At 39.5% G+C, this 144,179-nt stretch overlaps 4 protein-coding genes across 4 annotated transcripts in view; 3 read left to right on the top strand and 1 right to left on the bottom strand.

Annotated features, from left to right (window-relative positions):
* The window catches only part of washc5 (WASH complex subunit 5), a 13,454-nt gene extending 906 nt beyond the window's left edge, over positions 1-12,548 (bottom strand). Inside the window, exons 1-27 of the mRNA XM_079241231.1 lie at positions 12,515-12,548; positions 9,977-10,236; positions 9,063-9,208; positions 8,789-8,873; positions 8,509-8,609; positions 8,112-8,304; positions 7,749-7,901; positions 7,459-7,572; positions 6,902-7,073; positions 6,528-6,655; positions 6,135-6,264; positions 5,885-5,997; positions 5,311-5,477; positions 4,970-5,045; positions 4,765-4,875; positions 4,265-4,405; positions 3,657-3,737; positions 3,452-3,553; positions 2,540-2,719; positions 2,301-2,425; positions 2,012-2,174; positions 1,838-1,940; positions 1,667-1,746; positions 1,417-1,520; positions 1,011-1,140; positions 536-632; positions 1-106 (exon numbers count right to left, since the gene is read on the bottom strand). The exon at positions 1-106 is cut by the window's left edge and continues 48 nt beyond it. Coding sequence (XP_079097357.1) covers positions 1-106; positions 536-632; positions 1,011-1,140; positions 1,417-1,520; positions 1,667-1,746; positions 1,838-1,940; positions 2,012-2,174; positions 2,301-2,425; positions 2,540-2,719; positions 3,452-3,553; positions 3,657-3,737; positions 4,265-4,405; positions 4,765-4,875; positions 4,970-5,045; positions 5,311-5,477; positions 5,885-5,997; positions 6,135-6,264; positions 6,528-6,655; positions 6,902-7,073; positions 7,459-7,572; positions 7,749-7,901; positions 8,112-8,304; positions 8,509-8,609; positions 8,789-8,873; positions 9,063-9,208; positions 9,977-10,162 — 3,287 coding nt within the window. The 5' untranslated portion in view covers positions 10,163-10,236; positions 12,515-12,548. The remainder of the gene's footprint in view (positions 107-535; positions 633-1,010; positions 1,141-1,416; positions 1,521-1,666; positions 1,747-1,837; positions 1,941-2,011; positions 2,175-2,300; positions 2,426-2,539; positions 2,720-3,451; positions 3,554-3,656; positions 3,738-4,264; positions 4,406-4,764; positions 4,876-4,969; positions 5,046-5,310; positions 5,478-5,884; positions 5,998-6,134; positions 6,265-6,527; positions 6,656-6,901; positions 7,074-7,458; positions 7,573-7,748; positions 7,902-8,111; positions 8,305-8,508; positions 8,610-8,788; positions 8,874-9,062; positions 9,209-9,976; positions 10,237-12,514) is intronic.
* Positions 12,549-22,876: 10,328 nt separating this feature from the next.
* On the top strand, positions 22,877-60,555 carry LOC306756217 (exostosin-1-like). Its single transcript, XM_079240908.1, has 11 exons — positions 22,877-23,946; positions 46,437-46,530; positions 49,628-49,735; positions 50,207-50,326; positions 53,206-53,338; positions 55,078-55,196; positions 56,016-56,111; positions 56,704-56,793; positions 56,977-57,137; positions 57,216-57,387; positions 57,764-60,555. The coding sequence occupies exons 1-11, from the start codon at positions 23,006-23,008 to the stop codon at positions 57,947-57,949; spliced, it is 2,220 nt and encodes a 739-aa protein (XP_079097034.1). The 5' UTR covers positions 22,877-23,005; the 3' UTR covers positions 57,950-60,555.
* A 3,975-nt stretch (positions 60,556-64,530) lies between these two features.
* On the top strand, positions 64,531-72,378 carry LOC306756223 (double-strand-break repair protein rad21 homolog A-like). Its single transcript, XM_079240917.1, has 14 exons — positions 64,531-64,644; positions 65,770-65,964; positions 66,478-66,607; positions 66,742-66,841; positions 67,404-67,510; positions 67,702-67,899; positions 68,003-68,128; positions 68,258-68,383; positions 69,264-69,487; positions 70,013-70,166; positions 70,326-70,471; positions 70,882-71,058; positions 71,223-71,306; positions 71,447-72,378. Exons 2-14 carry the CDS (start codon positions 65,821-65,823, stop codon positions 71,636-71,638), a joined length of 1,908 nt encoding a protein of 635 aa, XP_079097043.1. The 5' UTR covers positions 64,531-64,644; positions 65,770-65,820; the 3' UTR covers positions 71,639-72,378.
* A 337-nt stretch (positions 72,379-72,715) lies between these two features.
* LOC306756201 (eukaryotic translation initiation factor 3 subunit H) lies at positions 72,716-133,343 on the top strand. Its single transcript, XM_079240891.1, has 8 exons — positions 72,716-72,849; positions 80,017-80,173; positions 103,705-103,872; positions 111,591-111,690; positions 115,901-116,050; positions 127,520-127,640; positions 132,442-132,574; positions 133,046-133,343. The coding sequence occupies exons 1-8, from the start codon at positions 72,748-72,750 to the stop codon at positions 133,138-133,140; spliced, it is 1,026 nt and encodes a 341-aa protein (XP_079097017.1). The 5' UTR covers positions 72,716-72,747; the 3' UTR covers positions 133,141-133,343.
* The last annotated feature ends 10,836 nt before the right edge of the window (positions 133,344-144,179 follow it).

Here is a 144,179-nt window from a genome sequence, read left to right as displayed (position 1 = left end):
AAGAACTGTTGTGTATATCTGGAGTGGAACTGCTTTAGCAGAGTGAGTAAGCCGAGCACAAGTGGCGGCCAGTCAACAGGATCTGTGGCTTTCCTGCAAGTCATTCCTGTAAGCCAAAAACTCAGTAAGTCTGACATAATGACAAAAAACACTACAGCACAGACCTTATAACTATTAAACCAAGAAGCTGATATGCATCACATTACACATTCCTTGTCAACATAGTGACTAAATATATTTTCCATGATAAGCCTGTCTGTATGCTGAGCATGCTAAACAGCCAATCCAGTTAAAAACACATTTTAAGAAAACACTGGAGCTCCTAATATAAAAAAAAAAAAGAGTTACCAAATTGTATGCAGCTTTCTCAGATCTACAAACAAAACTGGGATGAACTACGGGGTCAACAAAAAAAAAAAAAAAAAAATCCTTTATAAATAACCAACCCCTTAAAGCTCTGAACAAATCCACTCATCTGGCCTCTACACAAACAACTGAGCTACAATAACGCAGCATGGTGACAAAGAAAACTTACCTTGGTTTTTGCTGTACTGAAGTTTTGGCAGCTGAGCAACAATAAACAGGAAGTTGATGATGGGAAAGTATGGGAGACGCTTCGTAGTGATGTAGATCTGTGTGAGGCATAAACAGAAGGGTCATTTTGTTGAAAAGGAATACACACAAAACCAGTACTTTATTTATAATACAGACTAAACAAACCTATCACATGCTAAAAGTTAAACATTTCTTTTTTTTATTAAAAGGATTTCTTATTTAAATGACTGTGTTCATTTTTTAATTCAATGGCAACACGACATCTCAAAAACGTTGGAAAATAGTCATGTTTGCTATAAACATTTAAACTCTCCCAACATTTTTTGTTTTCTATGTTCTATTTTGAAAAAAAATATATAAGTTGATGAGATCTGTAAATCGTTGGCATTTATTTTTAATTGACATTTTTCCTAGTTTCCTAACTTTTCCAGGAATTTGTATCATAGTGTATTAACCTTGTTGAGTGGGTTTTGAATACCAGCCGCCTCCAGGTAGGCAGTGATCTCATATAACAGAGTGTTGTCCTCTTTAGGATAAGGCAAGGATGGGTCCTGGTAGTGAGCCTCAATGTCTGCCAAAAGAGACCTGACAGGACCATGATCAGAGTACATTTTACAGAAACATAAGAAAATACAGCAAATGAAGCAAATTTGTACAGATAAATGGATGAAACAGCAGAACTATTTGTTGATGGAATTTAATCCCATCTTAAATTCTGTAAATCCCAAACAGCAGAAGCATAAAGCTCATCTCAAACAAATAATTTGCACTCATTCAGACAACACAAAATCCTCTCATTACAGAGACATAATTAAAATGGTTTGCAATCAGCGGAAGACACACTGCATACACAAGGCTTACTTGTTGAGGTTTTCCAAGGCAGCGGCCAGGTGTTTGGAGTCAAACTTGCAGGAGTAGTTTAGCTCATTAGCAATCTGCTGTCTGAGAATCTGCATCTGACCAACCTGCAACAAACAAAAGCCCCTGAATATTGTTCTTTATTTATGGCTTTGTATTGTTTTCAGGAAACTGGCAACAATCAGGCTCTGCCATTACGTGTGATTAAATGGTTTGTGTCCGTTAACGACAGAGCATTATGGACCACAGCTACCTTCATAATGGATTCCAGGTATGCACCCCAGATCTTCTGGGACTTGGCAACAGCACTTGCATACACTTTGCTGGCATTGGCTACGGCAACAAAAAAGCATGAAATAAATATTTTAGACAAGTTGGAAACAATAATCGAGCAGGTTTTTGGCTATCATGACATATTACCTACCCACAATGCCTTGGACTGGGTTGACAGCGGTCAGCACAGTTTTGAAAATATCCACCACTGTTTTGTCCTTCAGGATGGTTTTCTGAATCATCGTCAGGAAGTTCTAATAACACAATCTGGTGTTAAAATACATTCCAGTATAATATTCTGTCGGGTTTTTTGCAGCTTTATTACCTGAAGTTCCTTGACGATCATGAAGCAGAGCAGTCGATCCAGTCCGTTGAGACCAAATGTACCCAGGGTATCCTGGATCTCAGAGAAGAGCCTGTTGTTGGTCACCTCCTGGTGGCTCTTCAGGTCGTACCAGGTGTTCATCTGGTCAATGTAGCACGTCACCCTGCAGAGATAATCTGTTCATCTGATTGGCTTTAACGGTGGTATTGATCAGACTCAATTCTAGTGACTCTGTTCGATTTTCAGTAATTTTTTCTGGGATTTCACCAATATATTTGAGGGGATATACTTTGGATCAGTGATCCTCAGGATCTCTCTGCAGAGACGACCGATGAAGGTGGCTGACTCGTCCACAGAGGGAAACTTGGGAATGGGGATGTGGGTGGACTGGTGCACACTCTGCCAGTCCTGGATCTGAACGGAAAGAAAAAACGACTACCATTACTGACAAAAAAAACAAAAACCTACCAGAACAGATCCTACAGCCTTCACAGAGATGAATTGCTGTTCAGGTGTGTCAAGGCCAACCTTTGTTCTGAGGAAACTATTGCACTCCTGCTCCACATTGTAGTTGATGATGCGGGACACCTCCTCCTGCCAGATTTTTAGGCCATAAATGCTGACATAGTCCTGGATGTACTCAAACGACCTGTAGAAACCATCCATAGTGGCTGCCATCTCCTTCAACTTGGGCATCAGTTCACTTGGCTTAAAAATAGAAATTTAATTATAGAATAATTTTTAATCTCACACTTCAGCTTTTTACGTCTCATATATTTTATTCTTACATTTAAAAATGAAACAAACGTCCCTTCATAGCTATTTAAGTGCATAAAGAAAAGCCAGTAAGACGATGATTCGTGTTATATTTGTCTACAAAGTGTATTTAGTTAGCACTGCTGGAAAAGATATGTTCTGTCAGCAACTGTAATCTCATTTTATATACACCAGATATTAGGGGTGGGAAAATCGAATAAAAAATCAGATATCAGGATTTTTTGCTTCACAATTTTAAAATCGATTTTATTTTATTTTTTTTAAATTTGATTTTTTTTTCAGATAAATAAAACTAATCCATTATAAATTGTATGTCATTTTTATTATTTTTATTGATTTTTTTACTTGTCTTCTTGGGCATTATAGCAGCAGAATGATGGTCTGACTCCTGTGTTTTTTCCTAATTGAATTAAAGGAAAATGGCGAGCAAAAAAAAAGGTTCAATACATTTTTTTTTTTTGTAATCTACAAAAATCAGCAATATTGATGATTTGTGAGAATTACAATTTAAATCGAATCAGCACCCAAAAAAAATCGAAATCGAATCGAATTGGGACAAAAGCATATCGTCACAGCCCTACCAGATATATGAAGCCGAACTAAAGACTGATGGTGTTGCAGAAAATATGCTGCTATCAGAGGATAACAGATTTGTAGTCTTGCCTTGGCCTTGGGGTTGAAGATTAAGCCTTTGTGCAAAGCATAAGCCACCCTCTTCACCAGCTCCTTCCTGATGCCATCCTCCAGAAGCTGCTTCGGATCCACCTAAAACATCACTGAATGTTAATGGAGTAAACTCTACAGCATGTACACGCACAAAAAGAATATTATGTAATTAGTTTGCAAACAGTTAAGATGGAAAATTCACCTTAATGATCCCAACTAGAGTCGTCTTCATCATCAAGATGCCCTCGGTGAAAATCGAGATGTCGTGCGTGAGCTTTGCCACCTGTATTCACATGAAGTTAAAGGACGTTTAAGTATAAAAGAGTGAAAAATAAAATCAGATGTGACCAATATGTCCTAAAAGAGGATTCCTCTATAAAAAAAAAAAAGCATGAAAAAAATGAGATGTCTGCAGCAGACAAAGCGCTCCATTAAGCCCCTTTTACCATGCTGTTTTCTTTCCAAGTTTCAAACTGTAAAATCTTCAACAATCACATTTACTTTCAGGTCATTTCAAAATGAGTCCTAACAAATGGGGGGGAAAAAAATCACTTCAGCGATTCTTGTTAAAGCAATTTAATCTGTTTCCACCAAGTTTTCCCTTCTACAGTGCTTCCTACTTCACATCAAAAGCAGCAGTTAAGAAATTGCACCCCATTTAGTAGATGAGTCTACATCAAAACACGAGGCCTCTTATCCGTGTCCTTCGTTTTAAACTCATTTTATTTGAGCTATTTTCCTTCATTTCAGCAGAATTCTAGCAAACGCTAAACGAACAGGACTGAGTTTCAATCACAACAGTTGTTTTACTTCATAGCGAGCCCCCAGCTGGGAGTAGTCCTTCAACTTGTCCTTATCTAGCCGTGTGGGCACCTCCATGATGTCGTGGATTTGAAGTTTAATGATCTTGGCCAAGGAGGTGAACATGCTCTCAGGGATAATTTGAAGCACCTAGAAACAGGAAAAAAAATGTACCCAGTGAGTGCATTTTTTTTATGCTAGAATAGCTCAAGTACTCCTAAAAAGTTGTGTAAGAGAAATGTGTAAAAACCTAGTTATACATGCATATTGTGACTGATGGGACCAGAAGGTAAAACCATCTTAAGGTACACAGCCGATAAGTGTTTCTGTTTGGGTAAATTTGCCAAACAGATGGCTCTAGGCAAACTAATCATTGCGACAGCTGTTCTTGCACAGATTCTAAACAATAATTTGCAAGACATGGAGCTAATTTGTTACAGTTATGTAACCACATTCATCACTGAGGGCCTTTTTCCAAACAGAAGTAGCAAGACTGTATTACACAGTACCTTTCTGACATAAGCAACCAGCTCTCCAGAGTAGAACTGTGAGACGCTCAGAAGGTCGGCACTGTTGGCCTGGTTGATTCGCAGCAACGGGAGATCCAGTGCAGATGCAAGCTGATCATAAAAACAAAAACACAACATAAGTATTGATATATGAATCATGCAGCGTTTGTGTGTGAGTATTTGGTCAGAAACAAATAATCCTCACCTTTAGAAATGTAGCTCTCAGTTTTGTGACCATGGATGGGTTGACTCTGATGCTCTCCTGCATGATTGATGTAAAGCTGCAGAATAAAACATGAGACAGGGTGGTGAGGTCTGCCACACGGACAACACAACGACACAAATGAGCTGAATCAAAGTCAAAAGATGTGCTGCATGGGGATCCTTCTGATGTATAAAGTTAAGAAGGATGAGCTGCCGTTGTTTACAGATAGCTGGGGGAAAGAAACATCTATAATTATCTCCACCACGCTGAGGAGCTACTAAAAGAAAACAGCAGCAATTGTGTAAAAAAAAATCCATTAACAGCACTTGCAGACTGTGTACCTATCAATTATCTGCCATGCGTAGGACAGATCTCCAACTATCTGCATGGTGATTAAGACTTCCTCTTTAATGTTGATGGTGCGGATCATCTGGTGCAGGAATTTCCTGGTATCGGCTAAAAACTGGCAGACCTGCAGGTTGGACTCCAGCTGGTGAAACTCCTGAACCTACAGATGAAAAAAAAAAGATTTTCTTTACAAGAGGATGTAAAATAAGAAAAGAAGGCAGACATGACAATTCAAATACACAATGCCGCAATTATATATGTGCCCAATGATTGCAAAACTTTTCCAGGCGCCTTTATGTACATTAAAGTTTGTATTTATGTGTGTTTATAGTTGAGTTGAGCCATGAAACTCTGTTTTCATTTTCACCTTGTGTCTCTGCATGAAGCTAAAGCTAACAAGCTACCTATAAGTACTACAAATCTAACAAATGCTCCACAATTGTCGGGGTATTTAGAGCAAATGTTGAGCAATCGCCCCAAATAGACCCTTCTTGAAAACTATTATCTCTGTCTGATCTAGGCAGAATATGTTAAGCCATGGTGAAATAATAGAACTGCCGGACTCGCCTCAACAAGCGCCTGTATCAGCTGAACGGTCTTCCTCCCTGCAGCCGTGGAGTCCTCATAGTTCAAAGACTCGATCTGCTTTGAGATTTCCCTAAACCACGCCTGCAGGTTCTCTGTGAACGGTAGCAGAAGTGTGCAAAACAACAGACTTTAAAAGAGAAAAGACTTCTTTATTTGTCCTTGCTGCAGTGTTTTAGTTAAACTCCCCTTTTCAGCCGTGGCTGCGGCCCTTAAATTTGGTGTCCCTCACCGTTTTTCTCCACCCTGGTCAGAGGCTTGACGCCAGAGAAGACTTCGGCCAGCTCGGTCATTCTTTCAGATCCCTCCTTCTTGTAGCTCTCCCATTTGATCTGCTTCTCCACCAACATCTGCTTGAACATCTGCAGGAGGGACAGCACAGATGCTTAGCCGATGAGGAAGGATTAGTCAGATGAGAATGAGTAATTAGAACATTAAATTTGCATCCTCTCCTACTGAAACGCTGGCTATCCATATGCTAGCTCACAGTGAGCTAACAAGGCAGCATGTCTAACACGAACTAGTTAACCAGGTATTTCCTTTTACTTTGAAGTACAAGAAGCGTATTTAAAAGCAATAAAGTCCTCATACTTCCACCATCGACATGGTTTGAGGAAACACTCACCTCTTTAAGTGTGAACTCAAACTGAGCGGTGTCCAGCAGGAGCTGGAACAAGATCTTGGGGTTATACTTGGAGTCATTGAGCACTTGATCTTTGATCTGACGAAGTCTCTTATTGTTTGGATCATAAGCTGAAAAAATAGAAATATAAGTAAAAAAAAAATATATATCACTTATCTAAAAATAAGATGGAGCTTGGAAACATGAGCTTAATCAGTTTCTTTCTGCATACACATGCCACATAAATTCATCTAGACATGAAAAACCATTCAGTTACAGTCCTCAGATAATATTAAATATAATAATTAAATTATTTCTTTATTCATAAGTCTTGGAAGAAGAAAACCAAATCCAAATATTTTCCCTCCTATTCTCACCTGACTCAGCAGAGTGCAGCATCAGCCAGCGGATAGCAACATTGCAGTCTCTCAGGCAGTTGAGTAGTTTGGGAATGTTGTCCAGGATGATCTCCTCCCTGAGGAAACCTTCCTTCAGCAGCTGCTGCACCTGAGGCCTCAGGCTTTCCATACTGGCTGCGTAGCGAGTGGCCTGCGCACAGCGGCAGTGAAGAACACATCAGAAGATTTATTCTGATCTACAAATTGTTCATTAATTCATCGTCACGAGTATGAATGATGAAACTCCAGGTGGCAAAAATATGAGGGCCAATCCAGCTGGGTCCTTGGCAGCATGCCAACTTACCAGCAACACATTAGCATCTCCCATCTTTTTAACAAACTCATCAAGAAAAGTTGTAAAAAGTCTTTCTAAAGTCAGAGACTGTGATGAACAACCCTGTGGTTTGAATTTATTTTCCATACAGTCACACCAGATGTAATCTCCCTGCACACATTAATGCACATGAACACAATGAGCAAACTAAAACTGCAGAATCTAAATACATGTAGCTGCAAAACGAATGCATTTATTATACCTGCTCTTTGATGTTCGCAGAGTCCAATGTGTAGTTGAGAGCCGTCTTGGCTGCTTTGTATGGTTCCCAAGCCTCCACCAGGTTGACTGTGATCCCCATGTAGATGCTGATAACCTGCAGACAGCCAACACAAAGGCTTTATTACAAAATCTCACATCAAAAGCTGAAAGAAAATGTTTGACAGAGAAGACGGGAGAACATATTGTATATTGTGAGTCAATGTATCAGAAAGACAAAGCAAAACAGATTAAGCATGCAGGCGAAGGATTGTTTCTCAAATGAATTTTTACCCAGTTATCAGGGAAGTATTTGTCTACTATCTCCCTCATCTTGGCCTGCTGAGTGTGCAGGATGGAAGGGCTGAAAAACAGGCACACGTAAAGCATGGCTGCCTGGTTCGCCAGCGCTGTGCTTCGATGCTCAGGTAGGGGATATGCAGACACCTGAGGGACAAGTGGGAAAAATACGGTTGTAGTCGGCCTGGAAAGTAGCTAAAATCAATACCAACACCAGTTCCAGCCAAATAAAATCTGTAGAAGCATTTCCACAAGGCACTCGCTTGTAAAAAGAAAAAAAAAAAAGAAAAAGGACAGGATCTATTACCTACTTACATTATACACCTATAACATAAAACATGTCTGGCAGCTTCTCACTTGGTTGTAAATGTCGTCGGAGCGCAGCCTCCCAACAACCATGCTGATGAAAGTGGAACTGATGGGAACCCTCTGGAAGTAGCTCTCTGGGTAGTTGGCTGGTCGTTTCGCTCCGGGCTGGCTGGTGTAGCCGGTGCTGCGCAGGAGCTTGCAGATGTCATCCAGGTTAGAGTCAGCTGATGAACGGGCCGCACTAAAGTACCCGCCCCCCCCAAAAAAAATGTAACAATAAGACAGGAGTAGAAAGAATATGAAGCAAGCTTTGTCAAACTGGCTCATCGTTCACCAGGAAGCATTAGTCATGACTTTTAATGATTATTGCACGAGTGTGTGTGTGCGTGTGTGTGTGTGTGTGTGTGTGTGTATCTGGTATGTTCTGTGTTGCCCTTTAACACACCTGTATCTATAGTAAGAAACCAGCATCCTCTCCCTGACCTCTCCTTCAATTTTCTGGTCAATTACCAACAACATGACTCCATACAGGTAGAGCGCCTCACACTGGATGGGAAAGAAAAAAGGGAAACACCATCAATAAATGCAGTATATATTTAGTTATAAAGGGAAGTATTGTGTGGTGAACATAAATTATGCAGCTCAATAACACAGGTGTCAAAACAAGATGTTAGCTGTATCTGATGTTAACAAGGTGAATAATAACTTGCATTTATGCTACTTACTAGGAGCTGTTTCCCATCCTCATTTAGCAGCACCGTCTCCAAGGTCTGCTGAATATAAACACCCTCATATAGGTCGTCTAAATATCTGGAGAGAGACAAAAATAAAATAATAACATATTGGTGGGTTTTGTTGAGTTCTGTTGGGCATTAATGCAAAAAGACTTGAGTCTCGGGGTGAAGTTTGCTGTTACTTATTTTACCAATGCTCCACAATTGTCAGAGTATTTAGAGCAAGTGTTGAGCAGTCGCCCCGAATAGACCCTTCTTGTCATACCTATTAAGATCCATGATATATTTGTGGACGCTCTCAAAAGCCAGATAGAACCTGGACAGGATTTCAATGTTGTTCTCTCTGAACTCTTCATCCAGATCCTGAAGCTCAGCTTTGGCTTCCAGCTTCCCCTCATAATACTCAGGACCCTGGAGGGAAGCCAAGATGGTGAATCAGTGCCGTGCAAATGCAATTAACACTCGTGGTTTTATGAAGATATAGATCAATAAACACACAATTTAAGTATGAATCTGAGAGTCTCCTCTTTTGTACGTAGGGATGCACCGATACTGATATTAGTATTGGTATCGGCTCAATACCAAGTTTGTGTACTCGTACTTGGAGTTAATAAAAGTGTACCAATACCACACTAGTCAAGCCAGTGCAGATGCTTTTTATGACATGCTTCGGACATGTTTTAAAAGAAATAAATGCATTGAATGTTAAAATGTGACATTTTTTGCTACACTAAAAGCGATTTCTTTATTTCAAAATTACACATTTATAGTTGTATTTCAGTAAAATGTGTCAAATCAAAATAAAACTTGTTGTTAGATCTGTGATGTTATTATATTTGTATTGGTGAGGTGACTTCACAACCTAAGGAAATCTAACACAGTTGTAACAACAATAATAACCATAGTCACACAATAATGTTCACATAAACAGATTTGGTATCAGCAAATATCGTTATCTGCAGATATTCAAATTTCAGATATTGGTATTGAATCAGAACTCCCAAAAAGTGGATCAGTGCATCCCTACTTGTACGGTTTGTGCCCAGGAAGAAAGTCCACCAGCCCATACTTCTGTTAAATCTATAAGATGTGGTAGTTTGAGCACAGTAACCTGAAGACCACATGAAACTTTAATAGGTTAAATCAAAGAGATTAGACGGTTTTTAATATAATTCATACCTTGAAATAGCTGAAGTCACAGATAATGTCCCCATATTTCTGTTGGTCGCTTTTGTCCTTCATCTTAAAAACTGCCGGGATAAAATCAGACAGACGCAGGAGCTCTGCAATAATGGCATTTCCTCTGGAAACTATCCTGAGGATGGCCTGGCCACACAGGTTATTCTCCGCCAGGAAGTCCACCATGGTGGTTGAAGAGGGAAGAGGAGGACAAGCAACACTCTGATGCTATTTTTGTTTGGCAAATATTCCAGATCGTCCTAGAAATGATAAAAGAAAAAAAAATGTCTGAACAAACAAAAGTTATCTCATTTTATTATGTTACAGATGATTCTGTAAACACAGTTAAATATATCTAATAAGGACACAGACATTTCATAAATATGTATAATTATTAAAGCAATTACTGGTCTGCATGTGTTCGTGTGCACAATGTATATGTGTATAAACTTGCATATTGATTCATATGATTCAACTTGGTGTGTGTGGTGTGGTGTGGTTTTCGTCCTGGTCGCGGAACAGTGGACCAGCTCTATACCCTCTTTGGGGTCCTGGAGGGGGCATGGGAGTTTGCCCAACCAGTCTACATGTGCTTTGTGGACCTGGAGAAGGCATTCGACCGTGTCCCCCGGGGGCTCCTGTGGGGGGTACTCTGGGAGTATGGGGTACCGGACCCCCTTGTACGAGCTGTCCGGTCCCTGTACGACAGGTGTCAGAGCTTGGTCCACATTGCCGGTAGTAAGTCGGATTCGTTTCCGGTGAGGGTTGGACTCCGCCAAGGCTGCCCTTTATCACCGATTCTGTTCATAACTTATATGGACAGAATTTCTAGGCGCAGCCGAGGGGTTGAGGGGATCCGACTTGGTGGCCTCAGGATTGGGTCCCTGCTTTTTGCGGATGACGTGGTCCTGTTGGCTTCATCTGGTCGTGATCTCCAGCTCTCGCTTGAGCGATTCGCGGCCGAGTGTGAAGCGGCTGGGATGAGAATCAGCACCTCCAATTTTGAGACCATGGTCCTCAGCCGGAATGGGGTGGATTGCCCTCTCCGGGTCGGGAGTCAGGTCCTGCCTCAAGTGGAGGAGTTTAAATATCTCGGGGTCTTGTTCACGAGTGAGGGAAGGATGGAGCGTGCGATCGACAGACGGATCGGTGCGGCGTCTGCAGTAATGCGGACTCTGCGCCGGTCTGTCGTGGTGAAGAAGGAGCTGAGCCAGAAGGCAAAGCTCTCGATTTACCAGTCGATCTACATTCCTACCCTCACCTATGGTCATGAGCTGTGGGTCGTGACCGAAAGAACGAGATCTCGTATACAGGCGGCTGAAATGGGTTTCCTCCGCAGGGTGGCCGGGCTCTCCCTTAGAGATAGGGTGAGGAGCTCGGTCATCCGGGAGGGGCTCAGAGTAGAGCCGCTGCTCCTCCGCATCGAGAGGAACCAGTTGAAGTGGCTCGGGCATCTGGTCAGGATGCCTCCTGGACGCCTCCCTGGTGAGGTGTTCCAGGCACGTCCCTCTGGGAGGAGACCCCGGGGAAGACCCAGGACACGCTGGAGGGATTATATCTCTCGGCTGGCTTGGGAACGCCTCGGGATCCTCCCCACAGAGTTGGCAAATGTGGCTGGGGAGAGGGAAGTCTGGGCTTCCCTGCTTAGGCTGCTGCCCCCGTGACCCGACCCCGGATAAACGGCAGAAGATGGATGGATGGATGGATGATTCAACTTTCTAGAGTATGACTTATTCCTACAAGGAGACTGATTCTCTTTCTATGTACACTGTACATGTGATGTGCTGAAACCCAGTCTGAAGGTACCTTTGTTCTGTCCTAAAATGATAAAGTTACACAAAAACCCTTCTCCTGAGCTGCCAAGCTTTCACACTTTCATATTACATGGACTGGATTGTTTGTGAAGAACATGGAAACTATTTGGTTTTTTATCAATAATTCATATCTCTAAAACAAAGAAAGCAGCCATGACGGTTCTTCATTTCTGACCTATCATAGAAGTCTTTGTTATGTCTGTTTGGTCAGAAGGAAATACTCAGAGAGAAAGGGGCTCATGCAATGTATGTTAAGAGAAAAAAGGGGGGAGGCATCCATCATAAAGTCATATAAACTTCTGATCCTAAAGCCTGATCATCAGGGCTCACTATTCTGCAAGTACTATTTGTTTCCCCACTGCAACACCCCTGATTCCAAATAAATGGATCTCTGACCAGCTCTGCACAAGTTTGCTATTGACTAAATCATTTGAGGCAGCTCTTTTGTTTATTTGTTTGTTTTAAAGACGTACCATAAACAAAGAAATCCACCATTTGCTTATCGTAGTCAGAATTGAATAAATGACTTGTTGAACCTGTTATGCTCGATCATTGACCACCACATACGAGCTAACGTTAGCATTAGCCTCCCAGCTCCTTTCATTCACCATAATGCTGCAGACGACACAACAGTATGTGTAAATGTGCTCAAATCTTTTATAATTTTATAAGTTTGAATAAGTATTATTATTTAAAAGTCAAGACTGCAAAGGCAGGTACTTACCTCTTTGGAGCTCCTCTTCCCTATTTACTTCCTCATGACCAACCACATGACTCTGCTGGCAGGGTGCGTTAGGTTCTTCTCACGCTGCTCTTCTCAGGCGGGCGGAAACAACTAATTGATACATATTAACATCAGTCTCTTTCACTATTTTATGTTGCTTACTCAAGAGGTTCTGCTGTAAACTAATTAATCTGAAAAACAGCCTAAGTACATTTGTTTGAATTAAAAATGTGGGTCTGTTGATTTAGCTGGTTTAGTCTCTTGTGCAATATTAAACAGAATGATCCGTGTGCCTGCATCCTTCTGTAGGTGGCGACAGAGATCCACTAAATCCTCCTTTTCTCTCTATCGCTTCTACCTTTATCTTTTTGTTGATACCTGGCTCCACAGGGAAGCAATGATTTACAGGGATCACACCTGGACAGAAATTAAACTAACCCTCTGTCTCAGTGAACTCAGAGATAATAAAACCACAGGGAAGAGGATGTATGCCATCTGTCCTTCAGCAGAAAAATGTCCTTCTTAAAGTACTGTTGTTTTTTTCTTCAGGCCTTCTGAGGTGGACTTTTCCTGTCACAGGAAACCACTGATTATTTTTTGCCAATGAAACATTAGATCAGTCAGGTAGAGCAGCTGCGGTAATAACTACAGTAATAATTAACTCTCCCTGTAAAAGTTTCTCTCCATCACAGAATGCATCAAACCCAGTCATATCCAGCATGTGGTTGGCAATGATGAGTAGGCAAAAGCTCGCGAGTTGCCTTCAGATTTTGATTGAACTGGAGCTTTATTGCCAATAGGTCTCACACACTGTCAGGCGCTTCCTTTAAGCAGTGCGAGCCCGAGGTTAATGACAGCCATATGGCGAGAGCTGTTTGTTTAACCTGTTATTCATCTATGTGACAGAGTAGAGTCTAATCTCCTTTTTTTCTACCTGTGATAGCTTTGCCTCCCACAGATGGGTGTTATTATTCAGCTTTCATGTGATTTAACGGTTTAGTTCCTGTAAAAAAAGAAAAACTTAACTTAAACATTGTGTTTTATGTCAGATTTTCAAACAATTGTGTGGTTCAAGTTGAGACTTTTGCAGGCTGTCTTCAGCACTTTGAATTCAGAAGTGCAACATATGCAAAGGTGTCAGATACTTAACATCCAAAACAACTTGAATCTTTTTTCACAGATGGATTTTTACAATGGAGGAGTGAAGAGAAAAACAAGAAGAGCCAGATGCACATTTAAATTCATAGCCTGCCTTCTTATTGACGTGCATGTTCACAAACTACACACTGTGTCACTGCAGCTACTAGATTTATAACCTATTTACCATCAGACCAAGGTCACCCTCTGAGTAGCACCTGGGTCAGCTGTATGGGCTTCCTGGAAGCCTCATGAAAGGTTTTCACTAATGAAGTCTTGCATTTGTCACCTTCCTGATTAACCTTGTTAAGCCTGAAGGGGGTTTCTCTTCTAGTTATCTGTATTGATCTTTGGAGAATTATAAAACAGTGGATGATTGTTATTAGTTACACATGTATGCAAGTAATTTACTTCTACGATGCAATCTGATCCCAGAGAGAAATATCCCAGACCCCTACTGAGCGTTTTAGCCATTAACTGAGGAGAAACAAAATAACGACGTGTCTCTGCTAATTAGGAGTCCTGACAGATCCCATTTGAGTTGCCAGGCAACCAATGACAGTTACATCTTTTGTCAGTGATACCCCTGAACTGACTGACGAATGATAATATTCCTTATGATATGCAACAGTCATGTAAAAAAAAAAACTTTTTATTTATCAAACTTACATCTAAGGTTTGATGCATCAGAGAGTTAAAAGACACTGATTGTGTTATTGCAGCATCTTGATGCTTTTTCTATTCAGCCTTTGGATCATTGTCCTGTTGTGTGACACAGTTTCAGCCACGCTCCAGCTGTCAGACAGATGGCCTCACATTTGACTCTGGATATACAACAAAAATCATGGTTGTTAAATAGACTGACAGGTCCTGTTGATGCAGAACAAGCCCAAACCATCAGCTTTCCACCTCCATATTTGACAGTATGAGGTATGTGTACTGATCTGCTGTGTTTGGTTTTCGTTTGACATCGTGCCATGTATTAGTGACAAAACACTTCTACTTTGATCTTGTCTTCCCAAAGAGCATTATTAAAGGAGTGCTGTGCTTTTTTTCAGCTACAACTTTGCGATCTGAAAGTTGGCGTGCTATGTTGAGAAATGGAAGAGACTTTCTCCTGCAATCCTTTAAACAAGCTAACCCTTTTAGCGCTTTTCTAACTGTACTGTAATGAACTTTAATGTTTAACCCGCTAACAGAGACTCTGAAATGTGGCACTTGGGTTTTTTTTTAAGCACTGCGTGGTCTGACCTTGGGGTGAACTTACTGGGCCATCCGTTCCTAGGAAGATTGGCATCTGCACTGGATGTTTTCTGCTTATCTGCTATTCTGTGCTTTCTGTGTAGAATGGTGGACTTCTCATAGCCGGCCTCAAAACCAATATTGCTTTTCCAAGATGATTACTAAGATTTTGCTTGGTAAGAACCAGATGACTTTTTAAGTAGATCATGAAACATAAAACCTTAAAACTGAAAGCAAATATTTGTTTGTCTTGTGTAAAAAAAAAAAAAAAAAAAAAACCTCACTAAACAATGACTTTGAAAGTCAACTTTAGCAGGATGCTGGATGTTTCTGTCTCTATGTTAGTTTCTGTTCTTCCGCTTAGTAATATGCTTAAATTCAGCAGGTCGTCTTGGCTGCATGTTGGAAACGTTAAAGCTTTGTACATATAATAAGAAAGATCTGGGAGCACTTTGCAAAAGACATCACTGAGAGTCTGAGCAACAAACTCAATATGCAAACAGACGATCATGTGCGTTTGCTCATCCCTTTAGGTCTTGTGTGCCCTTTATTAGCAACATTTTGACTCTATTCATCTTGTGATTAAACCTTTTCATGGCTGAAACTTTCACACCGCTGTGAACTGTGTGAGGTGATTAAGGGTTGTTCAATTTGTAGTCCGATCCCACTGCTTTTCTCTCTTATTGATCTCTTTCAGGCCTTTGATATGAGGCGTGCTCACAGCAGGCTGCTCTCATGGAATGAAACAGGATGCACACCCTGCCTCTCCATGTCTGTAAATATTTCAGTGATGAATCAGATCTAAGTAGCTGACATTTAAGTGTGGTGTCATTTAAAAGACATGTGTGTGAAGCCTTTGCTGTTATCTCTTTTGATGATGCTTTATGATTAGGGGAAATCAATCGCTCGTGTTATGAGTGTTAGTCTACCATATATAGTGATTAACTTATAAGGAAATGTTATAAACAGATCCTACTGACTGCACTACATCCCAAAAACAAACAAAAATAACAGAATTAAAAAGGATCAAGTCATTTAGTACTTTGTAAAAAATGCTTCTCTTTTCCATCCTGACTGATTCCACTTCACTCAGCTCAGTCTACTTTAAAGTCCTCTCTCCCTAAACGAAGCATAAATTCTTCTCTAACATATCACTGCAAAAGAGGGGAAAAAAAGCCAAGAAGGGTTTTTACATTACAAGTTCAAAATGTCAAAATACTTTTCTCTCAGAGTTACGAGACTAACAAGTGGTTTCCAGACAAATAGCAAAAGGTTGATTGTGGTAATGCTCTAATATCAGATTCGATCAAGCAGCAGATGTCTTTTTATTGCAAGTCATTACTGCTGTCACACTTATTAGCATATAAATGGTTTCCAGGCCTGCAGAGACCTAAAAGTTGTTGCATTCGTAATTGAACCTGGTCTCTGCTCTGTGATTCAGATGTTCCAGTGCCGAGAGAAACAACACACACATTACCGTGCAGCTAAAGCTACCAGCATATTGTGTGCACGCACAAAAGCACAGATCCCTTCTCATCATCGTTGAGAGGACGCTTCCTTAACGTAATTCCCTTAACTCTTATTTTTCCTTCATCTGCAACCCACTCTAACTTTCAGACCATATTTGAATACCCACCCCTAACTCTAACCTGAATTTCTAACAAGTTGTGACCTTCAACTTACTGGATACACTCCAATTTTTCCAGTGGTTTGACTCTGTCAACATATCACAACAAATATACATACATACTGTATGCACACACTTGTTTTCCATATTGCTGTGTTATTTTGTTATATATGTGTAGATTAAAAATTTAACACAGAGGGAGAAGATGAAGAAAAATAAGGAAGAGGAGTATGATGATATTTTTCTACAACTATAATAGTAATTTTAATAAAATAATGATAAGCAACAACAAACTGATTTCATGCAAACTCTCTCCAGCACAGTTAGATGAATAATACATACTCTGGGAAATATATGGTGTTTTTTGTTGTTTTTTTTTAATTGAGCGAATAAATCCACTCTTACACTGTATTACACAGATCTGTAAAAATGTACATAGAAATTAGTTATATTTTGTCAAGAATATTGCATTTAAATGCAAAATGAATTAATGTTCTGCCTGCAGATATAACCCCATTCATTTGTCTTACTGAGAAGTCACATAAAAAGGTTCTCTCAGCAGTTGAGAGTGAATCTTTTACCGTCTCATGATAGCATTTTGCCAGTAGCCATGCACATTTATGTGACAAATCCACATAAATTTTGTACGTCGCAGAAATTATGGAAATTCTGGGAACAGGAGACGGCTTGTAAATTTAATGAAATTCACTTTTTGTTGATGAAATTAGACGACAAGTTCAATGAAGCTGGAAATGATGGGTTATGAAAGTGGTTTGTTTGGTTGTCAGTCCAGCATTTCATCAAGGCTTCATTAATTTAACAGAGGACAAAAACTTGTGATGAGATTCTTGCTCTCTGTCGGGAAAATTCCTTTTATTTGGCATCTTCGTTAAGTGAGACTAGCTGGGAAGTTATTGCGGCCTTGCACCTCTGTGTCCATTTTTATCAAGCTGAGTACTGACATGGCAGTAAGTTGCAACCAGGTTTCATTAAACTTGGTGGAGGGGGGGAGCAGAGCGAAAGGAAAGACACATAATATTTATGTATAGACTGGGATTCTTTATTTTCTCTTTTTTGTGTTAAACCTCTACTGCTGATCCTGCTGGATTAAACTCTGTGTTAAGTTTAGTTTGATGAGCATTGGTTGTACCTTGTGCTTCTTTGTGTTTTTTAATGTTTCTCTTTTTTAATGTTTGGTTGTATTCCCCCCTGTGTCTTATTCGTGTGTGTATCCATGACCTTCCACTGTGTCTGTCGGTTCTCTTTTCCTGCTTCAGCTTTCAGCCTCTTCACTTTGTTACTATTTATTCTGAATTATTTGGATTTTCAGCTTCTTTTGTAGCATTTACTTTCGGGAAGATACATCTTTCAGGTTCTGTATCAGGTTGCTGGACTGAAGGACATTGTTTTAATATTCTGGGCTGAGAAATAACAAGCTTTTGGGTGTAATCTTGTTGGTAAAAAACACAAAACTGATAATGATTCTTTTCTATTCATTTTACCAGCTACAGAAATGTCAGTAAATTATATGTTTTAGTAACAGGAAGTGCCTAAAGAATGAATCAAACATAGGTTCCTTTAAGTTTTTGGCAACTTTTAGGCATGACACTCATTTGACTGAGATTAATATGCTTAACTTAACTTAACTTAACTTAACTTAACTTAACTTAACTTAACTTAACTTAACTTAACTTAACTTAACTTAACTTAACTTAACTTAACTTAACTTAACTTAACTTAACTTAACTCATTACCAGGTCAAGAGCTGTGGGAAGTGACAGAAAACAAGATCACCAATACAAGCAGCTAAAAGGAGTTTCCTCTGCAGGGTTGCCGAGCTCTCACTAACAGATGGCGTTATAATCTTGACCAATGGAGAAACTCAGAGTAGAATCTCCTTGTGGAGAGACATTAATTGAGGTGGCTCGGGCATCTGGTTTGGATGCCTCCTGGACACCTCCCTGGTGGGAGGCTCCAGGCACGTCCCTACAGGAGAGGACCACAGGGAGGATCCAGGACATGCTGGAGGGATTATATCTCTCAGCTGGTCTGGGAACATCTTGGGATCCCCCAGTATGAACGAGCAAACGTGGCTGGAGAAAGTGAAGTCTGAGCTTCCCTGCTTAGGAAGCTGTTCCTGTGACATAACCCCATGATAAGCTGCAAAAAAATGGATGGATGGATTATTTTATTTTATTTTATTTTATTTTATTTTATTTTATTTTATTTTATTTTATTTTATTTTATTTTATTTTATTTTATTTTATTTTATTTTATTTTATTTTATTTCATTTTATTTCATTTTATTTCAATGACTAATGGGTGAACCTTCCTAAAGTGACCTAGCAAACAGAGAAAACCAAAGATATCATTTTCAAAATGTTCAGGAAAAGATTAGAAGTTGAAATGAGAGAAAAGCAAAAGACCAGAGGAAGAACTCTGAGAGAAAAACCTTCATAAACCCTGAAGAACTGTTGCTCAAGACCCATTTAAAACTTTGAAACCACTTTACAACAAAGTGTGGCTCCTTGGAGGTAAAATAAAACGAAATGTGAGGTGGATTAAAACTTTTGCACTGTTATGATTCTGTATGAAATGCAGTTTAATACAAACCGTTCATGCTGCATCACAATTCAACATACATGACTTCAATGTGAACCGTTCTCACTTACCTAAAGTTGAATTTTTTGGCAACTTCCTGTAAATAAAGCATCAAGCAGGGAGTCAAGATCTCCAAAAAAGTTCAACATTTCTAAAGCAAGCGATGACTGTCTAAAATAAGGGTAGTCAAAGCATCAGAATGGGGGTTGTTTTGTCTTTAGTGTTTTCAAAAACACATTTCAGTAAACCATTAAATAAATAAAAAAAAAAAACACATTTCCTGGAAAAACCACCACCCTTCTTATCCAAAAACAGCCCCTCTGGGCATGGAGGGTGCTTGCAGTTGTCTGCTGTGTAACAGAGTATAATCAAACCCTTGTACAAACAACTTCTTTCAACATGAGGAAGAAGGCAGATGTACAGTACATTTAGGCTTCCACTTAAATCCTTGAGGCAAATGACACTCGGCCTCTCTGCTTTGAGACGAACTCATTCGTCACATGAAAGCTTCATTTCACTGTTCATGTTGATGGGCTCAGATGTGATTTATGCATTTCAGTGTCAACACAGATGAGTGAAGCTCTGCACCAAGGCTGTCTCTCTGAGTCAGAGGGGAACCTTAAATCATCCCATCCAAGGCTGCGCTCTACATCAAAGAGGCATACACACATCCAGACAGCAATTACACAGCCCCACGTGTGTGTAGCCATGCCTGCATCTGCATGGCTTCTACACAATATGCCTCAAACATATATTTCAAGTTAGTGAAGGGACAGAGTTTTAATAAGAAATCTGGACATATGTTATGGTTATTGACAATTGGCGAATTAATGACCTCAAAATGTACTCAGAAGGAAATAATAAATCTCCATTTGGCTGTTTAGTTGCTTGGCATGACGACTCGCAGGCTGGCTGGGAAAACTATACTGACCTGGGTGCATCCAAATTAGATACTGGCATGACTGCATGTATTACACAGTGGGAGTGCTGCTCTGGCTCAGTCACCCTGCTGCTTTAAATCTGGCCAGTGTTCATCTCAGCAAACACAATGCAACAGCAGGGGAACAGCATCTCTGTAGTCTCATTAAAATGCACATGTTAGTTACATAAAGGCAAATTCACATAGTTTTTTTTATGTATTTTTCCCCCTCTGGAATCTGATTGTCTAATCTAATTGCAAATAAGCATATCTGGAAGAGGAAAAGTAATTTTTATACTGTAGATGGGGGGGATGGTCAAAATTCCACATGGATAGACCAATTAAAAGAGCTGAAATTAGATTTGGGTAACTTATAAAGAGGACACCTGATTATCTGAATTTGAGGAGCTGAAGATCATGAATGTATGAGCATCAATCAGCAGTGCTCCTCCCTCCAGTTTAAGCAATGGAAGAGGAGGAGAGATGGAAAGGATGCCAAAAAGCAGAACTAAGGGCGATGAAGAGAGTGGGAGAGGGCATAAAAAAAAAAATAAAAAAAAAAAAGCTGAACACAGACATGGGGCAAACAAAGAAAAGGGAGGAGGGGGAGAGAAAGTGAGAAGGGTAGTCATCAGATTCCTCTCTGTCTTTGATCAGTGGTCCATGAGGCACTGAGACAGTTCAGGGAGCTGGTCCACAGATCCCGGGGAACGCCGCTTCACATTCCTTCTTGCTGTTTCTGGAAAATCACTTGTAGTCTTTCAGACCACAGCAGCTGTGAAAACACATCATGGCTTACTACCTAAAAGACCTGGCTAATCTGCTGCAGTGCCATCAGACTGCTGGCTCAAGCCCCTCCAGAAAAAAAACAATTCTGCTGTGGCCCAATGTTTTCTGCTGATGTTTACTTCTATATAGGATTAAAATGGTGGGTTAAACACTCAGGAGAGAAATAATTGTACAGCTTTTTGCTCAGGCACCACCAGTCCCTGCCTATCTTAACCCAAATGGTTTAAAATGTATATGTTAAATCAGTGGTTTTCAACCACTGAGCCGTGACACACTAGTGTACTGCGAGAGATTATCAGGTGTGCCCTGAGAAATTACCCAATTTCATCTAGCAACTCTGTGTTGTTCATCCAAACAGGCCCCAGTGAAAGATAATAAAATTCCTTCTTATTGTGTTTATCTGATTTATATTCAAGAGGCTTTGACAAGATGGACTTTATTTTAATAATATGGACTTTTTTTTTTTTTTAAATTTCTTTTTAAAAAAACATTTTGGTTTGTGATGTGCCTTGTGACCTTTAGGTGAAAAATAGTGTACCTTGGCTCAAAAAAGGTTGAAAAACACTGTGTTACAGTTATGCTCATATTTATTCATACCCTTTCATTCAAGAAGGAAAAAAACAGCTGCCTGTAAAATAAGCTGAAATTGACTAAAGTAATAATAAATAAATATTTTATGAAATTCTTTACATTATTTTCTAATTCTGGTTCAATATAAATATTTTTTTAAAAGCAAATAAATAAGATAATTTCTTATTACATCACTCATGAACTAATATTTTGTTGAACAATCCTTTAATGTTTCCGCTACAGTCAGGTGTTTTCTGTTTCTCTCAGTCAGACTTCTGCACCTGCTGACGCGTATTGTGTCCCACTGTTCAACAGAAAAGTGCTCTCATTTGTCCAGGACCAATTTGTTTGTTTGTTTTTTCTTTCTTCAACTCATCTAAATGAAAACAAACAGTGCCTTATTTGACTAAATCATATTTTTGCACATTTTTAGTTATTGTTCCTTTTTTAAGTCTCCAGTAATTTCAGTGACTGTTGTAAATTCAGCCTCTTCCTTAATAAAAGGGTATGAATAAATATGAGCACAACTGTAAATAATGGTAATGATTCACTTGTCTTCGGAAGCGAACGGGTGCGTTGGAAGCCCCGCCCGTCTCGGATGTGACGGCACCCAATGGTAACGCATCGTGAGCCGTGGTGGAGCGTCACATCAGCGGCAGCGGTCGCGTTGGTTGGACGGCCCGGCCGCACTGCGCTGCTCGCCTTCTTGTCTTCTCCAGGACTTTCTTGTTTGTGTTTGTAAGCCACCGCTCGGGCACTTTACACGACTGAAGAAATCCACACTAGCATGCCGGTTTCTAAAGATAAGTGACGGACAAGTTGTGTACAAGAGGTTGTTTTTCAGAGGGAGACTGTTCGGCTGCATCTACTTCCAACCAGCGTTAAAGCCTCTGAAACCAACGCTGAGCTAACAAGCTAACTGGAAATGTTTTAAGAAACCAGCTAATCAGCTAGCTTGCTAGGAAGCTAGCTGAATCGTCTGATTACAATGATTATGTAGTTTTAACAATTGGAGTAATATATTTGATTTCTGACGTTGAAAATGAAATGACCGGGACCGGATTTAGTAGATTTAAAGCTTTGGTGCCCATTTAGTTTATTATCTCTAGTGGGGACTTACTGTGTATTTAGGGACAATAGTGAACTATCCAGGCAACAAGTCTGGTGAACACTGCTACTATTAAAGGTTGCTATTAGTATCCGGTTTAGCGACATATAAGTTAATAATCTGTTATAAAAATGACAGTTTTTGGCTAAGTGAAGGTGCTATACAAAGAGAAGTAGGTGCGACTTGAGATGCACAGATTTGATTGTATCTGGTCACAGTTTAGGAAAAGCTTTTTTTTGTTTTGTTTAGTTTTTTTTTAATTCTTATTAGTCAATACCACAACTGACGAGGAGATAGGTAGATGAACATTAATAGTCGCCCACATGCTTTGGATCAGTTCCCGGACTTGTGAAAGGCATCTGAAGCAGGAGGAGGGAGACGCACAAGCTTTGCAGCCCGGGGGAAGATGGCGGAACGATCCCACAGGAGGTGGTGAGACCAAAACTTCGGGACTTCTTGGATTCATCGCCAGACACCTTATCTCAGATCTGTGGACACATGCAGGCCAAAAAACGATACTTAATTCTGTTCTCAGCCGGCGCCTGTCTCATTGTGCTGTTTTGTTTTGGGGGGATACAAGTCCCGCTGTCCAGACGACGCGATGACCGCAGCCTCACCGGTCCCCACGCCGGGGCGCGGTGGCGTCGCTTGCCGGGTTACTTCCAGCCTTTCAGCACCTGGGAGAAGGAGCACAGCGATGACCTCATTGAACACATATCTCCTAGACAGAAGAGGGACACTAACTCAGGCCTATACACTGGAAAACGCTGCAGAATGGAGTCCTGTTATGACTTCTCGCTGTGTGAGAGGAATGGATTTAAAGTTTATGTGTACCCTCTGCAGAAAGGAGAAAAGCTCTCAGAGAGTTATCAGAACATCTTGTCCTCAATTGAAGGCTCCAGGTTCTATACACCAGATCCAGGACAGGCATGTCTGTTTGTCCTGAGTTTGGACACACTGGATCGGGACCAGCTTTCACCTCAATATGTGCACAACTTGAAAGCAAAAATCCAGAGCCTTCCTCTGTGGAACGAAGGCAGAAACCACATCATCTTCAATTTATACTCTGGCACTTGGCCAGATTATACAGAAGATCTTGGTTTTGACATTGGGTTCGCCATGTTGGCCAAGGCCAGCATCAGCACAGAAAACTTTAGGCCCAATTTTGATGTTTCGATCCCTCTTTTTTCTAAAGACCACTCTAGGACAGGAGGGGAAAGGGGTTATTTGAAACACAACACGATTCCCCCTTATCGGAAGTACATGCTGGTCTTTAAAGGGAAGAGGTACCTGACTGGAATAGGTTCGGACACTAGGAATGCTTTATATCATGTGCATAACTCTGAGGATGTGGTCCTTCTCACCACTTGTAAGCATGGAAAAGACTGGCAGAAGCACAAGGACGCACGGTGTGATAAAGACAATGCAGAATATGACAAGTGAGTACTTCTGCTTTTTCAGCCCTTTTAACCGCACTGTTGGTCCCATAATCACTGTCTTATGCAAGTTTTTGGTCATAGTGGTACATTAAACTATGATCTGAGTCCCCTTATCCAACACCTTTCCTAAACAAACCTTTTCTACTCTTGGTTTGCCATGTGAGGGCTTCCTTATTAAAAAAAAATAAAAAAAATTACAAGCCTATTATGTCAGAAAGATAGCTTTTCTTTGAGATATACAAGTGTTGTGTTTAGATGTTACATTTTAACCAGTTGTAGTGTTTTAGAGTAGGATGGTGAGACTCAGGTGAGTACGCAGTTGTCACCCACAGGAACCATTGTAATCAATATTTCTATCTTCTTACATGGTCTGCTTTGCAGCAGTGATAAAAGTATTTCTCTCTTCTCTTGCTTTTGACATCGCCACCTTTCTACTTGCCCAATCTGTCCTGATACATATTTGTCCTGCTAGAAATGTAAATGTAGCTGTTTTGTGAGCATCAGAAATACTTTTATCTCTATCCCTCACTGAGATAGTACTGCACACATCTGTGGCCCCAAAAGATTGCTCTGTGATCAGTCCCAGTCCCATGGCTAAGCCAATCTGTTTTCTGTACTCAAATCTGATGAGTAAACTGGCGCCTGCCTTCCAGCTTTAGACAGTGGGATTCATTTTGCATCCTCCCCTCAGACTTTGCTGTGTTGTTATTGGGGACTGTGTGGTGCTGGGTGTTGGACTGTGGCTCTTTGGAGTGGATTAGTTCTGACAAAGCACTGGTGCCAGTAAGGGGAAGCTACTCTGACTCCTGTTTGCTCAGTCATTTCCCAGACAAGCTCAACTACATCAGCGAGGAATGCCCTGGATCCAACCCGTGTCCTGCGTGACCCTATCGTTGTTAGTGGTTAGCTGTCATTTGACCCCCATTTCAACTGCTTATCATGTTGCTGTTCGTTTGAGTGATAGGCCTTATAGTAATGTGTTAGGAGTGTCCAATAAAAACCTGGGTAAGACGTGTTGTCCCTGGAAAACGTGTCTTACCCAGGTCTTCTACCAGTGTCTTCTTCCTTTGTTTATAATTTGCTTATGTTATGTCTTACTTTGACTTTTTTTGCTGTGTGTCTGTTATGCATACACCCTAACAACACTCACATGACTGACTTTGTAGGAGAATAACCATGGTACTCATGAGCTTTAATTATTGAGAAAATTGCATTTTCTGTAATACTCTTAAGAGGTGAAATCTCTGTCATGTCTACCGGCTCACTGCTTCTGCTATGTCCAGTTGGGGAGGGCCATTTCACACAGAGTGATGGGTGGCATTACAGATGAATCCTCCTGGCATTAAGTAACACTGAGGGAGAAACAATCCACGAGTATCCAACTTCTAACAGCTACAGCATGTCCAGGGCTTCTCATTCGGTGCATCCTGAATAAATCATTCTGCCATCAGTCTGCAGCAGGCTTTTGTTTGACCTCGAATCTGTTGCAGACTTTCTGTAGGATTATGAAAAAGAATTCACTCGTGCTCGTCTTACCTTGTAGTTGTGCTGGTATATTTGCAAAATTAAAAGTGAAGTCTTTAGATGTGGATGTCAAGGAGCCTGCATTACAGCTTGAGCAGTTACTGTACTTTGCTGAAAAGAAAGTGGGAAAACTTGCACAATTTCCTTGCATTCTTTCTGTGCTCTACACTGCTGCTTACTTTGGCTGAACTTTATTAGATAACATTGCTGCAGATATGTGTTGGAAGGTTTTGTGCCAGATGTTCGGTGTCCGAATAGTGCAAACGTGTTTTATATACAAAAACATGCTGCCTATAAGAACAGAAATGCAAGCAGGAAAAGCTGTACAAGGGAGTTCTGCAAATACAGAAACAATGCATAAAAAGGAAAGTGCTGCAATAACAGAATGGTGATGCAAAATTAAAAAAAAAAAAAAAAAAAAACACTGTAAAGACAGAGTACTACATAAATGAAAAAAACTGCAAAAAGAAAACGCTGAATATTCACTCACAATAGAAGTGCTCTGACATTATCAAAGGCTATCATTTAAACCAGCTGAACTTTTTATTAAATTATACAAGGATGAATGTCTAAAACTTGATGCATTTTCTTTCCCATTGCTCGTGTTTCCCATACTTCCACTAGTACCTGTTTGTTTGTTTTGTTTTTTGTTTGTCTCTCTGATGAAAACTCCCTGCTGCCCCGAGCACTTCCGTTGTGCGAGTGTTTATGCAGAACTTTCTCCTTGCAGTTTTTGTTCATGCAGGACGTTTCTGTATTTGCAGCAATTTTCTATTATTGCATCACATTACTGTATTTGCGGCGCTTTTCTTTTTTGCACTATGTTTCTGCATTTGCAGAACAGTGTTTTCGTATACAAAGCATGTTTGCACCCGTTGGCCACCATGCAGATGTGCTGAGTTTGGGGGACTTTGTTAAACTATTTGCAATACATGTGATCTTATGTTAAAGATGAAAAGGTTGATTGTCTTTGTAAGGGATTAATCTCATTTAAGATTGCGGTTAAATGTCCGCAATTGTTTGCATTTCTCATTTTGAAGTGATTTCTGTAGACTGACCAAAAGATATTGGAAATCTGAAGGCAGCCTTGTTTGGACCCCTTTTGCACTCAAATATGATATTTTAAATGAAATTAAATGACCATTTAATAACAAATTATTTACACAATTTAATTTAATTTACAATTTAATATGTTTAAATTCCTACTTATAGAAAAGTTGTTCCTGACAGATTTACAACTCTTACCAACACTAAACTTCTGACTATATTTATTTGTTGATTAGTGTCAGTTTGATCTGAATTTGCTTGACGCGTTCACATTTCCCCAAACGAAGCAGGATTTTTTTTTTTTTTTTTTTTTTAAAAAGGCTGATGTTAATGTGTACATTTTTGTGAAGTGGCTGGTTTATTCTCATTTTAAATCCAAACTGATCAATATCTCTATCATGTAAACATTCCAAGTTATTTCCCGTCACACTGTGCATGCTTCTTACCTTGTCCTGTCGTGATGATGCACATGCACAGCCTTCTGCCTCCTGTCTCCGGTACTCTGTATCCCTTCTCGTCCTCAGCTGCAGAAAAAAGTGGAATGCTTGTGTGGAGCTGATACTTGAAAAAATATAACCAAAATTGAAATGAAAACTATACCTATTATGTGGTTTTCCATGGTAAAACCAAAAAGAAATAAAACCGGGAAGTGCAGTTTGTATTGTATTTCTGGAATACACAACTATATCACGTCTTCCCCTTGTCCAGTCAGAACACTTCCCAATCTCCAGATCCAACATGTTTTCATGATTATTTCCACGTAAACTCAAAGGAGAATACTATTATTCAGACTTATTACATTCAGAATAATTCATTCAGAATTAAACATCATGTAACAATAGCTGACGTGTCAAATATGTAAACAAATGTGTTTTGCATTTATTCCCATTAAAGTTTGGGATATCTTACTTTAGTCAAACAAAAATCAAATGATATAAAAATACTAATGTTCACAATCTTTAGGTGTCAAGTTTTCAGGAAAGGTTAGTGTTGTGATTGAGTTGTAGTGTCCTGTCACACAGCCCTGTGGGTCAGACAGTACAGTCTGTGATCTAACTGGGTGGAAGTAATTGTTTCTGTGCCTGGCTGTGGTCCTTTGTGCAACAAATCCCTCTTATCCTCTCCCACTGACAACAAGGAAGTTATGACTGACTGAATGCAGCCTCACACAATAATTACCTTGTAAAGGAAATGTCATTTTGGTGTAACCGTCGAGACGTAACACTCCAGATGTTTTGGCTGAGATGTTTTTTTAAATTTATTTTTAATGCAAATTATATGCATGTTCTATGTGCAGCCAGCACATCTGGACCCCATGTAGTGCTCTACACTACCTTGTCTTATTTGCTTTTTTGTTTCATTTGCTTGCAAGAAAAATTAGGCTAAAATTGGCTTAGTATATTTTTATTTTATTTTGAATAACTAAAAAATATCTCTGCCTGGTTGCATGTGCACAAAATTATTGGTTTTAATCTTTATTGGCTACATCTTTGTGTTATTTGAGATGTGCTTCAAATGAAGCACTGCTTACTTTTAAAAAATGTTGTATTTCAGGCGTTTGTGCCGTTGGATGGGGAAAAAAAGTCCCCAGTTTTTGTCGTTCATGTGTTGCGTTCCGCCTGACTTAAAGCTAGAGGCTAGTCAACTTTCTACTTTCCTCTTCTTCATGTTGTTCTTTATATATCTGCACTCAACCACTGTGGACAAGCTTGTAATGCAGCCAAAAGGGTGAAGAGAAGATGCAGCAGGAGGCAGATCAGATGCAATTTTAACCTCAAACTAAAAGCCCTCTCACAGCTTGTTTCCAATTAAGTGGCCCTGCCAAGTGCAAGAGTATAAGTGCAATAGAGTGAGAGGTGAGGGGGGTGTCGCAGAAAAATGGGAAACAAGCTGAAAGGAAGCTGGGGGTAGAGATTGGAACACAAAGAGAACTAACAGTGAGAATCTTAGGAGGTAAAAAATAGATGGAGGCAGAAAAGAGGAAAACACAAGACAGCTATCCAGCAGTAAGAGCTGAGTGCAGTAGCTGGCTGGCTGCTGACGTTGGTCTGATAGGTGTATTTATAGACTTGCAGGATTTTAATCCTCAGTATCGGCCAAAGCCCCTGGCGAAGGGCTGCTAGCCAACGTGATGCAGGCTTTACAGAGCTTGGGGAAAATGATAATCATTGGGGGAGGATGGTCGATTTGAGTTCCTGCACATGAACTATGTGTGTATTTAGTCATATCTGCAGTTGGTTCTGCACGATGGGTGGTTACACTGTGGCCTCAACGCAAGAAGGTTGCTGGTTCAAGCATCTGGTGGGGAGGGGTTCGAACAGTGGCTTTTCCTTGTTGTATTTGCTTGTTCTCCTCGTTTGTGTGTGGGCTCTCTCCAGATACTTAGATTCACTCCTGCCGTACAATCACATGCCTTTTAGGTTAATTGGTCACTATAAATTCTCCCTATGATTGAATGTGAGCATGAATGGTTGTTTGTCTCTGTGTTGGCCGTATGCTGGACTGACAACCAGTCTTGGGTGTAGCCTGCCTCTCACCTGCTAATTGCTGGGATGGGCTCCAGCCCCCCATAACCCTGAATTGGACTAAGCAGTATAGAAAAGAATGAATTAATGAATAACTATCTGCAGTTTCGTCATGTTGTATCAGCATTTATATAATTTTATCTAATTTCTTTAAGTAGGATCCTGTCATTAGAGTTGTACTGTTGCTATTAGGTCTGGGAAAATCGAAAAATCCAAAATCGCGATTTCTTTCTTTTATTTGTATTTTAAAAAAAAAAAAAAAAAAAAAAAGTTAATCCACTATAAATTTTTGGTCATTGTTATTGATCTTTTTACTTGTCTTCTTGGGCATTATAGCAGCAGAATGATGGTCTGGCTACTGGATTGTTTTTTCCTAACTGAAATCAAGAAAAAATGGCAAGTAAAAAAAGTTTTATCCATTGTTTTGTTTTTAATCTACAAAAATCAGTCATATTGAAGAATTGTAAGAATCGCAATTTAAATGGAATCGGCACCCAAAAAAAATCGGAATCAAATTGGGAGAAAAGCATATTGTCACAGCCCTAGTTGCTATTGTAGCTATCATGCTCATGTTATGGTTAACTCTTACCTACCCCAGTATGGCTTGCATTCTCTGGAAAAAAAACAGAAGTGTACTTCGGAATAACAGGAATAAAGTCCTTCTGCACATTTACCATCATTACTTTTTTTCTAATCATCTTATCAACTACTTCAATTTACTGAATCAACTGCTCAAATGTGAATATATTGCTTTAATCAGTTGACCAAGATGAGTTTTAGTGATTTAAGGAACTTTGGGTTAATAGTAATTAAAAAAAAAAAAAAAAAAAAAATCCTTTTGCTTGAAAATGTTCTTTACAGCTCAGCATTAAACCATAACCACAACAGTTGCTCTTGCTGGAAAGTTACATGATACTGCAGGCCGAGGAGGAGACTTGTAAACCACAAAACCACTCCACATGGATTACCTTTGTTCTTTCTAAAACATAGTCCAGAAATAACACACACTCTCTCTCTCACACACACACACACACACAACCACATAATACTTCAGGTTTCCTTCAAACATGGTAGAAAGGTAGATTTTAGGTAAATGAAGAAAGCATTGAATTTCTATGCTGATCCAAACTGACTTATTGCCTTGCCTGAGGACATGTGTTAATTTTTTTCCCCGGTAATTCTGTGTGAAATGCTTTCTAATGGTAAAGAGCTATATTTGCTATCTGTTTTTGTCATTATTGTGTTGTATCTCATCACACAAAACAGTAAAGTGCATTTCAGACAAGAGATTTTATTTTGTGGAATGTGTTGTTGATTCAATTGCACGTTTTCATTTAACACTTTAAATTGTTGGCATGACTTGATAAATGTATTTGACTGCTTGCTCATTTCCCTGTAATCTCTCTGAGGCTGTAAATGGATCAATTCCCACAGAGGAAAATGCCGTCTGCATCTGCTGAGTTCAGATGAGCTTCTGTGGATGCTTTGATTCAGGCTCAGTTTCATCTTTTCGGCTGTTCGTCGTTAGGATTTATGATAGAAAATAGAACAGAAATGTGTCTGTGTGAAACAATGAGCTCCATGTTTCCAATCTCCTTTTTCTTTTATTCTTGCAACGTTTGGGCTTTGTATTGTGCATCCACAGTTTGGATAAATGTCCAACATTCATGTCGAATACACATGAGCAGAAAAATCTTTTGAAACCTTTTGTTTTTTAACATTTGCATTAGTCAAATAAGAGTTGTTCATAGTTTTTTCTATTTAAAGGAGATTTATTTAATGTAATTCTAATGTTTCAGAATGTTAAGTAACTAACAAGATAGAGGATGAACACTGCTTATATTTTGTCATTGCTATGGTTATGATATTTTTAAGTAGGAATTAATTATTCCAAATGACATTATTCTGAAAAGTTGCTTTTACATGGAAATGGTGCTTCCCGTTTGAGATCTACATAAAAAACACATTAATTTATCTTTACTTAATTCAGATTTAGGTCTTGTGGCTGGTCAAGGGTTCTGATTGGACAAGGGGCAGATGTGGGTCTAATTTAAAAAAAAAAACAAAAAAACAAACTACTCCACCTCCTGCTTCTTTTCCATTGTTTTCAACTTGGAAAAAAAGCATAGTACCATTTTTGCTTTGATTATGATTTTGAAGCATCAGCTCAGCACATTCAAACGACATCTCTTTTTTCAGCAGCTGAGGAGCAGAAGGGAGATAGAGTACCAGACGCAGTAGGCAGAAAACCATGTGGAATATATACATCATTTTAATCGAACAAGAGAGTGAGCATGTACAGAACGACTGAAATGACCTTAAAGGGTACTAAAAGTGTGCACAATAAAAGAAGTAATCAATTTGGATTTAAAATATGAATAAACCAGCCCTTTTGGAACAAAATTTAAGGTGGAATTGCTATTTTAGTTCAGAATGAAGTGTTTACATGGTCATTTTTCATTTATTGAAAGACCCATTGTGTAACTTTGTGACTATAAAACTCAATGTTCCGGACTTGTTCGATGACACGGTGACATTTATCATGTATTTCTGGAGCCCCTGCTGTCCAACAGGTTTCTGAGGCTGAGAAACCACACTATTCAACTTTTTAATCCAGGTCACCTGCGACGTCTCAGCAGTTTTGCTTCATGCTAGGAAAACACAGTTGCTGTTTTAAACATTCATCGTCACTGATTTGAAGATTAAAAGAGAGAAAGGGACAAAACACGAGTCATCGTAAGATCGTCTTTCCTGGCTGGAGAGAGCTAGCATGTCCAAGATGGATGCTGTGTTAGCCGTCATCAGGAGGCGCGTGATGGGGAAAATGGCAAACGTTATGTAGTGTGTCATTAAAGTAGATTTAACTTTTATTTCAAACTAAACAGGAATTAAAAGTCATGTAAAAGTGACCATTGTAAGCAACAGCTCTTGAGGGAAATAGACATACGAGCAGCCACGATTGTTTCATGGAAGACATCGTTTTCTAAATCACATTTTTGAGCCACCAAAACGACAAATAGTTCAGACTTTTAAATACATGGGATCTGATTTGATAAGCCATGGTTCTTTTTAAAACAAAAAGTTGAAGCCAAACAGGAATCCATCTGCCTCTGTCTTATGGCTGTGCACTGTGCATTTTATCTACCTCTACTTTTTGGGTCAGTGACTTTGTGTGACTCATTGAAAGCTTATTATAGAAGAGTCAGAAACTGGCCAAATATGCGAGACTTTGTTTGACAAGTCTCCTGCGCTTCAGTGTTTACATAAACCACTGCAATAGATTCCTTTATGCTCCTTCTCTATTATGTTCTCCTTCTGATTCTATTTCAGATATTCTATCTGTGTGAATGGGTTTTAGTTTCACTTGTTCACACTCTTAAGGAGGCTAGTGGTTCAGGACAGAGGGTAGTGTCATTTGTTGGCCATGCTTCCCCCCCAATCTCAGCTCTTGTCTTGACAGGATGATGCATGTGTTGTCCTTGGCAGCCATGATCAGGTGATATATTCCACTTGGAATGCTGGAAGAGGGAAAAAGGAAAAGGGATGTCCACATGCCAAGCACCAAGGGTGATCTACTGAGCCAATTGTGTAGCTGAGAGGTGCTAGTGCAGCCAAAACCACTTGAATTTGAGTGGGTAAATTGTAATAAGATGCAATAGTCTCTTAGTATTGACAGATGAGCTGTGTGTCGGACAGCAATAAGACGTGAGGCAAGGTAAGTCTACTAAATCTAAAGTTCGTGAAAGTACAAAAAAGACTTAAGAACCCCCTAAAATGTACTCTGAAGTATTGTAATTGGTTGCTTGTGTCAACATCTGAAAATGCCTTCAGTAGCTCAGAGAAAGGCCTAAAAACTGATTGGAGCTCTACATTAATATTTCATAGATTTCTTTCCACATCATCTGAAGTTCTGCTTGTTGAGAGGAAAATATTACCTAATGGAGCTGACTCATTGAGCTAGCTAGTGCTTGCGTGACCCATTAGACACAGTCTTTCCAAACTCAGATAAGTTGCTTGCTGGTCATAGGAGGGGTTTTTCTCAGTTATCCCTTTATGTACAATAAAATACGTTGCAAGTACATTGAGAATTATGGACTGCTCTAAAAATGGATGCCAGCCAAATCCTTTGCACTTTTAATCCTTCAGTCAGTGTGGACGGGTGACTTGCAAAGCCAGAGAATGTAGTTTTTAATATGTCATGATTTTTTTTTTTTTTGTACTGCTCTTGTATATTCTTAGAAATGAGTTTGCAATTTGTTTTTGTCAGTTGTTGGTCCATTTTGTCTTGTATTTTCATCACACTGGACAGGAATAAAAACAGCAACACTGTTAAAGGCCATGTCTGGGAAGTAGTTTGTATTGCTAGATGAAAACAGGCACAGCATTTTTACTAGCTGCACTCATGAGCATTTTTCTGTTTCCTGTAATATTTCATAGAGGAACTAAAAGTACATGAACTCAGAATTGTCATTATGTGTGCTGAACATTTAATTGTTTCAAAGTGATCTCCAACGCAGACAAAAATTGGGCTGAAAGACCAAAATATAGTAAAAATGTGCCGTGTACCTGTTTGTGTGCTAGTTTTATCTTCATATATGTATATATGTTTGTGTGTGTGTTTGTGTGTGTGTGTATGTGTATATATATATATATATATATATATATATATATATATATATATATATATATATATATATATATGAGAGAGAGATAGAGAGGGAGAGATATATAGATATAGAGATATAGAGATAGATATATAGATACATATATATATATATATATATATATATATATATATATATATGATCTATATGATATATATATGATCTTCTCTAAGCTTTTAAATGCACATGTCCAACTGTTAAATGTTTCAATAAATTTAGCACAAGTTGCTGTTCTCTAACAAGGAGCTTAACGGCAAAAATCACGGCAGGTGTGTGATCCTTGAATTGACCAATAAATGTCCTGGTTCAATTAGAGCTGGTGTTTAAACAGTTGTCCTCATCATGCTGTTCACATTTTGACATCATGAGACCAAGACGACACCTAACAATGGAACAACAGTCCCTTGCCATTGCGATGCTTCAAACAGGACGTTCTCAGACAGAAGTGGCCACTGAGCTTGGAGTGTCACAGAGTGTCATCAGCAGGTTGCAACAGAGATATGGAGAGACTGGAAGAGTCACAGAAAGGCCTAGAAGTGAGACGTCCTTTGGCCACATCCCGTGCTGATGACCGCTACATTGTGAACACTGCCCTGAGAAACCGGATGATGAATGCCACTCAACTCCAGGCACGTTTAAGAGAGGTGAGAGGCACCCAAGTGTCACGTCAGACCATTCGAAACCGTTTCCATCAGCGTGGTCTGCGTGCTAGACGACCTGGACGGGTACCTGACCACACCACCAGGCACAGGCATCATCGTCTTGCATGGGCCAGGGAGCATTTACGCTGGACGAGGAACCAGTGGGCCTCAGTGCTGTTCTCTGATGAAAGTCGATTCACACTGAGCAGAAATGATGGCCGGCAACGATGTTGGAGACGTCAGGGAGAGCGCTATGCATCAGCCACTGTTGTCACCAGGCGAGCTTTTGGTGGTGGCGGTGTTACAGTGTGGGCAGGGGTGTCCACTTGGTACAGAACTGCCCTACACTTTGTGAATGGTACAGTGACAAGCCCATACTACCTGAATAACATCATTAATCCAGTGATTGTCCCCCTACATGAACAGCACAGGCCTAATTTCATCTTCATTGACGACAATGCTCCTGCTCATCGAGACCGCATCATCAGGGAACGGCTGTTGGAGACTGGTGTACCTCAAATGGAATGGCCTGCACTCTCTCCAGACCTGAATCCCATTGAAAACCTGTGGGATCAGCTGAGCCGTCGTGTAGAGGCTCGAGAACCTGCACCCCAGAACCTCAATGACCTGAGGGCTGCCCTTCAAGAAGAGTGGGATGCCATGCCTCAGCAGGCAATAAGTTGCCTTGTGAACAGCATGAGACGTCGTTGTCAAGCTGTAATTGATGCTCAAGGGCACATGACGAGATATTGAGACGTTCAAATTTTTTGTTGTGGTGTAACTACCATTGTTGTTACCTTTTGTGTTGAATGAATTTTTTGAGATGAGGAAATCAGTAGTGCATCCTTCTACTTAAATGTCTTACTTTCATGATATTATATCACTGTAGCATGAACATATTGCATTTTCCATAAATTTCACCTGAAAGCCAAATATCCCTAACTTTTTGTGAGTAGTGTGTGTATATATATATATATATATATATATATATATATATATATATATATATATATATATATATATATACACACACACACATACATACATACATACATACATACATATATATATAGAGAGAGAGAGGTGTTACCAATGTGTGAAAAAGGCTAAAGCTTCTAAATGCATGTCTCATTCTCTCACCAGGTAAAATCTGTTGAGTGACTCTTGTGAGGTCACAGCCTGAAGGTGAGACAGGCAGGATTTTTGTCTTTCCTGCTGTCAAAACTAATTACCTGCCTGCAGCATCAGGCTCTTGTGGCCATAGAATTAATTAACAGATGATGAAACTTTGTTCTGGGCCAGTGTGTTTGAGGATGTGAAGGAATTCATCCGCCTCTGAAAGTAGTGCTATGCAGAGTTGGTTTCTCGAATATATAAACATAAGATCTACACAGCTCTCCTCGGCACACCATTTTGATTTCAACTCCTATGCCATGTGACAGTTTTGTTGCCTGTGTATGTCGGTACTTTGTATGTCAAGTTGGCTGTTTTCTCTGTGTTGGGTCACTGTGGGATTGTGGCATCCTTTCGTGCAGTTATACTGGTTAGTATGTTCAGCATTTTCTGAGATTTGATAATTGCGGCTTCCATTTACAAAACAAAATCCCTAAGTACAAGTCTGCAAGTACTTAAAGGTGTCTCTTTTCAATTCAATTCAGTTCAACTTTATTTATGTAGCGTCAAATCACAGCAATGCCATCTCAAGATGCTTTACAGACAGGAAAAAAACATAATGAAAGCCAATACATAATAGCCTCTATAAGGAAACCAACAGATTGAGTAAGAGAGAGAGAAATGTCATGTGAAGTACTTTAAGGAATAATTGGAAAGGAACATTTTAATCAACACAATGAACAAGGTTTGATCTGAGAGTTTTCCATTTCTTCAGTAGATTTATTGGTTTCGTAAACAGTATAAATGTAGAACTAAAATATCACCTATTAATCAGATGTACAATAAAATGCTGCTTTACTGAAAATGAGATCATGCAATTTAATGGTAGAAATAAAACCCAGTCCCTTATTTTTCATTTTAAATACCACTGCCAATATGTTTTCTAAGTGCTTCAAATGTCTGCTGGTTTATGCAAGGTTGTGTATCCTTCAACGAAATTGGAGTATTTTTCTCTTTACCCATCACCATTAGTGTGAGCCTTTTGCCACTGATGCAGTGGGTCTTCCCTCTCCTTTGTGGTCTCCTAATTGTGCGGTAATCATCTTTTCCCACTTGAGTTAAAAGACTGTGTTTACGCTTCATTTTTGGCTGCTTGACTTGGCTAGACACTAATTTACACTCTCAGCAGCAGAACGAAGCTACTTTACAGATTATTTCTCAATGCTTTCCAAAAGCAATTTGAGGCTCATTGTCACAAGTAGGTTGGATAAAATCCTGCACTGCTTGCCCTTTTCTGTCTTTGTTGATGTATTCATGTGAAGAGACGTCTCAACAGAATTAAAATAATCAAGCTTTCATATTTGGTTTAGGTTTTGAGATCATTTGTATGTTTTAAGTAAGGAATAACAAGCAGACTGAAAAGATTAGTGTTACATCAGCAAAAATTTGTACATGACAACTGTATTTTAAAGATAGAAATTGCCCCCTGCTCTTTTAAGCTTAAAAGTATAAATCTAGTTGCTCGGTACAACATTTTTAAATAAGTTTTCTTTTATATATATTTATCCAGTTTTTGGAGATTGCAGACACGTGTACAGTCAACAACCGCCATAAGATTGTAACATCCTGCAAGAAAACAAGAAAAAAATTCATTTTTGTCTGGGCCACTCATACTCTATGAGAAGCTTCGTCTGCAGGTTCTGCAGGAAGGTTCACTGCAGGTGCCGATGTCTGCATTTATGTGCAATGAACATTTTTATTACATATTTATAGAAAAACTTCGTCCGCGGCAGGGCGGGTTATGTATGTGGCTGTGTCCGTGTGTTTTCATGCCACATGCTGTAAAAATATTTGTACTTTCTCACCACCTTAATCAATCTGTTTTACCTGCAACAGAAAAACGCAGAAGAGTGGCAACACTCTGCTTCATGCTGTTTCATGTTAACCGCGCCCACTTCATATGTCCAACCAATAACACAACACTTCTCAGAGCCCCACAAGAAAAAAATCTCTGAAAGCCTTATGTGTCGAGAACTGTCTTCACTTGTGTCTGTGAGAACAAAGTAATGTGATTTTTTTCTCTGGGCCTTGAGAACAAGAAAAAAAGGTTCTCTCTTCTCATGGAGTACTTTTTTTTTTTTTTTTTTAAACATTTGATTTGCTTGGCGAAATGGTTCTTTGTCCGCGTGCACTACTCTGTGTTCTGATCACTCGTGGAAAACTGGAAGTTCATGTCGGTTACAGTTGTAAAATAAGTAGTGTTTGCTTAATGTTCACACCAGTGTTGCTTGGGATATTTGCATAGAAATATAAAAAATATGGTGATTTTCTAGTGAACTATGTAGTTTGCACTCTTGTCACTTTCACCTCCCATCTCATGCATTCATTCGCTACGCTGAACAGCTAATCTGTTTGATCTCTTACTGACAGACCTGACACAGATTAAACCTGTTTTTCCAGCTAAAAAGGAGGAAAAAACGGAATATAGGCAGATGGGGCTGACAGTTCTGATGGTGCATAACACACCAAAAAAAGTCAACAGACATTCATCATTCCCAACAGCTGACCATCCACTTGATGTGTCATGGTCTTTAAGCACGGCCTCGTCTGAGTCTGGCTTTCAACCATGCAACTCTGTGACAGTGTGCAGATAGCAGACTGCACGTAGATCCATTCTTTTTCTCCCGTTATTTTCTTAAATACTTAAATAATCTGCCACCTTGTACGCCTTGAATTAAAATTTCATGCTTGCACAGATTCTCATGAGCACAAACATGTACACATGGCCTTAAATTTAGCTTTTACCTCTGAAATACTGTCCAAAATCACACCCATACGCTAACACAAATCTCTTCAAATCAGACTCATTCCAGACATATCCAGGCCTTATCTAAATCCCTCCCCCAGCATAATGGATATTGGATCAGATCAGACGTAGCCCGCAAGTCCATTGGATGCTGCATTGATTTCATACTCTGTTGATAACATTCCATATTCTGATCTAAGATGCATCCTCCCCAGCATTCCTGTTGGTTGTCATGGTTGCTTCAAAATGAGGAGGCAGTCTGGGACTTGAGGAAGATTTGTTAAGTTGATGCCCCAGTACAAAGAGAATTTTAAAACACTTGATTGGAAGTTATTGGCAGATGAATATTAAATATTTATATCAACATGTTTGCACAGATGCATGAAATACTGTCGGTTCACTTCAAACCTCCCTCCATCTTACTTTTCTGGTTGCATTTCAGCCTACTTTTTTCTTTCCTCTTTGTTTCTATATTCTTGTCTCTTCTTTCTATTTCCACCCTGCTTGTCACCACTCGCCTTTTTCAATTATCTCTCATCTTCTTCCTTTCTCAATTCTCTTCCATTCATAGTTTCTTCTTTCCTCTTGTGTCTGCCTTCATGTGTGTGTCACTCAATCCTTCCCTTTTTCATTATCTTATCTTTTACCTTCCTCTATCTCTTCATGCATCCATCCACCCTGCTTGCCCTGGGAACAGAGAAATTCCTTAACCTGAACTTTTCTCTTTCTTTTTGTAGCAGATTAATCTCCCCTACTAACACATTTGTTTCTAATGGAATACATTTACCAACCCTCCAGAGATTGATTTAGTTTGATCTATTTGTTGGACCTAAAATAACTGGTGGCCTTCTTACATTCAGAAAAGCGAAAACTTTCATTGAGTAGCCTGTAAAAGCTTTTAGGGGTTTGGGAGATTAATTAGGCTTTATGTTGTATTTGGAAATGCAACTTTCAGATAAAGTAAATGCATATTTTTCTCAGTAATTCTTGGCTATTGGCAAATGGATCACTGCATGTGATATTAATGAAATTTGACACTATCGGATTGGACATCTTTATGTTGCCTGACTGCAGAAGTCATCCCTAACACCCTGAGCTGCTCCATTAGCAACAGTCATTTAATCATCTGAAAATATCTCTGTATTCCTGTTTTTGGTATCCAGAGAGTACTTCAAAGTACCCTGCTCATCAGACTCCTCAAGCTGATAGATGCTTGATTTGAGATATCAAAAATCCTCCTTTGAAAACCCCGCAGGCTTCAGTGAAATTTTGCAGCCTTTTTTTTTTTTTTTTTTTAAACTCATGTATTTTGACTTACTTTTGCCAGCTTGTATTTAGCTCAGTTGCACACCCACAAGATGTGCATGACTCCATTTTGAGTAGTGATGTTTGCACACATGAAAGGTTTTTGTTTCTTTGTTATCCTTTTAAGAGAATGCTTAAAATGGATGAAAGGTGGGAATAGGCACAAAGAGAACAGTGGTAAGACTCAAGTCATAGTAATCAGGAGAATTAACCTAAGGTCATGTAACATGGTGGAGCTGTAGAGCCCCCCCTGCCTGCAATGTTTTATAAAGCTCTCTTTGAACACATTAACCAAGGGGAGATGAGTAAGCCCAAGGTGCCTTGAGGAAATGAGTAAAGGCTTTGTTTTTAAAAAAGCCATTCTGGTGCTAACATTGTCTTTGCTCTGTTGACTCACCGTAAACCTCATAATTGTTAAATCCCATTTAAGCAGCAATGTCAATTCTTTTGGGCTTAAGAGATGCCCATTTTGAATTAAATATTAAATCCTATTCACTTCTCTAGGCTCCCATAGTTGACGAAATGAACACTGCACTAAGTTTGCTTTGCTTTTGCTATGGTCCTTTTGCTTAGACAACCCTGTTTTCATTAGACATCCATCACCATCTGTTAGTAAGTATTATACTGTTCATAATTTCCCTTTTTTATGGCAATTTTGACATTTATCACTGGTGTTTTCAAATGAATAAGTACTTTCAGCAACACAACAGGCTTATTTCAATCATAATAGATTAGTAGAGAATTTTGTTTCCATTCACTTTATTTTTCCTTCTTTTAGTTCATGTCCTTAAATCTTCTTGAGGGGCTGTTAACCAGATCTAATGCTTTTAACAAAGTTTCTCATCTATCATAGCTGCAGGTGAAACAGTCAAGATTAACTACCCCATTAAAACAAAATAGTGCAGTGAATCTCATTCATGAGAGTCTTGGCCATTAAGATGTAATGTCTCATCCTGAAGCCACCGACTATTTTAAGCGACATAATATTAAGTACATTAGTGTCACACTCGACAGTTATTCTGGCCAGAAATGTGTGTATCCTTGTCTTGAATCTTTCATTTTAAACTGGAAAGCATGGGCAGGATAGGTATGGCAGTGCAATTTAAAACATATACACACATTTAATACACACAATTTTGTGTAAAATTGGGTAAGTGTTGTATTGGACTGGCACAATTTTGCTTGCAAGCTCAATAAAACTAATGAAACTTATTGTTTCCAAATTTTTTAGGGATCTTTTTCTTCAGATTTATGATCCTCTGCCCGCTCTAATAGCAAATTTCTCTCACGTCTATCCTGAATGCAATTAAATTAATTTAATAAAGCTGATATTATAGAAAAGGGACACAGTTCTTCTAGAGAAATTTGGATTGTTGCTGTTTGAAGTTTTTGTAAGTAAAGCTCAAGCCTGTCATTGTTTGTTGCATCCTGGTGTACAGTTGAGTCAGGAAACAAAGCAGCCCAATCTACAAGGATCTGGCACCATCTTGAATGATTCAACTTGTTCATGTGTGTGTTGATATGAGAATTAGGCTGTGTGCGTGTGTGTAACATTCTTATCCAGACCATCTCTGACTGCCCAGCGCTTGAATACAGTGTACAGTTGTCAGCTTCTGTTGTTCCTCCTTTGTCTTTCTCATCCGTTGACTGGTTCTGATCCGATGCCTTTTAGGCTGAAATTCCTCTCACTTGAAATCATTGTCCTGGCAACAGTTCACTGCTTATCAATGTGCCTCAACTGTGAGACTATATAGAAAGTATTTCAAATATTTTCATTCATTTAAAATCAATCAGCTATCATCTAATAAAAATATTTTATTGGAACGCTACTATTGATGGACCAAAAATCAATGAATGGATGGATCCAGTAGACAAAAGGAAATGGTCCATATATATATTTGACCACAAATATACGGCGAAATATATATATATAAAATAATATATGGCCAAATATATATATATATATATATATAATATATGGCCAAATATATATTTGACCATATATATTTGGCCAAGTTATATTATTTTAGCCATTTGCCATAACATATTCTAGATGCAGTTACCTGATCCATTTTGATCTCCAGAACCAGGACAGGGAGACAATTTTAATGACCAAAAACCGCCTGTTGAAAAATAAGTACTTTTGATCTTTCCCAGTATTTGGAAGAATTAAATATTTCTAGCTAATTAAATGTTCCCAGTGTTTTGTTCCAACCATTTTTTTTTAGTTACTAGAGTTTGATATTCACACTAGTTCATAAAATGTCTTTATGCTCTTGTAGCAACGGATGTTGGTGTTTGTAAACGCAACATTAAAACACAGTTTATCCAGTTTTCATCATCAGAGAAGACATTGTGAGCAGTGGTGATTTCTCAAGCCTGAGATGTGAGGTGAGAAAGCTCTGATAAGAAAGAAGTGATTTTAAATAGATTAGCTGATTGTTTCATAGCAATTAGTTTCTACGGCACTAAAGAAAAAAACTACAACCTCTAGAAATTGGTAACACTTAAAATCTGAAGGATCTTTTGAAACAAATGTGTTGATGGTGAAGGACAAAAGATTGATTGTGACAAAATGACTGAATGTAAATAATAAAATGCCATATTACTGTATACACAACATTGAATTTCAGACATTTAAGCACACTTCGGTCAGATGAAAAAAGTGCAGAGGGGGAGCGCAATCAAGGAATAAATTAGAGGATGCACCAGTCATGACAATAAAAAAAAATAAAATAAAATAAAAAAAAAAGCAATAAATAGGGGAAATAGATCAGTCATCTGATTGCTCTGACAAAGATATCTTCTGATTTACAGAAACCCCACAACACAACCTGCTGAAATGTAGTAACATACCAGTCAAAAGTTTGGGCACACTTTCCCATTGGATTTAATGGAAAATTGTGTCTAAACTTTTGACTGTGTGTGTGTGTGTGTGTGTGTGTGTGTGTGTGTGTGTGTGTGTGTGTGTGTGTGTGTGTGTGTGTGTGTGTGTGTGTGTGTGTGTGTGTAGTTATTGAGGCTATAGACTCACTATGAAAATCTTTGCCGAGGTACAACAAGTAAAACATGGAGTTATATTCTGGTAGTCTGAATTTGGCTGTTACTGTTGCAGTTTGTGTTTGATTCAGCTTTCAGACTAAAGTTGGACAGATAAGAAAACATCTTTCATTCCATCCTCGCTCTCAGTCTTGGAATGTGAATTTTTGTTTTCTTGCAGAGATTATACAACAAACATTTTGCCGGTTCGTCCTTGTCTCTGTCAGCATTTGATAAAGTGAACCACACATTTCCTTTTCACACCATCTATTCTTGTTGCTAGGAGACTGGGTGATCTTCTTTCCTGACCTGGCTCGCATCTTGTCATTCTTTTCTCTTTCAGTGTTATACTGTTTGTTTTGTGCTACGTAAATTACATTTGACTGTATTGATCAATGAAAAGATTGATGTACAGTCCCATCAGGCGAATCTGCCTCTTTACTGCAGACACTATCATATATTCAGCACAGATTAATCATAAAACATTCAGACTGTTTTATGATTGATCTGAATCGTGCTGTTGGCATAACAATATCTTTAGCCCAGGTAACTCATCTGTGACTTGTAGATAAAGGCAGTTTTTCACATCTAAATGCAACCTTGGTCATGCGTCTACTTCAATGATCACTGTTTAAGTTTATTAGACATTCACAGGAAACAGTTGTGATGTATTTCCATTTGGTTTACCAGCTGAATTGGTGACGCTTTGTGTTTTTTATTTATTTGGATGTAACATGTTGGAGCAATTTTCTAAGATGCTCCTCTTATTAACATGCATTTTCTTTAGAATGTGCAGCTTAAGTTGCAGACTCATCACCTTATACTTACCACTTTCCTGTCAGTGCTGATCTGAAATCAGCCTCTTCATATCGCTGAAAAGCTGAAGCTCTTTGGCTTGACTAGTCCTACCGAACCCCCAGCAGACATGTTTTATTTTTTTCTTGCCACCACGTTAATCTGTCACTCACAGGCATACACGAACAAAGCTGCGATATAAAAGAGCTACCATATATAAAAGATGGACATTTGTGACTGAGAGCAACAGGATGGTCAGGAAATGTCAACAGTGTGGTTGCTCTAAATGAACAGTTGGTTGAGGTTTAATCCTCAGTGGATGCGGCTGTGTTCACCACATACATTCTTTTAGGTTGAAGCATTGCATGCAGCTCCACAGCAGGCTACACTTTTGTGCATTTTCTGATAACTTACACATAAACCTCACTGTAATCTTTATAATATATTATATGATCTATATTTTTGACACTTACTAGTGCATTCAAGTTATTGCAATGCTACTTGATTTTATATAGAAAAACCGTAATATTTTTAAACTCTTGCCATTGTTGCAGTAATAGTAATGCTTAAAAACATATTTATTTTCAGTTCTTTGGAATCAACCAGCAGGTTGTACCTAAATGGGACAATCAGAAAGTGGTGAAAAAGATGAGTTTAGGCTTATTACATGGACTTTGTGATTACTCTCTGATGACCCCCCTGGTATGGAGAGAATGGTGTTCTCGCCAGCAACCATCTGGACGTTGGAATGCTAAAAATATGGGGCAGGGCAGGATTTATCTCATATCATTTAGAAATAATTGCTGGCTTTTGACATGGCTTTAAAATGCCAGACTCATCAATGAAATTTACGTTATTTTTCTCACTGACAAAGTGACGTCTTTTTACCCCAAAATGCATTGCAATAAAAGAGGTTAAACATAAAATAAACACCGAGGCAGTGTTGGGTTCAATTGCATGATGGTTATGAACTTTTTTTTATCTAGACTGATATATATGTTATGGGAGTTCTCCTCTCCACGGGCAACCATCTGGGGGAGAAGAATGCAGGGAAGGCAACATCTGGTCTTTTGAGTCTGCAGTGACGTGAATATGATTGATTTTAGTGTTACACCCTGCCTGGCCCCAGATTTGGACTTTAACTTGTATTTTTATTGGTGCGCAAAATGTAATTTATGTGACTTGAGCTTGATGATTGGGTTGTCACACTTAATAATGGCCTACCTTGGCTGAGATGGAGTCAAACTGATGAATCAACTCTTGCAAATGGACACAGGGTTCATAGCAACATCTGTATGCTCCATTATGTGCTCTCTGCATTAATGTCTTATGTACTGTTTCTGATAATTATTCTTTTCACCATAATCGTCATAAAGCTGACTGTTATTACTTTTAGTTGCTGTTAATCTGATCCAAACTTCCCTTGGGGGCTGTTAACTGAAAATGGCATGGTAGTCTTAAGAGGGATTATCCAGATAGACATTTGATCATCATGAAAGGTGATTTAATATTCCACTTGATCATTTGTATTATGCTTCTTTGTGGCTTTGGGGTCCAGTCCTAACTAGGAGAAGCACTGCATCACTTCATCATTTTTGCATGCTATGGTCATTAAATAAGGAATTTAAGCTTTTAAAACAAATTGTGTGCTCCTTTATTTTGATGCTGAACAAAGTAGTGCTTTTAGAGAAAAAATAAAGTTGAGATGACTGGCAGTTTTTGGCTTGTTGAACCACACTGAGACCAGTAATTTGACATATAACAGCTACTTATCCTTGAAGAGCAACATGACAGTCTCCCCTGCTTTGGTTTTCAACCCAGGGTCGCCTGCTCATTCTTACGACACATTCACATCAGACGTTTTTATTTGAAAAGAAGTGGACTCGGTCAGCCTTTAAACGCAAGTCTCTGTCTTTTTCAAGCGGACCAAATACAGGAGGCAGACTACAAAGTCACAAAAAAAAAGTCACTTCCTGCATTTGCTGTAGTATTGCTTTCTGGATAGCGATCACGTTGAGGGTCCTTTTCATCTGTTGCAGTGCATTTCTGATTTATACTTGCATTATACAAAATAAAAACCCAAAGCAGTTTCGTCTCCATGTTTAGCTCACAACAGCTTTCTTCTTCACACCTTGTCCTCTCTTTTTCTAAATACTAGTGCAGCGCCCCTTTTGGTGAGAATGAGGATGAATCATTCTAATGATTTGGCTCGTTTGACCAAAGTGCAGCATGAATGTAATCTCAGTCCGCATGAATACACCCCTATACAACTGAGCCGAGTCCCCAAGTATACCGAGTCTAGCAGACTATCCTGATGTGAATGCAGTATTATGTTAGCTGTGTGAAAGATAAGACTGGATGGAGGCTGTTTGATGATCCAACATTGGCCAGTTGATGTAATGGATGCATTGGGTTTTATTTTTTAAATTTGTACCCACAAAGATGGCAAATGTGGCCATGTTCCAGTAGTTTACTTCTACTAATATAACCTTGACTTATTATACATAGAACAAATTCATATAAGTTTGTTTAGAAAGAAAATGTTTTCCATCTTTATATATATGGGAAAAAAAAACTCACAACCAAACAAGCTAATGAATACTTTTCCCCTTTCCTTCTCCTGCACACTTATATTATCAGTGAAGGAATTTCATGCAGCTTCTTAATAAAAGCAGGTGTTAACTGAGGGTCGGATTGGAAAAGTGAGAGATGTGTAGATGTACAAGTGAGGAGGCAAACGTACTTAAACATCTGCGACAAAAAGAGGAAAAGAGAACAGGATCAAAGATTGGAGTTTTCTTGAAATCTCTGGTTCTTTCTGAGTATTCCAGTTTTGATAAGAGGAGGCTCTTTCCTCCAGTCCTTGAGCATGTTTCTGTAAACTGAAGTAAAACCTTTTTAAGAATTGTTATTTTGCTTTTTATATATTCTTACCTCACACGCGACAGACTGAATGCTAAAGGTAATGCTTCCTTGCACAAAATATGCCATTACTGATTTCCTTATTGTCTTCTTCCATGTTATTCTGCAGGTATGACTACAGAGAGATGCTGTACAACTCCACTTTCTGTCTGGTGCCCCGAGGTCGACGGCTGGGCTCTTTTCGTTTCTTAGAGGCTTTGCAGGTCAGTGCAAATAAAATGTTACTAATCACTGCAAGACAGCACTCGTGTTGATATCACTGTATTAATGTATTTATTGGATGCAGGTAATATTTAACATTATTCGTTGCATTTATCATTCAGACTCAAAATAAATGCAAAACTCAGAGGTAAAACTACATAAATTGGTTTTGCTGAAATGGCTCTGGGTTTCTAAAGTGTTTGCATCAATTTGGCAGTTGAAGAAGTTTATGGGGAAAGAAAATCTTGTGGTGCATAAATACAGTAAGCTCAGTGAAATGACGTTAATCAGTGGCTGTAAAATTGAAAAGTGAAGCACGGGGTTTGTTCCTGCGGATTTCTCGCCCACTGCCTCTTTTTGTTGATGTGCAGCCAGTCTTTCTTCAGCTGACTCTGACTCAGTGTCCTCCCAGCTCTTCCTGCCATCGCGTTTCTCGGCTTGTCGTCTTCTGTTCTATTCTGGCTGTGCTATTTCCATACCTCAAGTTCCTTCGCTCACACACGGAAATCTTCTCCTCTCCTTGTGTGTTTGAATGAATCATTGCTTTGTAAATTGTGTAAATTTCTGTTGTCAAATGTGTGGATAAGACTTTGTTTATCCCAGAAGGAGATTTCAATGTTGTGCTTTTTTTTTTTGCTTTTTTTTTTTTTTTTTTTTTTATGTTTTGTAATATTAAAAATAAAGATAAATAGAAAATGAATGAAACCGTAACTTGTTTCAGATGGTGATGTCTTCTGGCAGGAATGATCTCAGGTACACTTCTGTGTTGCATTGGAGTTAAAGCAGTCAGTCACAGAACACACTTTGTTGTTTCCTCTCTGTGTCGTACAGAGGATGTGAGGAATCTTCCACTATTTTCAGGAGCGTAATATTGTATGTAAGTTGGCACATATGCAGTCTGAACTTGCCGTTCCTTGAATGAATTTTTCAGCGTATGCCTCTGCTTCAGGAATATGGCACTTTTTGCATCATTTATAATCTGTATGTTGAGCTGTAGCTTGGCAGAGATTAAAAGTCTTTTGTAAAATTGGTTCTAGTTTTAAACCCGGGTATAATTAAAGATTGCTTTAGTTTATTTTAATGTAGAGTTTCACCAAGTAGTTCCACTTCTCTGCTTTTTTCACTGTGAGAACAGAACAGGGCTTCTTGAAATGTCACCTATTAAAGTGGAAATAAAAGCTAAGTCACGTTTCAAGGGGGCTCAAGTGCATCTCGAATTAATCATTCTTGTTCGACAAAAAAAATCTATTTATTGTCATTTAATTGCTGTCTTGGTTGTTTAGTTGAAAGGCTGTACTAATAAAAGGATTGAGTGTTTTTCTGTCTAACTGTAATTGCCCCTTGTAGCTGTCTTTGAGGAAAAAACACAACAGGCCAGTGAAGGAGACAGTTCCAGTGATTAATGGCATGTTTCTAAGAGCAAGGGCTTGTGATAATATAATGAATGAGGATTCTCTGAAGAAACCTGCTGGTATTAATACTACTTATGTGGTATTTGACCTGTTAACTACCAGTCAGCATTTCAATATTGGAAAAAAGTTTTTAGATTTTGCTCTTTACATGAACAGGTTGCTTTTTTTTTTTTATTTCATGAAGCACTTAAGAAAATATGGTTAAGTGGTGATTTTAGGCATGGAAAATGAGGGCTTTTACCTTCTCAAAAAAAAAAAGTTCGTTTTTTTAAGAGCTGTAATTTTAGAGATGATCTGGGCTGCATTTCCACTAAGTATAATTAAATTTGTTTTTAAAAAAATTATATTTTCAAAGAGCCTGCTTTAATGTGACACTGAGTTAAATATTGCAAAGATGATGAAGGTTAACATCACGGTAAATAGGACAAAATATTGTGACAAAATGCCAGCAGCAATCAAACTTTTGTCTCCTTTGTTAATAATATTTGTGTCAAGCACCTGAAGGTAGTGATCCTGGTTAAAATCAGCAGTGAAGTCTTTTTAGAACGATGACTGGAGCTCAGAAGAGATGGACAGCGTTTCTGCTCTTTGTGGAATGAGAAATTAACTGCACCCCTTTGGGACAAACAGTGGACTGATTAACAGTTCATCTGCAGATTATCTGGGTTGCATATTCATACTCTGACCTAGAAATATGAGTATCTGAGCTAACACACACATAGTTGAAGATTTGAGACTGACATTGGTGAATTTGGGAAAGCTGAAGAATTGTTATTGAGGTAAGCTCATAGATAAGCAGCTATGAAGCCAAAGTATGTTTTAGATTGGAGATGCAATGTTTTTTCTGATTTGGAAGATAATTGGGGGAAAATGATGTATGAGGTTGTGGAATTCACTTGTCATGTCAAGCAGAAGGCTGTGAAGTCACCCTAAGATTATCTTTTACGCATGTATGGAAACAATATAGGAAGGTGATCGAACTCAGACTCATTAATGACTGTGTGTTCTCTGCGTGTGTGTGTGATGCGCTGAGTCAGTAGAGGATTGAACTGCAGGAGTCACAAGTGGATTGCTCTGTAAAGAGCAGATAAGCAGGTAAAGCTTGGCGGCCTTTGAGCAGATTGCTACCTTTGCTAATGACACCATGGAGATTAGATGAGCTCTGCAGCCTCCTGATGCAGGACTGTTTCTGCATGAATGTATGCGTACGTATGGGCTGTGACCAATCAGTGAATCGTATCCTGCTTAGGAGATTATAGAGCCGGTCACTGCTGGTAAGAGGGTGCTTGTGCTAGTCAATCCATATTAACACGCACACACACAAATTACTTAATGGATTTGTAAGGACATGCGTTGACACACAACTCAGATACTCCCTTCACTGTGTAATAACTAAACTCTTAGAAACATATTAATTTTCTATCATGTTTTGTTTTTTTTCTGCCACTACTTTGAGTAATCTTTTCAGTTGTTAGCCATCAGTGGTTCTGGAGTTAATGGAAAAATGGTGGAAAAGTATCTAATACTGTTATTTAAATTGTGTCATTTGATTACATTTGTTATTTATAAATGTTCTCATCCTTATATTTATTCTATTGTCATGTTCATTAAATGTTCCCTGTTCTAAAAGCTCACCTTGTTATTAAGCAACTCTGTATTGTGTTTGTATCTGGCTTAACTCATGCAGGCAGCTTGTGTACCAGTGATGCTAAGTAACGGCTGGGAGCTCCCCTTCTCAGAAATTATCGACTGGAATACAGCAGCTGTGATTGGGGATGAAAGGCTGCTATTACAGGTAAAAACCTTCAACATTAATGGAGTTAATTTCTTTTTCTGCCATTCCCTACTGTGAGGCTATTGGGCCCCTTTTGAATATCTGTCTTGGTTATTCTCGCAGAACTGGCATAGCTGCTGTTTCTTCTGTGTTTTTATTGATTTATTTATCTTACATAACTACCTATGAAAGGTTTGTAATGTAGCAGCAGTTTTCAGATGTTCTTTTAGTACTCCTTTGTGCAAGTTGTATTTTTGTCACCCACCGCTTAGTAATTATTGATGATCATGCTTCTTTACGTTGGCTTAGCTACAAAGTTCATTTAAGGACACATTTTCATTTCTAAGTGCTGGCTTGTGTATTTGGCTTCCTGTCTTGTGAAGATACCATAATGCTGAATAATTCACTGGAAAAGACGTCAGAAGCTCGCTTTTTGTGTGTCATTCGGTTTTGGCAAGAGAAGTGGCTTAACGTGTCTTACCTCTGTCCCAGATCCCTTCAACAGTACGTTCCATCCACCAGGATAAGATTCTGTCCCTCAGACAACAGACGCAGTTCCTGTGGGAGGCTTACTTCAATTCTGTGGAAAAGATAGTACTGACGACGCTGGAGGTACACATACGCAAACATATGCATTTGTATCTCTAAATGTACATACAAATGAGCATCAGGTAGTATTTCCTCATTTTACTCTTGTACTGTTTTCTTCGCTGGCATAGGCTCCAGCTTCCTTTTGACCCTGAATTGGAATAAGCAGTATAAAAAAACAGATGACTGTTTTCTAATGTACAGATTCTGTTTTCCAAGAAAATAATTAGCACTTAGCTGTTTGTGATACTGTACTGTAATGACACGCAGAAATTTAAATATTCTAATCATTTCTAACTCAACTGATTCAAAATTATTCAGATGAAGGCATCACATGACACAAATGTACAATAATCAAGTGGCAACCTACAGCGGTTAAATATGAAGCCTATGCGGAAGTGCCAAAAGTTGCAGTTCCCCCCTCATCCACTAGGGGCTTCAAAACAGAGCAAATCCCCATAGACTCCCATGTTAAAAAGGCCAACTTCACATCAGAAATAAACATGTTTACATCCGTTTTAGGTTCAATAGGTCAGGTTTACCTTCATGACAGCTGTTGGGGGATTGAATTATTATTTTTATTTTTTATTTTATAACTCCTCCGTATAAAAGTGATTTAATCTAGAAATCTGGCATAATTAGGGGAGTGTCCTTTTGATTGACAGGTACCTGATATCCTGCTGCAAGAAGGCAGAATTTAGACAGTGTGATTTAGCTTTAGCCCGCTTACCTCTGTGAGCTGGTTAGCTCCTGTTGGCTTCGGGTTAGCTCAGTTAGATCTTAGCTACAAACAGGTTGGAGTTCAATCGACAATAGTCAATCATCCACTCTGACATTCACAGCCCCCCTCTCATTCATACCGCTTTGCCCATTTTTGTATTTTCCGGGAGAGACAGCGTGTGTCACGCTGCCAAGATGGTAGGAACCGCCCTATAAGCTTCATTTCAGCTCTTCAGAAACCTGCGGGTGACGTCACAAAGTCTCCGTCCATCTTTTATATGCAGTCTATGACAATAATATGTGACTTTATAAATACCTCATACAGAAGAATAGAAATGAAAAAACATGATTATTCTACTCAGTTGTTTTGATAAAAGTGGTAAATATTATAATTGCTGAAATTGTACCTTATACATAATACAATAATGTACGCTTGTGTTTTTCCTTTCTCACCCTACCTGCCCGTAATGGAGACCAGTTTTTAATTTGTTCATGTCAACAATAACCCTGCTATCATAAGACATTTTTAATATGATCTGGTTTTCTCTTTATGAGACAGTGTTTCACTTCACCTTGCTTTCAGACTTTGTGCTGACATTGTTGTAGATGTAAGAAAACACCGTTGAGTAGATTGAAGGGATTATATGTTTTGTTGGACAGTGGTGGCTGTGGCTTGGTTATCAGTCACATCAGTAGTTTGTTCCTGTTAGGGTCCATTTGTCTGTATTCTTTGTGGTGCACACAAAGCCATCGTGTTACTCTTGGACTAGAATTACAAACAGGCACAGATAAGAGCAATGAGGAAAAAAAAGAATTCTAAAGATGCCAGATGGAGCATATAAGCAACCAGGTTGCATAAAGTTTCCTGTGCATTTAAATTCACAATGTAATGTGTGAAACAATTCCAAGCCAATGATCTCAAACTGCTAAAACAGCAAACCCCTGGAAGAAAATCAGCATTAGTTACCATATTTTTATTTCCTTTTCATACCAGTATGATAGAATGTAACAGCACAAGAGTGCAGAGCTGGAATTTTCTCTGCGGCAGGATAAAGCATGCAGTCCGAAGTAGCTGATCTTCAGATTGTTTACACTATCAGTAGCTTAACCTGTTTTTGCAAATCCAGTTATGGTTTGGCTACAAATGAGCTCTTGCAGTGAGCTCCACTATCACGGGACTCCACAGAATTTACTATAAACAAGGTTGAGATAAACATCAAGACTCTGTGTAAAAACCATAAATAGGGTTTGCTTCAGTCTGCAGATACACCAAGGTCTCAGAATGCTTAATGTTTTATTAAGATATCATCTCGCTGTGTAAGAGCCTCCTTAGAGCTTTGGTGGAGTGGGAGCAGCTGATGCTGTGGGCATGCAAAGCTCCCTCATATACAAGTTAATTGGCTAAACAAATAAACTTGACCTGGGAATTTGGAAGAGGATTATGGAGCAACAAGTGCATGCCCACTTTATTTCATAGAGGAACCGATGCCATTCTCGCATTTAGACCTAGAGAATATCTGGAACAAGGAGTAAATGATAACTGTGAAATTCAGTTAATATTTGATCAAACTGTTTGGTAAAAATAATTTATGTCCACACATGCAGCCTGAAGGGGCTTATGAAATGTAACAGCTGCCTCTGCTTTCTCAAATACAACTCCGTAGATTCTTGTTCCTTTTCATGGTTATGCCTACCATCCAGACCAAGACTAATTTTAGAAAGAATTTTCCGTGTATCGGGTCTCATGAGTTTTCCTTATCCAGAGTCAGATATTTTCATATGTATAAAATGCAAAATATTTAAGTAGGATAAGTTACACTTTCATTGATTTGACAAACTACAGACTGAAAAGTATACCGCATGACCAAAAATAGCCTGGGCTGTTAGTAATTTCTAAAAGAAGAAAATAAATGTGCAATAGGACAGTATTGTTTTTAAGATGTGACAGTCAATCAAAGTAGGACAGACATTTGTTGTCAGCAGGATTTTTATTTATTTGAAGTCACTTTTAATTTAACTTTTTTTTTTTGTTTGTTTGTTTGCAGACTATCTTTGTCTGCACAAACTTTCCAAACAACATGGAGGATTGACATGTTTTAAGTAATATGATTTAGAGAATGTTTAAGAGTTTTATTGAATGAAAAAAAATTACTAAATTCTTTTCTTTTCTCCTTTTGATGCAGATTATCCAGGACAGGGTTCTGCTGCACACCTCAAGGAGCAGCCTAATGTGGAACAGTCTTCCTGGTGGTCTTTTTACCTTGCCTCAGTACTCTACGCACCTGGGAGGATTCCCCTTTTACTACGCTAAGCTGGGTCAGTCACTTTAATGATGCAGTTTGCGAGACAGATTTTCATTTACAGCCCAACACCAGAACAGCTGGTGTTCGGCAGCTTGTGAACAGAAATGGAAAGCACTGACAGATTATTCAATACGTGTTTAGTCATTTGTGATTTGTCACAGAAAAGCACACAAGTTAGTGACCGTGTTATGTTTGTGCTTGGTTAATTGACCAGATATTTGGCTTGTTGTTTATATGGATTTAACTAGCATCTCATGTGTCCCCCTCTTTTTTCTTTTACGAGTTTAATTAGACTTGTTCAGCTACTGTGATTGTCAATTATACAGTTCTGAATTTACAAGAAAGCCAACAGATCAGAAGCATAAAGTGATCAGAATTCATTTTGGCTCAGAAATGATAAAGATGTGAGCATCCAACAGCAGGGGTAGAATAAGTAAAGTTCTACATGCTCTGATTATGTATAGAGCTTCATATTGTTCAGTAGAATATTATTGTACTTTAATTTCACATTGGCAACGTTTACATGGAAGTTTTAATTCCTGTTTAATTCCGAATAAAAGTTAATTCTGCTTTAAATTGGTGAAAAATGGCCATGTATGTAAACACCTAATTCCCAATGGAAAAAATGAAAAAGTCCATTTGGAATAAAACTTCATTCCAAAATAAGCGGCTGGTTTATTGTCATTTTAAATCTGACCTGTTTAATTCCTCTATCATGTCAAACTTTATTCCACTCTAAGTTAATTCCTACCGTTCTGAGCATGCTCCTTACCTTGTCCCGTCACAATGACGCACATATTCCACGTGTTGTTTTTGCCTCCCGTCTTCGGTAGTCTTATGTTCCTTCTCTTTCTAAACTATAGTATGCTTGTGTTGAGCTGGTACTTCATAATCAAAATGACTACAAAACTGGTACTTATTATGTATTTTTTTAAATTTACAACTGAAAACACGACAAGTACAAAGCAAACTTTATTTCTGGTATACGTACAAATGTCACGCCCACCCCCTGTCCAATTAGAACCCTTCCCAACCCTCTGATTTAAAGCGCAAGTAAGAACGTGTTTCCATGTAAACCTCCATTTGGATTTCATTTTTCCATGTAAACTAGTTAATGCGGAATTATTTCATTCAAATGATTAATTCCGAATGAAAAAACATGTAACCATACCCCAAAGTTTGTCCACTGAGCTGTGCTTTTATGTTGTGACTGTTTGCATTTGTTCAAGTTGTTAGTTCTATTCAAAGTCAGAGGAAATTTTCTTTAAATAAACTTCACGTGCCTAAATTTGACTCAAATTTTCTTGTGATTTCGAAGAATTCAGTAAAAATAAATAGTCAGAGCTTTGACTTCACAGTAAACATTTTGGCCAAAACTCAGCTGTTCACATCCCAACTAAGAGTAAATGGTGGCATTTTTCCATCCAAAAGGCGACAACTTCATATTCATAGGTGTCTACAAAAAACACTGGTCAATTTTCAGTTCCATTAGTCCTAAGCAGAATGAAAGGCATGGAAACATTTATCATGGTTTGTTGGATGAATTATTGATGACATTAGTTTTGGATGCTCACCCTGAAGCATTGTTATTTGTATAAATGATGCAGAGCCAAAGATGTATGTAAAGCCCTCACCTTTGAATCATTGTCTACTACTGGCATAGCTACAAATTTATAACCTCAACTTTGATGATGGAGCCAAAATATTCCAGAAGGTAACATTTTCTTTTGTTTTTATTCCCTCCTCCCACAGGTATCAAGCCGTATCCCAAGTTTACAGCAATCATTCATGTGGTCACGCCACTGGTCTCTCAGTCCCAGCCAGTAATGAAGCTGCTTGTTGCTGTGGCAAAATCCCAGTACTGTGCTCAGGTAATTAAAAACTCATGTCCGGCACTTTTGATTAGATTGACCAGATGAGCGACATGACCCCAAGACATGAGCAGCTCTGTGGAACTAATTTATCAAATCAGATTTTTTTTTCACAGGTATGTTGAGATGTTTAACCGTTTATCCTCCTCCATGTTGGGCAGAAATTTCTCACTTTTATCTCATTACATGTGTTATTATTGGCTTGAAACTGCCGTGCAGCATCTCTTATTTATGCTCTGTCAATAAAGATAGGCTGTTTATATACTTTGCAAAGATTCTTATAACAGCGCATTCAACCAAAATAATTCTTCAGATCCTTTACAGTACACTACTGCACACTGCACAGAAACCTATTCACTGCAGGAGCATCAAATAATGTGTCGTGTCTCAGCTGTCACACAATGCAGCGGCACAGAACAGTGCTGTCTGAAAATTGTTAAATATTTACGTTGGCAGTGACAACTGTTCAGAGACAGATCTTGTTTTGCTTTTCCTTCTTTAATAACAGGTTTTCATCTATCCTACCAGATATTATGGCCTTCGCTAATTTACTAACATTGTGAATTTAGTTTGTTAAAGAGTTCTGCTGCTCAGATCCCAGGTTTTTTTTTTAATGGTAATATACAGAACGTCTTTGGGTAAAATGGTTGCAAAATATAGTTTTACACTTATACAGTTTTCATCTTAAAACATTCAGCAATTTTCTGGTAAATCTCGCAACAATTGGCAGAAATGATTATATTTTTTGTGCACGTATGTTACATAAATGCATGGATATGTAGCTGAATTTTGTTAAGTTAGTTGTCTGTCTTTATGCAGGTGATAGTTTTGTGGAACTGTGACAAACCTCTTCCTGCCAAGCACCGCTGGCCCGCCACTTCAGTCCCTGTTCTTGTTATAGAAGGAGAGAGCAAGGTAAAAACTGCAGCCATGAACCTTTGTTACTATTCACCGCCTTGCCACTCTCTTGCACCCTATATTGGACACCTTTTATTTAAAATAAAAATTCTGAAATAAAAATAAAAAACCTTTGTATCATAGCACAAATTGTGGTTTTATTTTAGGACTAACTGATACGACAAAACCTGCTTGTTTTATTTTGTTATTCAACTTCTATGCCTTTAAATGAGTGTTACACAGAGGAGGGTAAAAATGTCCAAAACACAACTTCTGGCTGTTTGTGTATTACCTGCTATCTAATAAAATATTGAAGATCAGCTTATGAACACTTTTGCTGCACAGAGGTGTTTTCGGTAGTTTGTGCAGGAAAAGCAGATGCTGCAGAGTTTTATTAAGGAGGGAAACACACTTTTAGATGTCTGTTGAGTTTTAAGGTCATCTGTTATCTAAACTCTAATTGGTTAAACCAGATTGTCGCTTTCAACACAACAACATGAAACAACACCAGTATAAAGAAATTCATGTTGCTCTTGGTATATGTCTGTTCATAGAGAAGCAGGAAACTTCCTCACAGCACCCATTTACATCTTTGAATTTTTTCTTAAAGGTGATAAGCAGTCGCTTTCTACCTTACGACACCATCCCCACTGATGCTGTGCTCAGTCTGGATGAGGACACTGTGCTTTCCACCACAGAGGTCAGTCTTCCAGTAACACATATCTGTTATTCTCAGTGATTTCTGTTGAAGAGAGCTGGTTTTTGTTGACTTCATTATGCTAAAGCACCTGTTTAAAATAATTTGTAATAATAACATGTTGCTAGTTTCTTGTCCTCATTCATCTGTTCATCTTTCTCCTTTTTCTCCGTGATCTCGGTCCAGGTCGACTTTGCCTTCACAGTATGGCAGAGTTTCCCTGACCGCATCGTCGGTTACCCAGCCCGCAGCCACTTCTGGGACAGCAGCAAGGAGCGGTGGGGCTACACGTCCAAATGGACCAACGACTACTCCATGGTGCTGACTGGGGCTGCCATCTATCACAAGTACGGACACTTTTCTTTTAGTTCAACACCGACTCTGTTCAACAAGGCTACTTTAACTCTGCTGTACGTCTACCCTAGATATTACCACTACCTGTACACCACATACCTTCCAGCCAGTCTGAGGACGATGGTTGACCAGATGTCAAACTGCGAGGACATTCTCATGAATTATCTTGTGTCATCTGTGACTAAACTACCACCCATCAAGGTCACCCAGAAGAAGCAGTACAAGGAAACCATGATGGGCCAGGTGAGGCAGGATATTTGTTTACATTTAATGCCTGGAGCGCCAACAGACAGAGCATTAGGGAGGTTTGTGTGGATTTTCACATGATCATTCAGGGATTAGTCCTTGTATTGTCTGTTGCATAGGCTTATAGCTTTTAGACACATTATACCACCTAATCCCTGGTGGTGGTGGTGGTGGTGGTGGGGGGGGTGAGATCAGCACTGGTCATTTACAAATTGGAATTGTAATTTTTCTGGAAATATGGTCTTAAGAATTTTTTTTTAATACATAGCATTACTGACATTACTATTAATATTTTATATTTAATCTCTCTCTCTCTTTTTTCCCCCAACCTCCTCATCTTTATGTTCCACCCACCATCTACATCTACACCCAGAGCTCCAGAGCATCTCGCTGGGCGGACCCAGATCATTTTGCCCAGCGTCAGACCTGTATGAACAAGTTTGCCAACTGGTTTGGCACTATGCCTCTTGTCCATTCTCAAATGAGGCTGGACCCAGTCCTCTTTAAAGACCAAGTGTCCATATTGCGGAAGAAATACAGAGATATCGAGAGGCTATAACCTTCCTGAGCCTCCCCGCTCGGTGGACATAACAAAGAAAGAGCGAGGGGGCGGACAGGTAAAGAACTTTAGATCATTGCGTAGATGCATCAGCGAAGAGGAAAATTGGATTAGGTCCCGTGGGAGAGGAAGTGAAGAAACTACAACAAATGTGGAGAACACCACACCCGTCTTTTTTGTTGTCCTTCTCCATTCAAACCCGGCTTTCACATGTACTTGTGGACAGCCAAGTTTAGAAATCCCATACTACCACTACGACTACCTAGAAGCTTCACCTGAAAACTGTAAACTACTCACCTTTTCTCATGGAGTCGTAGCTTGTTGCCGTGGTGTTTCAGCAGTGACAAACTGTCCAACTACAATCTGCTGAAAGGGACCGCCTGATCTGCTCTGTACACTATGCACAGGGTTCTGAAAGTCTTTGCTGGCAGTATATTATTAATTATGAAGAGAATAACACTATTTTGGATTGTGTTTAGCTATTTTTTTATACAGTGAATGAGTGGCCAGCATTATTTTCTGTATTGTCTTAATAAAATCCAATAGAATGGCGGGCTAAAAGAGGAAAGAAAAGTCCTCAGCTGCAGAACTGGCTAATAATCATCGATCTGACATTCACAGTGCCTCAAGGTTTCACTGAAGGCATTCAGATCTTTGAATCTGAGTAAAAGACATGATGGCAGTTTAGCACCTTGATCTTGCTGCTCCCTTTTTTTTAATTTCCTCCATGACTTAAATCATTTTCTTTGTAATTAATTGTTTTTATTAAGTTGTGCAGATATAACTGTCGGTATGTGCCATTCTGAACAATTAATCCTGATAAAATAATTTGTTATGCGGGAATTAATGTCCCCAGAAATTCAGTTAGATCAACTTACTCTTCAAGAAAGTTTAATAACAAGCTCGATTTGTTTGTTTTTGAATACTTGCTGACCTGATAAACAATATAAGATTGTGTATGTTGTTTGGTTAAAGGATACTGACCTAGCCAACCCAAATCACTGGGAAATCCACAGAATAGATCTTCTTTGATCTGATTTGATTAGAGATTATTTATCTGTAATTGTCTTTAATCACAATTTCATGTCATGAACAGACAATTTTGGCAGAATTTAAATCTGACATGTTTCTGACACTACGATTAGAGTCGGCTTGGTTCATTTAAAGCTGACTGTTGCGTTATCCCCCCTTCCTCTGAACAAATATGACCAAACTCAATTGAATTTTAATTAATAATGCTGGAAAAATCTGGGAAGAGCTATTCAGTATCAGGGAGATATACTCAAATTAATGTTTAGTTTGTTGTATTTCTTTAACATCAATTCCTTTAATTAGTTTTCAGTCACAAAATAGCAGATTTAAAAAGCTGACTTGACTTCAGGGGCACCATGACGAGTGAGCCACATTTATATTTGTCTATTTAATCTGAGGAACATATCTCAGTCCTGTTTTATTTCTGTTCTGCCAAATGTCACTTGAACATGAAATTGGGTTGTTATGCTGCTGGATTTATAGGCTAACTGACTGAATTATTTGGTTTATTAATGTAGTTTAACAGTTTGTATCTTGCTGCGTCATATCATGTTGCTAAAAAATGTCCCAAAAAGCCATTTGTGTTTGTGATTTCCCTCATCAGTTCGGGAAATTTCAACCAACTGCTCATCAAGTAAAGCAATCAAAATTTCTATATAAAGCCTAACCACATGCGTCCCCTGACGCACTCTTGGTTAGCTTTTTATTTTTTTTTTTTTTTTTTTTTTTATGAACAATGAAACAAATGATTGATTTGGTAAGCTCCTTCACAGACCCCAGTATGTGCCAATGGAGGATTGTGGTTTTGTTTTATAAATACATATAAATGATTTTTTTTTTCTCTGCCATTTGCAACAGGGAATGCCATGCATTCCTGTCTCCACGTGTTCCGTTGAGTATTTTTTGTCTACTTAAGAATGTGAGTGTGGAAACGGAGGCAGAGAGTTTAAATGTGCGAGCCGTGGACGCTGCATGAGGATTTTCACTTTGGTGAATGTGTTATGAGCTCAAAAGCAAGTAAACAATCCTAGCTTACTCGACACGATGCTGCCAGGGCAATTTAATATTGTCGTAAACAGAATCTCATTTCAGAAATGAAGTTGGTGCAATATTTAAGATGACATTTTCTCTTTTCTTTTCTCTTGTGTTAATATTTCAGAGGGCAGGGGTTATATATTGATGTGCCTTCAGAGGAAATACACTTAAGACTTTTTCTTTCTTCATCTGCCTTGTGCAAGAAAAATCACCCTTTTTTTTTTTCCATCTAATAGCTGTTCTTTAATTTATTTTCTTCCATCATCATCCACTGACATAATGACTTTTAACACTGGAATCCTCTAAGATTTACCACCACACATCGGACACCTACATTCCTGCCTCCTGTCCGAGGAACGTTTTTTTTTTTCAGAGTCTATAAGTTCATCCTGAAAATACTTCCTTGTGATGTTATACATGCGAGGTTCCAAAAGACCCTCGTGTTTGTCACAGCTATAATAATATATGTAATTCTCACTCCCTTTCACACACAGAGTATTTATAAGACAGGATAGTGTCTGCCTGTTTCCTTCACTCTTTTACACACCTGCAGACCTAATCTTATAGATTACAATGGAAAGATGGTGGAAGAAAATAAAAAATTTTGTAAGTGAATTTTATAAAAACATTTGGAGAAAAAAAAAATCATCAAATAAAATGTTTGATACAAACCGACTGATTACTATTATTATTATTTTTTTTTTATCCTTACTTTGCCAGTGTTGCATGTTTGCTTTTAGGACTGCACCTACAGAACAAAATCCAAACCTGGAAATACCTTCAGCTTCCTCCTTGTGTGAACTTCATTTATGGCCAGAAACTGCAGTGTTTACATAATTCTGTCAGGATGATTGGTTTAGACATGCTGCATAAATAACAGCATCTATCTGGGATGATCCCATGGTGCATGATGGCTGCCAACTCAGCCAGAGAAAGCACACACAGACACCAAACTGGGCAAAACTTATAAAGCAAAAAGATTTACAGTATGTAAAGCTGAACCGATGCCCACTGAATGACTTCTCTGCGGTCACGCTAAAATAAAAAACCCTTTTGATGGCTACACTAAAGCTGTACTGTACAGTTAGAAGATATAAATATGCAGTGTTTGGAAATAAGGTGCACTATGTGCAACGTCACACCGCTGCAGCATTTAAAGCATTCAGGGGCCCTTTGAATGCCAGAAGTGTTGTTTAATTTAATGGTATGCAAATGAGCTCAAGTACTCCTAATCCTATTGATGAGATGTGTATCTTCATTAGAGGTGGATCTGAGTGCATTTAACACTGACTTGAGGCCAAAATTGAGCTAAATCCTCTTTCTGTCATCATCCCTTCAGATCATCATCACAGCTTGCTATCCGGAACAACTCAAGTTTGTTAAAGAAGTTTGTTAACTCCAACACTTCTAACTGGATCCCTATTTTAATTAGTTTTTATGCTAAGTAGGAAATGATGCCTTCAGTTTCACATCTGGCTTATTTGGAGCTTTAGAACTAAAAACACATTTCATGATGATTTGAAGCCTCACAAATTAGAAGAAAAAAAATTATGATAGAGCTTGAAGTTTTTTTTTTTCTTTTTTACCATTATGAGTAATAAAAAACAAAGACACAATGGAGACCACCTTGGATTTCATATGAGAGATGAGCTCATAAGTAAGATTTTACCCCAGAATGTGGAGATTACATTTACAGACGCAGTGCTGCTCATTGCCACAGAGCGCATCACTAAAAAGCAGCTGAGTTTCTGAAGCGTCGATGAGGCTCCTGGTGGAGACATAATTGAATCCATTCAGATTAGGCACATTAAAGCTGGAAACAATCTCACAGGAATACAAGGATCCTATTCCTGCTAGTTGCCTGTATGCACATGAAAATGTTTCACTACATCAAAAGCACAAGATGCTTTACTTCAACCAGCTGTGCAGATAATTATACTTCTGCTTTGATATGTAGATATAATTGTACACTCAGGCTTTGTGACTCATGTTGAACGCTGCTTGTCTAAAGCTGGAAGGCATTAGCACAGAAATGCTCACATCATAACAGAAACTGTTATCCTGATCTTTTTCAAACAAATGGCAATCCAAAAATCATCTCGCCTCGACACATCGGCCTTATTTGGCTTATTGCTGGGTAGTTAAAATGTCTCACTGTTTTTGTGCACATGGCACAATATATAAGAAGTCTTTTGTGTTTAGTGGATTTTTTCCTTGTAACAATGCTTCTTGAAAATAAATAGTATACCACTGGAAAGTTAACCTCCTGTTTAGTTATGCCACATTTATAAGGAAAATACATTTGCAGAATGAGCAGCAGAATTGTGGGTTGTGTCCATGAAAAACTTGACAAATCTCATCTCTTCTTCTGGCAGTTTATTCTGCTATTGACTTCCACGACTGCCCTTCATCGTCAGTGCTGCTTGAGCGAGTGTCTGCAAACAGGACATGTGGAGGAACATTATGCTCAGTGATTAGTTCAAATTATGCCCATGTTAGCTGGGATTGCAGGGTCAAAGCGTGAAGAAGACATGGAGAATGCTGTGTTTTTTTTCTGCACTGACAGTAACTGTTTTTGGTGGAGGCAGTATCTCCCTCACTGGAAAAACAAGGCTTGTTTTCATTCGGGGTAATCTCTATACAGGGAGATTCTGCAACCAATGGCAGTCCCATATCTCCACTGTTTGGAATCGAACTCTATTTTTCAAGATGACAATGCTGACTCCCAGAGTGCAGGGTTTATCAGAGACCAGAATTTGGGAGTGGAGAGAATGGAATGGCTTACCAGCAGTCCTGACCTCAAGCCCATTTACACTTCTGAGATCAACTTAGGTGTTCTGTTCATAGCACAGTGACCAACAACTTAACTAACTTGTGACAAATTAATAAATCGTTGAATTGATGCTCTGTCTTGTTTCTTTAAATTTCAATCATCCTGACCAAAAATCAACAAAAGCACATTATGATGTTTAGCATTGGCAGACGAGACTTGGCAAGTTTTCATGACCGCAACCAACAGTCTCAGCTCTGCTACTAATTCAACAAATGAATTTTCCTCTTAAATTTGACATCATTCAAAAGAGAAGCAAAATAGGCCTTGCAAAGGTATACGAGTTATTGCCAAGAGGCATTTGTTACAAAATAGAAATAATCCACTAAACACTAAATTTCTTACTTTCCATGCTATGTTTACATGTACTTTGCTTAATTTGACAAATCTCTTATGTGGATGATGCAACACTAAAAAATTGCCATCCAATGTAAAATTTGAATTTATTTTTGTCTGTTTGACATGTATTAGTAATTTGGCATAGATCCATAATAAATCACTCACTCAAGAAGCAAGTGTGTAAAATGATAAACTGTTTCTGGATGATAATCTAATTTATTTACTTCCCTTAAAAGAAGTGCATTTACTGGCAGTCTTTTTATAATATTATGATGCATGCTCAGGTCTTACAACCCCTCTGAACTATACTGTTCAGCTATTTATGTAGCACCAATTCACAAGGAAAAGTCATCTCAGGGCACTTGGTGTAGAGAAATTTGAACTCTATTGAAAGAACTTTACAGTGAAACATCAACCTTTTTGTCATGTAGTTATACATGCTTTTTGTATTCTTATTCAAATTTTTTTTAGGAATTACTGATACATTAGAACTAAATATAACATATTCCAAACTTATTATCCATCCTGTAGAGTGACAAGGACGCTGTGCTGCTGGTAAATTATAAACAAGCTCAACTGGCAGCAGTTCTACTGCAACAGATGCCAATGAGACAAATCCGCTTTACTCTGAACCCATTTGGCAATTTGATAGTAGATGAGTCAGACTGTCTGCCAGCCATATTTCTCATATACTGCATCTAATATTCTGCTGGGAAATTAGTTTTAGAGTCTGTGTGGATGTCCAACTCACTGCATGCTGAGAATCTGCTTTAAGGGATTGAATTTGTTTGACAGACTGTAGTACTTGGAGAGTATTTTTTCTTCATGTAAATCTCATGTAAATATAGCCTCTTTTTTGAGTTCACAGAGGTTATTCTAACGCTTAAAATATATTTCTAAGCAATAAGCTCTTTCTCTTTTTTGATGTATTAAACTTGATGCATTGGATCTGAGCAGACGTGCCATATGGGGTGGAGTAAGGAAGATTCTAAGGTCCCCATGACTTGATAGGGCCCCAAAAAAGATATACAAACTATGTAAGAAAATCATTAAACCTTCATTAAAAACAATAAATACTTTATATAGTTTGTACATCTTTTTGGGCCCCTATCAAGTCATGGGGCTCTTAGAATCTCCCTAACTTTAGGCAGGCTTACATTCACACAACCAGCCCAGTTTAGATTGTATGAACATTTTATTTCACTTTGGCCGTTCCCCTGGTAGCCAATGTGTCGGGACGCCCTCTATCTTTCCTCGGCTCTCACAGCAAGTTGTCCTCAGCCAGGCTCCTCCTCCGCCATTTTTGACTGTAAACATCCTGCCAATTTTAAAAGGACAGCGCTGAGCGGGAGGAAGGCGACTGGCGCCATCTTGGCTGTTTTAATGAGTACAACAGGGGAGCATTCCCTTGGAGAAATTACCTAATTATTGGGATTTCACTGTAACAGGGCGACTGTCGGTGAGTGTACTTGCAGGGGAAATATTTGCGCGTAGTTTGGTGTAGTTTAGAAAACCAAAAAGGCATGCATGTTGGGATTTATTGGTTGCGGCCTTCGCTGTAAAATGAACCATTAGCCATCGGCTAACATTAGTGCTGTACTCATTGAGGGGGTAAAGTATGAGTAAGCTTTGATGGGTGCTTGTTGCTTTGTACTTTATGATTTTGTATGGAAATTGTATTTAGTAATTTGTTTCAACAAATGATCTATGCTCCAGTTTAAGTAATCTGATTTGATAAATTTGCCGCTAAAGTTGCGCACCTCACGACTTCATTGCTCCCTTTGTAGTAAGCTAGCGGCTAATGTAGTTCGTCCCACTTTATGGCGCCGACTATTTACTGGCGTTGCCCACCCTTCGCGCTTTTAAGGCTTTAGTAATCTTTTAGTGGTTATGAAGCTACGCACATTTATTTACATTTTTAAATTGTATAAAAGTTTGTTAGAGAAAAAATTATTTCATTTCAGTTGAATGTGTGAAAACGTAGTTTCCTCACATGGACATGTGCATTCATTTCCAATATTCGTTTTTGAGACTCAGAAAGAGGCGGAACATCAGAAAAGATAAAACTTGTTTTGATTAGGTTTAGTTTTTTTTTTTTTTTTTGTTTTTTTTTTGGATATCCCAGTAGTCCATTGATATTTTACGTACACAAGAAACTTTGGAAGTGGGCTTGGGCAAAATGTATGTTTCAAACAAGTGCGGTTTGGCTTTTGACGTACCAAAACAGCGACAGCCAGCAGTCTTTCTAACAACATTTAGCATTAGCTCCACAAGGCACGTCAAAACGTTTCCTCGACAGAAACAGACCTCTTTTTATGCATCACAATGGACACTATTGGTTATTTAAATAACTTTATAAGCCAATCTGAAATTTATGGAAATTAGGTCGTCAAAGAGAAATTTAAAAAAAACAGAGTTTTTCGAAATTTCAGAGTTGGAAAAAGAGTTTTGGCTCATTTGACCTAATGTGTTTGAATATTATAGTTATTGAAATGCACTGTATCTGGTTATTTTATATAATTGTTGATTTATGCTGCAAGCTTGATATACTGCTTACATTTGCTGCAAATTGGTCATTTTTCAGGTAATCTATACCACAGTTGGTGTGTGTGTGTGAACCAGGGGAGCCAGGGCAATGTTTTACGCCCACTTTGTCCTCAGCAAACGTGGGCCGCTAGCCAAAATCTGGCTGGCGGCCCATTGGGACAAAAAGCTGACCAAGGCCCATGTGTTCGAATGCAACCTGGAGAGCAGTGTGGAGAGCATAATCTCACCCAAGGTAACAAGATGAAAGTAGAGTCACTGGATTATGTTGTTATTCCTGTTAGCTCTGTGTTTGTTTTTACCCCTTTTCAACTAATTTGATCCAGACACTTTTAATGCCAGAAGTTAGTTAAAAGTAGTTTATATTTACATACTAGAGGGCCACCACAGAGTTTAGTAACTTCATCACTGCAGTGCTGAACAATCTATGGATGCTGTTAGCAATCGTTAAACTAGTACAGATAGAACTTGCATTAAAAAAAGAGTAACATGACTGCTGTGTTTTCCAGCGGCAGTAGACATACACAGATTAGCAATGTTTATACATTGAATGGATTTATAAAAACCAAAGAGCAGCAGCCTACCTCAAGGGGTTTATTCTGTTTTGATTGCACATCCTTGTTGAAGTTTTTAGTTATAAAATTGTTTCAAGTATTTTATTGGTTTAGGATCTCTGTTCACATTTCCTCTTACAAAATATTAATTTGGATTTTCTTTTATGTGTTGTATTTGTTTGTTATTCTTTTAGGTGAAGATGGCATTACGCACATCAGGCCACTTGCTCCTTGGGGTGGTGAGAATCTACCACAGGAAGGCCAAATATCTTCTTGCTGACTGTAATGAAGCGTTTATCAAGATCAAAATGGCATTTCGGCCAGGTATGAAGAAACTATTAAAAAGTCGCTGTAATGATAGTGAGGCAGTCTGTTTATTTGTCTGTTTTATGAAGTATGTAATGATAAAGTACAAGTCTTGGCTATTTCTAAAATTACTAATTGTTTCTTTTGTTCAGGTGTGGTGGATCTACCTGAGGAAAACAGAGAGGCAGCATACAATGCCATCACCTTACCTGAGGAGTTCCATGACTTTGACCAACCACTTCCTGATCTGGAGTAAGTTTTTATCAGATGCATTGTTTATAAATTCCATGTGATCAATGACAACCTCAAAGAAAGTTCTCGGTTGCAAGTAGTTTTACTGATTTCCCGTTTCATTCAAGTACCACTCTTTACATCCACTGCACACAACTACATTACATTTTAGTTTGACTTGTATCTATTGGTCTCTGCTTAAAATTCCAGTGGAAATATTAAGTTTTTTTTCTTTGCCAGCCACATCCTAGTTCAGATTGGGTTTTGTTGTAATTTAAAGGTAATGCATATTGCATTCTGATTAGTTATTAGGTGTTGTATTATGGACAGAATGACTATGCTTTTGGATTTCTGTAGAAACACCCATTTTGAAAAGAAACTGATCTTATTGTACATCTGTTGTCTGTTTAAAAAAAAAAAAAAAAAAGTCAACAGAAAGGGGGAAAAAATATTGTGGGTAACTAAATATATTGATGTATTCTACCTACCAAAAAATGAAGCCATATGTGGGAAATAAAAACACCCAAAAAGAACAGTGGTTTATCACTGAGGTTAACCTCCCCCTGTGATGTGTTTTAAACAGTGACATCGATGTTGCTCAGCAGTTTACTTTAAACCAGAGCAGAGTTGAAGAGATCACCATGAGGGAAGATGTTGGCAACCTCAGCCTCCTGCAAGACAATGACTTTGGTAGGACACAATTGATATACTGATGTCTAAAGTAAATCTCTCCATCGCTTTTATATTTAAAAATGAAGGTCGTTTTATGTAATTGTGATGTAATTAGATGCACACCAATTTCATTGCTGATAATACTAAGTAATAAAAAAACAAAAAAACACAGTTAAACTGTTGATATAACAAAGGGCTGTACTCCTCAGCTGATTTTGGCATGGATGACCGAGAGATGATGCGTGATGACAGCACATTTGATGAGGACATCATGCATGGTGCCACAGCTTCAAACCTCTTGCTTGAGGCTGAACCTGGTCCAGCTAATCTCCCTGACAAATCCAACCACATGGAGTATGATGACTTTGGGGATGGCTCCATGGGCAACGCTGATGGGGGAATGCTAGGTGAGCTTAATTGGTTTTTGTCTCGCTCTATAATATTTTAATCTATTTTAGTTTTTCTTTTAGATGTTTCTTGTAAGAGTAAAGCAGATCTCTTGTTTCTCAGTTGACAAACTGCTGAGCTCTGAAGATGGAGGTGGTATCTTCGATGATCCTCCAGCTATTACAGAAAGTGTCATGATGCCTCCAGATCATGGCGATGATGAAGATGACTTTGACAACCTCCAGTCACGTAAGTAATGAAGTCTAGGAACATTTGACATACTAAAATAGAACTTAATTAATTGTGTATCATATATGGAGAACAAACTGTAAACTAGGTTATGACACAGAGTATAAATATGACCTTGTGTGTGTTTAGCGGGTCCAGACAGTCCAGACTCTGGTCCAGCAGAGCCACTGCCAGCAATGGCTGACCAGACGGAACAGACCACGCTGGTTCACAATGAAGAGGAGGCTTTTGCCCTGGAGCCTATTGACATCACTGGTAAGTCCCACCCATTCCCCAAATCTTTCAAAAATGGTAAACTTGGGAATACAAATCATTGATGACATTTTTCTTTGAATATGTTCATCCTTTATGAGAATTTACAAAAATCTAAAGGTAAACGAAACACAACTTCTTTGTGAAAGAAAATCTACTTTAAAAATTTGCCACCAGATGTGTATAACTATCCGCTGCAAACAGTGTCCCAACTACAGGGGGAGGGTTTCTCAATTTAGATAATATCCAAGTTTCCACCATTGGAACTAGTGTAATGCAAACAAAATGTTTACTATATTTGATTTTTCAACCAGCTCAAAATAACTGAAGCAGTATCTGTGTTTGAAAGTGACTGTTTCATTTTTTGTGTTGGTGTGTGTATTTTTGTGGGATATGGGTGGAGGGAGGGCTGAATAGGTGACGAACAACAGAAGTCCAAGGTGCATATTACAGGGGTGGGGAAAAAAATCCATATTTTTCACAAAAATAATCTTAAATTTTTATTTTAATTAAATTAGTTTAAAAAAAATATTTTTTCTGATATTATTTTACCCTGTAAACACTGATGCAATTTGCATTGGGAAAAAGTGAGAAATAATCAATCAGCCAGCAAGAGTACTTATTCTTTATGGGGTGCATAATGAGACCAGCATGTTCACTTTGCAACAGCAGCCCTGTCTATACAGGGACTGCAAATCACAGGATTTAGTAAATTTCTCAAACTGTCTCACCGTGTTGTGTATTTGAAGTATAACTGATATGAAAACCTTACTTTTGTGAAGTATTGTGCATGTTCAGCTTACGCATTTGCAGACATCCGCATTGCTAATATGACCATATCTGGTGAAGCTACTGTCATGTAATATATTTATTCATTTCCCAGTTAAAGAGACCAAGGCGAAGCGTAAAAGGAAGCTGATTGTTGACAGTGTGAAGGAGTTGGATAGCAAGACCATCAGGGCCCAGCTGTCTGACTACTCTGATATTGTGACCACTCTGGACCTCGCTCCTCCCACTAAGAAGCTCATGATGTGGAAGGAAACTGGAGGAGTGGAGAAGCTTTTCTCTCTTCCTGCTCAACCTCTGTGGAATGCCAGGCTGCTCAAGGTAGGAAGTGCTTCTTATAAACATGTTTTATAGATCTGCAACTGTATCAAGATGTACAGAAACTGTCAGCTGTCTTCCTTAAAATCATCATCGAGCAATATTTATCACAGAGAGAACAGTAATAAGCATATCCATCTCCATCTAGGTCAGACTCTGACATGGTTTGACACTTTTCATTAGGATTCTATGCAGGTTTTGTGATGTCAAGTGAAAACATTGAGAGAATAGGATATGTAAAGTGATTTTTGTCCTGTTTTTTTCCCCTCCTTTCACATCCACAAGGTACCTCTCCAGAATACTAAATTTAAAAAAAACAAAAAACTGTTTGTGCATAATTTAGCTATTTTTCTTTGTGGTCTTGTGTGTTTTTTTTTTTTTTTTTAAGTTCATACCTTAATTTTCCTAACTTCGCTTTTAGGTCGATACTGCTTTTCTCTCTCTCTCTCTCTCTCTCTCTTTTTTTTTTTTTTTTTTTTTTTTTTTTAATGAAGACATGACCTTTTTTTTTATTCTTAAATCTCTCAGATGTTCACTCGCTGCCTGACGCCTCTGGTGCCAGACGAACTGCGGAAGAAGAGAAAGGGTGGTGAAGCAGATAGTCTGGACGAGTTCCTCAAAGAGCTGGAGAACCCAGAGGTGCCTCGTGAGGAGGTCATGACTCAGCACAGAGATGTTATTGGTAAGTTTTACTGGAGTTGGTGAGAGGAAATCATATTCCAGTGCAGATGTCGTTTACCGAGTGATGGACAGAAAAAAAAATGCAAGACAGATATCTATTGTTAATAAGAGAGTGGTAGCCTAGCATCAAATTTTAATCTTTCTGCCATCTATCCCATAGACCAGACTATCATGGAGGAGCCCAGTATGCTGGCAGCCTCCACAATGGAGGGCAGCAGGACAACCTTGGATGAAACTGTTATGCCTCCTCCATCCACCCCTCGTGGTGTTAAACGCAAGAACCTCGACAAAGAAGGAACTCTTCCTGTGAGTATTCTGTTCAAGTTATTTACGGCTCTGTAAAAATGCGGGAAAGGAAGTGGCCTCATTCATGTTTTGTTTTTGTTTTTTTGTTTTTTTAAAAAACTTTTCTAGTCCGTCACAATTTCCGTGGCCAGTCATGTCAACTGCAGTTTAAAATCTTAAATTAATTTGATTTATTTTTTACATTTCCTGTTGTTCCAAATGTCGCCATGTTTAGGCAACATTGATTTTGTTTAGCATCTAACGTCAAGTTTACAGAGCTGAGATTTGTTCAATTTTCTGCGTAAGTAAATTTAGCTAAATGCTCAGAAATCACTGAGAAGAAATTAACTCAAATCTGCTGTAAAACTTCTAATGTGGCTTCTAACCCTTTTTATATGCATTCTTCTTCTTTTTTTTTCTCTTTTTTTTAGATGGCTCCCTTGGAGCAGCAGCAAGTGGCTGACCGCTCAGACTTGTCACAGAGGCTAGACATGCCTCAGGTAGAACTCCCCCCAGAGGAGAGCACTCTCAACCTCACTCAACTTGTCCCAGAACTTGACCTCCTTGGTAGCAAGGGGAAAGATAAGAAGGATGATAGTGATGAAGAGGTGAGAGGAAGTCATACAGTATGATAACATTTAGACAAAAAAAGTCCCCCCCCCCCCCCCCCCCCCCAAAAAAAAAACAAAAACCCCAAACAAACAAAAAAAAACTTGTATAAAGTACAAGCAAGTTTTTACCAGTTAATGTTTATAATTGTGTCTGTTCTCAGGATGAGGAGGGTCAGGCTGGAGACCAAGATCAGGAGGAAAAGAGATGGAACAAGAGAACCCAGCAGATGCTGCATGGCCTGCAGGTGCAAGAGCAGTTGCTGTGTTTTTACATGATGCCAAAAATGCTGTTATTAATGTGGAAATATGCTGAAATTGAATGGGTTAGTTTGTGAAATGGACACTGACTTTTTCTTTTGTTGTTTTTGTGACTCTGTCTTGATAGCGTGTCATGGCTAAGACTGGTGCAGACTCAGTTAGCCTGCTGGAATTGTGCAGGAACAACAACAGGAAGCAGGCAGCGGCCAAGTTTTACAGTTTCCTGGTCCTCAAGAAACAGCAAGCCATCGAGGTCACTCAGTCTGAGCCCTACAGCGACATCATCGCCACCGCCGGACCAAGATTTCACCTCATTTAGACATTGGAAGAACAGACACTGCTTGCAACAGGTGTATTCTTGTTAACGTGCAACTCTGCCTTTTTATTTTGTGTTTCCTGTCAGTCGTCCCCCCCCTCCCTTTTTTTTTTTTTTTTTTTTTTAAATGTCCCTGGGGAAGTGGGAGGGCAAAGCTGGGAAAGGGTTTGAAACATTTTAACAAGAGAATTTTACTGTACTAAAGATTGAATCATGCAGTGTTCTTGGTTCAAATGGAGTGAGGAAGAATGTTTAACAAGTATATTTATAAAGCAAACTTTTTGAGTCACCAATTTGTAAACTCTGCTTCATTTTGTTTTGTAAGTTAAATTTCTCTTGTCTACTCCTATCATAAATTTTGTATTGTGCCCCTTCCTTGAAAAAAATTGTTTCAGATTTTAGATAAAGGCCCTCATAATCGCTAAAATCCCATATTGACTTTACATCCTGGAAAAGTACTGTTTTATGTTTCAAAGTGTAACCGCTCTCATTTTCTCCTTGTTGCACTTGTTCTTTAATAAACAAAAAGGTTAATTTGTCCCAAATTGTTAAATCTCACCTGGCATTAAATATCATGTTTCAGATGTATAATTCAAGCAGGTTATCAGTTAAGTTTCATGTAAATTTCTTTTTTGTACCTTTTTACATTCATGCTTACTTGCCTTTTTGCATTGTGTAACTAGGTAATGTACTTGTTACAATTAAGTTCATTATTCCACCTTTTTAGTCTTTGGGTAACTTCTAGTTGTGATACTCTGTAAAGATTTGAAATAAAGTGTTTTAAGAACTTGGTTAACAAAGTGTCTTAGTGATTTTGAGATCTGTCTTAAAGGCTGACAACTAGATTTGAGAAGGGTTTAAAAACATTTAATAAACAATAAGCCTTGGACTTTTATGGGTATTTTACAAGTTTTAAAGTAAATCTTAAAATGTGAACCAAATATCTATTTTGAAATTTTAATTACCACTGAAGAAGGTTTTAACAACCACCTGAACAAAACTAAAACGTTCATCGTGTTGGTGTTTCCACACGGACACAAAATGCGATGCAAAATTGCCGGAAGTGTCCGTTCGCAAACTCTTTCCTCCTTTTCGCGTGGAGCGGTTCATAGATGGCTTCACGTAAAGAGTCCAATACAGCATCTAACGCAGGGATGGCTTCTTCGGGCGGTACTTTGGACTCTCCAGTTAAACAGATCCAGATTGAAGGACTGGTAAGTGTTACAGAGACCCAGTGGCGAGTTTAGATGCCGGATAACTGAAGCTGCTTCTAAATGTCAGTGCTAAGGAGCGAGCATCATCATGGCGCTGAGAAGAGGATAAGCGGTTTATTCTTATATTTAATTGATTATTTAAATTGGATAATTGTCATAAATAGTTTAATGCGATTTCTTACACCATATGTAAAAATAGCCGGTGTCTAATTCCATTAGCGCTAACAGGTGAATTAACACGTTAGGTTAGCTGCTGTTTAGCTGTCCGTTTGCTGCTACAGGGGCGTTTAATTTTACACCACGATCTCCCGGTCGATGGGTTTGTTTCTTTTCCCTTTTCTCTGATATTTATATGTATAATAAAAATGCATCTTCGAGTAGGTGCTAACCATGCTGATATTGTTAGTATTTTTTGGCTATTTGAATATCAATAATCTAGTCAGTATCTTCATTGTGGTTAAAAAACAAACGTGTTTTGTTTTAGAAAATTCTATGAGTCAAGATATCTGTGCCATGTGTCCGCATGCACAGTATGTAGTATCGCTGCACAAACAGTAGAGGACAAACTTGCTTCATTAGTGCCCCCCCCCCCCCCCTCCAAAATAAATAAATAAATAAAAGATCATAATAGCAAAAAACAAAAACTTAGTTGTCCTAAACTGCACTGGCCAGCTGATTTTTCTCTTGCGTCTTCCTTTTTTTCTTTGCCTGACTGAAAGTAGACGAGTCAGATTTCTTTCTTTAACAATCCTCATTAAAACTGCTCAAAAGTCTGAAATATAAACATTTCCCCTCAACATTCATAACAGACCAGAGATTTTCAAGATTCATTTCACAACCTCATTGACGTTTTTACTGCAGTCAAAATCTCTTTAATCCGTGACCTCATTTTCATTCAGACTCTTGATAGAGGGATGTCTCTTTCAGGTGGAGTTATGAAACTCATTTCACATGAATGTGTTGATATGCAGCAGTTGCTGCTGCGTTGCATAATGACCTGTCTGTCAGAGGTTTAGCTGCAGGGGTTACCCATAGACAGTATCGCTACTGATGTGTCGTAAAAATTGGTTGTTTTCCTGCTTTTGAAGAAGTTTGAGCGTTTATTGCTTCGGAAGTAGACTGCAACACAGCAATGTGTTTTCGTTAAACACCTACAGAGATCAAGCAATCCTCAATGACTGAAAAGACTCTTCATTAATGTACTGTAAAATGGGATGCACAGATTTTATTCATGTGGCTGTGAATGAAGGCAGTCAGGGCTCAATACATGTTATATTTATGGCTTTGATTTGAATGCTTTGGGGTTTAATTGAGTCGCAGAAAGGCTTTCAGAAAGTTTAATCTTAACATTTTATGAAATGGTGCCAGATAAGTTTAGTTAAAAGCTTAGACAGGAGTAAAAGAAACACTGTGCCAGAACAGTACCGTCTGCCCAAGAGGTTTTTATGCATGCATCAGGTCTGTAGAGCTTTGCCTTGTCAAGAAGATGTCACATTAAAATGTCACACAGATCGCTGCCATGCACAGAGGAGATAACTCATTGTATTGTGTAGAAAATGCAAGCATATGTTCAGTCCCATCTGTACATCCTCATGGTGCATACTATACATATTCTAATTTCATGTTAGTCACAGTGGCTGCTTCTGATTGCTCAGTTTTCCCCTTAAAAACAGTATCTGCAGACTGACAAACAGAAAACCGCTATTTCTGTATTCCACTTTTACACAGTTAAGACTTAAATGTAAACAGACCTCGTGCTGCAGAAAATTACAGACCATGAACCAAACCAGAAATTAGGTTTAAGTTTAAGGAACCCTGAAAAAATACTGTTTACAGTGAGCTGTGAATGGATCATCTCAAGAATGAAGTGCTACGGTTGGAAGCGAGTAGCTGCAAATCACCAGCAGAACAAGCACACACACACACACACACACACACACACACACAAACAAGCTTCAGTAGCTCCTCCTTCTGGTCATCTCGGCCTTCTTAACAGTTACAAGGCAGACTTGTTGGCCAAACATGTTCGAGTGAGCAGGAGTAAGCTGGCAGATGAAGTGAGAGTCTGCACTGGTCTTCATCCGTGGCTTAATTCAGCAGATGAGTCAAACCACTCAAAATTTATTTATTTATTTCTTTTTTTCTTTTTTGTCTGTCAAGCATTTTACAGCCAACACCCAACAAAGAGCTGGTTTACACTTGAGCGGCGCAAAAAAGAAAACTCATTAAAGGATCGTCTCCTTTGCTGTACTCTCTCATAACTTGAGCCCCGTTGTGTCTGGAATATAAGCCCTTTTGTGTGAGTGAGAGAAGATTTATGATAAGAATTAAAGGCAGCCAACAGGGGATTTGGGCCGCAATTGATTTTGCACAATTCAATTTTAAGCTTGTTGATTTATAATACACTGTCCACATATCAATCTGGTGCCTCTCCACATGAAGTGAGCTCACTGGGCTAGCTGCCGGTGAGCTAGATCAATAAATTTGTATGCGAGTGTGTGTGTGTATGTCGTCGTCTAGTGTGTTTGAAAGGGTAGTGAGAGAGAGAGAGAGAGAGAGCATTAAAAGATGATGCTAGAGAATTAGCCTTTATGTGCACATGCAGGTTTGCAAAAACTTAGAGCTTCCCAGGATTTGCCAACATCCTGGGAAGAAGGACTACAAATCCACTGAACCCCCGCCCACCGATTCCCTCCTTCCCTTTCTTTGCTTTATGGCTGCCTCTTCAGTTCCATGCTGGAAAACATTTTAGGATTGCCTCGTAACTCAAATGTAGCCCCTTGACCTTAGTGCTGGCATTGTGCATCTGGGCTGTCTGCTCTCACTGGTGGAGGACAAGCTGTTTGTTGGAAATGCCAGTCCTGAGGACTTCCACTGTAGCCCCAGTGTCCCCCCCTCATCTCCCGTGTTGTAACAGCTACACCTGTCTGCCGCTTCGCTGGCCCCTGCAGAGCTTCTCTCCTCCTCTTTTGTCAGCTGCTTCTGGTTTTTCTGAGTCTGTATTCTCGGCATCACCGCTATCCCGACAGTTTTCATTCTTTTCTTTTCTTTTTTTTGCTCTTTCTCGCTCCCTGTCCACCCATCACTCCCTCTGCCAAATCTATTGCTCAGGCCTTGCTTTCCTCTCGGCCTGAAAAGCAAACGCAGGCAGGGAATGAGATTTGTCGTCCCCCCCCCCCCCCCCCCCCGCTCCACCCCATATCATCTCTCTTCCTCATGCCCTCTAGCTCTTTACTTGTTGCATGACAAGTCCAGCACTCTTCTGAAATAAATCATCTCTCTGGACAAGCTGCTTGTGTATACGTATGTACCGGTATGTGCATGTGGGCAGCTGAGACCAGTAAGGGCTCCTTTTTAGTGGTATTGGGTGTTTAGTTGCGACCATGGGTACAGGACTGCCACCCGGCTCCTGTTTATATGTGTATGTGTGTATTATTAATGCCTCTGGCTGTGACCTGCCTGCACTGTTATCAGCATGATTTATGCTCTCCCTGTCCACACTGTGCTTTTCGGCTTTTTTTTTTAATATCCAGTTCTCGCTCATTTAGACGCTTAGCCTTGCTCTCTGCTCTTTTCTGTTTTTTTTTTTTCTGTTTTTATTCTAAACTGTATGCGGTTTTTTTTTTTTAACGCCATATAGGTTTATATAACGTCCCTCCATGTAGAAGTACGGCATCACTGGCATCAGTGACAGCTTTAGAGCCTAAATCGGATCCTTGAGTCACATTCAAGCCTCTCCCACTTAAAACTAGCATTAAAATTTAATGGTATGCAATGATCCATGGAGATGTATGGTCTAGATAAAAGGTGATTACATGGAATAACAGAACAAAACAGCAAAAAGGGGTGAGCAGTGATCATTACCAACTGTTTTTTTTTTTTTTGTCTTTGTTTTTTTTTTTGTAGGCACTGAGGAATTGATGTCCCAGTGATGGATATTATTGGTCGACCAGTCAACCAGTCTATTATGGCTGGAGTGACATGTCACAGAATTTCTCCTGATATTGAATAGATCTTTCTTTTTCTTCCTATTTTGTAGTCGTATGTAGGAGGTTAGTGGCTGCTGTGAGAAAAGTGGCAAAGGATTACTTTCCATTTTAATGTTGGGAAAGCAGGGGGCAAGTCGGTGAGCAAGTAGATGTCGTGGGCTGAGCTGAAATTTCAATTCTTCATTTCTGGCACAAATAAAAGTAACAAGGCCTATTTGGAGGTGGTGTGTAGAAAGATATATATATATATATATATATATATATATATATATATATATATATATATATATATATATATATATATATATATATATTATTCCAAATGAAAAAATAAAATATACATACACACACGGAGCTCATTTACATTTTTCAGTTTCCTGTTTGAGTTTGCCTAAATCATGGGTGTCCAGAGTCGGTACTCAAGGGCAGCTGTCCTGCAGCTTTTCAGTGTCTCTGTTCCAACACTGTTTTCATGAAATGCATCCAATAACCAAAGACGTTCTGCACAGTGACAGATACATTAGAGTCAGTTGTGATTAAGCAGGGAAACATGGAAAACCTGCAGGATTGTGGCCCTTGAGGACCGTTGCCGGACACTCCTGGCCTAAATGCATATTAAATTACAAAGAAAGAATTTTTGACTACAGCGTCAAAAATGAGTTAGTCCAGTCTGTGTTGTGTTTTAACAAGCTGGGCTTGACTAATGTAACTTCTCAGTTAACCTGTAGTTAACTTAACTACCCGCTAAGAACAGATGTGTAAAAACTGGGCTGAACAAAATTTTAGTTGTAGTGTTTCCTTGGTGTATTGTGTGCACACCAAATGTCAAACCGCGTCTACTTCAGTTCATATTGTGGACAAAACTCAACCACCTTGCTGACTGCACCAGTCTTTATATCAACGCTCTTTCCACAGTGGAGTGATGCAGGAGCTTCAGATTGCAGTTCAGTAACTACAAACTTCTTCTTTTATTCTAAAATCGGTCATCTTTTTAAAAGCATTCAGTCATTCTTAAGAATTTTCACCTCTGATGGTGAATGTGCTGAAAGGATATATTAGGTTATATTAATAAGAAAGGTATGAAACCATATGTACATATTATTCAATTAAGAAAAAGGTTTCTCTCAAAATGACATCATTGTCCTGTTGTTTTAGTGCCGGGAGGAAAACTAAGAACAGCTGCTGCTTGTAATTGTTGTTGTTGATCACACTGTAACGTGCTGTGACAGATCTGTCTGGAACCTTTATACTTTGCAGCGTATATTGACAGCAGCTCTGGCATTATTTTCATCTCTTAAGCAAACATCTGACATATCTTTCTACCTTCCTCCGTCTCAGATCTAGTACTTCCTTGTTACGATCTTTCAAGTAGTTTCTTTTTTAATGTACTTCAGAGTTTGACAGATCTGGGGAAAATCTCTTTGCTGTGCACCTCGCACATGGAAATATTCGCAGAAAGATCTAAAATTAAGTAGCTCCATGCCTGTCGACTGGAGTGCATTTAGACGTGGGGGTGCAGGAGACCACCGAGGCAGGCCAGAGTTGCTAATGTTTTGTATATTATGTTGTGGAAGTTGCAAACTCATTTCATCTTGTCACTTTTTGAGTGGTTAGTTTTCTGTTTCACATGTTGGTGTGTGTCTTATGGTAATACTAAGCCTCACACCACAGATTAATGGTTCATATTAGTGGGAATTGCGTGTGATAATGGGCTGCATGGTGGTGCGGTGGTTAGCACTGTGGCCTCACAGCAAGAATGTCTCTGATTTGAAACAGTGGCCTTTCTATGTGGAGTTTCTCTCCATGTTAGCCTGGGTTCTCTCCAGGTACTCCAGCTTCCTCCCACAACCAAAGACATGCATGTTGGGTTGATTGGTTTGTTTAGGTTATCCCTCGGAGCAGATGTGAGCTTGAATGATTTGTCTCTCTGTGATGGACTGGGGACCTATCCAGGGTGTACCCTGCCTCTTGCCCATTGATTGCTGGGATAGACTTCAGCTTCCCCACGACCCTAAATTGGACTAAGTGGTTAAGAAAATGAATGAATGAATGCAAGTAATAATTTGAACTCCTGGTATTTAGTCATTCTAAGTCTGCGGGATGTAGTAGCCTCCTAAATGCTGTTGCCGTGTAACCTCTCGTGTTTTCAGGAACGTAAATTCATGATGAAACCATTCTTAAAGCTGGGGTAGGTCATCTTGCTCAGATATTTTTTTTTTTCTTCACACTGGGTGAAGTGGTTCCTTGTCCTGATAGTAGTCGGTACATTTTGTAATCATGAACAATAAGAAATATAGTTAAACCCCTCAGTTTACTGTTAAGCTTCTTCTCTGGGCTCCCCTCCTCCCCCTCCTACAACGCATACCTGATAGCCACACCCTGCATATAAATAGCGTGTTAGGATGAAAATACAAAGTAGTGAAGAAGAAACTTGGAAGGCAAACATGGCTGAGAAAATGCAGGAAGGATTTGCCGACCCGGTTTGGTTTATTTGCGTCTTCCTACTAAACAGCCGAGAAAGAGAAAATCGTTGGTGGAAAAAGCTGCGAATAAAAAAAACTTTGATCACGAAAAGAGCAAAACCAGAGGGGGAGGAGCTAAGACAAGGTGCCGCTTTCAAATCCTGCTAGCTCCCCAACATTACCTACCCCAGCTTTCTTCATAAAAGTTTCCTAACTTTCCTAATTGGGCGATTTTTCTTTTTTTTCCTAGACAGATAAGAATATAGTTAACTGTACATTTAATACCCACGTTATGGTTATTGTCAGCATATAAGGTAAATAGCTTAACTTACTTGTATGGCAATAAGGCCGAGTGGGTATAAGGACTAATAGCGAGGAAAAAAATAAATCTTCAACGTGACTGATGTGGCTTAAAAACATACACCGGAACCAAAATAACCTCCTGTCACACTAATGAGCCTGAATCAACATGGCAGGCACAGACACAGCTGAATTTGGTGGCACAAATAGCAGGCTGATAAAATGCATTGAAACCTGCACAGCAACTACATGAACACCAGTTCAGAAACTAAATCACATTTCCAAAGTAAACAAAGCTTCTTCACTTCTTCTTCTCTGGGTTTTTTTCTCTTTTTTTTTTTTTTTTTCTGCAGCTTGATTTTTTTTTTTTTTTCTTCTTCCCAGTTTTCAGTGATGTTTCCCTCCTGCTTTCACAGGTGGTGCTGAAGATTATTAAGCACTACCAGGAAGAGGGCCAAGGCAGCGAGGTGGTTCAAGGCGTCCTGCTGGGTTTGGTGGTGGACGACCGGCTGGAGATCACCAACTGCTTCCCCTTCCCGCAGCACACTGAGGATGATGCAGACTTTGATGAAGGTAACTAAAAGCTGTATCCCATTATCATTCTGGGTGTTGATTTCCTAAAACTTTAGAAAAAAAAAAAAAACCTTCCGTACTCCGGCTCAACTGAGGAACGTCTGAGATTGTGATTATTTGAATGCTGCAGTACTGCGGGGACTTTGGTCCTTGCTTAGTGTCAAATTTGTTTGAAACTCCATTACCGATAAGGGTTTCTTTGTCGTTTTAAATTCAGCTGCGTGTCATTATGAATTGCAAATTTGGACGATTAAGTTTTTAATTGGTTCAGAGGTCTTGGGTGAATCTGCCAGATGGTGCTGGAAATATTAACATGAAGCATTTCTGCAAGAAGTACAGCTTTGCTTTTGGCTGAAAAGAATTGAGTATTTTGGTTTTATTTGATCAGAATATGACAAGCGACGAGTGAGCCAGAGGTTGTATCTGACATCATGCTTAGAAAAATGAAAAAAAAAAAACCCATTATGAGCATATGAATGCTGAGAACAAGACAATGTATTGAGGACAATGCAGACTTCTAACTAAGCTCGCCTGGTGTCTGGTGTCCTCCACTGTCAGTTCAAAGGTTGACGTGTAAGGGTAGTGGGACGCGATAAAAAGCTCCAGCTTTCGGGGTTACAGGTGGATGGCGCGAACGTGCGTAGGTTTTTATTGAGTCGTTATCTGAAAAAGTCCACTTTTCCTTTCGCCTCGTGTCTCCCATCAAAGACCGTCGCGTCCTCTGACCTGCGTCCCTCCCTTATCGCGCCCTGTTCTTGTTAGACGCAGCAGAATCCGCCACAAGCCGGATCGAGGGATAGGCAGAAGATGAGCGAAAGCAGGGAATGGCGGACGTGGAGGAAATCCCGGTCTAACAGGCTTTCCACTGCTAATGAGCAACTGTCAAAAAAATTCAGCAGGATACACAATCAGCGATGGTGGCTCAAGGTTGTTAGTGTCAGGGACGGCTCAGTGTGAGTGTCATAGCTTGTTGTGTTGCTGACTCTTACTCTGATGTGCTGGATCTTCCATCTGTCACTCCTTTAAAGCTAACAAGGGTTTCAGTGAGTAGTGCCATGCTGTGAAATGAAGTAAATTTGCAGAGATGCAGTAGAATTCCTCTGAGAAGGGATTTTGATCCAGCTGTAAAAGGTGATGGACTTCAGGTTATCTGTCAGTGAAGAGCCAAAGTCAAAATGTCATTTATATCCATCTCATTGCACCTTCTGTCTGTTTTTGAGCAAGAACGGTTCTTCAGATGGTCGATTACCCCACAGAAAGGCTCCTGTTTTGTCTCTTTGTCACCTCAGAAAGTTGTTTTATGCATCACGTCACGATGTTAGCCGCTAAAACAAAACCACGGAGAAACAATTACTGGGAGAAATTGAATTGTTGATCGGACATAATGTGGAAAATTGATTTTACGTCTCCACGTTTGGTCATTTTGTTCCCCAAATTCCAGCGTGAATTGTCTGCCTACGCATGAAGCCGATGAGCAGCGCCACTTACTGTAGCTCTCTCAGTCTCCTTTACTCTGTAGAAACTAATTGTCGGTGTTTCATCTGTTGGAGTGGGTTGCCTCAATCCTCTGCAGACCCGCAGCAGAAGACGGAGCAAAAATGTTTTAGTGAAATGTGAATTAGACTCTGAAAATACAATGTCTGTGTGAAAACTTCCTCTTTGAGGTATTGTTATGGTAAAAGAGTTGATTCATGGAGGTGGCCTTAAGCTAAAAACCCCCTTTCCACTGTGGCGATGTCTGCTGACTGCAACATTCAGGACATTTCTAAGCCACTTGCCAAAAACAAGCATTTAAAAAAAAAAAAAAATGCTGAACATATTTATGTCCTTTTTAGATAATTATCTTTGCTTTTAGGTAGAAAAAAAACTAACAGCAGCAATAATGTAATTTGGATAAGTTGTTCAGAATGACGTACTTTGTTATTTCTGCTAGAATTGTTTGTTCCTGGCAGTGATGTCTCATCCAGCACTCAATTATTATCTGCACTGTTTTTTTTTCTGCAGCTTATCAGGAGATAGAATGACTTGCACACACACACAAAGATACACACTGTAACAGCACATGATGCTGTTGTAGACTTTAAAGGCTGTAATAGTTAGTTTTTAGCAGATCCATCTGACAAAAGCTTTTGACTGTCATGTACAATTCAAGGATTCTGAAAATCTAGTTAACATGATGATAGAAAGATGTCAGAGTCTCACAAGCAGCTCCAAAACACAGACGGCCACATTATACACAAATAATGGTCAGTTTGACCTTTTTTTTTTTTTTTTTTTTTTTTTTTTTTAAAGATATTTTGTTTTATTTAAGTCTATTATTATTATTATTATTATTATTATTATTATTATTATTATTATCATCATTATTTTGTCAGAGACGCCCTGTGGGGGGCTTCCTGGCGGGAGTAATGCATAGTGGTGAGGGGTGAATAGATGCAGTGAGCCTGCTTTTACAACTTGATGGAGTTTGGCTTGAGGGGTCCTTCATGAGTAGTCTTTTCTTTCCTCTTGCTTCTCTCTAGACTGTACCCAGATCCAGTGCTTTGTGAGAGGTTGGGCAGATTTAAATGGTTTCTGCTCTTAAAATGTTCATGTAACATTAAATCCAGTCAGCCTTTGGAGGAGAAAGATGCAAAGAAAGCCTGTTGTGTATCCTTATAGACTTCATCTGGTTGTGGGAAAGGATGGGTTGACATTGATCTCAGTCCTCAGGTGGTCAAAGATGTTTAAACCCCCCCACCCCACCTTTTTTTTTTTTTTTTTTTTCCTTCTCTACCCCTTCAGCCTGGGTGGTCCAGAAAGAGGGTGTGGAGCACCTCGTGCCTCCTGCAACATAAATCTTGCTAACATCCCATGTGATTGCTTGTGTGAATGCATCACGGCGCTGTAGTTTGATCTGTGACTATAACATTGACTCTCTGCTGCATGCCAGTTAATCGTTACACCCCAGGAGTCGTGACAGAAATTTGGAGCTGAAAAGATTGAGTTGAGCTGCTACCGCTCCCCAACTGGCATCGTCAGGGGCCCGGCGGAGCCTTCTAGCCGCTAAGGTGTGCACATGTGGATAAATCAATCTGCCCTGCGTGTTTCTGCATTTGTCAGTATCGATATGTGTATACATGAATCATCTCACCCTGACTCATTGCCTGCTGGAGGCACCTGAGTTAAACATACCCATGCAATCTATCTCTAAAGGTTTTTTCTTCTCCTTCTTCTTATGATTGTTGTTTTTATTATTTTTAATATTATTATTTATTACTATTATTCCCTGTGCATGTGCAAGCATGCGCATTCATTTGCATGCTTGTATTTGTGTTGTTCTGCTCCTCCATCAACAGGTGCCAGTATGGAGCTGTGTTGGTAGGACAGTTAAAGGCAGCAAATGGGATCAAAATGAGCAAGAAAAAGATGGAGAACGAGTAATTGAGCACACCCAGCAAAAAAATCTGACTTGGATTAAAAAAAGGAGAAGAAAAAAAATAACCTTGGCTAAAACCCAAACCTTCCTATCTCCTGTGTCCTTGCTTACTCTGTCCTTCTACCATAGTCGATGTATGGGAAGCGATGTGTGGAACCACAGGCGGTGACCCTCAAGGCATTGTGTGTAAAAGAGGCATCTGAAGAGCATGTTGATAATATACACCGGTCATCTTTCTATGTTGTTTTTTTTTTTTTTTTTGTTCAGTTAAAATGGTGTGCAAGGAAGAGCATATGAAGGATTTTGTTGAAGAGGCTTACACCAAATAAAATATAATCCACTATCTTCCAGTCTATAAATTTAAGTTAAGAAAACCTCAGAAGAATAACAGCTTGTAACAAAGTGAACAATTTTATTATTTTCCAAACAAGAACTGTGGCAAAAAAAAGTAAAACCCCCAGTTTAAAAAGTAAATGTACTTCATGATTCAGTAGGCGGTGAAGTCAGCTTCAGCAGCAAGGATCAGGAAAAATCTGAAGAATTTCTTCTGCCTTTAACAGCTTTTTTTTTTTTTTTTTTTTTTGCAAAGTTGTGGAGATAATGTTTGGTTCTCTTTAAAAAATGCTTTAGTTAGAGGAGGTTTTCAGACATTTATTTATGTAAAGCTTTCTTAAGGCTCACAGTATTCTAATCAAATTGAGGTCTGGAGTTTTCCTTGACCACTCAAATGCATCGATTCTTGTGCTTATTTTCATTTTCTTTTTCTTCTGCTGAAGTTTGCTGGTGTGTTTTGCTACAATTAACCTCCTGTATGACCCAATTTCAGTCAAGCTTCAGCTGTTGACCACATGCACCTGCGTTAGCCTCAAGTATGTTGTATTTGTTTTGGACTAGAAGTCACACTTTTTGTCATAGTTTGGCTGATCCTGTTACCCACAGTCAGGTATGACATCTGTTATTTTCCTCTTCACAGTGCTTTTAATATTTTCTTCTGTATTTTCGGGTCGCGGCCTAAGCCCAGACTTCCCTCTCCCCAGCCACATTTGCCAACTCTGCGGGGGGGATCCTGAGGCGTTCCCAGGCCAGTCGAGAGATATAATCCCCCCAGTGTGACCTAGGTTTTCCCTGGGGTCCCTCCCAGAGGGACGTGCCTTGGAACACCTCCCTTGGGAGGTGTCCAGGAGGCATGCCGACCAGATGCCCGAGCCACCTCAACTGGTTCCTCTCGATGCAAAGGAGCAGCGGCTCTACTCTGAGCCCCTCCTGGATGACCGAGCTCCTTGTATAAAAATAAATAAATCTAAATATATATTGACAACCATGAGTGGAGGCTCTAGGCTTGTGACAACTTCATGTTGCTCCTGTACCGCTGATGAACAAAATATGCAGCTGAAAGCCGTAATCGAGCAACAAAAAGAAAGTTTTGTGAGTGAGAAACTTGCCAGGGCGAAAAGCAGAGGCTACTCTCACTGCGATGAGGAAAACTAAGTTCATCGTCGGCTGAAAACAACGTTCTGTGGGAAGAATTTTGTCAATGATGCAGTTCCATCTCCACGCTCCGGTAGTTGCCAAGGAAATGATAACTTCGCAGGTGGGACTTCTGAATAAATGTAATGTATTTGTGTTCTTTTTTCCTCTTAATGGTGGAGTTTTTGACTGGTGCGACTTGTACTCCACAGCGACTTATAGTCCATAAACTGTGATGCTGTCATGTACAGATGAGTTCATAGTTGGAGGTTTTCCATGTACGACGTGTACCACCCTATGAGGTGTTTGTGCTAATATGCACAATTTACTTTTTTATTTTTTTATTTTTTTATTAAGAGGCAGAAGAGTTTTCTCTGGCAACCCTTCTAGACAAAACATACTGGTGTTTTTCTAATTGTGCTGTCCTGAACTTTAGCATCTGAGGCCTGTAGAGTCTGAGATCTAGCTCCTGGGGTTGCATTGCATGCTCTGAACTGCGGATGAACTTGCTGCATCCACTTCTTTGAACAGTGACTACTGCCTGGAATGCTGTTTCCCTTTGGGAATGAATTCTCTGAGTCTAGAACGATGGACACTGTGAACAGTTTGGAAATGGCTTTATCACCCTTCAGCTGCTTTAAGATCAGTTGATGCTTTCCCTTCTGTGCTTTGTCACACACCTTGCTTCACACCAGCATTCAGAACTGAAGAAAAACCCCCAGCAATATCTTTTTATTCCACTTAAAAGTGATAGTTATTATTTGAAATCAGTTTTTTTTAAAAAACATAAAATAGGAAATATGTAGCACTACAGCAACAGGAGACAATGATTTTATGTTAAAAAAAAGATCATTGTTGTTGAAAGTTTATCCTCAGCAGCTCACTGTGTCAGCCTGTCAGCTCTGTTTGTTGTCTTCATGGCCGTCTCAAAGTCCTTTTGTCAACCCCAAAGTGTTGGTTTATTGAAATATTCCACTGCATCAGTGTATTATAGTATGTGTGTGTTTATTTCCTCATGCATCCTCCTCCTCTGGTTTCCCTTAATGTTCTTATAAAGATTTAAAAGGTTTATGCTGGACATTTTTGTTTTTCGCTAGTTAGTTTAAAAAAAAAAAAAAAAAAAAAAAGTTATGGGCAGCTCCTCGGATGAACGGTGCCAAAGAAAACCCAGAAGTGATTTTAAGTGAAATGAAGCATGAATTTAAGAGCATCTGGTAACCCCAGTCAATCAAATACTTACCACTACTGTGCCAAGCAAAGTAATGCAATAAAGAAAAGAAAAAAAAGAGAGAAAAAAATCTTTTTATTTTCATTTTATTCTTAAGTTTTTCCTGAGTTAAAACTGTTGAACACTTAATATGTCACTGCTTTATTTTAATAATTTACTAATGAACTGGCAAAAATGAATTAAAATTGTATTAGTTTTCCTTTTGTCCTCTCCTGTATGTTGACCACCTCCGTCGCACTGCTTTGGAATAAAAACCAAGCTGTGTAATGAAAACATTTCATTGCATCTAAGACTGAAAATGATAATGGGCTCTTTCTACCACTGGGATCGGGGAAATTTGTCAATCTATTGTAAAGAACTCAGATCTCTTCCCTTTCATCCACATGCATAAAGATCAGCGTATCAAGCATTCAGGACACGTCCTCTCATTTAGCCCAGCGCTGATAGTCATATCCACTGTTTAAAATGAAAAATCTGTCTGGTGGCAGATCTTATCGGCTGTTACTAATTAAACATAATTCCACGAGTAGCTTAATGACAAGCCAAAATAAAAATGAGGCTGTTGCACAGTTATTTTTCGCCTCTCAGCTACAAGTTTATTTGTTCCAAACAAGTCAAACATTGTGATTCTATTCTCATTCAGGAGTTAAACTTTGCTTTTTTTTCATCTTAATAATATAAATTGATCAGATCTTTCAATCTGAAAAAGGACTTTTAGTTTGCTTTATGAAGGAGATCCTTAGAATTCATCCATCCATCCATCCATCCATCTTCTGCCGCTTATCCGGGGTTGGGTCACGGGGGCAGCAGCCTAAGCAGGGAAGCCCAGACTTCCCTCTCCCCAGCCACATTTGCCAACTCTGCGGGGGGGATCCCTAGGCGTTCCCAGGCCAGCCGAGAGATATAATCCCTCCAGCGTGTCCTGGGTCTTCCCCGGGGTCTCCTCCCAGAGGGACGTGCCTGAAACACCTCACCAGGGAGGCGTCCAGGAGGCATCCTGACCAGATGCCCGAGCCACCTCAACTGGTTCCTCTCGATGCGAAGGAGCAGCGGCTCTACTCTGAGCCCCTCCCGGATGACCGAGCTCCTCACCCTATCTCTAAGGGAGAGCCCGGCCACCCTGCGGAGGAAACCCATTTCAGCCGCCTGTATACGAGATCTCGTTCTTTCGGTCACGACCCACAGCTCATGACCATAGGTGAGGGTAGGAACGTAGATCGACTGGTAAATCGAGAGCTTCACCTTCTGGCTCAGCTCCTTCTTCACCACGACAGACCGGCGCAGAGTCCGCATTACTGCAGACGCCGCACCGATCCGTCTGTTGATCTCGCGCTCCATCCTTCCCTCACTCGTGAACAAGACCCCGAGATATTTAAACTCCTCCACTTGAGGCAGGACCTGACCCCCGACCTGGAGAGGGCAATCCACCCCATTCCGGCTGAGGACCATGGTCTCAGATTTTGAGGTGCTGATTCTCATCACAGCCGCTTCACACTCGGCCGCGAATCGCTCAAGCGAGAGCTGGAGATCACGACCAGATGAAGCCAACAGGACCACGTCATCCGCAAAAAGCAGGGACCCAATCCTGAGGCCACCAAGTCGGACCCCCTCAACACCTCGGCTGCGCCTAGAAATTCTGTCCATATAAGTTATGAACAGAATCGGTGATAATAGGCAGCCTTGGCGGAGTCCAACCCTCACTGGAAACGGATCCGACTTACTACCGGCAATGCGGACCAAGCTCTGACACCTGTCGTACAGGTGTCCTTAGAATTCCTTAGAATTGTTACACCTAAATGTTTTGTGGGCCAATTTTGTAAAACAAACTTGCAGTTTGGATCTTTACCACATCCAGTGTCACCAGTGTTTAGCAGTAGAAGTAGGTACCTGGAGATGAAGCAAGATTAGATTTCGGTCACTCTCTCCCTTTATCTCTCACGACTGTATCGCTCCATCTTTTTTTTCTCTGACTCATTGCAGTTAAGTGCTGCCTCTGCCACTTTCTCTCACCATTTCTCTTCTTCCCTCTTGGAACTCATCGGCTCCCCACCTGCCTCCTCTGCCTCCAAATCTTCCATCCATCCATCCATCCCCCGAAAGAGTAATTATGACATTTACTGTTGGAGAGATAAATGATGTAAGCGCCCAACAAACGTCCTGTTGGGATAATCATGTCCCCAGAGTGGAGCGTTTTACTTTGTGGAAATCATATTTAAATGGCCAATGATGGCTTTTGTTTTTCCCTGGAAGGAAAGCTGCACTGATGCCATCGCCAAGAAAACGGAATATTTGGAGTGATTATGGGGTCTGATTAGAAGAAGGCCCCCGCTGGATTCGGCATGAAACTGTGGCAACAATTTGACTTTTGTTTTTGTCCTTTCAGTGCTTATTTGGGCGATGACAATTTATACTATATTTTAGATGTGTGCTATATATGTGATCGTTTCCCCTCAGAAAGTAACTGCCAAGCTTTTCCTTCTGACTATCTCATGCCGAGCTGCAAACTCCCAGCCCAGCGCAGGTGGAAGGGGCTGCCAGACTCCCTGTCTACCCTCATGTCATGCTTATTATTGGCCCAGAAGAAGATGGGAACAGGCTAGTGGGGGAGAAAAACAACAAGTTGTTCTGTGAAGCTCCCTAATTCAGTAATTAGAGAGATTTTGTGTGTAGACTTATGAGACAACACCCAATGGTCTTTGCCAAAGTGCGTTTAATTTGAAGAGTTAACGTGTCAACATATAACACATTTGCAGTGATTCATGCTCCAACAAGACACATAATTAAAAAAACAAAAAAAAAAACATGAAAAGTTCCTCTTGATGTATAAACAACCTTTAGTCATTAAGGAGATTGTTAGTTTGATTGGCTCCCCCCCTCTCAGTTTGCGATTTGTTGTTTATGTCACTCCTGCTGCTTTTGTATGAAATACTCAGCAAAACAATTAGCCACATAACTTCAGATTGGATTGAATGGCTGGGATGTAAGATCAAACAAGAACAACAAAAAAACTAGGGTTGGTACTTGATTAAAAAATTAATCGAATTAATTACAGGCTTTGTAATTAATCGCAATGAATTACATAACAAAATTTGCCCCAAAAGCAACTTTTATTGTCATTTCATTAGATTTTAAGGGATTATTAAATCAAATAATAGAAAAAGAGATTAACATAATAAACTCAGGTTCCATTAAAGACCCATTATGTAACTTTGTGACCTTAAATTCTCCACGTCTCGGACTTGTTTGAGGACACAGTGACTTCAATCGTGCATTTTCAGAGTCCAGCAGCATCCCACAGCTTAGAAACCGACACTATGTAAACTTTTACATCCAGGACGTGACATTTTGTTTCACGGTAAAATAAGTAACTGGCTGAATTGAACAAGTAACGTTCCTGATTCAGCAAAGAAATGCAAGAAGAAAAAAAAAGAGAAAGGAACAAAACAAAAGTCATTGTAAAATAGTCTTCTGCAGGCTGAAGAACGCTCACAGGTCAGGTAGGAGGCAATGTGGATGCAGAATTAGCCATTTATAGGGGATGCATGACTGGGAAAATGGCAAAAGTTCTGCAGTGTCTGTAGTTTAATATCTGACAAAAAATGCATTTAATTTAAAACAGTAGAAAAGAAATGGAAAACATCCCTGGCCAAAACTCAACAGATCCAAAGTTATAGTGTCATTTTAAATATATTAACTTACAGCTCCAGTTATTCTCCAGTGAGAATCGTTGTGGTTCTGTACCATTGGCTTACTGGCAACAATGGGTAACAGTGAAGTGATCAGTAGAACAAATCATTTCAAGGTGTTGGCTACAGTCGGTGCATGTTGAGAAAGTTTCATGCTTTGTCATGCTCTAAAAAGTTTCATCTTTGTAGAGCATGACAAAGTAAAGGAAGTGAGAAAACAAAAGGAGCTAATTGTGGCCGTTTGGATCAGCATTGGCTCTGGAGAGGAGTGCACGGATCGCCTTCAGTTTTCTGAGTTTTAATTGCCATCGGTGGCTGACATGTTTATGGTGGGTTAATTGAAGTCGGGGGGGTATTAAAACCACCCGTACCTCTTTGTTACAAACACTTTCAGTATTCAACAAGGCACATACGTAGGAATGTGTGTGTGTGTTGTAAAAGTAGAGGGCTTCTTTTCTGATAAGTCTCCCTTTTGTTGGGGCGGGGTTCGCCTTTCAATAGATCACTCTACCTGTCTAAAATGGGAAATTGATTTCCTTCGTTTTCCCTCGCTGAGGCTAATTAGAAGTCGCTTGGCAGTCCACCGTTAAAAGAGATGCTTAAACGTTAAAGATACTTTTTGTTTGGAGTTTTCGGGTGACATTGGCCTTTTTCCCCTACAACTCATCTCTTCCTGCCTGTCGGAGCTCTGTTACTCTGACTGTAGTGTAAATTTGAGCTGGGCTGTTAGCAGCAAGCCGGTCCTGTGCCAGTGCTTGAATGCTCACCTGGCGTTATAAATCAAGAGATCAAATCCCCCGGGTGCAGTCACCAACAGCATTGGTTCCACTGTTTTATTCATTTGCCCCTTTGTCTACTCGCACTGCTGCCCTACATAACATTTTGTGTGTGGAAGAAAGTCCGAATGTGCTGCTGCTGTCTCGTAATCTAGGTGAGCTGAGGGGAGTCGGGAGGGAGAGTGATGGGTGAGGAGGAGGAGGAGAACAAGGATTAAGGAAGTTGGGAAAAGGTCTGGTGAAAGTGTTGAAGAATGCAGAAGATGGGAAAGTGATGGAAAAGTGGAAGTTTTGAGAGAAAATGAGTTGCCAAGCAAAATATTTAGTGTTTGAGCATAAGACGGACCTAAAAATGAATCTGCTGAGAGAGGAATGGAGGAGAAGAGTCGCAAGTAAAGGATGAAAAAAAAAACAAGGTGATGAAAAGATGGCGGAGCGGTTGTTAAAGAATCTTTGAATTTAGAAGATGAAAACTGCATATAACCAACACACAGATATGTGTTAAAATCCCTGTGTGACTGGCCAGATTCCTCCTGGTTCATGTTTTTCTTTTGTCGACCAGCTGCTCCCTGTTTCCATCGGCTGTTGAACCTTTTTATTGCTCATCCAGACCTTTGATGATGCCTACCATTCGTCTAGGCAGAAGATTAAGAGGAGTTTAACTTTAAAAAAAAACAAAACAAACAAACAAACAAAAAAAAAACTCAGTATCTGAAAAGCATCTTTCTCCTTCGCTGCTGTTGAGCACAGGTGGCCCTTTGTTTAGTCATGCGAGTCTGATAATTGTAGTTCTGCACAGGTGTAGCCGCATGGGATTTGTTTGAGACAAATGACTAAGGTGTTGCTGCAATTAATTCCCTGTGTGTGCAGACATTGAGATTCACAGCTTACCTGTGAATATATGAACTGTAACATAGAATGTATGGGAGATGAAGGATAATAAATGGCCTTTTGGGATGAAATGTAGGGTTAAACATGAATTTTTAAAAAGGAAACAAGGTCATTCCTGGCAAAGGTGTTTGGATTTGGAATTCAGCACAGCACACGAGGAGACGTTCTTTTCTTTTTGCAGGCTTATATCTCCTGTATTAACTTGGGTGCAGCGGTGGAATGTCTGAACTTTTTTTTTTTTTTTTTACCCTTCCCAAGTTAAAAAAAAAAAATAGCAGCCTATGTACTAGGGCTGTGACGATATGCGTTTGTCCCGATCTGATTCTGTTTTTTTTGGTTGCCAATTCGATTTAAATTGCGATTCTCCTAATTCTTTGTTATTGCGGATTTTTGTAGACTAAAAGCAAAGCAAATGTACAAAACTTTTTTCGCTCGTCATTTTTCTTAATTTCATTTAGGAAAAACCAACACAGTAGCCAGACCATCATTCTGCTGCTATAACGCCCAAGAAGACAAGTTTAAAGGTGAAGTGTGTAAGATTTTCAATATTTTCTAAATAGATTAACTAATAAAATAACTATAATCATAATTAGATAGTTTTTTTAACATGTAGGTTCCAGTCTGTCCATATTTGATGCGTTATTAAACTACAAGTTTAATTATTGACAAATGACAAAAAGCACTTTTTTTTTTTTTTTTTTACTGGTAGGCAAACATTTAAGAAGGGTCTTTGTCATTACTTGTAATTTAATAACACATCAAATATGGACAGACTGGAACCTACATGTTTAAAAAAAACTATCTAATTATGATTGTAGTTATTTTTTTAGTTAATTTATTTTGAGAATATTCAAAATCTTACATACTCCACCTTTAAAGATCAACAAAAACAATAAAAATGACAAAAATTTATAATGGATAATTTGTTAATTTAAAAAAAAAAAATCTTTTTTTTTTTTTTTTTTTTTTTTTAAACAAAAAAATTTAATTTTGAAATTGTGAAGCAAAAATTCACAGGTATTCGATTTTTTTTCAATTCGATTTCCACCCCTACTATTGAAATGGTTTTGTCGTATACAAAACTGGCATTACAGCATTTTGTTTTCCTGTGATTATTTTAAAATGAACAAGAATATAATTTCACAGGACAAAGAAAAAGAGATCATTTATAATTAATTTATGTTTTTATGGAGTGGATGAGTTTGCACAGAAAAATAAAAATAAGATTTTTTTTTTTTCTTTTTGTATGTGATGCATCTTTTCTTGAACTTCGAGGTTAGACATTTAGGTTCAGTGTACCTTTCACTGGAAAGGAAGCCCCTTTGTTCTTCCTACTGAGGGACTGTCATATTTGCTCCTTTCTTCACAAATGAGGCTATTTCCAGGTTTGTGTCAGAACTGCAGCCCCTTCTCGGCATCCTGTCTACCCAGGGAGTGAGAAGGATGCTGAGACGCTCCCACTGTACGTAGGATTCTGTCAGTGGGAGAAAGGACGGGTTCACGCGCTCCATCCCTTTGGCCAGGAGGAGGACTTGACGGTACCCCTGGCAGACAGAACTTGAGAGGATGCTTTGGCAGCCAGCGAGGCGGACGCCTTTCTGCCACGGAGACCGAGCTCAAAGAAGTCCCTCTGCTTTCTCATATGAGATAAATAGACTGAAAATTTTTAGTCAAAAACTGTAATTGAGTTAAAAACTTTTTCACCTAAGAATCCTCAAATATGAATAATTTAGAAGAATGGAGGGGGGGGGGGGGGGAGTACCACTTACACTCTATTTTGTGTGTTTCTAGAAAGAAGTTATTGATTTATTTACCTTAGTTGACATCCGACAGCATGGAGGTAGGCTGTTTTACATACACACATGCTCAGTTGATGCGGAAACTATGCATCGACTTCCGAAATCCATTCCAGACATACATTGGGACTGACAATAACAGTAAGTATAAGGTCATCGAGGAGATTTTCCCCTTTTTGTCCCTTTTGACAGTGATAAAGCGTGATATGCAAAGATCTGACACCATTTCCCTTCCTGCACCATCTCCCCATTTCCACCACAAAAACAAAGCCGTGTGACAAGCGATGCTGTCAGATGTACATATGGTGAACTTGCCAGTGTGTTATGCACACAAGGCAGCTGCCTCACCGCGCTCTCACTCTCCAGTGCATCAGAACATCTCCGGGTGTGGTTGTGCTTCTGTTGTGGCATTGTGCGTGTGTGTGTGTTTGTGCATCCACGGGTAAAGCAGGCAACTCTCCGCAGGGCTTGCTTAACTAAGATTAATTGCACCTAATCCACTGTGCCAGGTGGAACACAAGAGCATTGTGGATTCACTCACGCAAACACACTAACACGCTCACGAATAAGGCACACACATCCCATTATAGCCTTGCCGGCGAAAATTAGCCCCGTGCCTCTCCTGACACCTCGGACCAGACCACAACTCGATAGCACCATTTACTTCCCGACAAGTTGCACATTTATCACTGCTCCGTTCTTCCGACAGATGAGCGCGTGGACGGACAAAAAAAGTCGTGACAGAAAGACAAGCTATCTGCTCTCTAACATCAGCACCAGCTGGCCCTGACAAAACATGGAGAGAAAGTGTTCGCCCCGTTTTTCTCTGCAGAGAAAGGGAAGGGAAGATGGCTTGAACTCGGATGTCGTGTCCATGTCGTGCTTTCTCCAGGGATGCGTGTGGAGCTTCAGGTTTAGAATATTTCAATTACAGAATAGGGTTGATGTTTAGCTACACAAATAAACTACAATCATTACTTTCTTCATTTACTCGCCTGCGTGCATCATGTTGGAATGGAAGCCTTTATGTGACCTCAGTGCTGGGAGATGTTGATTGGCCCGCTGGCAGTGCCATTTTAATGTGTTCAGTCAACGCGTTGGAGATGAGGACTTGATTTGCTTGACTTTCGACAGTTTTGACAGTTCCCTCAGCTCTTCCCCGGCTGTCTGCTGCTGCTTAAAGCATGTCTTAGAAAAGCTGATGATTATTATGAAATTAATAAGTAGTAATGAAACACATGAAATTGATGCATGATTCATAGTTTTCTCTGTTGTTTTGACCCCCTGGCGATCAGTGGGGACACACCAACCTCTCTGTAGTGCCATCCCTTGCAACATGCGCATGACGCATTTAGCAGATTGAAAGATCAGGGGCTTCCTTCCTTTTCCCTCTTTGTACCTTTCACACATTCTTTCTTCCTCTGCTGTCTTCCCTTCACTTCTCCTCTCTTCGACTCCCCATGACTCTCTCATGTACATCATAATGAAGTTGAGAGGCAGTTCTCATTAATCATGTCCCCATGTTCCCATCCATGTCTTACAGTTCTGTCAGACGAACTGCTACTTCATCAACACCACTTCTTATTGATTCATCCCATTTCTTTCTCCAGTCTGTGTTGTTTATCTAGTACTTTCAGAGTCTTTTGTCAGTTTAACTATGTGTTATCTTTGAGAAAATAAATGCCAAGCAAAAAATGTTCAGACACAGGTTGGTCACTGGTGAGTTTCCATTGACGATGGCCAGAACCTCCTGGGGAAGGGCCATGAATTCCTTCATGCAGGAAAAACCCTGCTGCACCTGTATATGCGGCTGTTTATTTGTTAGTGCATGGTAGATTTTGTTTTGCTGGCTGAAAGGGAAGATTATTTGCTTGAGAAACAGAATGAGATTGCTTCAGGTTTGTATAGGTAGCACTCTCAGTGTTTGTTAACTCCAAGCCTAATTGGCATATTGGGTTGTGCTGCTGGGACATAACAAGCACAGCCACACAAATGAGACTTAAGATGCAATATGGCAACCTGTGGAATTATCTAGTCTTTAGCCCCTCCCCCAATATCTGTGTGCTGGCACTTTCACTCTCTAATCCAATTACCTTTCAGCTCACGACCGCAGACTTTTTCCTTTTGAAACAAATGATATTGACCCAGAAAATACTTGGATTGTCAATGAGATGCTGCATATTCTTTACACATCACCAGTGGTGTGTAATGGAGCCAGAGAAGTGCATTGAAATTCTCAGGTATTTTGCACTTCTGCTTAGCGAATCCAGAGGAGTAGCAAGGTTAAAGGAGGACACGTAAATGCAGTGAAACAGCAAAGCAGAAACAAGGTGGACAATCTCAAGGCTCACAGACATTTACATTTGTTTGTTGTCCAAAGTAGACAGTTGCATTTGTAATGTTTAGCTTACTTTCACATGGGGAAAAAGTCTTTACTTAATTTCTTTTTACAAAAGAAAACAGCAACAGTAAACGTGTAAACACAGGACTGGTAAGAGCTACCTGATTTTTATTTTCCAAAACAGATTGGAGTCTGTGCGGCCAAGTAAACGACTGTCAGAACAGAGTGTCGGGTAAAAGTGGGATGCCAGCTGTGTTGAATGAATGGGTCAAGAGTTTAGACTCATTAAATTATGGTTGCTGTGTTGAGACCAGAGGGTAAAACGAAGGGGGAGGAAGGGAAGAAAAAAATCAAGCATCAGTGGAAAGTTCACTTAAACAATACTGGTACAATGAAGTGTCATCAAACTTTAGTACACCTAATCATTTGTTTAGTCTTTTTCTCAGTTCAGAAGTATTCAGTAAGGGTGCATCACATCAGGATAGTCCGCTGGACACAGTACGGGGGCGGGGTCCATGTGGATTGAGCTCACATTCATGCTGCGCTTTGGTCACACGAGCCAAACCATTAGAATAATATATCCACATTCCCACCAGAGGTGGCACTGCACTATTATTTAGCAGAAAAGAAGACAAGATCCGCGTGAAGAAGAAAACTTAAGTTCAGAATTTCTGCAGCTGTAATAAATTTTCCTCTGGCCATATATCTGTTCAAGTTTTTACGTTATCGCTCCATGTTTGACCACGAGCCATTTCCAGAGATTCACGTGCGTTTGTTGTGGTAGCATTTGTCAATAATGCCCCTCGTTTACCCACAATGCAATACGACGTCAAATGCAGGAAGTGATTTTTTTGTGACTTTGTAGTCCGGTTCCTTTTTTTTGAGGAATTTGGTCCGCTTGAAATGGACGGAGACCTACGTTTGTAGGCAGGCCGAGACTGCTTCATTGATCAGTATCAGAATTAATCTGGAACATTCACATTTCCCCAAATGAAGCAGACTTTCTGAGCAAATGGACTTTGATTCGAATCAAAAAGGCTGATATGCATGGGCCCTAAATCACATTATGTACTAGGGGTGGGAAAATCGAATCGAAAAATTGAAGATCACGATTTTTTTGCTTCACAATTTTAAAATCAATTTTTAAACAAAAAAAATCTTTTTTTTTTTCAAATAAAGAAAAATAATCCTTTTATAAAAATTTTTTTTTGTCATTTTTATTGTTTTTTATTGAACTTTTTACTCGTCTTCTTAGGCATTATAGCACCAGAATGATGATCTGGCTACTGTGTTTTTTTTCCCCCCTCACTAAAATCAAGAATAATGACAAGGTTTTTTTTTTACATTTATTATGTTTTTAATCTACAAAAATCAGCAATATTGAAGAATTGTGAGAATCGCAATTTTAATCAAATCAGCACTCAGAAAATCAGAATCAAATTGAACCTGGACAAAAGTATATCGTCACAGTCCTGTTATGTACTTGGTTTGCTGTCACCCCTGAGCTCCTGTGGCACAGATGAGGAACCAGTAAGCAGTCAATCTGCATGACTGCTCTTCCAAAACATAGTCTCATTTCCCTTAAAGACAAAGACCGACACCAAGTAAAAGTAGAATGTATTTTATTATTATTATTATTATATAATTATTTTATCATTGTATTTTATTATATCCGATCAGAAACTTCCGCATTGAAAGCTTCCCTGACAGTGACCCTGCCTAATAGACATTTGACAAAGGAAAGCTGCATTATATGTGGTACAGGTATGATTGACCCATCTTTCCTTATTTTAAAGTCTTCAGATTCTCCACTTACTGTATCTAGCCAGTGAAGTCGGAGAACAGAAAATATACCTCTCCAAGTTTAAGACATTTTCCACTATTTTTTTCCCCATTACTCATCTGCTCAACTTGACGTTGTTGGATAGAAACTTGAGCCAGTGCTTATGCCTGATTTTGTGTGTGTGTGTGTGTGTGTGTGTGTGTGTGTGTGTGTGTGTGTGTGTGTGTGTGTGTGTGTGTGTGTGTGTGTGTGTGTGTGTGTGTGTGTGTGTGTGTGTGTGCGTGTGTTAAACCATAGCAGGCTTTCCAGGCAAGCCCCCATCAGCCTGTCAAGGTGGTGATTAGAATGTGTTATGTACAGTTATGCGCATCCTCACATTTAGACACAAGTACACACTAAAACACATTTTACCGCCTGCACAGAGATGTTGTGGCCTGCAGCGCCGTACAAAGCCCATTGCAGTTCACCTCTTGTGTCACTGAGTATTAGAGTATGGACTATCTGTCTGATTTGTGGCAGACACACATGTGCACACACACACACTGATGGTGCTTTGTTGATTATAACTCTTAACATTACTTCCCAAGGTGAGGTGTTTTGCTGCTGGCTGATAAATCCCTCCACTCCACCACACAGACACACTTTTTTCCTTTTTTTTTCTTTCTTTTTTCTCCTTGCTGGAGATTCAACGCAGGGCATTGCATCCCAAGGCTCCACACGCCACATACTCATTGCTTTTCCAGTGTGTCCTCACATTTTAACAAATCTGCTCACCTACAAGAGTGCTGCTCTCCCTCAGCTTGCGCTGAGTCCTGCTTCCTTTTCCATTTTCTCCTCCCCCTTACTTAACTCATGCCTTCACACATTCTCTTTTAAACACACATTCACTTTATCTCTGTCTCGTGTTAGCACACCATCCCTTCTCCTGTTGCTGTCTCAAACACACACACACGCACATGCAATGAAGAAGCACTCAGGGAATGTGTAGTCCCATTCCTCGTCTGGCCTCCAGACCCAGATTGATTGATAGGAGCGGCTAGCAGGGCAGCAGAAATGAGCAAGGAATAGCAGACGGTGATGCGTGCTCATACCTCCATGCCTTGATGATATTGCTAAATTGACTGTTCTCAGGCTAATGCTGCAGTTGTCTACAGAACATCCACCGCTGCCCTGTCATATAACAGAATAAGGAGTCCTATTGTTGAGTCTAAGTATGGATGAATCTGGCAGTCGTCATGTGTGTTGCGGTCATCTTGTGGCAACAGCATTACTGTGGTTGAGTCCTGATTGCTTAATACCAGCTACCTCCTGCTGTCACAGACAGCGGCATTGCTAGCTGACTGACTGGTGATGTCTTACAGTTACTGGTAAGTACATCTTTTCTGGTGAAGTTATTCTGTGTTTCATTTCGGACAGACATCAGTACATTAATGTCAGCAATGCATCATGTTACAGAAACAGCTTTTAATAACTGACAAGTTGCACTCGATTATCAAACACGAAATAAAAAGTATTTTAAAAAGTTATTATTTGTTGGTGTTTAAAAAAAAAAACCTTTTGCAAAGGCTGTCGGTTTTCTGTTTAGTCAGATATTCCATGTAATTTTGTTATTTCTAGTCTTTGGGCTGTAGGACATCGATGTACAGGATCTGTTTGTGTTCCTGATTGCATGGTTTGTTTGATTTTCAGGCCAAAATGTTCCTCTAATAAGAGCAAATACAGTTTTATTTCTCTTCTCCCAAATTATTCTGCCACATCGCCACCCATTTTCTCTTAAGCCATTAAAATGATTCAGCGTGCCCGTTGTCCCATGTTGAGCTACATGGAAACTTGGATACATAGAATTTTGTGTTGGATTGACAGCAGTTCACCCAAAATTTTGAGCATTAAATCAAGTTTTCGCCTACAGTTATAGAAAGCTGCATCTCCAAGAGGTCCAGGTTGGTACTGGATGGGCCAGGATGAATTTGTTTTGTGTTTTTACAGGCCAAAACTGGGAAGGATGCCAGAATATCTGATCCAACGCATTATTGGGACCCTTCTGCTGGGGTCCCAATCTTACCGATAGGACCATGAAGAGTGGAGCTTGATACATTGCTTCTCTCTCTATGTTTTCTGTATTTTGCACATCGGAGTTCCATCCCAATGCAACGCTCTCAGACATGTGAATGACGTAGTCCATGCTTTGGTCACTTTAACCAGTCAAAGCTAAAATGACATTTGCTATAACAGCATCTGAAATGAGTATCTGGGGGGAAAAAGTGTTCCTTTTCGAGGTTCTTCAATAAAACAAAAAGAATTCAGGAGGTTTCTGTAAGAGATTATATGGCAATGAAAACACTTCGTTTTTTTCCACACATGCCATTTCACTCCCCAGCTTGTTAGATTTTCAGAGGCTTTACTGCCTCAATTTGTTGTACAGCATACTCACCTGTGGTGGTCACTGAGATTGTTTTGCTTTTTTTTTTTTTTTTTTTTCCCCCCTCAGCTATAATTCATGGTTTATGAACAAACAAGGTAGTGATCCTGTGGCATTTACAAGGCTCTGTGTTTTGTATTAGAGCTTAGGTGGATGAGCTGGCTGCTTGCCACTGGCTTGTTGTCTCCCTCAGCCATCACAACCTCAGTTTAGCTATCAGGCTGAAAGTCATTTGATTGTCTGCATGCCTCCTGTTTTTTTTTTGTTTTGTTTTGTTTTTTTCCCCCTGACCTGAGAACAGCAGGTAGTGGGGAGTCTGATAGCCTATCTGTGGAAGCTGAGAGTAATCCACATGTGTCTCCATGTGGGAGTCCCAGGCATCAATTGGTCATCATTTGGTGCCATTAATTTATTGTTACTGTGCTCGGAAATGATAACGGATAAATATATTTTCATTTAATTTTTCTTCAGCGCCACTCGCAGCAGGAGAGCCTGGTGGTGTAGTGATTAGCCTTCGCCTCAGGTTCTGTTTCTATTTTCCCAATCTGCTGTTCAGCTGGAGTTTTTCTGTCTGGACTGAGCCAGTTTTCCTCAGATCCAGCAACATGTTTGGTAGCATAACTGGTTATTGAGAACTGTATGAAGCCAGGAATGCACATGCATGGTTGTTGTTTATGACATTCCTGCCTCGTCAGTGCAGATTTTAAGTGTGCCCGATTTGGAGTTCCTGTTAGTGATAGGAGAAAAGATTCCAGCTTGGAGGGCACGCTTTGTGGACACTTGGTAGCACTTAACGGCTCAGTTGACCTGCATGCCTTTGGAGGAAAACTGCGGAGACCGCTTTCTTTAAATTTGTTATTGGAGCCTATTTCTGTGCTTTTCAATTTTCAAAACTTCAAAACATTATTTTCTAACCTCCCCGAGATCAATGTCTTTTCGCTGCAGAGACGTTGAATTCACATTGGCAGTTGAAAAGATTGTAGCTGTGAATACATCTGACGAGTACTCCGAAGATTTTTGACCAAGCTTTTCATTTCAAATGACTTTGAAAGTAAACAGCAGTGTCCATTGTGAATATAAACTATAACGTGAATGGATGAAAATAAAGTCAGTGACTTTGAGGTCTTTCTGAGGGCAAGATAGCTTAACCAAAGACCTGATTATATAAGCAGACTTCATGTTAAAAAGTGGTTTTAGTTGTTTGAGAGCTTCACATTGACATATGCTCAGTTTATGCATGCATTTTTTAAAGATGTATGTCTCAATGATAATACAAAGGCTCATCACTTTGAAAAAATGAGTCAGGATAATCTTGAAATTGCTTTTACTCTTTTCCACTGGTTTTAAATTTAAGCATGAATAATGATGCCTCCTCGTCACCATAAACTACATCCAGATATGCCAGAATAGTGTAATTTTAGATCACAACACATTCACTTTTATATTTAAAACTTTTGTGTTTCAACCCAGCTGATTACCAAAAACACCAGAAAGAAACTAACTGAGCTCACACAAATAAAAATAAGAGTGCTGTGAGAGCACAAGTATATTTACATAAAAAAACAAGATATTGAAGCTTTCTGTAAGATATAAAACTTTGTTTGATGGAAAATTATTGGAATAGCAAAGTCGTAATTTTATAAAGTTTCATTATAACTTTCCAGACATCCACCAAACTGTTGTACACATATTAAGGTTACAAAACAGTCACTGACTAGATAAAAGAGCAGAGCCACTTTGCTGTTTTCCCGCTGCTGTTGTCAGTCCTTCAGCCTTTGTTTGTGCACAATTTCCCAGCTAATGATGGGCGGTTGGACCCAGTATATGCACCACTGATGCCTGAGAGGTAAGGACTCATACTGAGAGAAGAGAAAGTACAGAGACAAATGGAGCAGTTAGGCGGCAGATGGCATTTCCCCCTCTTTGTCTTTTAGACTGCTGTTAGCTCGTGGTCAGCGCCATCCAACAGACACGCACTCATTTTGTCACCGCTACCGGGTCTCGTCCTCATCCCTGTCTTGTTCTGTCACCTGCCTCTCCTGCTTTATGCTTTAAATCTCAACAACTTCAGATTCAGAACTGCTGCCTTCTCCCACCTGCTCCCCTGGCAGCTATTTTCCTCAATGAAGTGTACTATATATACATATCTCATGTGGGTTTTCTTTCCGCACCACAGCCACTACTCCGAAATAGACACAGAGGGCCTGTGCCACCTGACACACCACCTCCTGCGTTTTGTTCCAGTATTACAATTCCTCTCTCTCTCTCTCTCTCCTTATAAACCATACATTCTCCACTTCCTTCCCCTCTTTCTCATCCTCCTCCCTCTTGTATTCCCCCATCTATTTACTCTGCTTGTTTTTTTGTCTCTCAGCCCATGTCAATCACTAAATAAAAGGTTAGATTAAAAGGATAGATTGTTTGTTTCATCCAGCCCATCCCAGCAGGACAGGCCATGAATAGGACCTGCGTGCTTGGCTGTCCAAACCTAGCCGTTCATGCCTGCTGCTGTTGAATTTCAAAGCGGCATTATTGTCAGGATGGGAAAGAGGCTCCTCAGCGCTGGGCTTCGGCAGGAGGAAAACAGTTGGTTGGAATCACACCATTGGCTTTTAGTTTCTGTGTCTCGTGTTGCTCGAAACGGGCGTCTTTCTGCAAGGTTTGCTTCAATATGGTTTATGCTAATGCAAAGAAACCACAAATGTATGGATTTACTTCACATATGTCTGCATAAATCTCAGCTCTGTGTCATTCTGAAGGTGTGACATAAACGCTGCATGATTGGTCGCCTGAAGGCGAGCAAATACAATGCAGGGTTCAATTCAGGCATTTAAAACGAAAAGGCCAAAAGAGAAATGTCACTATTGTAATGAGACTTTACTCTGCAATGTGTGTTTGTCTTCTCGTTCTCATGTGTCCCCTCTTATTTATCTTCCATTTCCCCTCTTTAACACTTTCCACCTCTCCTCCCAGTGTCCTACATCTCTCCATCTTTGCTCCCTTTGAATTCTTTTTTCCACCCTTCGCTTCCCACCCTCCGTCGTCTTCGCCTCTCCACTTTGTTCTTGTTAACAGCCTCAGCAGGAGAAGAATGTGCTCTGCAGGCAGGGTCTAGGGGGCCCCAGCTGCCCAATCTCAACCTGATTTATCAACCTTCTCCAGATACCCTGCATAGAGATTCTGTTTTGCTCGCTTGCTTTGGTTGTTACTTACTGCTGATGAGACCGGGTGTATGTAATTCTAGCTGTGCATCCTAAGGAGATGTCTGCCATAATGAAATGGCTCTTCCTATAATGTACCTAGCCATCTATCCAGGAGCTGAAGCCTGCCTGTGTATCTCTCCAGCTGTCATCCCTCTACCAGGATACCTTTATGACATCCAAAAAAAAAAAAAAAATCAAAGGCAGACTGGTGATCCCAGCTGATGCTCTTGGAAATCTTCACTACAGCTACATGATAACAGAAGATGAAGCCTTTTGTTTTCTCCGGTTTCAGTACATGTGTCCTTCACATCCTTGTTCCTCGTGTTACTTGCACCATATTTTTGTTATTTGCATCGTTTCCTTCTGTTCATGCAGCATGTCCAGTTCCAGATGGCCACCAGATATTCAGACTGCTGATTTCAGTGAAGTTAATTTGGAATATTTGTTTTTTTCTTTTCTTTGTGTAATTTCTCTGAGTTTCCCGAGGCTTACTCTCAGTTTCTTCTCCTCTCTTTGCCTCTAGTCCAGTACCAGATGGAGATGATGCGTTCCCTGCGTCACGTCAACATTGACCATCTGCATGTGGGCTGGTACCAGTCCACCTACTATGGCTCCTTTGTCAGCCGAGCTCTGCTAGACTCTCAGTTCAGCTACCAACACGCCATTGAAGAGTCAGTTGTTCTCATCTACGGTGAGTATTTCCCACATATAAAATGATGTTGGTCATGTACAGCCTGTAATGTAATAGCAACATCTAATAGTAATACAACACAAAGATCTAGTTTTAGAACACCAAGCCAAAGTAAACCAAAGTGCAAATGTCAGATGTACCAGTTCAGTTCAATGTATAGGTTCCACTACAAGAAAACATTTTGTTGAATAGGATAAAGAAGACTAGTAATTTAGAGAAAACGCCTCGCTGTATTGTTTATTAACTTATCACACAACCATCAATCCACTCTCAGATGGTGACTTATGAAAGACTCCATGCAGATCAAAGGCTTTTCTTGAAGTTTAAATTTACACCGCATCCAACGTTGGTAACAGGGAATCATGATGAAATAATGTTTGAAAACAAACAAACAAAAAATAAGTAACATCAGGCCCAAAATGACAAATCCAGTGTACAAGGTCATAATTCCCTGTTTTCTGCCTGGAACTAAAATAGTGCTTCCACAAGAGAGTTGATTGCAGTCATTTAGAGTTCGTTGTCGGGCGTTAGGCATGATTAAACAACCTCAAGTCAAAATCGGTCTCCTTTTATCAGTAGCTGTACAAGAACAGGGCTGTCATTAAGAGATCTTAAGATTCTCTTCCTGTTTTTTCCCTCATGCGGGGAATCGGTGTGACAGATGTGGAAAGACAAAGCATAAACCAGGATTTTTTATTTGGAGATAAATCTGCATTTCAGATATAATGAAGAGCTTGATGGCTATTTTTAGAAAAGTTTTTTTCTGCTGCAGATCTGCAGTCTTATAATATATTCTGCTAATTTAGATGATGGTCACCTACAGAAAAACGGCTCAGTTGAAAAAAACTGGTGATTTTGTTTGTCTACGTCACCTATAGAGCTTCAGCCAGTTGAGCTTGTAGAGCTGTTATTTGCTACAGTAATTTACGTCCTAGAAGCTTCTCAAAGCTCCTCTGAAAACAGCCTAAAAACAAAAAGGCCTGATTTGAACAGAGCAGAAAGAGCTGTACAGGAGTGGAGACATGTAAAAAGGAATGGAGATACCAGCCTACACCCTGTATAGACTATAAATCTTAATGATGACACTTAATGATGCTTTCTAATGAAGAGTCAACTGATCAGATAACGAATGAAGATACTTTGTGAAATAAAAAAAAAAAAACCTCTACCACCTACTCCCAAAACACCCAGCCACATGTCCACATCTGATCTGTCCCACATTGTTACAAAAGTTGACAACATGAATACACACACATGACTTTTCCTGCCAGAAAGCGACTTACACAGTGGGGTATAGAAAAACACAGAAACACTCCCAGCATGGTACGAAGACATGTTGATGTTGCGATTTAGCAGAATCTTGCATGGTGGAATCCCAAGTTAAGACCAGCAGTGAACAGAAGAAAAAGATGCAAGGCCACAAACAGGGCTAGGTGGATGATAATTGGCCCCTAAGATGATACAAGGCGGACACGATGCAGACTTGCAAGTCAGTCAACATGACAGAAAAATCCCAAAGCAATACCAAACAATGTTTGTTTGAACTAATCTGTGTTGAAAATCTATAATAATTAAGCACCACACCTAGTATGAGGCAGTATTTTAATACATTAGATGGATTGATGCTTAATTAAGTCTACAGAAGAAGTAATCAGTTTCTGTTAGAACACTGATTACCGTTAATACAAATTTTTTTATCATCTAATATGACTTTTACATCAGACTTTACAAGCTAAAGACATGTAATTAATTTCTGACACTGTCAAATTATCAGATTATATCAATCTGTGTTGTCCACCCTTGTTCAACACATTATAATGTACTTAGTTTTACTGTTTCAAGTTATGATCAGAAAACAGAAGAGTTGAGCCAGGATTACAGAAAAACTCAAATCTTTCGTTAAAGTGGAACTATTATGTGCATCTCAGGCTAATTTATTTTTATTTCTGAGACCAGAAGGGCTGGGATTGATCGAGTTATTGTTACAAATCGCTTTATTTACTTCAGACCGATCCTCTCCGTAGGCTGTCAGATCAGCCTGTGGGCAAAACAAGTGGATTGAGACTCTTCTGCATTAAGCCCCGCCTCCCGCCACCGCGCTACATCTGGAGCGCGCACCGCACCTGCTTTCGCCGTCATTGTAACATCTCATAAACAGAAGGATTAGACTCATATGAACTAAAAAAAAAAAAAAAAATACAATGTCAACACATAGCATACAGCCCTACATGTTGGAACCTGAATCAGACCCTGAAAACGTAGTGGAAAACAGAAACCCACAGCAACGAATGCAGCAGGATGTCTCTTTGGTAAACTCACCAGCCATCGTTGGAAATAACTTTATCCCACGTTTTCCACCCGCCTGATGTATTTGTACATGCCCTTGTTAACCAGTAGAAGGTAACCAATCAACGAACCTTATCCCCCGGGACGTCACAAGGATTTCGAAGTAGAAAAAACTCTCTAAAACGACGCGTTTTTCGTTGCCATGGAAACCGAACTCAAGCTGGAACTGAGCTGGAACTCAAACTCAAACTCAAACATGCGTTTAGGTGATAAAAAACAGTGTCGTTCACATGTCTGATGAGGATTCAACACTGTAACACTGTAGAAAGCTCAGAAAACTCCAAAAACCATAATAGCACCCCTTTAAAGAAGCGTTTTTTTATACAGTTACTTAAAGGAGAAAGACAACAAGAAAAATACTATTTTAACAGAAAGTAAGGATTTGAGTTTTACCACCATTTCAGAAGATGAGGCTTACAGATTCATGCAGGTTCCTCCTGTTTTCCAATCTTACAAACTAAACAGCCTTCTTGTGCAGTCCTACCAGCCAGCTGGCCAGTCAGACAAACGGGCAAAGAGCCCTTTCTTATTCTAAACCAGGTCTCCTGTTAATGTCAATCAATAATGCAGCACTTAACGGATCAAAGCACCCCAAAGGAATTTACATTATCTCTGCTTAAAGTTGAGGTGGAAGGGGAAAAAAATTGATTTTTTTTTTTTTTTCTCTTTGTCATTAGCTCACCGGTCATTTATGCCGGCGAAAGAATCAATCACTTGGGCAACTGGTTGGTGAACGGCTTATGTCCAATGACAGCTTAGGCTTACAATGGGTTGCTAAACCAGTCGGTTAAATGTTTTTGCCACAGTGGCAGTTTTCATACCTGAGGTGACTAGTTTAAGAAGCATGTTAGGGTGCATTCACATCAGGATAGTCCGCTAGACTCGGTCTGGTTGGTAACTGGTCCCCATTCCCACCAAAGGTGGCGCTGCACTCATGTTTAGTAAAAGAGGACAAGACCTGAGTGAAAAAGAAACTTCATTTCCTCCACGTGAACACGTAAACATGGTGAACAAAACTATTGCTGTTTTATTATTTTGTCTTATACCGCAGAAATACACTGCAACAATTCAATAACCTCCAGCTGTAGCCTGGAGAATGGGGCAGGGCTAGATACTGGGCAGGATTGGACATCAGTTGGGTGTAATTCCAAATGGGCGTGGTTAGGGTTAGGGTAAATTCAATCAAAATGTTAAGGGGGTGGAGTTGGACCCTCTCCAACAATGGGCACAATTTGAACAACAGACGAGGCAAAGGACCCTTAACATGGTCCCCACCCAGAATGCCATACTACAGCAAATGCAGGAAGTGACTCTTTCTGTGACTTTGTAGTCCCCTTCCTGTATTTGGTCCCATTGGAATGGAAAGAGACCTGCATTTGTAGGTGGACTGGGTCCGCTTCTTTGATCCAAATCAGAATTCGTTTAGTACATTCACATTTTTCTAAACAAAGTAGACTTTCCAAGCAAACTGACTAGAATTCACAATAAAAAGGCTGATGTAAATGTACCCTTTGTTTAACACACACATAGCTGAAGCTGGAACTTTCAAAATCAGGGTCACGTCAATAAAGTTAGGCTCAAAACCTCACAAGAAGGTAGTTTTTACATAAGACTGTTTACCTGTTGTTAAATGCCAAGCAGATTTGGATATTTTGTTTGATTACCTGAGGTAAAACAGTGCAAAGCACATCTGTGGGTACTTCTCGAGAATAAAAAATACTTGTTAATTTATTTCTGTTATTTTTAGCAGAATCCCTAAAGGAGCCACAGAATATCTTGGGTGAATTATATATTGCTCCCTGCAATAATTTATCCTCTACTTTTGTATTAGCGATAGACCATTCTGAATTTTACTTTCCACACTTGGCATTTAAGCAAGCCTCTTTATCCGTTTTCCATAGATGCATATTGCGTATTGACCAGAAGGGCTACTGCATGAAACAATGTGTGCATCACTCAATAGAGACTATCCTTCATTAGCAGGAAAATATCAAGGCTTTGTGTCCAAATTCATGCGGCTCTTAAGAGTTCAATCTGAGTCATTCAGAATTTAATTCAGTCAGCACGCCTCCTTTGGATTTAGCAGAGCTATCTCCATACTGACCTTCTCCGCTCGGTGGAGGTGAACAGCGTCTGACTGTAAACTGTCAGTCTTGTCTGGGAGCAGCTAATCTACAGACTCTGTCAAAGCTGGCTGTTAAGAGGGGGGAAAAAGTGACATCAAAATTTCAGATAAACTAGTTTGTTTGCTGTTAGGCTGTTCAGTTAGTCAACATGTCTACTTTCACTCTGCAGGGTAGAGTTTAGATTTAGAAGTTGTTTATCAGATCTGATGTAGATGATACAACCCTTTTTTCATCTTTTAAAATACATCAACACTATCTGATCTACAGATTTTATGGAATCTTTTCTCTGCACAGACTTGTTAAAATTAGGCCACCGTAGGTCTACACAGACCTTTATTTTAAGGCCCTTTATGCTTACTCTACTTACATATGCAAATTGCATCATCTCCAGTCTCAAACGACCATGTGTGCCTTATATTAGCATGGCTGTGAGACAATACATACACCAGAGGATGAGGAGGAGTTCAGAGTTATCCTTTGACTTCCAGACAAAACCATACATAGCAATGTTGTAGGAGAGCATAATAATGTTAAATCTCAGAAAGAAACATAAAAATGAGGCAGCACATTTGTTGGTGGTAATCATTAAATACATTGCTGCTGCTCTATTTCCCCCCCCTTATGCAGGTCACACGTCAGCTATACTGCTCAATACTGCTCTCATGGCTTCTAGAGGAAATATACTTCTATATTTCCTCTGTCAGGGATTGTATCTCTAAGGGCCCAAAAATGGACCAAATTACACACGACAGTCGCAGAAGACAGACTAAATTCTTAGTGGAGCATCATTGGGCTTTTAGGCTGCTGTTGTTGCCATGTATGGTCTAAGTTAGTTGTAATTAGTTGCAGTCTGAAATTTGAGCCACTAGTTGTCCCTACATTTTACATGCTAGAATAATAACTTGTTTGTTGCATCTTGACTGATAATGGGGATGTGGATAGAAAGTCCAATTTTAAGCTAGTTTACATGTCTGAATTTGCGGTAAAATACAGCAGAAACTTGAATTCAGTAGTGATATTTATGCAAAAATGCAGCTAAAATGCAGCTTAAAAACTGATAAAGATGAATTCCGTACATAATTAGTGTTTTTTGTTTTTTTTTATCATCAATTTATTTATCAACTAATGAATTTTTTTATAAATCGCTCTAACAGCAGCCACAGCTGAACAATGTGCCGTCTATGAAAAGCATAAAAATGTATAAACATTTTATTTGGACATTTAAGAAGCTAATTTAACTATTGCTATATTTGTATTTCTTTCTTATTTAAGCTTCCAAATACACATCTTTACCACACTGCAGTATTTTTACAGTGAGGTTTTGTAAGTGGAGCGCTGTCACCCATAATAAAGTAACTAGCCTGACTTGCAGAGTGGACACGGGAAGTGATTACTGTCAAACATATGAGTCTCTGTGGTTTTTGGTAGCAATCATCTGGTGACAGTAATTTATCCCACAACGCTCAGCCTGATGAGCAGATTTCCTTGAAGACTTTTCTGCTTTTTTTTTACCCTTCTTTCTTCTCATAGTTGAATAGATGTTTTTGAAGATTGCTAATTGACGGAAGAAAATATTGAAAGTTTAATAAAATGCTTTGATTAAAACAGCTCATTACCTTATTTTGCCACTGTGAACAAAACCTTTTTCTCAGCCGGTACTTTATGTAAACAGAAAAATGTTCATTGAGATGAATATTTTACAAGCTCTTCCAGTCAAGGCAGGCATCTGCACATTGCACAGAGTTGCAGCACAAAACAGTTTATATGTAAAGAAATGATTAATTACATAATTGTAATGTGATCAGGCATGAAATATATCATAGATTAAACATTGACAGGCTGAATCTGTACAAACATCTGCGTCTACCTCCAAGGCATTTGAAATAAATTCATAGCATTAGCATTCAGCTAATTTAGCATCTGATTCCAAACACAAGGAGCAGTAGGACTGAATGCCAATTAACCAGATTCAATACAGTTGTGAGGACAGATAGCAGGAATTATTAGGACTGGAGACTTCTGTACTTAGTGAAAGGGCAGAAACACTAAAGGTCCATTTATGCTTTCTTTCTTACAAAATGGGCACAATCATGTCAAGCTTTGTCATATGTCATACTTCCATGAGTCTTTTACGTTGCCTTAGTTTGAAAGTCTATTTATCCACAAGTACAAGGATAGGGAACACTGGTCCTCGAGGGCCAGAGTCCCACAGGTTTTCCATGTATCCCTGGTCCAGCACACCTGATTCAAATCAAATGGATCCAGCAGCTTATCAAGATCTGCACAGTGATTCATTCACCTGAATCTGGTCTGTTGGAACAGGGAGATGTCGAAAACTTTCTTGACGAGGGCCAAGGTTCCCCACCCCTGCACTAGTGGTGACTTCAGAATTCACTTTTGTGCTATTACATCAGTTTCAGACACCAGTTGAGGGCAGTCATGCACTGTTAAAAATTGTTTGCAACCATCAACACACACACACAGCCTTTCTTCATAAGCCCCTGCCATCTCTGCAGTTGTTACCCCCGTCATCGCCATATTATTTCTGTTCCATTACTTTGTCTCTGGTTGGTTCGATTCTCTGGTTGCATGCTAGCTATACTGCTCAATACTGCCCCTGTGGCTTCTAGTGGTAATGCACCATTTGCTGCATCAGTCTATAGATACACAAGCCTGCCAGACACACGTGTAAACAACGCAGGAGACTGACTAAAGTGTCCACCAGTCTGCATATGTCTTCTGGGTCAAGCAAAAATGGGTCTTCATGTGAGATTGAAGCACATTAAGCTCAAATGTTATACCTGGTCTACAGTTGGAAAATGCAGAGAAGCAAACCAGAAAACATTGCAATTAAGTGCTTTGAAATGTGATCAGTTTATTTAATCATAACAGACTTTATTTCAACATGTGAAAGCTTTTCATGACCACCTGTTTAATCCAATGCAGATATGCTTAATCTGAGTATATCCTTGTGATGATTTAGTTACAAAATATGAATATGTACACACCATAAATTTTTCAGAATTATATTAGCAATCTCCCCTTCACTTAGACAATAATAGTGGTCAACACATAATGGATGAAGAAAATAGACAGACCTTGGAAATCACCTGAAGGGAGCATGGCTATAATGGTCAACATAAACAAGAAATCTGATTAAACTTTTTTGTATTTAATAATTTTACAATTAGGTCAATATTTCTCTTCATTTCAGCATTTTTTACTGTAATCTTTCTCTGATTTTAGACCCCATAAAGACGGCTCAGGGCTCCCTGTCTCTGAAAGCCTACAGGCTCACGCCAAAGCTCATGGAGATCTGCAAAGAGAAAGATTTCACTCCTGAAGGGTGAGTATTTTCATAGTAGAACACACACTAAAGGCATTGCCACAATGAACACTGGGGATTCTTAAGAGACTGTCATTTTTGATCAGGAATTTTTCCACTGTTGCTGTTTCCACCTGTGCTCACATTGGGAAAATTGCTGATGGAAGTACGCCATTACAGCTGGAAATGTGGAGGAGGGGAGGTTGTCGAGAGGGCATGATGCAGGACATGATACAAAAATACTTGTGCATAAACTTTCAGCATATTTTTGTTTGTTTGTATCATTACTGCATCCACCTGAACGCACCCACAGCAGCGAGTGATGAGTGGAAATCAGCAAACAGGGCATCAGAACAGAGAGTGAAGTTGTAGCGCTTGCTAGCATTTACCCACACACTGCCAGTAAATGACTTGCAAGATTTGCTGCCATGTTATCACAAATTTTACCGCTAATCTTCCAGAGATGGAGCCTGGTGGAAAATCTCTACACTCACCATAGCCTGGAATTAATTCAGGGTTCTATAGTGTCCAGATTTGCCCTATGAGTGACTAAGAAGCTGTGAAGTATGAATATTTTCCTTTGTCACACTGGCACACTTAACATTTAGTGTGTGTGTTCTCAAGGTTCTTCATAACCCGCCCATGTATTTTCCACATGTCAGTGTGTACATACTTTTTCATAAAACTTGCACTCATAGAATAATATCAAGTTTGAGGTCAGTTGTGTCAAAATCTCTCAATACATGCCAGCTAACAGTAAACGAATGCTGGCCACTGCTTGTCTGAGATGAAAGGAGGTTGATAGAGTTTTTTCTTTTTCATAATACAGTCTCATTTGTTCCTTGTGCTATGCTAAACTTGGGACAGAAAGAAGTGTCTGGCATAAAGTCACTCACACAGCTGAAATTAAAAAGGCTAAAATGTTCCTGCTTTCCAGTTTCATTAGCTACAGCTAAATATCTGGTACGATTCTCTGCATCTTGTGCAACAACAAAAAAAAAATCCAGCCAAAGCATGATTTGTTAGAGCATTACTGCTCAAAATGAAACTTGAAAAAGAAAATTGTTGTGAGTTTTGTCCAACCAGCTGCAAACCAAAGCAGTGTTGAGCCTCAGATGATACTTAAACGTCATTTCTACTAGTAATGTTGCCCCACATGCTGAAAGCTTCCAAATGCAAAGCTTGTTCTGTTCAGGGAACACAAGTCTGAGAAAATAAATCCTGAAGCAAAGAAAATATTCTCTAACAGCAATATGACGAGCACAATTTTCTGTCTAAATGCAACAAAAGCAAGAAGTTCTGTGTCAAGTTGTTTCCTGTCGCTACACAACTCTTTTCAAAAGCGACCTCTCCAGCTCAGGCATTTATATAAACCATTTCCAGTCATTTTGACTATTCATTAGACTGAGTTGCATATAAATACAAACTATTAATGTGTCTTCTAAAATAATTGCTTTGCTTGATCACAAATTTTAAACATGAGTACTTTTTACATTTACACTTAATTTACCATCTTTCCTGCATAAAATCTTCTACATAAGTTCCAGTGAGCTTAGATATATTGATATTATGAAAGCTATGTTTCCACCTGCCTTTTGTGGCACTGCAGCCAAAAGGAGAAGTCAACTTAAATCTGATGTAACTACAGAACATTAGTCCAGACCCCTGGAGGGCACAGGAAGAAGCTTTGGGCTTTGCATTTGCATGACACTCCTCCAGAACATATAAAAAACTCTATGAAAACTACTGAGGATACTTTTACTGCTTCTAAAAATGACAATACTATCAAATATATCTTTAGTTTGTATTAGCTTGTACGTTTACTTATATGGACACTTGTTACTTAGCGGCATAAAATGTACATTTGCGCTTTCTCGTCCTAATTCTGTTTATTTACTGCATGCAAACACACCCTCGTCCATCCACAGAGAAGACATTAACTGGTAGTTGGAGATGGATGCTGATGATGATGATGATGATTTATCAGCTTGCCCTTGCCCGTCAAACAAATGTACCATGTTTACGCTTTTTCTGACCCCAAGGCTTATCGTAATTGCTTTTAAATTGCAGCTAAAAATGAACGTAATGAGGGGACTATTTTCCATGCAGTTCAGGGCAGTTCTGGTGCACCCACTCATACATACAAAAACATCCACACCAGGACAAAGCCCAGATGCTCAGACAAACGCTAGCAGGTCACTTCCATGAAGAAATCCTTGAAACACAAAGTTAAAACCCGTTCATAGCACCCAGATATGCGTTTATACACCTACAAAAAGTATATTTACAGGGAGGATGGACAATCTGAGAGCAGTATTTCATTCTTATTTACAGTTCCCCCCATATTTCTCCCACCTGTGTGTTTGTGTGTGTCTCTCTCTCTCTCTCTCTCTCGCTCTCTCTCTCTGTCTGTCTCTCTCTCTCTCTCTCTCTCTCTCTCTCGCCCTCGCCAGCTAGCTGTTATTGACCCATTGTGTTTGGCCCAGAGTCAGGATCCTGCTCATTTCTGCAGCTTTTCATTAGTTCCTATGATTTATTATGGCTCCAATCTGTCACTATCAGTGTTCCAAACAAGCCCATAATTGAAATAGGGCAGCTCAGGGCTGGAAAGGACAATATCAACACTTTAAAGCAATCATGTTTTATAACTCATTATTTTCTGAATAGACAAGAAATCTGAACATTACTCTTTGGGTTTTTTTTGTTTTTTTTTAATCAAAGATGCACCACCAACTACAATCTGTAGAAAACACGGTTCTCTGTCTGGATGCTGTACTCGATGTTGTATAAGCTTGCGTATGTTGTTCACTAGTTTGAAATGAAAGGTCTGGATAGATGAGTGCTGAATGGATACATCCCTTTGAACTGTCCTCCAACTCCACCGGGCTATGCAGGACGTGGTCAATAGCTTCCACTTCAGCACACAATCTGAAGCATCAAATTAGTCTGCCTGCAGAGTCAACCTTTGGCTTTGTCCAGTGGGGCCCAACTTTGAGAGGGCATAGCATTAAGTGTGCCCGAGTTCAGTTTGGATGAGTAATTTGTCCTGCTTGTGGTAGAATGTGCTGTCCTTCTGTCTCCCTATAGGCACCGTTTCATATCTTTGGAAAAGAGAGTGGCTTGCAGGAAGAACTATAAAGCTCTCCAGATTGATTATTTGCATCAAAAATCTTAAACAGTATTCATATTATTATAGATTTTCCCTATAGACTGGAGTATAGGATCCATACCGATTTTTGTCTTCTCTGCTCAGAGCCTGAGGCATCACTGCCCACTTTGTGCCTCAGACTCTCATCTTAAGGTTTTGCCTGTGGCAAGGCTCTACATGGAATACAAACCAGCATTTATCTGAGATAGCTTACCAGAATCAAATGATGCTCTACATCCCAATTTATCACACAGGAAAAACATTATTTAAACATCTCTGTTTCTGGTACAGTGCACATGCTGTAATAATGCAGTGAGCGTATTGATCCCAAAACAAGTATCTAACAAGCCAACCTAATACATACAGACATTAGTCTGTAGCTCATGCACCGTGCAGTAGTGACAGGCTGGACCAAGGCAGTCAGTCAATGTTGTTAGATTTATGTGAGACATTAAGCAAAGTTAGATGTTCCATTTTGTGTGAACAGGTCCCTGTCAGACAGAGAGAGAGAGAGAGGCACAGCTTTTTATCCTCTGAGAAGGGAAGAGGAGGAGGTGGAGAAAATATAAGTCAGTGTCTCAGCAAAGATGTAAAAATTCACACAGGTGACAGTGTCTGACTTTGCTTTTGGGAGGAAATTCGGGCGATCACTGCTAGCATGAAATTATCATCATCATTTGTTTTGCTTTTATTTGCTAAGGTGCCGTTTTCTAACACGTTGTTGTTCAGGGGTGTTCAGCTCCGGCCCCCAGGTGCCACAATCCTGCTCAAACACACCTGACTCAAACTAATGAGTCACTGTGCAGAAGTTCATAGGCTGTTAGCTCCATTTCATTTCAGGTCAGGCGTGTTGAAGAATGAAAACATTGAAAACCTGCAGAACAGTGTCCCTCGAGGACCGACTGGTCCCCCCTGCTGTGGTTGAGCAACTGGCACCAAACCTCAGTTTCCTCGGCTGAGGAGTCCAGTGTGACAGAGCGTCTCTCTGAAATTGGAACAGACAGTGTTACCCTACTATAACACGTCTGACAAATGCGATTCAACTTTTCATCTGTCTCCCCTCTACTGTCCACATCTCTCTAGCCTGAAGAAGGCTGGCATTGGTTTTGAGAATATGTTCGAGGAGGTGCCCATTGTCATCAAAAACTCCCACCTCATCAGTGTGCTGATGTGGGAGCTGGAAGACAAGTCCACGGTCGCTGACAAGCACGAACTGCTCAACCTCTCCAGCAGGTAAGGCCGAAACCTTGTTAGAGTCTCTCCTTTTTGTTGTTTGTCTTTAATCCCGGATTCATATCAGAACAAGACATAAATGGATCCCAGACTGGTAAACTCCTGTGAGAAAGAGATTGAGAATAAGAGTAAATAAACTGTATGATGCAAAAGCACAATATACATACAGTACACACTTAACAAATATCCAGGTAAAGAAAAATAAAATAGAAATAAAAAATATAATTTACAAATAAATATACAAGTACAAATTTGAAAAAAAAAAAGTTAAATAAAAAATTTCCTTTTTTACAATTTAAAAAGAGGCAAAGAAAAGAAAACTTGATACAAATTTTCTCATATATTTAAGAAATTTAAATTTAACATCACATCCTTTTGAAATTTTTTTGCAAATAGTGTTTCATCAGCTTTGGCGGAATTTTTCAATGAAAAGAAACCAGTTGGTGATGAAAATTCATACGTTATTTACTAAAAAAAAACCTTAAACTGGTTGATCCGGACGTAGTTACAGGACGCTTTAGTGCATTTAGTGCATGCATGCTCCTAAAAATGCAGGAATTTCTTAAAAGTGGCTTTCAAGCTTTACAAGTATATCACGGAATCTGTTTAAGCTTGCAGGCTGCTTTCACAGACATGACTTAAAGCTACTTCTAAATTAAAATTGATTCAGCATTAGGGATCTGTTGGCCATTAATCTGTGTCGTCTTCTCTGTTCTAAAAGCCACCAGATTAGAATAGAGAATAAGCAGCCTATTGATGTACTCTGTCATATGCTTACCCCGCACACCCCAAACAACCCCGACAACAACCTTACACAGCTACAGCGCTGTTCTTCTCCAGAAAGCTCTTGTAATTACGACCGCAGATACCACACAAAACACCAAATCCAGCAGTCACTTGATGGAAGTTGTTTGTGTTGCAGAAAATACAACATGTCAAGATAATTTAGAGCCATATTTACTACATTGGAAGACGCATTCCTTTACACATTTCTTACCACAGGCAAGTTCAGTCTAAAAGCCGATAAACTAACTTAATTTAAAGTTTGTGATTTTTCTTCACCGCTCTTCATTAGCTGCAGGAATGGCCATTAGGAATGCGCAGCACCTGGGTCAGCCGAAGATCTTTTTTTTTTTTACATGATTTAATATGCAACTGCCAGTATCCACAAGGACGGGGTCGGACTGGGTGCATCTGCAGTGTCACACAAACAACAACAAGCTCGATAGCATAAACTGCATGTGCAGTCTGAGTTAATGAAGGAATGTGTCACCTAGTGCAACACCAGGGCACTTTTTAATGTGTTTTTATTAGTTGCAGAGGACAGTGAGTTTCCGTGGTACACTGGCATGAGTTATGAGACTTTGGCTCCACAGACTGTACTTTAGAAAAAGGATAAATTCTTTGTTTCTTTTAATTTGATGAGATTTATTATTGATAATGATAACAGATAAAAGAAAAAAAAAAACCACCAGCATAATCGTGTAGCCCAGGGGGGACACACCAAATCATGACAGCTTGAGATAATTTCATTTAAATTTTTAAAAAAATAATTTTTAAAAATAATAATAACATTTAATAGGTCTGTGACAGTATACTTTTGTCCCGATTCGATTCCGATGTTTTTGGGTGCCAATTCAATTTAAATTGCAATTCTCACAATTCTTTGATATTACTGAATTTTGTCGATTGAAAATATATTAAAAAAAACCATTAATTTTTTTTTTTTCTTGTCATATTTCTTGATTTCAGCCAGATCATCATTCTGCTGCTATTATGCCCAAGAAGACAAGTAAAAAGATCAATAAAAATGACAAAATTTTTTATAATGGATTATTTTTATTTATTTGAAATAAATAAATTGATTTTTTTTTTTTTTAAACAAAAACAACGATTTTAAAATTGTGAAGCAAAAAATCCATTTTTTTTATTTTTTTGATTCGATTTTCCTACCCCGAATTTTAAGCACTTTAGGTATTTTGCATGGTTAATATAAAGGTTTTTGTTGTTTGGATTCAACGAGTGATTCACGTATAAAGCACTAGTCGTGACTACGTTCAAGTTTGCACACACGTTAAATCTGTTCTGAAGTACAAACTTGTGCCTTTGGGACCTCATTGGATGTGTGACTGGGATACTTTGTTCTAAATTAGGTAGAGCAAATGCCACATCTAAATGCCACGCCACATTTGTTCTGAAATGTGTTCAAAAACAGGAAATGCCATCAAACCGAGTCTTCCATCACTAATGAGCACAATGGGAACAAAGATCAGCCCTCCATATCGGCCCACTGTCTGACTCTTTAAATCTTGCATTTATGTCTCAGAGGCACTCAGCATCAGTCTCCAGAGAATTTATCAGCAATCATTTATGGAGATAAACTGCTGTAAGTAGAGCAACAGCTGTGAAGCTGCTAATCAAAGAGCTTCCTAGGGGCAGGTGTGAGAAATTAGCACAATAACGACTCAAAGTGCTGATTTCCACACTGTTCGATCCCAAACACATGGCGTTGACATGTACGCTGCTGTGAGTCACATCAGGAATTGTTATTCTCCTCATCTGTTTCCTTTTACGCCAGTAAGGCGTGACTTAAATGAAGAGCCATGCGACTCGGGCGCTTCAGAACGCATGGCCAGCCAAGCTACGCGCCAACACAGTCATTTGTCACAAATTGTCACATTGACTCACATATCTTCCATATTGTTCAGTTTCCACAATGACTATTGTGAAGCTGAAGCATAGCTTTTGATATCATCCGAAAAGGGGGGTGCAGCAGAACGGCCCTCCCCGCAGGCTTCCTGACACAACTGCCGATGGGATGTCTCGGGAGATGAAATAGTTTCCCGAAGTTGTCAGATTGCTGCACAGCTTTGTCCTTATATGTGGTTGTAGTGGCCATCTCTCCGCAGCCTCTGCTGACAGCCCCACCCTTTTCCCTCTCATTTCCACCCCTTCAAAAACGTAAACGATAATGGGTTTTATTTAATGTTTTTCCTTTTGTCTCATTTCCCAATCTCCGGCCCCATTTGTCAATGTCATCTGTGTGCAAGGCTGAGTGAGTGCAGTTTCACTCCAGCAAGCAGGCTTGTTCTTACCACAGATGATGATGTTGATGGTGGTGATGGATTGCATGAATGTAAATTCATCTGTGTAGCCTTTCCTCCACCCCAACAGGCTGAAATGCCTTTATGTGTGCAGAGCCACGGAGCTTTTTGTATGACATGATCCTCAACCATCTTAGTTCCTAACCGAGGGGAAGCTTTTAGTTGTGCGTATGTGAGTCAGTGCATAACCTCCCAGTTCCAGCTTGATTTAGTATAAAATGCCTTCTGCTACAGCATACAGCTCCACTCAAGAATATCCGTTATTGTAAATAGCCAGTCAAATAGGGGATAAACGGTTCTCCAGAATTCATTATTGAAAACCTTTTCTTTCAGCAAGGTCACTTTGTGTTCATCAGTTATTTTCTAAATGTGAAAAGGCCTGCAGTAGAGGTTTAGGCATCTGTTACAGCCAGTACTTAGTGACACCACTTTGGCAGGTGTCACAGCTCATAAGCTTTTTGTAGCCGGCTGCGTCATTCAGATACTTTTCTCAAGGTTTTTTTTTTGGGGGGTCTTTCGGCTAAAAGGCAAATGTCCCAAGGTTTTTTTTTGTTTGTTTGTTTTTTTTTGTATATTCTTGATTTTTTTTGGACTGCAGCCTGAGATGACTTGGCAATACGTTCAAGTCAAACATTTTGACTTTGATTGATTACTAAAAATCCTTATCCCATTGTGGAAAGCATCCTATTTTTTTAAAATAGTATACTGCCATCAGTATTCTTTTTTCCCCTGATGTTTCAATATGATCCATTCAGTGTTCTCTAAGCTACAGGCTGCAACAAAAACACAATGCATGATCAGCCTACTTCAGTCCTCAACCCTTTCATGCATAGTGGCCTTATAGCGGACACCTACTTACAAGCTTTATTCTTGCATATTCAGGAATGAGGATGGTATTTTTGTAGGTAAACCACTTCAGTGGATGTTAGTGAGTCATCCAATACGTTTCCACTCACTGGAGAATAAATAAATATATGATATAACTGAACATAATGTAATTACACAAGTTTGCCTTTGCGATAAATAGGGAAAGGAAATGATATAGCTATCTTTTTTTATACAAGATTCACATCATATATTTATAAGATATTATTTTATAAATGTTTAATAGAATACATTAAAATAAATAATAAATTCTAAATGTCACTAATAAATAAAAAGATTGCATATGTCTGTGGAGGTAAAATGCTGCATTTTTAAAAAAATGTTGCACTGTTTTTTTTTTAATAATTTGTACATTCCAGGAACTCTTCTATTAATCTATTTTATGTTTAGTTGTAGTTTAAAGGAAACTGTGGGATTTTACAGTGGTTCTATTTCACCTATTATTTTTTGCAAAGATGTTGACATGCAGAAATATTTGACTGACAACAGCTAAAGAACTACACACTTATATATGCACCTAAATATGCCTTTAATTTTAATTTAAGTTTTGCTTCTTTCAGTTGTCTCCTTTGTATGGCTTGCATGCTGTGTGAGGGACATCCCATTAGATGCTAAAGGAAAACCCACACAGACTGTATTCATATCTGAGCTGATGATATCACATGTCAGTGATAAATATTGAGAAGATGTTCAGCTTATTAGAAAATTTATGGTCATAAAATTAGTCATAATTATAGGAAAGTCATTCATTTTTTGGGGGGCACAATGTGCAATAGTACTGCTTTCAGATACCGCTAAGATGATTAATAGAGATGCCTACAATGAGTCAGGTATAGATGTTGCAAATAAATTCACCGCCGCATAATCTGCAGCAGTAAAAGGATTTTTTCCAGGAACAAGTGCTCTCGTCTAACTGACAGTACTCATCCCACTCAAAGCGTACACTACAAACACCTACAGAAGTGTTTCCATCCATTTGGGGCACAACAGACCACAACTTTAGCTTGTCTCAGTCCCACAGAGCTTGTCTGTAAAAGCTTTGTAATGTGTGGCATGACCTTTTGCTGCCACAGTTTGGAAATACACAAATACAACACTCGGAGCAACTAATACGCTGACTCACATGTGAACCGTTGTTTTCCTGGAACAACTCGCCTCCCACAAGAATTCACCGCAACACTTTTACTTCAGTTGGACCTCAGCAGGGATTTTTTTCCGCTCATAATATTGTCAAACACAATAACAACTGGAGCGTGTTGGTAACAAACATACATCAGTCCTACTGGGGACAATTTTTGGACTTTTTGGATGCTCATTTTGTGACTGCTGAGAAGAAAATGGATGTGATTGTAAAGATCTGAAAAAAATTTTTTTTTTTTTTTTTTTTAGCCTTCTGTTAAACATGAATTATTAAAATGTTCAGGTCTTTACTGCTGATTGTTGGAGCAAGCCTTGAGGAGTATTTCTCAAGCTTTAAAATTTGCATCACGTTGCCTTTTTTTGGACAGCATCTGTGAACAAGCCAAGGCCTTAACAAGCTCATTTAGCTCTGAAACCTGCCGTTGCTCCTTTATCTGCACATTTTTACATAATGAAATGTAAAAAAAAAAAGAAGAAAAAAAAAAGAAAAGAATCTTTCATGTTATTATATTTTACGTCGTGCCCATCGGCAGAAAGTTCACTTTCTCCTCACTTGAAATGTTTGCAGTAACAGCAGTTTTCCTGAGGAGGTGTCCAAACTCTTGCATGCCACAGAGGCTGTGTGTGCAAGCAGATAAACTTAGCCATGTGCAGTCAGTGAGGGAAAAGGGACCGAGTGCATTAAGATGGGAGAGAAATAGGGTCACAGGGTAGGTGGTGACAGAGATTTAGCTGTGAATGGAATACTCTATAGAACAGATGAACTTGATCATTGACATGGACTATCAGAAGAGAGATTTTGAACAAACCCCTTCAGTTGTTCCTACTGTAATTGCTTTGTCACCTTCTTGCTCTAAAATAAAAATGGGCTCAGATAGATGGATTTACACCCGGAATGAACGGGCTATAAAGCATCAGGTTACATGCAGCTTTGAAAGTTGTGCCAAATTTTAACCATGCTTTTTATATCATCTGTATTTTAACCAGGTTAATGGAATGCATCCATGTCAGGACGCTGTTAGATATAAAAGATTTCATGGCCTCTTTGAAACAAATTATTCAGCTACGGAAGGAAGGCAGCAATCCATTTAGTTCTCAAACCCATCAGGTTAAAAGACTCCATCAGTATAAAATGCTCATTCGAAGAATGGAAGTCCTTTCTTGGAAGCTTTGTTTAAAAAAAAAACAAAAAACCTCTGAACCCTCAATTTACTGAATGCCAACCAATTTTTGGCAACATATCAATACAATTTCAAAGTTTTTCCTCTGTTTTGCAAGAAGAATGTGAGCATATCGGAGGTGACATAAAGCAGGCTGAAGGGACTGCAGGTGAAGCTAACCTTAAAGCCGGATCAGTAATGATAGGAAATCCCCAAACAGACTTTGATTTCGAATGAAATATTGATCAGCATGCTTGTAAACCTGACTGAATAATTTAACCCTATGGAGTTAGCAGGCAGGCAGTGCAGTAAAAAATGCATTATACATAGGGCAGTTTTTATAATCATGTTTCCATTGACACAACCTTTAAAGAAAGTAAAGCAGCACTATAAATGTTTTTTTTTTTTAAAATTCCTATTTTACTGTATACTCAGTCTAATTGTATCACAGCAACTGGACATGCTCAAGCACATAAAATAAGATTCTGGACGGCCATGTTACACTCCAGATAATAAAAAAAAAATGTCCATGCATATTCCTCCAAAAGTTTGAGTAATCGTGCAAACAACCAAAGAAGCCGGATAAATCTCCATTGTGGAGGTTATCAGCCACACAAGGGAAAACTGAAAGAAAAATCCATGCCACCAACTCTCTCACGCACACACACTTTACACGTTTTGCTCTTACATTTCAAACATTAAAGACAGATGTTTTGAAGGCTCCTGTCCTCGCTAAACGATTCCGCTCACATGTATTATGCATGCACACCACACACGTTATCCACCATATTGCTTTGATGAAATAGCATTAAATGGCCTTTCGTCAGCGAAAATCATTTCTGACACAGTCAGAAGGACACAGCGGGGAAGTGTTGCACTGAGATTTGGTCCTGGGCCATCAGTTTCCCTGTTTACACTGGAGGAATGACAAACTGAACCTTCACAGGCAGACATGACAGGACTGGAAATAGTTCAGATTGTAGAAGTGACTATCAAGGGGGGGTAAGAAAGATTTGTTCGTTGCAAGATTTGTTTTAGTTTGACTTAAAAGGCAAAAGTGAAAACCTAAAGCAGGAAAAACTGACTAAAGCTAATTTACATTATTCATATAAATACTTTATGTCTTTAGTTTTTTTGGCACAAGGACAACAGGCAGCCATTTAGGTAGAAAATTAGATCACATAGATTAGCATACACCTCATGCAGGTGTGAGGCTTTAATATGGATGGTGTCACAGATAGCTAATGTATGTCAGACTAGACCACTATAAATCATCATCAGCCGCATTCATAATCATGTGCTTGCCTGTGATTTGATGCAGCCATTTTTCTGTGTGTGTGCATGCTTGCATGCAAATGTGGCTGAAGTTTAGCAGAAGGCGGAAGGTGAGGATGACATAATCCTAAGAGTCGTAAGGCATTTTAAGCATGTTCAGAGGCTGAAGTGTTAGCTTCTGTTGGAGTGTGACTTCTAGACAAATAATTCTTATTTTGTAACACTTTGCTCTTGCTTTGACTTGATAAGAGCATTTTAATGCAGATGCAGCAGTGCGTTATGGTTAAATGGCTATAAGTAAAAGAGCAAGAGTCAGAACAACAGCGCCTTTGCTGTAGGACTGTAATTTATTATGCCTTGGACTGCAGCTTGTATTGTAAGTTACACAGTAAAACTACATGATGGTTCTTTCGAAATTTATTCTCCAGCACTTTATGTGGACAACTGTGTTAAAAGGAAACAAAGCCAGAAGCATGCAAGAGAAGCTCGAGCGAGAAAGTAAAAAAGTCTGGTACAAACAGTATGTATGCTGATTATTTGGATGCAGCTGTTACTTATAAATATGAGCTAAATTAAAAATAAGAAAAGATGTATGCTGGCAATGATGTTTCCTTGTTTTCCTGTAAAGTTGTGCCAATGTGTGTTTGTGTTTCCTCTCACACTCAGCACAGCCTTGATCTCGCTTTTCTATTTCTGGAACTAACTTTAGCTTGCAACTTCTTGCGGGCAACTTTTCTTTAAAAATGATCCCTTTAATGATTTATCATTAAATGTAGCAACTTGTTGTATGCATCACAGCTATAGTCTGTTAAAGAGGAACACCAGAGTAGCGCAGAGAGCGTGAACACTCAGCATTCAACATTTCTGCTTCATTTTACAGCTGAAATCAAAATACCCACATTGTCAAAATTGAGCTAACTGCAATTTTAAAATTCAGTGGTCCGTAGATTAACTTACGACCATTTCTAATACATTGTGCTGTCTACCAGCAAAAGGAAGACTCTAAAAATATGAACTATTTAGTTTGGAATTTTAGTGCATTAAGAAAAACTGCATGTTTCTAAGTGTTCTTTAGTATTATTTTCAGTATTATGATGGGAAATACTCTAACACAACACGTCTTGGTATTTTCTATCTTTGCTGTCTGAAAATGGCACAACTCTAGCCAAACAAAGCAACAAACAAATAAAAAAGAAAAAAAAAACATAATTCCACAGAGGAAAATAAGAGGGATGCAACTTAAAATAAACACCACTGCCTGTCAGGGTGAGACTCAAGGTAAGAGGCATCCTGTTTAGATGGGCGACTCATGGGAGGAGATGGAAAAGAAATGATAGTAGTGGGTTGTTTAGAGTGTTTTCAGTGGAAATTGCTGGATATTAGTGGCAGGGTAAGAGAAAGTCTCCACAGGATCACAGTTTCATGACGGTTCTGTATGAATTCGTCAGAACGGCTCGTCTGGTTGTGGGTGAATTCAGACAATAGATGGGAATAAATGGTGAAATGTACAGTAAAGTGTTGCACTTTTTGAAAGGATTTCTTTTTGAGAGACTGTTTAGTATCTCCTGCATTAGAGGCCCATGGTGTCAGCATGTCATTTACATTAAAAAGACCTCATTAGGAAAGCGATTTGATGTGCTTCTGCATCTGTAAATGTTGCTAATAATTCTGGATATCTCGTACATGTTTCTGAAACAAGCTAAAAATTATACATGTTGACCGGTGGATTGTCAACACACTGAAAGGTCACTGTTTCTCTGCTTTGGTTGAAAAGTATCTTTCCGAAAGACTCCGAATCCCAACTTTCTACTGCTTGTGTCAGTTGGTATTTAAGTCTGTGGATGAATAAGTGAATTAAAGTCAAAAGAAGCTGTGAAGGCGATTTTTGCGAGTGCTAAGGTTTATAATGAAGCACAAGAGGTGCTGACCATCAATCACATAGACCACTGTTTCTGTGAAGTCCTTTGGAAGCATAATGGAGGGAGAATGCCTCTTTTTAAGACTAACGGACTCCGAGTGGCTACAGCTCAGCAGGCAGCACAGGTCATCCACAAACATTCACTTGCTGGTTTGATCCCCAGCTGACCACATGTCCAGCTCTCCTTGAGCAAAACGCTGACCTGCAAATCGCCCTTGAAAATAAGTGAAATGCTTTGCATGATGTTTCGTACCAGGCTACATTGGATAAAATTGCTCTGTAGGCAAAGCAAGTTTATCTGCATCGCACAGTGAATGTACAGGATGATTGAAATGCCTTTAAGGCTAATTTAATTTAAAGTGTGTGTAAAAATAATAATAAAAACATGTAAAATAACTAAATTAAATAAAAAAAATTATGAAAAGATAATTTAGGATCAATGGACTTTTCGGTTATAAATAAATGTCACCACTCCTAGGATACCCTGCATTTTAACTGTGTTTTAAAGGTTCCTACATTTGGGGAAAGTTAGTCTCTAGTTTGTTCCACTTGCTTGCAACATAATGTCTAAATGCTGCTTCTCCATGTTAAGTCAAGACTCTGGTCTGAACTAGCTGACATAAGTTCTTGGATCTTAGAGCTCTATTTGGTTTATGTACTCTGAAAATATCACAGATGTATTCTGAGCCTAAAGTGTCCTGTGGTTTTTAGACTATCAGTAGGGTTTTAAAGTCTAACTGGAAGCCACAAGTTTTAATTCCGTAGAAGTTTCTGAGTTGATAAAAAAAAAAAAGTTGTCTTAGTGACATCTTTGATGTAGTTGTTAAAAGTCAGATCGAGTTTATCAGCACTCCAAGGTTCAGAAGTTGGTCAGTGGCTTTTAGGAGTGCAGTGTCCAGATAATGACACAGCAAGCTGTCGTTGTTTGGTGACAGACACCTAAAACTTTTTATCATTTGCATAACTGTGATAATTGGTGTTATAGTTCTGTAAAATCTGGCTCAAAAAGAACATATGTAAGTGAACAAAATATGTCCAAGAACGGACACTTGGGAAACTCCAGAAGTCATGTTCACTTGCACAGATTTATAGCTGCCAATCATAAAGAAAGAAAAAAAAACAAAAAAAAAACATCTAGCCTTCTAAAAAGGATCTGATCCAGTCACGGTCTGACCTCTCCCAAAAATACAACCCCATTTTCCAGGCTGGGCAATAGGAATCTGCGATCTACAGTTTCAAAATGCAGCACTGAGAAGCGGGGCTGACACAGAATCAGTATTCATCCTGTCATTCAGCCGGACTGAAGAAAGTTTGTCAAGATTTTGACTTCCATTAAAAAAAAAGTCATTAAGCTGTTTAAATAAAACTTTCTCAATAATCTTGGATAAAAATGTGTTAGAGACATTTCAATGGTTGTTCATCATAGAGTTTTCCCCCTTCTTTTAAGAAGTGGCTTAATGGCATCTATATAGAGTGGAAAAATACCAGTGAGCTGGTAATGATTTATATCACTCTCTGTTGGGGTTAAAAAAAAAAAAGAAGTTTTTAAAAAGTTGGATGGTATTATGATGATAATGGTTTTTTGTTTTTTGTTTTTTTGTTTTTTTGGTGATTTTTTTTTTTTTTTTTTTGTGATTTTTAAATACCAAACTTTCTGTTCTAGGATTTTTAAATCAACCATATTAAATTGGGACATTATCTTCAGTTATTTTTAGATTTTAGACACTAATTAGTTTTGTCACTTGTCATGTTTCATCAAAATGTTTTGATTTTTTTTTTTCCCCCCCACTAAAACGTTGGCAAATGTATTGCATTTCCCAGTAGAGAGGAGCTCTGGGATTTTTCTGTTTTGGAGGATTTGCAAGTTTTTCAATCATAGCAAACAGAGTGCGAGTGTTGTTGATGTTCAAGTACAAGATATTAAGTGCACAAGTGCTGTTGGGAAAACAAAAACTTTTTGAATGACATGCAGACAATTTTGTTTTAGCAACCACTTGGAGAAGAGCCTTCAGCTTCTGATGGACAGGGTGGATGACATGAGCCAAGAGATTGTCAAATATAACACCTACAGCCGCAACCTGAGTAAGCAACAGCAGCAAAAGCACCAGGTAACGCTTGCATGCACACTTGGATACAACCAAAGTACCAAGTACACCACCTACAAAATGAACCAGCAAGACCAGCATATACACACACACACACACATAGACAAACAGATGCACACACACATTGACAAACAGATGCACACACAGCCACGTCCACAGCAGGAGAACAGAAGGTATATTCCTGTAGGACGGGGACACAACCGGTTGCCCCGACAATCGCAGCAGGCGAGCAGCAGAGGCTCCAGGTAACACAAACACAAAACTCATAGAAAAATGGTCCTCCAGGCTTGAACATGAAAGTACACACTCCCATTCAGACTACACAGCAGAAATACTGTCAATGACAAGTGTTAAATACACACTTTCACTAACATCTATATCTAAAGCATGTATAATAATGAGTGCAAAGGTGAGCTCTACTTTTTACTTAAATTAAACACTTCGCTTTTTTTCCTTCTTTTTTTTCTTCAACTTTATTAGAGTACTTTAGAAAGGAAAATTGGGTGGAGTCTCAGCTAGTAAAATATAGTCAAATGTGTTTTGGTTTTTTTTCCGTCTTGTCCTGTATGCTAAAATATCTAGTTCTTGGCAGTGAAGTGAAGAATATTAATGTGATGACAGAGATTAGAAGCTCTGTCACTGACAGCCCTGACAGAAAAAAGACACTGCAAATTCATTAATTTAACAGAAGCTATTCCACTGTAACGTGTGGGCTTCCAACAAAGAAAGCGGGGTTAGAAAAGACAAAAAAAAAAAAAAAGGTGAGACTTGTAACTTTTGCAGAACAAATGAGCACCCTTGTGACAGCTTTTCAGAGTTGGAAAATCCTCTGCCATGAGTTGCTGGAGGATTTAACAGCAGAAGCTGCATTAACTTAGAAGCATAAACGAGTTCGGAAAGAAGCGAGTCACTATAAGTGCCGGCATCAGCGCGAGGAACTTGAAGCTAAGACACGGGATTAGAAGTCATTACTGTTGTCTTGAATTTACACCGCTGAGGTCAGAGTGATTGATGTTGAACTTGTAATAAGTGTTATATTATCCCGCTTCACCTCACTGCAGTAACTTATGCGTGCCCTTAGCAGATCAGCACACTTTGATTGCAGACATCATTCTCCTCCATCTGCCGCATTATTTTTCCTGTCAAGAAGCCATTTTCATCTTTGTAGGCGCAGCCTCTGTGATAGTCATTAATTGAGCCTTATGTGAAGAAAAGAAGGTTCAGAAGGTTAAAGACTGCAGGTCATGCTCGCGCTTCACTGACATACGAACTGAAATCTGGTGTTAGCAAACAGTCTATGCTCACACTTTCACGAATTAGCAGAAACACAAATATGCGGTGACAAACGTGCTCCTAGTGCAAATAGTAGAAGATGCACTCACCTCCTACTGCACACCCACAGTCTGCCAGAAATGCCTGCAAGACCAGAACAAACACTGTCACTTAGATAAAGAGTAGGCCACAAACCATCTGCAACTACAACCTCGGCCAGATGCATCATAAACATCCCGCAACGGATGGAAACACAAACGTCACACAGTCTCGCGAGCACATTATTCAGGAAAATGGAAGAACATCAACACAAGGTGACTCACTTATGCGCGTACAAACATACACCTACATTAAGACGACTCCATTATTTCGTCATTATCCTGTACAAATGGGAGTTAGAAAATGCCGAGGTATTAATGTTGAGCCACACTGAGTCATCATCGTGTTCTTTCCGACACCGGATAAAGCCACAGACGGGTTCGTACACAACAGGCAGACTGAGAAGAAACACAAATTCATGACCACGGATGCTGCTTCATACAAGCTCATACCCACATGTTTCATCCTCGGGCCATTCACCCACACGTTTAGATCCATCATCCTCCCTGTTCTGCCTTTCTCATCATCACAGCCTCCGAGCCCTCGCCCTTAACATTCACACACACACACACAAACACCCCGGCTCGTGTGCAGTATCACGTCGACAACTCCTTAAATGGCGCCAGCTTTTTCATGTTTCACACAATTCTCCATCAGCAACAACCGGCACACACACGGAAAAAGAAAGTGAGCTTCTATTAAAACTTTCACACGTCTGCAGTGCATGCCCCTTGTAATCTCGTGCTATTGACCCTGCTGCTTTCAGGACAAATGGAACCTTATTAATCATCATAGAAAGTTGCAAAAAGGCACTGTGCTGAGAGCACCCCATTTTTCTTTTATAGCCGTCTGAATTTGGTAAATGGCAGATTCCCAGGCACACACCGCAGCCAAGTTGGTCTTTGTTACAGGAGATGTGTGTTTCGCTCCCTCCCGATTCGTTCACATCCGAAAGCAGGCAGCTCTTCGCTGTAGATTAGGTATGGTGCAGTGTGCTAATCCGCTAAACTGAAGCGTGTTTATGGCTAATGACAGAATTCAGCGATGATTAAAAGATTCAACAACATTGTTTCTGAGTCATCATAATTTTTTACTTTAAATAAACCCAAATAGGAATTTCAAACCAGGCAAATCAATGGAAGACGAGGTTATTAAAACTATTTCATAAAGACAAAAAAGATCATCACTAAAAGGGTTGATTGCATGTTTTCCCATCACACAAAGCTAAAAGAGAAGTTTTTGGTATCTTTACCCAGAAAAAACTTCATTTATCCATAACTTTCAAACTGATGCTTTCACAGAAGCCGGCTCACTATTATGTTTTAATTCTATGGATCTCTTAAATGATCAAATTTTCCTAGACACTGCACCCTCAGAAGAGCTTGCATACTGTCCACTGTGACCATTTTAACAGTGGAAATTTTTACACAGCAAAGAACAACTCCTGAGACCTTTTAGCGGCTGCTAGCCATTAGCCACCGTTCACCTGGAGCCCCATCCAGCTTCTCCCTGCAGCTTGTACTCGCCCCACGGTTCATGCTAAGCGGTGAGTCAGGCAGCTAATGGAGCTAATAGTACTTGGTGTTGATAGACTTGTTCCCTGGACACCTGAAATGATCCATTTACTGCACTGACACACCTCGACACATCTAGAGGAATTTGACCAATCAAAAAGCTCTTAAGAGACACCCGAGCTTCGAAAGTGAATGAGTAAAAAAGATCATGCTGTGTAGGGCCACTTTAAACCTGGCATGATGTCTGACTTAATGTGCAAAAAGGAAGGTGAGACTGAACAAATAACGCAGCAGTGGTCCGATAGAGGAGACGTTGGAGCCCAGTGTAGGAACGGGACTCCAGAGAAGTGTGAAAAATTAATTTTATTAAGCAAAGAGAGACGATGTCTTTAGACAAAAGGGACCAGTGGATCATTTGACCCAATATTTAGTGGACATAAAAGTACCACCAGAGAGAGGAAGGTGCTAACACAAGGAACAACATGATAATCAGTCATTTAACAAGTAGCTGCATAAGGAAAGAGCTCAAAATATCATAACAGCCAATGCAAAGTCACGACAGCGAAGTCAAAATGAATTAATCCAGCTTTGCCTCCAAGATTTATCTGGAGAAATAATTAAGAAGCCAGTTTTTTTTACCCTGTGGACCAATAATAAAGTTATTGTGTTGCTACTGAACTCTCTGAGATAATAATCTTCAAATCTGTACGATAATTGTCATTTGATGATGATAAACGCTGGCTTCTGTCTGGTATTATTAATAACCCACAACAAAATCAGGGTGTATTACGCCGTTCTATTAGCTGATTTGCACATGGTCCAAGCACAACCTCCCCAGCATGCTATGGTGGAGATGCTCAGCAGCAAGTTTTAAAATAAACATGAGAAAAAACAGAGGAGGTTCTGCTGCAGTTTGCGGTAGAACAGCTGGGACAAGATTGTTTTTCAACCCTCGTGAAGCGCACACACACACACACACACACACACACACACACACACACACACACACACACACACACACACGAGACCTCGGTTCCGTTTGGAGAGGACTTGGAAAAACAGCTCGATGGGACTTAACGGATTGGACGGTTTGTAAATTAAAAAATGGGAGGAAAAGCTCTGCTGTTATGAGTAAAAGATGCTTGTTCTGTGTTTGCGTCGCACATTCCTGTGTTCAGCTTTGACAATAACTTCCAAACGATGATTCCAAAACTTATTAGGAAGTCATGACAATAGTTTGCAGCATCTGAAGTGCAAAAGTTTTATCACATTAGCATGTTTGGTCATGTCATGCTGTGGCTCGTCGGCAGGCAGAAATGATCAAATAGCTGTGTTTTCCCTTTTCATGTCGTTTATCTCAGCAAGCCGTACTGGTGCATTATGGAATGCTTGGTTGAAAGCACACAACCGGCTCCCACACCACTTGCCATCTTTGCCTGCCACAACCTTCCCTTCCAGCAGAGTGTGTCAGTGTCTTCTCCACCATACCAAATTAACAAGGCTTTTAGGATCTCCAGAGATGTGGCACCTCACTGATTTACTGACTGTCAGCCCACTGCAAATCACTCCGTTCCTGTTAGCGCTCATAACTCTTGTGTCTCTCCGTCTCCTCCACCTCTTGCTTTCATCGTTATTTTCCTGTACATCTTGCTTCCTTACTTTATGTTCCCTCTCTAACTACGTGCCTCCTGCTTCTTTGTTGTTGTTGTTTTTTTTTCCCGGTTCCTGGCTCTGTTACTTCCTACTTCCTTTTCTTCTTCCACTCGTCACATTTTCATGCTGCATGGTTTCAACCCCCTTTATTTCTGATTGAATATTCTCTCTCGTTGCCATTTGCTTTTCTTTTTTTTTTCCTCCCTGCTTCTCTCTCTCCTCCTCCTCCACCAATGCCACTCTTTTCTTGGCCCTTGTCCTTCCAGTACCTCCAGAGGCGTCAGCAGGAAAACGCCCAGCGGCAGAGCAGAGGGGAGCCCCCGCTGCCTGAGGAGGACATCACCAAAATGTTCAAGCCCCCCCAGCCGCCGCCACGCATGGACACGTTGCTTATTGCAGGTATGCACACAAGCACAACCTATGCATGCTTTTTTGCTTTTGTAATCAACACTAGAGACCTCCCCCCCCTTCCATCAGCCGCCTCTGCTCCCCTCGCAGGAGCTCAAGTTCTGTTTTGCAATTATCTCCACCATTATCTTGAAATTACATTAATTTAAAGTTTATTGACTCAATCTCCAAGTCGACCGCCCCTTTTCCCTGCTGCTGCACGCTGCTCAGCTCTCCGCCTTCTGACAACAGTCTGATCCTTCCGTTTACTCCCTTCAACACTAATTTGATGTTGTGCTGTTTGTTTCTTTCCCACCTCCGCCTGTTTGTGTCTCCCAAAATGCACATACCATGTATATGTGTGTGTGTGTGTGTGTGTGTGTGTGTGTGTGTGTGTGTGTGTGTATATATGTATGCACACATGTTCGCATATTTCTATGTGTGTGGGGGGGCTTGTGAATACATGTGGCTACCTTCCAACAGGGCAAATTAACAACTACTGCCAGAACGTGAAGGAATTCACCTCGCAGAACCTCGGGAAGCTGTTCATGGCGGAGGCTCTGCAAGGCCACAACTAGAGGAGAGACAAAAGAGTGAAAGACGAGGGAGGAGGAAACGGAGATGCATTGACGTCAACCGCAGGAGTGCTCACCATTGTTTGTCAACTAAGAATCCATTTCCAGTTTTTAATGCTTAAATCCATCATTGGCAGAATTCTATTTGATGACTTGTATTGATTTAAATAAAAGTCGTGCATCTCCATATTTTTTCTGCGTTGTCTTGTATGTTATCACTCTGCAACTGTCCTGATGATGGGAATTAATTGCTGCATATTGTAACTGCAGACTTGGGAATAGTTGTGTTTTCCATCGTGTAACAATGGCTGCTTTCCTACAGACTATTGATATGCTGCAACAGAGCTTGCCCGAAAACAAACTAATTATACAGTCAAATGACATTTATAATGTTATTGCAGCATTCCTTTTGTTTTGGAGGCAGGTGGAATCCATTAGTGGATTTGCAGAGCCAGTTTACTTGGGATGAATAAATTCCTGCAAACAACTGAAGCAGGGAGGATCTGCGCAAGTTGAGTTTTAAATGTCTGGACTGAAATTTTCAGTTTATATCCATATGAAGTTAGTAGCTTAATAGTCCAGCAATACCACTACAAACGCTTTCATTGTTTTCATAAAAGGTTTTTTTTTTTTTTTTCAATTATTACAGAAGTGAAGCAGAGGGGAACTGAATTCTCATGGTGGAGAATAAAATAAACATTTTACTTCCACATGATATCAGTGGCCATTCGCTTGTTTCAGCATGTTAAACTGCTTAGTGCTGCTTTCCACAGAGTCCTGGGTAAATACAATAATTCATTTGAACTACATTTGCAAATTCAGTACTGCCTGCTTGCATGTTAATGTTTTGCAGGTATGTTGTGGAAGGTATATGTGCCATGTTCACCACCAGAGCATCAGGGTGCAGATATTTGATATTTCTCAACATGGAGCAATAGATACAAGTTGTGATGTCTTGTGTTTGCCCGTTAATACAACACTGTTGGCTTTGCTTTTTCTGTTTCAGATCAGTACGTTTTTTTTCTTGAATATTTGTGTGTGTGTGTGTGTGTGTGTGTATTTGTTGACCTGTGAGAGCAGCTGCACTGTTTCTGAGATATTAATATTCAGGTCTCAGCTTTCTATGTGCCATCTACTTGTTTCACACAGTGTTCTGTTTATCTAAATGGCAAATACATGGCAGGACTGCACATCAGCCAGAAGGGTTAGATAGAAACAGATTTATCAAAGCAATTCTTAAAATGACCCTGCGGTGGACTGGTGACCTTTCCAGGGTGTACCCCATCTTCCGCCCAAAGCCTGCTGGAATAGGCTCCAGGTTCTCCATGACCCTTCATCGGACTAAGCGGTTTAGATAATGAATGAATTAATGAACATTAATAATCATCAAGAAAGGATATTCTGGGTGTTTTGTTCTTTTTGGATTTGAGTAAAGCCTCATCCATAACCAAGATTACAGTTTTAGTTGTGTGCCAGCCTGTCGATCAGAAACCAGTCTGTCGTGTGTCCTTAAGCAGCTCTCACTAAACCTCTACGTTGGCACAGAAGCTAAAAACATCACATGCAAGTTTTAAGATGTTCTTACACTGATCCTCTGCAGTGTGTCTGATGCCTGAAAATTACTCCTTAAATCATAAACGCTTCTCATTTGTGGAGCCTGTCACTGGTGTCCATTCCGCCCAGCAGCAGGAAGCTGAATGGCCCCTCATGTTTTCTCCAGTAATGAATCTTGCAGCTCATTGTCTAATGATCACACTCCACCACCAGTCTGCTGGATGCTCTGTTGGTTTTTTTTTCTTTCTTTCTTTCCAGACTTGCAGCTAAGCAGCATCATCTTACCTCAGCAGATGATGTTATTTAACTTGTCATCAGCTTCGCCAAGACATGTAATAACTTGTAGTGCTCCTGCTTGTCATCAGCACAATGTCATTAACAATAATTACAAGTCAACCAACATGATAAACACTTATTAGAACAGTGACACTTGAGTCGGAAATAATTTTATCTCCCAAATCACGTTTCTCCGGCATGCTGGCATGATGGAAAATATTAATTCATGGCGGGGGCCTCAGTTTATTAGCATTAATTAAGGTATCTGCTACGTTGACAGGCACAGCTGTCTCGGTGATTGATTTGTTGTGTGATAAGATTTTCTTCCCAGTAGGAATTGTTTGACTTTCGAGCAGCGGCTATGACTCCATGTTGTTTATATTTCTGAGTCTGAGCACAGGGCAACGTTGGCCCTGACTGTTGATTGGGGCGCAGTTTCCACAGCCAACCCCCAACCCGGATGTGTGAAGAATTACAAAGCTTAAATTTCCCCGCAACAGCACCACAAACGCCGCATGAGACTGTAGATACAGGATGCGCTCCCGTTGTGCAATGGTGACAAAGGTACAGATGGTATTTAAAGTGACAGTGTTTTGATTGGAGTGAAAAGCAGTTTGGAGTGAGCCATGCTGTCACGGCAGGGCTTAAGGGCAACAGAGTGGGGGGGTGCATGAGGTCAGTATGGTGATGTGCTGCCACATTCCTGCACAGGAATAGAAATCATTACATTAACTGACTCTGCTAGTTTGCAAAGATATCACTGATTAAAAATATGAAGCTTCTACAAGTCAAACTAGTACATGACAATGAAGGAATGTCTGAGAGGTCTAAATGTGTGAATAGTTTTTGGGATTTAGCGGACAATTTAAGACATTTGCACAACTTTCACAATGTGAACAATACAACTTTTATAAAGCATTTTAATGTCTTGAATGCAATATTTTTAAAACTTATAAGATCACAAAAATAAATCAACAGTCCAGTATCCTTAAGCAAGAAGCCAGACATCTGTTAGCTGATACTGTACGTGTTCATCTGTGTGTAGGTGTCTACATTACAGAGGAACTCACTGAGGCCTCACCACCTAATTTTAATTTTTTATTCTCCTTTAGAAGCAACAAGAAAGGTGGTGGTACTGCATCAATAACAAATAGTCTCCTAAATAATAGACAAATACTTTTAGATCAGTACACCACCTTTGAGCATCATGCTTTTGTTTTTAACAGTCCCCCAATCCTCTGCATCACTGTTTACAGACCACCCAAACATGATGCTGCTTTTATCAGTGAATTTTCCAAACTTTTATCAGCAATACATGCCGCCCACAATCTTATCATCATATCTGGTGATTTTAACATACACATGGACAATCCCTCTGATTCAATGACAAAAGGGTTTTTAAGTCTATTAGATTGTTTTAACTTTACACAACATACTAAACAGCCGACTCACAACCGAGGACATACATTAGATTTAATTATTAGTTATGGCTTGTCAGTTAGTGTGTCTTCTATCATGGATTTAGCCATATCAGACCACTACTGTGTGTTTTTTAACGTCACCAGTTTTAACCAGCAGGGGGCCCCAGTGAGAACCGTTAGGAAACGATGTATTACTTCTGAAGTGGCTGAGAATTTTATTGAAATTTTATACCAAACACCTTCTGAGATCTTACCTGCTTCCTGCGATTCAGTTGTTGATCAGTTTAATAATAGATTAAAATCAGCAATTGATACAGCAGCTCCACTTGTATTAAAAACCGTTAAAACCAAACTGAAGCCACCGTGGAGAACTGAAGAAATAAAAAAGCTGAAACAAAACTGCAGGAGAGCAGAAAGACGATGGAGAAAAACTAAACTTGTAGTGCACTATGAAATCCTGCGTGATCACCTAAGAATCTATAATAACACAATAAAACAGGCAAGAACTGATCACTTCTCAAAACTCATAACTGTCAACAAAAGTAATCCAAAGTTCCTTTTTAAAACCATTGATATTTTAATAAACACTGGTTTTAATAAGTCCTCCATGCAACCATCACAAACAGCATGTGAGGACTTTGCAGACCACTTCAGAGGTAAGATCAATGCTATCAGATCCGGTCTTTTATCTAAATGCAGTGTTGATTTTAACAGATCTGAAGCATTGTTTTTACCCGAGGAGAAGCTGGAGAGTTTTGTCCTGGTTGATACAAAGATGCTTGGTCGAGTTTTCTCCCAGCTGAACCCAACAACCTGCCTTTTAGACCCTATTCCCACATCACTGTTCAAGAAATTTTATGGCTTCTTTGAGTCTGAGTTTTTACTTATCATAAATTCCTCTCTTCAGACGGGTGTCTTCCCCACTGCCTTTAAAACAGCGGTGGTGAAGCCCCTTCTGAAGAAGAGTAATCTGGATCCCAACATTCTTGATAACTACAGACCTGTATCCAACTTGCCGTTTCTTAGTAAAATGATAGAAAAAGTTGTTTTTATTCAGCTAAATGAGTTTTTAAACAGGAATAATATCTTAGAAAAATGTCAGTCTGGTTTTAGGACAAACCACAGTACTGAGACGGCCCTTTTAAAGATTGTGAACGATCTAAGAGGCAATCTGGATGCACAAAAACTTTCTGTCCTGGTGCTGCTGGATCTCAGTGCCGCTTTCGATACAGTAGACCACCAGATTTTATTAAACAGACTCAGATGTCTGGTGGGCCTCTCAGGTACTGTTTTAAAATGGTTTTACTCCTATCTCACAGATCGACAGTTTTTTATAAGTATGGATACATGCTCCTCAAAGACCCATAAAATAAAATGTGGGGTTCCCCAAGGATCAATTTTAGGCCCATTACTTTTTAACCTGTATATGTTGCCACTTGGGGACATCATCAGGAGACACGGCATTGATTTCCACAGCTATGCTGATGATACACAGCTTTACATCGCCGTGTCTCCTGATGACCTGGAGCCAGTCAACACCCTTTTAAACTGTATTTTAGATATAAAGTCATGGATGGCAGAGAACTTCTTACAGCTCAACCAGGACAAGACTGAAGTTTTAATCATCGGTCCTGAAGACAAGAGAGAGATCATTTCATGCAAACTGCAGTTTTAAATCCTCCCAGTGTGTACGAAATCTGGGTGTTATTTTTGACTCTGAGCTGAATTTTATTCAACATATCAGAAATGTTACAAAGACAGGATTTTATCATCTCAAAAACATCGCCAGAGTCCGCCCATTTCTCTCTCTTGCCAGCACGGAGGTACTAATGCATGCTTTTATTTCTAGTAGACTAGACTACTGTAATGCCCTGCTCTCTGGTCTTCCCAAAAAGAGTATTTCTAGTTTACAACTACTGCAGAACTCGGCGGCACGAGTTCTGACAAGGACCAGGGGGCGGGAACACATTACACCAGTTTTAAAGTCGCTGCATTGGCTCCCCGTGCAATTCAGGATTGATTTTAAGGTTCTTTTAGTGGTTTATAAATGTCTTAATGGTCTTGGGCCTTCTTATTTATCTGATCTGTTTTTAAGGTATGAACCCTCGCGGACCCTGAGGTCCTCAGGTACCGGCCTTTTAGTTCTTCCTAAAGTTCGTACCAAAACATATGGCGAGGCCACATTTCAGTATTACGGGCCTCGCCTATGGAACAGCCTGCCTGAGGGCCTCAGGGCTGCAGAGACTGTTGATGTTTTTAAAAAAAAGCTCAAGACCTACCTTTTTAGTTTAGCTTATAACTAAGTTTTAACATTCTTATATTAACCCATATTTATCTTTCTTTTTAGTTAATTTTATTTATTTATTTATATATTTTATATATTGATTTACATAGTATAGATTTTATTATTTTATTTTAATGGATTTTATTTTTGTTTAGTTATCACTCCAGCTCTCTCCTCATCGGGGTCCTCTTCGCCGAGGGCTGCCCCTGCTCTGACTGCATGGGTGTTGCTGTGGGGGCTGTCCCTGTCTGGTGGGTCGGGATCCAGCGCTGCAGCTTTACGGTTGTGGCGTGGGTCCTGTCTGCCCGGACCCGGGTGGCCCCCATGGTGATGGCCTGGGTGGTCTTGGTTGGGGGTAGCCCTTTGTGTAGAGGCTCCCTGAGAATACCGTTTCCTTATCTGGTGCACATCTGGTGCAAATGCACCTGGCCATTCATTCATCTTCTTTTAACTGTTACAGGGCAAATAGGGCATGGGTGAGGGTGGTTGTGGGTGGGTGAAAGGGGATGTGTATGTGTGTTAGTGTTTTATCTATTTTGATGTAAATTGTTTTATAATGTAAAGCACTTTGTATTGTTTTTAAGCACGAAAAGTGCTATACAAATAAAGTTTGATTTGATTTGGTTACAGACTCCTGAATGTATCTGGAAATAACTGAACGTGACTTATGTTAAGCACTTTGAGTGGTAAACAAGACCTGAAGAGCATTATATAACTGCCAAACCTTACAGCATTGTGCAATGCCAAGGGTAGTGTTGGTCAGGATTGCTTAGGTTTGTCAAGATAGTCTTTGTGGCATTCCCTGGACTTTGGACAATGGGACTATTCTGGACTGTAAAGGCAGATGTCTGGCAGTGAGCAGGAAACTCTGGCCGGCAGCGGTGGACCTTTTTAAACAAAGATCTGAAACCTTTATACAGACTCTTCAAGAAACTGTTAGCAGAGAGCAAAAAGAACATAAATTCAATTCAGACGTGTGAAAGGAACTGAAGAAAAAAAAAAGACGAGAAAGCACTTCAGGCCCAAAGAGATGAATAATGTTACAAAGAATTGGTCCAAAACTCAAAAGGAGACCTATAGAAAGAGGATTTAGTCATCATAAGAACTGAATGCTGTGACGTCAAATAAAAGTCTTGTTTGAAAGACTCAGAGCAACATTTTACTGGGTGGAAATGATGGCTGATATATCCGTATATTTGGTTTCATCTTGGGAAACCAAATATCCAACCTGGATTCTGCTTGAAGCTTGATGATCACTAGAGGCATCTGGTCAACATGCAACTTGCTGAGCAACATTTCACAGACTATAGGTGGGTATATGTTGCATATCTACTTATACTTAAGTCTGAAACATATAAACCAATGTAAAGCAGGCAAACCTGTGGCCTGCCTTTCCTTGCCTCTGACTGGCAAGCGTTAAGTTATCATGATATTGATTGGCCGGTGGAGACATGAGTTAATGAAGCCAATGATGGGTGAAATTAGACAGGTCATGTCCTAATCAACTTAGCAACAGCTTATTTACTTCACTGTTTTTTCAGAAATGTTAAAACTAAAAAAAAAAAAACCCACTGAATTAAAAAATTTAGGAAGATTAAGTCACCTGATGCTGCAGAAAATCAGCTATTTAAGATGCCAGATCACAGAAAAGCAAGGTGAGAAAATAGTTGTACATCTACGTGTGGATAGTCGAGGGAATGAGCAGTTAAATAAAATGCATGTTTGCACTGACGCCTCACCCAGCGCTCTGTGGGTCTGTTTGCTTATAAATCAACATCCTCTCTGAATATTGCTATTTCTACTGCTCATTGGAGACCAGACTTACATGTTAGTTTTTTTGGGTTTTTTTAGTAAACAGTTTTAGCATTTTCCTCATGAAAGATCTCTATTATAGTTTTACATTAATATCTGGAAGTGTTAATTCCTGCTTTCTCTAAACATCCCCGCGACACGGATCTGAATATCAAATTCTCTGTTTGTCTTCTTTCTGTTTTTTTCCTTCTACAGTGCAGCAGTGTAATGATTGACTGGACAGTTGTTGCAGCACCTATGCCAATCAAACTGATATGATTGACACATGGGCCCCCTGGGTCAGAGAGATGCTGATTGGCTTGACATGATCTATCTACTGAGAAGGGGCCTTGTGAACTTGGTCAGAGACATTGATTTCCTTATGTCTCTGAGCAATTTTCAACACCTTAAAATACACACTTTTACAAGACTCTACACAGCTGCATATTATGCATTCAGGTCAGGTGAGGTACATCTTAGCAATCTATAAAAATATAGATTGTTTTATTTTACTTGTAAATGCTCATATACTTTGCCTGCTGTCCCTGCCTTTAGTTATTGCTGTGGCTTCAGAACTGCAGCGTTGTTGCCTCATTATGCTGCTTGTTTTGTTTTGAACTGTGTGGAGCAGAGAGGTGTACACAAATTCATACCGAAAACCACATTTACAAGTCCCTCTCCCACACAATCTTGCTAAGTTGCCCGTGAGACAGCTGTGAGTTGGCGCGAATGACAATCCCCAAATATGAGGCGAGTTTGTTCACTAACAAACAGCACACAAGCTGGTCCTGCGGTCTGCTGACATAATGCAACCGAAAGTGATTTTTTATTTTTTTTATTTACTTTTTCACTGATTTTTCCACAACTTTCCCTGATGTTGCTTTTTCTCCTCAGCATTTGCAGAGATTAACCCAAACTACATGCTTGAACTGAGCATGGGAACCGAAGGAGGGCTTTAGCCGTGTAAACAGCCAGGCGTTTTGCAGGATGCAATAGGAGAAAATACTTAATTAGGATTATGGGATTTGTCTCTGCACCTTCAGATTCCTGAGGAGGAGGCTGGGAGATGTCAGGGGGATATAAGTTTGGTCTCATTTAATCAGTGAGCATGTCCTGCACAGCCCTGACCCTAGCAGTAATTTATTACTGCTCAAACACAAACACAAGCTCTTTCACCATGCCCGCCGCTGCCCTGTCATCGGTGATAGAGAGAATCAGCTGGCTGAATATAATGAAACCTGTTATTTCACCGTCAACTGTGAATACTTTTTCTTCCTTCTCCTCTCTCTCCCCCTCTCTTTCTCCTTTTTTTCTCCTTTTTTTTTTCTTCCCTGGCCCACATATTGCCATGGCAACTGTGAATCCTGTACAGAGTAGCTGTTGAGGATGTAAAGTAGTTTCCGTGGAAAAATAATCTTGCAAATCCCCAGAACAAGAGCAGATGCAGTTGTAGGAAGAGGTGTGTGTTCGAGAATTTAGCATTAAAGGAATTATTCCCACAAAGCCAACACAACCAGCGTTTAAATACACTACTTCACACAGCAATGCTCTACAGTACCTGTCATTCAGGCAGGTCTTTATTTGCCTTATCTCCTTTTTTCTTCATGGTCAATAGATCTTCATCTTTGATTGGCAACTGTATAGATTGAGCGAGTTGCAATTTGTCTCTGCCTGCCACCCAATTCGACGGCTGTCACCCTGCAGTGGCACAAATCCCACAGGCCATTATGAGGCTGGTTTAATCCCCAGAACAGCAGCAACAGGAGCCTTTCAAGAAGGCTCGGAGCATGATACCCTGTCTGTCACATGCATCTGTGAGCTTCAGGCAAGGCTACCGTCCGTTGTTGTGATCCTACTCCATCACAAATGTCTCGTCTTATCCTCAAGCCACTGAAACAAATGTACTGAATGTTCTCCTGCTCAAGATCAATCACATGTTACATGTAATCTCTGTTACTTTGTCTCTGTTACGCTGACACTTGGACTAAGCCTTATTGGCTGTTGTACACAAGAAATACAGATTTTTTTTTTTTTTTTTTTACATTTTCCCCCTCATGCCATTATGTATTTTTAAGAAGAAAAGGAAAAAACATTTTTTTCTTTCTTTTTTTTTTTTTCTTTTTTTTTAAATCTAATGTCTTTGTTATTTAAGAATGTTGTTCCGTCAGTGCATATTTTCATTTGTAATCCTCCTCAGTCCTTTCTGGACCACTCTTCCGTATTCTGTGATGGATTTTCAAGTGGTGAATTGTTTATTCTGTTTCAATAGATACATATTACATCTAGCGAAATAGAGAGCTACATGATGGGGAAATACTGCTCTCATGTCTGCATGGCAAGTAAGATACACTCAGGAGGTAATTAGCCTAGCTTAGCTCCTGACAGCTGTAAGCATCTGGAAGGAGCTAGCTCATGTGGTTTCTCAGAGGCTGAGAGCCTCCGATTTTTCGGTGTGACAGTTGTCTTTGTGACAAGACTTGCAGAAGCTACTGCCCTACATCATTAGTGCCCACCACACACTGTTGGCCTATAAAAGATGGATATACTGTAGCCTCTGGGTCTGAAACTTGAAGACAGTGCAGAAGTATTCTGGAGTGATGTACCACTGAGGGCAGCTAGGTGTTGACTCCAGGATATCAGACTGCTTTCAAAAGGCTCCAACATCTTTCATGAGTAACTAACAGGATTTTTTCCATAATGGCAGCTCATCTTAATTTTAATACTTGGGTTAATTTTCTGTTGTAATGTACTTTATAAGCATAGGATTAGATCATACGGAGTATGGGTTGTGAATAAAAACAAGAACCTTTTTGTGTCCTGTCTATTTGATCCTTGTGCCATTTTTTGCCCACAGTTAAGGGAATGTGGGGTTACTTCTTTTTTTATGAGAGAAAATGAGGGCCAAAGTTCATTGCTGATGCATTATTAATCAAATATGTTTCAACATCACTTTCAGGAAGATCTTAGCCCAAAATGAATAAATCATGGATGTACCTGTCTTGTTAACCAGCATGATTGTTAGTTACGATAATAAATTCTTTAAAGAAACAGAATGTAAATGAACAAAAATTTAAACAAAAAGAAAAAAATATTATGGAAGTGGTCGAATATTTGTTGTATTGTTTTGCTGAGTTAAATAGTAATACAACTTTCAAAGTTGAAAAGAATCCCACCTTGGCTCTGGAGGTGTTGAGGTTCAGTGAGCTGTTCAGGTTCCCATGCATCAATGCAGCAAAGTTTCCTTCATTCCTGTATCCTCCCAAATTTAAAGTCAAACGTCTAAATCAACTACAACATGGCTTTTACCCGCTTTTGTCTATATGCGCATGAACAAGGGGTGTTAATATATGATATTTGGCAGTATCTGTTGGCTTTACTGATGAAATGTCTGCTAAGCGAGGACTGCTGGGTGCAGTTACATACAGCTTGCAGATACAACACTAATATGGATTTCTTCATCTTCCACTTGTCAGCAAAATGAATAAGAGCATTTCTTAAATGTCATCCAGTGATTTTAAAGCAGATTTAGTCAATAAAAACGGCTCAAACAGCAACTTAGGTTTTAAAAAGGAATCTTCATGAACTCACGGAGAGTTGTTCCCCTCCGCTGCCATTTCCCTCCATCTTGTAGAGCAAATTACTGTAGTTTAGTTCACTGTTTTGATTTTGCAGCCCATCAGGGGTTTCACAATTGAACAGCGTTGACCTGCTTCTTA

Source organism: Telmatherina bonti (assembly GCF_933228915.1).
Source record: "Telmatherina bonti genome assembly, chromosome: 5".
Lineage (NCBI taxonomy): Eukaryota > Metazoa > Chordata > Actinopteri > Atheriniformes > Telmatherinidae > Telmatherina > Telmatherina bonti.
This window is presented reverse-complemented; position numbering and strand designations above follow the sequence as displayed.

Bases quoted from the DNA above. Each gene is read 5' to 3' on its own strand.
- LOC306756201 (XM_079240891.1), top strand. From the start codon at position 72,748: ATGGCTTCACGTAAAGAGTCCAATACAGCATCTAACGCAGGGATGGCT. The intron at 111,691-115,900 runs GTGAGTATTTTC...ACATCTCTCTAG, and splicing joins AAAGATTTCACTCCTGAAGG to CCTGAAGAAGGCTGGCATTG. The intron at 132,575-133,045 runs GTATGCACACAA...ACCTTCCAACAG, and splicing joins GGACACGTTGCTTATTGCAG to GGCAAATTAACAACTACTGC.
- LOC306756217 (XM_079240908.1), top strand. From the start codon at position 23,006: ATGCAGGCCAAAAAACGATACTTAATTCTGTTCTCAGCCGGCGCCTGT. The intron at 23,947-46,436 runs GTGAGTACTTCT...GTTATTCTGCAG, and splicing joins GACAATGCAGAATATGACAA to GTATGACTACAGAGAGATGC. The intron at 50,327-53,205 runs GTACACATACGC...CTTTTGATGCAG, and splicing joins TAGTACTGACGACGCTGGAG to ATTATCCAGGACAGGGTTCT.
- LOC306756223 (XM_079240917.1), top strand. From the start codon at position 65,821: ATGTTTTACGCCCACTTTGTCCTCAGCAAACGTGGGCCGCTAGCCAAA. The intron at 66,842-67,403 runs GTAAGTTTTTAT...TGTTTTAAACAG, and splicing joins CAACCACTTCCTGATCTGGA to TGACATCGATGTTGCTCAGC. The intron at 67,900-68,002 runs GTGAGCTTAATT...CTTGTTTCTCAG, and splicing joins CGCTGATGGGGGAATGCTAG to TTGACAAACTGCTGAGCTCT.